Source organism: Vicugna pacos, unplaced genomic scaffold, assembly GCF_048564905.1.
Source record: "Vicugna pacos unplaced genomic scaffold, VicPac4 scaffold_115, whole genome shotgun sequence".
Taxonomy (NCBI): Eukaryota; Metazoa; Chordata; class Mammalia; order Artiodactyla; family Camelidae; genus Vicugna; species Vicugna pacos.
In genome coordinates this window covers 724,575-868,753 of record NW_027328795.1, presented here as the reverse complement: position 1 = coordinate 868,753, position 144,179 = coordinate 724,575, and the positions used below count along the sequence as shown (strand labels likewise).

Below are 144,179 nucleotides of genomic sequence, written 5' to 3'. Positions count from 1 at the left end.
TTGCAGGAGAAACCCTTACTCTGGTTTCTCAGTCTGTTTCCTAGTGCCGGTTTGAAGTGCCTGCCGTATTCACTGTAAAACCGAGTTGGAGCTTGTACCTCCCCATATATATGTATGGAGTGGAGTTTGCAACTGAAAAGAAATTTGTGTTCCCTTCAAGCTAGGTGAAGGACGGCTTTCACACACACTTATCTCTCAGAACTGAGCATGTGGAGAGACGTTCGTTCATCCAGCACCAAGGGAACGGGTTGCAGGAGAAACCCTTACTCTGCTTTCTCAGTCTGTTTCCTAGTGGGTTTGAAGTGCCTGCCGTTTTCACTGTAAAACCGAGTTGGAGCTTGTACCTCCCCATATATATGTATGGAGTGGAGTTGGCAACTGAAAAGAAACTTTGTGTTCCCTTCAAGCTAGGTGAAGGACGGCTTTCACACACACTTATCCCTCAGAACTGAGCATGTGGAGAGACGTTCGTTCATCCAGCACCAAGGGAACGGGTTGCAGGAGAAACCCTTACTCTGGTTTCTCAGTCTGTTTCCTAGTGCCGGTTTGAAGTGCCTGCCGTTTTCACTGTAAAACCGAGTTGGAGCTTGTACCTCCCCATGTATGTGTATGGAGTGGAGTTGGCAACTGAAAAGAAACTTTGTGTTCCCTTCAAGCTAGGTGAAGGACGGCTTTCACACACACTTATCTCTCAGAACTGAGCATGTGGAGAGACGTTCGTTCATCCAGCACCAAGGGAACGGGTTGCAGGAGAGACCCTTACTCTGGTTTCTCAGTCTGTTTCCTAGTGCCGGTTTGAAGTGCCTGCCGTTTTCACTGTAAAACCGAGTTGGAGCTTGTACCTCCCCATATATATGTATGGAGTGGAGTTGGCAACTGTAAAGAAACTTTGTGTTCCCTTCAAGCTAGGTGAAGGACGGCTTTCACACACACTTATCTCTCAGAACTGAGCATGTGGAAAGACGTTCGTTCATCCAGCACCAAGAGAACGGGTTGCAGGAGAAACCCTTACTCTGCTTTCTCAGTCTGTTTCCTAGTGCCGGTTTGAAGTGCCTGCCGTTTTCACTGTAAAACCGAGTTGGAGCTTGTACCTCCCCATATATATGTATGGAGTGGAGTTGGCAACTGAAAAGAAACTTTGTGTTCCCTTCAAGCTAGGTGAAGGACGGCTTTCACACACACTTATCTCTCAGAACTGAGCATGTGGAGAGACGTTCGTTCATCCAGCACCAAGGGAACGGGTTGCAGGAGAAACCCTTACTCTGGTTTCTCAGTCTGTTTCCTAGTGCCGGTTTGAAGTGCCTGCCGTTTTCACTGTAAAACCGAGGTGGAGCTTGTACCTCCCCATATATATTTATGGAGTGGAGTTGGCAACTGAAAAGAAACTTTGTGTTCCCTTCAAGCTAGGTGAAGGACGGCTTTCACACACACTTATCTCTCAGAACTGAGCATGTGGAGAGACGTTCGTTCATCCAGCACCAAGGGAACGGGTTGCAGGAGAAACCCTTACTCTGGTTTCTCAGTCTGTTTCCTAGTGCCGGTTTGAAGTGCCTGCCGTTTTCACTGTAAAACCGAGTTGGAGCTTGTACCTCCCCATATATGCGTATGGAGTGGAGTTGGCAACTGAAAAGAAACTTTGTGTTCCCTTCAAGCTTGGTGAAGGACGGCTTTCACACACACTTATCTCTCAGAACTGAGCATGTGGAGAGACGTTCGTTCATCCAGCACCAAGGGAACGGGTTGCAGGAGAAACCCTTACTCTGGTTTCTCAGTCTGTTTCCTAGTGCCGGTTTGAAGTGCCTGCCGTTTTCACTGTAAAACCGAGTTGGAGCTTGTACCTCCCCATATATATGTATGGAGTGGAGTTGGCAACTGAAAAGAAACTTTGTGTTCCCTTCAAGCTAGGTGAAGGACGGCTTTCACACACACTTATCTCTCAGAACTGAGCATGTGGAGAGACGTTCGTTAATCCAGCACCAAGGGAACGTGTTGCAGGAGAAACCCTTACTCTGGTTTCTCAGTCTGTTTCCTAGTGCCGGTTTGAAGTGCCTGCCGTTTTCACTGTAAAACCGAGTTGGAGCTTGTACCTCCCCATATATATGTATGGAGTGGAGTTGGCAACTGAAAAGAAACTTTGTGTTCCCTTCAAGCTAGGTGAAGGACGGCTTTCACACACACTTATCTCTCAGAACTGAGCATGTGGAGAGACGTTCGTTCATCCAGCACCAAGGGAACGGGTTGCAGGAGAAACCCTTACTCTGGTTTCTCAGTCTGTTTCCTAGTGCCGGTTTGAAGTGCCTGCCGTTTTCACTTTAAAACCGAGGTGGAGCTTGTACCTCCCCATATATATGTATGGAGTGGAGTTGGCAACTGAAAAGAAACTTTGTGTTCCCATCAAGCTAGGTGAAGGACGGCTTTCACACACACTTATCTCTCAGAACTGAGCATGTGGAGAGACGTTCGTTCATCCAGCACCAAGGGAACGGGTTGCAGGAGAAACCCTTACTCTGGTTTCTCAGTCTGTTTCCTAGTGCCGGTTTGAAGTGCCTGCCGTTTTCACTTTAAAACCGAGGTGGAGATTGTACCTCCCCATATATATGTATGGAGTGGAGTTGGCAACTGAAAAGAAACTTTGTGTTCCCTTCAAGCTAGCTGAAGGTTGGCTTTCACACACAATTATCCCTCAGAACTGAGCATGTGGAGAGACTTTCGTTCATCCAGCACCAAGGGAACGGGTTGCAGGAGAAACCCTTACTCTGCTTTCTCAGTCTGTTTCCTAGTGCCGGTTTGAAGTGCCTGCCGTTTTCACTTTAAAACCGAGGTGGAGCTTGTACCTCCCCATATATATGTATGGAGTGGAGTTGGCAACTGAAAAGAAACTTTGTGTTCCCTTCAAGCTAGGTGAAGGACGGCTTTCACACACACTTATCTCTCAGAACTGAGCATGTGGAGAGACGTTCGTTCATCCAGCACCAAGGGAACGGGTTGCAGGAGAAACCCTTACTCTGGTTTCTCAGTCTGTTTCCTAGTGCCGGTTTGAAGTGCCTGCCGTTTTCACTGTAAAACCGAGTTGGAGCTTGTACCTCCCCATATATGTGTATGGAGTGGAGTTGGCAACTGAAAAGAAACTTTGTGTTCCCTTCAAGCTTGGTGAAGGACGGCTTTCACACACACTTATCTCTCAGAACTGAGCATGTGGAGAGACGTTCGTTCATCCAGCACCAAGGGAACGGGTTGCAGGAGAAACCCTTACTCTGGTTTCTCAGTCTGTTTCCTAGAGCCGGTTTGAAGTGCCTGCCGTTTCCACTGTAAAACCGAGTTGGAGCTTGTACCTCCCCATATATATGTATGGAGTGGAGTTGGCAACTGAAAAGAAACTTTGTGTTCCCTTCAAGCTAGGTGAAGGACGGCTTTCACACACACTTATCTCTCAGAACTGAGCATGTGGAGAGACGCTCGTTCATCCAGCACCAAGGGAACGGGTTGCAGGAGAAACCCTTACTCTGGTTTCTCAGTCTGTTTCCTAGTGCCGGTTTGAAGTGCCTGCCGTTTTCACTGTAAAACCGAGTTGGAGCTTGTACCTCCCCATATATATGTATGGAGTGGAGTTGGCAACTGAAAAGAAACTTTGTGTTCCCTTCAAGCTAGGTGAAGGACGGCTTTCACACACACTTATCTCTCAGAACTGAGCATGTGGAGAGACGTTCGTTCATCCAGCACCAAGGGAACGGGTTGCAGGAGAAACCCTTACTCTGGTTTCTCAGTCTGTTTCCTAGTGCCGGTTTGAAGTGCCTGCCGTTTTCACTGTAAAACCGAGTTGGAGCTTGTACCTCCCCATATATATGTATGGAGTGGAGTTGGCAACTGAAAAGAAACTTTGTGTTCCCTTCAAGCTAGGTGAAGGACGGCTTTCACACACACTTATCTCTCAGAACTGAGCATGTGGAGAGACGTTCGTTCATCCAGCACCAAGGGAACGGGTTGCAGGAGAAACCCTTACTCTGGTTTCTCAGTCTGTTTCCTAGTGCCGGTTTGAAGTGCCTGCCGTTTTCACTTTAAAACCGAGGTGGAGCTTGTACCTCCCCATATATATGTATGGAGTGGAGTTGGCAACTGAAAAGAAACTTTGTGTTCCCTTCAAGCTAGGTGAAGGACGGCTTTCACACACACTTATCTCTCAGAACTGAGCATGTGGAGAGACGTTCGTTCATCCAGCACCAAGGGAACGGGTTGCAGGAGAAACCCTTACTCTGGTTTCTCAGTCTGTTTCCTAGTGCCGGTTTGAAGTGCCTGCCGTTTTCACTGTAAAACCGAGTTGGAGCTTGTACCTCCCCATATATATGTATGGAGTGGAGTTGGCAACTGAAAAGAAACTTTGTGTTCCCTTCAAGCTAGGTGAAGGACGGCTTTCACACACACTTATCTCTCAGAACTGAGCATGTGGAGAGACGTTCGTTCATCCAGCACCAAGGGAACGGGTTGCAGGAGAAACACTTACTCTGGTTTCTCAGTCTGTTTCCTAGTGCCGGTTTGAAGTGCCTGCCGTTTTCACTTTAAAACCGAGGTGGAGCTTGTACCTCCCCATATATATGTATGGAGTGGAGTTGGCAACTGAAAAGAAACTTTGTGTTCCCTTCAAGATAGCTGAAGGTTGGCTTTCACACACAATTATCCCTCAGAACTGAGCATGTGGAGAGACGTTCGTTCATCCAGCACCAAGGGAACGGGTTGCAGGAGAAACCCTTACTCTGCTTTCTCAGTCTGTTTCCTAGTGCCGGTTTGAAGTGCCTGCCGTTTTCACTGTAAAACCGAGTTGGAGCTTGTACCTCCCCATATATGTGTATGGAGTGGAGTTGGCAACTGAAAAGAAACTTTGTGTTCCCTTCAAGCTTGGTGAAGGACGGCTTTCACACACACTTATCTCTCAGAACTGAGCATGTGGAGAGACGTTCGTTCATCCAGCACCAAGGGAACGGGTTGCAGGAGAAACCCTTACTCTGGTTTCTCAGTCTGTTTCCTAGAGCCGGTTTGAAGTGCCTGCCGTTTTCACTGTAAAACCGAGTTGGAGCTTGTACCTCCCCATATATATGTATGGAGTGGAGTTGGCAACTGAAAAGAAACTTTGTGTTCCCTTCAAGCTAGGTGAAGGACGGCTTTCACACACACTTATCTCTCAGAACTGAGCATGTGGAGAGACGTTCGTTCATCCAGCACCAAGGGAACGTGTTGCAGGAGAAACCCTTACTCTGGTTTCTCAGTCTGTTTCCTAGTGCCGGTTTGAAGTGCCTGCCGTTTTCACTGTAAAACCGAGTTGGAGCTTGTACCTCCCCATATATATGTATGGAGTGGAGTTGGCAACTGAAAAGAAACTTTGTGTTCCCTTCAAGCTAGGTGAAGGACGGCTTTCACACACACTTATCTCTCAGAACTGAGCATGTGGAGAGACGTTCGTTCATCCAGCACCAAGGGAACGGGTTGCAGGGGAAACCCTTACTCTGGTTTCTCAGTCTGTTTCCTAGTGCCGGTTTGAAGTGCCTGCCGTTTTCACTGTAAAACCGAGTTGGAGCTTGTACCTCCCCATATATATGTATGGAGTGGAGTTGGCAACTGAAAAGAAACTTTGTGTTCCCTTCAAGCTAGGTGAAGGACGGCTTTCACACACACTTATCTCTCAGAACTGAGCATGTGGAGAGACGTTCGTTCATCCAGCACCAAGGGAACGGGTTGCAGGAGAAACCCTTACTCTGGTTTCTCAGTCTGTTTCCTAGTGCCGGTTTGATGTGCCTGCCGTTTTCACTTTAAAACCGAGGTGGAGCTTGTACCTCCCCATATATATGTATGGAGTGGAGTTGGCAACTGAAAAGAAACTTTGTGTTCCCTTCAAGCTAGGTGAAGGACGGCTTTCACACACACTTATCTCTCAGAACTGAGCATGTGGAGAGACGTTCGTTCATCCAGCACCAAGGGAACGGGTTGCAGGAGAAACCCTTACTCTGGTTTCTCAGTCTGTTTCCTAGTGCCGGTTTGAAGTGCCTGCCGTTTTCACTGTAAAATCGAGTTGGAGCTTGTACCTCCCCATATATATGTATGGAGTGGAGTTGGCAACTGAAAAGAAACTTTGTGTTCCCTTCAAGCTAGGTGAAGGACGGCTTTCACACACACTTATCTCTCAGAACTGAGCATGTGGAGAGACGTTCGTTCATCCAGCACCAAGGGAACGGGTTGCAGGAGAAACACTTACTCTGGTTTCTCAGTCTGTTTCCTAGTGCCGGTTTGAAGTGCCTGCCGTTTTCACTTTAAAACCTAGGTGGAGCTTGTACCTCCCCATATATATGTATGGAGTGGAGTTGGCAACTGAAAAGAAACTTTGTGTTCCCTTCAAGATAGCTGAAGGTTGGCTTTCACACACAATTATCCCTCAGAACTGAGCATGTGGAGAGACGTTCGTTCATCCAGCACCAAGGGAACGGGTTGCAGGAGAAACCCTTACTCTGGTTTCTCAGTCTGTTTCCTAGTGCCGGTTTGAAGTGCCTGCCGTTTTCACTTTAAAACCGAGGTGGAGCTTGTACCTCCCCATATAAATGTATGGAGTGGAGTTGGCAACTGAAAAGAAACTTTGTGTTCCCTTCAAGCTAGGTGAAGGACGGCTTTCACACACACTTATCTCTCAGAACTGAGCATGTGGAGAGACGTTCGTTCATCCAGCACCAAGGGAACGGGTTGCAGGAGAAACCCTTACTCTGCTTTCTCAGTCTGTTTCCTAGTGCCGGTTTGAAGTGCCTGCCGTTTTCACTGTAAAACCGAGGTGGAGCTTGTACCTCCCCATATATATGTATGGAGTGGAGTTGGCAACTGAAAAGAAACTTTGTGTTCCCTTCAAGCTAGGTGAAGGACGGCTTTCACACACACTTATCCCTCAGAACTGAGCATGTGGAGAGACGTTCGTTCATCCAGCACCAAGGGAACGGGTTGCAGGAGAAACCCTTACTCTGGTTTCTCAGTCTGTTTCCTAGTGCCGGTTTGAAGTGCCTGCCGTTTTCACTGTAAAACCGAGGTGGAGCTTGTACCTCCCCATATATATGTATGGAGTGGAGTTGGCAACTGAAAAGAAACTTTGTGTTCCCTTCAAGCTAGGTGAAGGACGGCTTTCACACACACTTATCTCTCAGAACTGAGCATGTGGAGAGACGTTCGTTCATCCAGCACCAAGGGAACGGGTTGCAGGAGAAACCCTTACTCTGGTTTCTCAGTCTGTTTCCTAGTGCCGGTTTGAAGTGCCTGCCGTTTTCACTGTAAAACCGAGGTGGAGCTTGTACCTCCCCATATATATGTATGGAGTGGAGTTGGCAACTGAAAAGAAACTTTGTGTTCCCTTCAAGCTAGGTGAAGGACGGCTTTCACACACACTTATCTCTCAGAACTGAGCATGTGGAGAGACGTTCGTTCATCCAGCACCAAGGGAACGGGTTGCAGGAGAAACCCTTACTCTGGTTTCTCAGTCTGTTTCCTAGTGCCGGTTTGAAGTGCCTGCCGTTTTCACTGTAAAACCGAGTTGGAGCTTGTACCTCCCCATATATATATATGGAGTGGAGTTGGCAACTGAAAAGAAACTTTGTGTTCCCTTCAAGCTAGGTGAAGGACGGCTTTCACACACACTTATCTCTCAGAACTGAGCATGTGGAGAGACGTTCGTTCATCCAGCACCAAGGGAACGGGTTGCAGGAGAAACCCTTACTCTGGTTTCTCAGTCTGTTTCCTAGTGCCGGTTTGAAGTGCCTGCCGTTTTCACTTTAAAACCGAGGTGGAGCTTGTACCTCCCCATATATATGTATGGAGTGGAGTTGGCAACTGAAAAGAAACTTTGTGTTCCCTTCAAGCTAGGTGAAGGACGGCTTTCACACACACTTATCTCTCAGAACTGAGCATGTGGAGAGACGTTCGTTCATCCAGCACCAAGGGAACGGGTTGCAGGAGATACCCTTACTCTGGTTTCTCAGTCTGTTTCCTAGTGCTGGTTTGAAGTGCCTGCCGTTTTCACTGTAAAACCGAGTTGGAGCTTGTACCTCCCCATATATATGTATGGAGTGGAGTTGGCAACTGAAAAGAAACTTTGTGTTCCCTTCAAGCTAGGTGAAGGACGGCTTTCACACACACTTATCTCTCAGAACTGAGCATGTGGAGAGACGTTCGTTCATCCAGCACCAAGGGAACGGGTTGCAGGAGAAACCCTTACTCTGGTTTCTCAGTCTGTTTCCTAGTGCCGGTTTGAAGTGCCTGCCGTTTTCACTTTAAAACCGAGGTGGAGCTTGTACCTCCCCATATATATGTATGGAGTGGAGTTGGCAACTGAAAAGAAACTTTGTGTTCCCTTCAAGCTAGGTGAAGGACGGCTTTCACACACACTTATCCCTCAGAACTGAGCATGTGGAGAGACGTTCGTTCATCCAGCACAAAGGGAACGGGTTGCAGGAGAAACCCTTACTCTGGTTTCTCAGTCTGTTTCCTAGTGCCGGTTTGAAGTGCCTGCCGTTTTCACTTTAAAACCGAGGTGGAGCTTGTACCTCCCCGTATATATGTATGGAGTGGAGTTGGCAACTGAAAAGAAACTTTGTGTTCCCTTCAAGCTAGGTGAAGGACGGCTTTCACACACACATATCCCTCAGAACTGAGCATGTGGAGAGACGTTCGTTCATCCAGCACCAAGGGAACGGGTTGCAGGAGAAACCCTTACTCTGGTTTCTCAGTCTGTTTCCTAGTGCCGTTTTGAAGTGCCTGACTTTTTCACTGTAAAACCGAGTTGGAGCTTGTACCTCCCCATATATATGTATGGAGTGGAGTTGGCAACTGAAAAGAAACTTTGTGTTCCCTTCAAGCTAGGTGAAGGACGGCTTTCACACACACTTATCCCTCAGAACTGAGCATGTGGAGAGACGTTCGTTCATCCAGCACCAAGGGAACGGGTTGCAGGAGAAACCCTTACTCTGGTTTCTCAGTCTCTTTCCTAGTGCCGGTTTGAAGTGCCTGCCGTTTTCACTTTAAAACCGAGGTGGAGCTTGTACCTCCCCATATATATGTATGGAGTGGAGTTGGCAACTGAAAAGAAACTTTGTGTTCCCTTCAAGCTAGGTGAAGGACGGCTTTCACACACACTTATCTCTCAGAACTGAGCATGTGGAGAGACGTTCGTTCATCCAGCACCAAGGGAACGGGTTGCAGGAGATACCCTTACTCTGGTTTCTCAGTCTGTTTCCTAGTGCCGGTTTGAAGTGCCTGCCGTTTTCACTGTAAAACCGAGTTGGAGCTTGTACCTCCCCATATATATGTATGGAGTGGAGTTGGCAACTGAAAAGAAACTTTGTGTTCCCTTCAAGCTAGGTGAAGGACGGCTTTCACACACACTTATCTCTCAGAACTGAGAATGTGGAGAGACGTTCGTTCATCCAGCACCAAGGGAACGGGTTGCAGGAGAAACCCTTACTCTGGTTTCTCAGTCTGTTTCCTAGTGCCGGTTTGAAGTGCCTGCCGTTTTCACTTTAAAACCGAGGTGGAGCTTGTACCTCCCCATATATATGTATGGAGTGGAGTTGGCAACTGAAAAGAAACTTTGTGTTCCCTTCAAGCTAGGTGAAGGACGGCTTTCACACACACTTATCCCTCAGAACTGAGCATGTGGAGAGACGTTCGTTCATCCAGCACCAAGGGAACGGGTTGCAGGAGAAACCCTTACTCTGGTTTCTCAGTCTGTTTCCTAGTGCCGGTTTGAAGTGCCTGCCGTTTTCACTTTAAAACCGAGGTGGAGCTTGTACCTCCCCGTATATATGTATGGAGTGGAGTTGGCAACTGAAAAGAAACTTTGTGTTCCCTTCAAGCTAGGTGAAGGACGGCTTTCACACACACATATCCCTCAGAACTGAGCATGTGGAGAGACGTTCGTTCATCCAGCACCAAGGGAACGGGTTGCAGGAGAAACCCTTACTCTGGTTTCTCAGTCTGTTTCCTAGTGCCGTTTTGAAGTGCCTGCCGTTTTCACTGTAAAACCGAGTTGGAGCTTGTACCTCCCCATATATATGTATGGAGTGGAGTTGGCAACTGAAAAGAAACTTTGTGTTCCCTTCAAGCTAGGTGAAGGACGGCTTTCACACACACTTATCCCTCAGAACTGAGCATGTGGAGAGACGTTCGTTCATCCAGCACCAAGGGAACGGGTTGCAGGAGAAACCCTTACTCTGGTTTCTCAGTCTCTTTCCTAGTGCCGGTTTGAAGTGCCTGCCGTTTTCACTTTAAAACCGAGGTCAGCTTGTACCTCCCCATATATATGTATGGAGTGGAGTTGGCAACTTAAAAGAAACTTTGTGTTCCCTTCAAGCTAGGTGAAGGACGGCTTTCACACACACTTATCCCTCAGAACTGAGCATGTGGAGAGACGTTCGTTCATCCAGCACCAAGGGAACGGGTTGCAGGAGAAACCCTTACTCTGGTTTCTCAGTCTGTTTCCTAGTGCCGGTTTGAAGTGCCTGCCGTTTTCACTGTAAAACCGAGGTGGAGCTTGTACCTCCCCATATATATGTATGGAGTGGAGTTGGCAACTGAAAAGAAACTTTGTGTTCCCTTCAAGCTAGGTGAAGGACGGCTTTCACACACACTTATCTCTCAGAACTGAGCATGTGGAGAGACGTTCGTTCATCCAGCACCAAGGGAACGGGTTGCAGGAGAAACCCTTACTCTGGTTTCTCAGTCTGTTTCCTAGTGCCGGTTTGAAGTGCCTGCCGTTTTCACTGTAAAACCGAGTTGGAGCTTGTACCTCCCCATATATATGTATGGAGTGGAGTTGGCAACTGAAAAGAAACTTTGTGTTCCCTTCAAGCTATGTGAAGGACGGCTTTCACACACACTTATCTCTCAGAACTGAGCATGTGGAGAGACGTTCGTTCATCCAGCACCAAGGGAACGGGTTGCAGGAGAAACCCTTACTCTGGTTTCTCAGTCTGTTTCCTAGTGCCGGTTTGAAGTGCCTGCCGTTTTCACTTTAAAACCGAGGTGGAGCTTGTACCTCCCCATATATATGTATGGAGTGGAGTTGGCAACTGAAAAGAAACTTTGTGTTCCCTTCAAGCTAGGTGAAGGACGGCTTTCACACACACTTATCTCTCAGAACTGAGCATGTGGAGAGACGTTCGTTCATCCAGCACCAAGGGAACGGGTTGCAGGAGAAACCCTTACTCTGGTTTCTCAGTCTGTTTCCTAGTGCCGGTTTGAAGTGCCTGCCGTTTTCACTTTAAAACCGAGGTGGAGCTTGTACCTCCCCATATATATGTATGGAGTGGAGTTGGCAACTGAAAAGAAACTTTGTGTTCCCTTCAAGCTAGGTGAAGGACGGCTTTCACACACACTTATCTCTCAGAACTGAGCATGTGGAGAGACGTTCGTTCATCCAGCACCAAGGGAACGGGTTGCAGGAGAAACCCTTACTCTGGTTTCTCAGTCTGTTTCCTAGTGCCGGTTTGAAGTGCCTGCCGTTTTCACTGTAAAACCGAGTTGGAGCTTGTACCTCCCCATATATATGTATGGAGTGGAGTTGGCAACTGAAAAGAAACTTTGTGTTCCCTTCAAGCTAGGTGAAGGACGGCTTTCACACACACTTATCTCTCAGAACTGAGCATGTGGAGAGACGTTCGTTCATCCAGCACCAAGGGAACGGGTTGCAGGAGAAACCCTTACTCTGGTTTCTCAGTCTGTTTCCTAGTGCCGGTTTGAAGTGCCTGCCGTTTTCACTTTAAAACCGAGGTGGAGCTTGTACCACCCCATATATATGTATGGAGTGGTGTTGGCAAATGAAAAGAAACTTTGTGTTCCCTTCAAGCTAGGTGAAGGACGGCTTTCACACACAATTATCCCTCAGAACTGAGCATGTGGAGAGACGTTCGTTCATCCAGCACCAAGGGAACGGGTTGCAGGAGAAACCCTTACTCTGGTTCCTCAGTCTGTTTCCTAGTGCCGGTTTGAAGTGCCTGCCGTTTTCACTTTAAAACCGAGGTGGAGCTTGTACCTCCCCATATATATGTATGGAGTGGAGTTGGCAACTGAAAAGAAACTTTGTGTTCCCTTCAAGCTAGGTGAAGGACGGCTTTCACACACACTTATCCCTCAGAACTGAGCATGTGGAGAGACGTTCGTTCATCCAGCACCAAGGGAACGGGTTGCAGGAGAAACCCTTACTCTGGTTTCTCAGTCTGTTTCCTAGTGCCGGTTTGAACTGCCTGCCGTTTTCACTGTAAAACCGAGGTGGAGCTTGTACCTCCCCATATATATGTATGGAGTGGAGTTGGCAACTGAAAAGAAACTTTGTGTTCCCTTCAAGCTAGGTGAAGGACGGCTTTCACACACACTTATCTCTCAGAACTGAGCATGTGGAGAGACGTTCGTTCATCCAGCACCAAGGGAACGCGTTGCAGGAGAAACCCTTACTCTGGTTTCTCAGTCTGTTTCCTAGTGCCGGTTTGAAGTGCCTGCCGTTTTCACTGTAAAACCGAGTTGGAGCTTAAACCTCCCCATATATATGTATGGAGTGGAGTTGGCAACTGAAAAGAAACTTTGTGTTCCCTTCAAGCTAGGTGAAGGACGGCTTTCACACACACATATCTCTCAGAACTGAGCATGTGGAGAGACGTTCGTTCATCCAGCACCAAGGGAACGGGTTGCAGGAGAAACCCTTACTCTGGTTTCTCAGTCTGTTTCCTAGTGCCGGTTTGAAGTGCCTGCCGTTTTCACTTTAAAACCGAGGTGGAGCTTGTACCTCCCCATATATATGTATGGAGTGGAGTTGGCAACTGAAAAGAAACTTTGTGTTCCCTTCAAGCTAGGTGAAGGACGGCTTTCACACACACTTATCCCTCAGAACTGAGCATGTGGAGAGACGTTCGTTCATCCAGCACCAAGGGAACGGGTTGCAGGAGAAACCCTTACTCTGGTTTCTCAGTCTGTTTCCTAGTGCCGGTTTGAAGTGCCTGCCGTTTTCACTGTAAAACCGAGGTGGAGCTTGTACCTCCCCATATATATGTATGGAGTGGAGTTGGCAACTGAAAAGAAACTTTGTGTTCCCTTCAAGCTAGGTGAAGGACGGCTTTCACACACACTTATCTCTCAGAACTGAGCATGTGGAGAGACGTTCGTTCATCCAGCACCAAGGGAACGGGTTGCAGGAGAAACCCTTACTCTGGTTTCTCAGTCTGTTTCCTAGTGCCGGTTTGAAGTGCCTGCCGTTTTCACTGTAAAACCGAGTTGGAGCTTGGACCTCCCCATATATATGTATGGAGTGGAGTTGGCAACTGAAAAGAAACTTTGTGTTCCCTTCAAGCTAGGTGAAGGACGGCTTTCACACACACTTATCTCTCAGATCTGAGCATGTGGAGAGACGTTCGTTCATCCAGCACCAAGGGAACGGGTTGCAGGAGAAACCCTTACTCTGGTTTCTCAGTCTGTTTCCTAGTGCCGGTTTGAAGTGCCTGCCGTTTTCACTTTAAAACCGAGGTGGAGCTTGTACCTCCCCATATATATGTATGGAGTGGAGTTGGCAACTGAAAAGAAACTTTGTGTTCCCTTCAAGCTAGGTGAAGGACGGCTTTCACACACACTTATCTCTCAGAACTGAGCATGTGGAGAGACGTTCGTTCATCCAGCACCAAGGGAACGGGTTGCAGGAGATACCCTTACTCTGGTTTCTCAGTCTGTTTCCTAGTGCCGGTTTGAAGTGCCTGCCGTTTTCACTGTAAAACCGAGTTGGAGCTTGTACCTCCCCATATATATGTATGGAGTGGAGTTGGCAACTGAAAAGAAACTTTGTGTTCCCTTCAAGCTAGGTGAAGGACGGCTTTCACACACACTTATCTCTCAGAACTGAGCATGTGGAGAGACGTTCGTTCATCCAGCACCAAGGGAACGGGTTGCAGGAGAAACCCTTACTCTGGTTTCTCAGTCTGTTTCCTAGTGTCGGTTTGAAGTGCCTGCCGTTTTCACTTTAAAACCGAGGTGGAGCTTGTACCTCCCCATATATATGTATGGAGTGGAGTTGGCAACTGAAAAGAAACTTTGTGTTCCCTTCAAGCTAGGTGAAGGACGGCTTTCACACACACTTATCCCTCAGAACTGAGCATGTGGAGAGACGTTCGTTCATCCAGCACCAAGGGAACGGGTTGCAGGAGAAACCCTTACTCTGGTTTCTCAGTCTGTTTCCTAGTGCCGGTTTGAAGTGCCTGCCGTTTTCACTTTAAAACCGAGGTGGAGCTTGTACCTCCCCGTATATATGTATGGAGTGGAGTTGGCAACTGAAAAGAAACTTTGTGTTCCCTTCAAGCTAGGTGAAGGACGGCTTTCACACACACATATCCCTCAGAACTGAGCATGTGGAGAGACGTTCGTTCATCCAGCACCAAGGGAACGGGTTGCAGGAGAAACCCTTACTCTGGTTTCTCAGTCTGTTTCCTAGTGCCGTTTTGAAGTGCCTGCCGTTTTCACTGTAAAACCGAGTTGGAGCTTGTACCTCCCCATATATATGTATGGAGTGGAGTTGGCAACTGAAAAGAAACTTTGTGTTCCCTTCAAGCTAGGTGAAGGACGGCTTTCACACACACTTATCCCTCAGAACTGAGCATGTGGAGAGACGTTCGTTCATCCAGCACCAAGGGAACGGGTTGCAGGAGAAACCCTTACTCTGGTTTCTCAGTCTGTTTCCTAGTGCCGGTTTGAAGTGCCTGCCGTTTTCACTTTAAAACCGAGGTGGAGCTTGTACCTCCCCATATATATGTATGGAGTGGAGTTGGCAACTGAAAAGAAACTTTGTGTTCCCTTCAAGCTAGGTGAAGGACGGCTTTCACACACACTTATCTCTCAGAACTGAGCATGTGGAGAGACGTTCGTTCATCCAGCACCAAGGGAACGGGTTGCAGGAGATACCCTTACTCTGGTTTCACAGTCTGTTTCCTAGTGCTGGTTTGAAGTGCCTGCCGTTTTCACTGTAAAACCGAGTTGGAGCTTGTACCTCCCCATATATATGTATGGAGTGGAGTTGGCAACTGAAAAGAAACTTTGTGTTCCCTTCAAGCTAGGTGAAGGACGGCTTTCACACACACTTATCTCTCAGAACTGAGCATGTGGAGAGACGTTCGTTCTTCCAGCACCAAGGGAACGGGTTGCAGGAGAAACCCTTACTCTGGTTTCTCAGTCTGTTTCCTAGTGCCGGTTTGAAGTGCCTGCCGTTTTCACTTTAAAACCGAGGTGGAGCTTGTACCTCCCCATATATATGTATGGAGTGGAGTTGGCAACTGAAAAGAAACTTTGTGTTCCCTTCAAGCTAGGTGAAGGACGGCTTTCACACACACTTATCCCTCAGAACTGAGCATGTGGAGAGACGTTCGTTCATCCAGCACCAAGGGAACGGGTTGCAGGAGAAACCCTTACTCTGGTTTCTCAGTCTGTTTCCTAGTGCCGGTTTGAAGTGCCTGCCGTTTTCACTTTAAAACCGAGGTGGAGCTTGTACCTCCCCGTATATATGTATGGAGTGGAGTTGGCAACTGAAAAGAAACTTTGTGTTCCCTTCAAGCTAGGTGAAGGACGGCTTTCACACACACATATCCCTCAGAACTGAGCATGTGGAGAGACGTTCGTTCATCCAGCACCAAGGGAACGGGTTGCAGGAGAAACCCTTACTCTGGTTTCTCAGTCTGTTTCCTAGTGCCGTTTTGAAGTGCCTGCCGTTTTCACTGTAAAACCGAGTTGGAGCTTGTACCTCCCCATATATATGTATGGAGTGGAGTTGGCAACTGAAAAGAAACTTTGTGTTCCCTTCAAGCTAGGTGAAGGACGGCTTTCACACACACTTATCCCTCAGAACTGAGCATGTGGAGAGACGTTCGTTCATCCAGCACCAAGGGAACGGGTTGCAGGAGAAACCCTTACTCTGGTTTCTCAGTCTCTTTCCTAGTGCCGGTATGAAGTGCCTGCCGTTTTCACTTTAAAACCGAGGTGGAGCTTGTACCTCCCCATATATATGTATGGAGTGGAGTTGGCAACTGAAAAGAAACTTTGTGTTCCCTTCAAGCTAGGTGAAGGACGGCTTTCACACACACTTATCCCTCAGAACTGAGCATGTGGAGAGACGTTCGTTCATCCAGCACCAAGGGAACGGGTTGCAGGAGAAACCCTTACTCTGGTTTCTCAGTCTGTTTCCTAGTGCCGGTTTGAAGTGCCTGCCGTTTTCACTGTAAAACCGAGGTGGAGCTTGTACCTCCCCATATATATGTATGGAGTGGAGTTGGCAACTGAAAAGAAACTTTGTGTTCCCTTCAAGCTAGGTGAAGGACGGCTTTCACACACACTTATCTCTCAGAACTGAGCATGTGGAGAGACGTTCGTTCATCCAGCACCAAGGGAACGGGTTGCAGGAGAAACCCTTACTTTGGTTTCTCAGTCTGTTTCCTAGTGCCGGTTTGAAGTGCCTGCCGTTTTCACTGTAAAACCGAGTTGGAGCTTGTATCTCCCCATATATATGTATGGAGTGGAGTTGGCAACTGAAAAGAAACTTTGTGTTCCCTTCAAGCTATGTGAAGGACGGCTTTCACACACACTTATCTCTCAGAACTGAGCATGTGGAGAGACGTTCGTTCATCCAGCACCAAGGGAACGGGTTGCAGGAGAAACCCTTACTCTGGTTTCTCAGTCTGTTTCCTAGTGCCGGTTTGAAGTGCCTGCCGTTTTCACTTTAAAACCGAGGTGGAGCTTGTACCTCCCCATATATATGTATGGAGTGGAGTTGGCAACTGAAAAGAAACTTTGTGTTCCCTTCAAGCTAGGTGAAGGACGGCTTTCACACACACTTATCTCTCAGAACTGAGCATGTGGAGAGACGTTCGTTCATCCAGCACCAAGGGAACGGGTTGCAGGAGAAACCCTTACTCTGGTTTCTCAGTCTGTTTCCTAGTGCCGGTTTGAAGTGCCTGCCGTTTTCACTTTAAAACCGAGGTGGAGCTTGTACCTCCCCATATATATGTATGGAGTGGAGTTGGCAACTGAAAAGAAACTTTGTGTTCCCTTCAAGCTAGGTGAAGGACGGCTTTCACACACACTTATCTCTCAGAACTGAGCATGTGGAGAGACGTTCGTTCATCCAGCACCAAGGGAACGGGTTGCAGGAGAAACCCTTACTCTGGTTTCTCAGTCTGTTTCCTAGTGCCGGTTTGAAGTGCCTGCCGTTTTCACTGTAAAACCGAGTTGGAGCTTGTACCTCCCCATATATATGTATGGAGTGGAGTTGGCAACTGAAAAGAAACTTTGTGTTCCCTTCAAGCTAGGTGAAGGACGGCTTTCACACACACTTATCTCTCAGAACTGAGCATGTGGAGAGACGTTCGTTCATCCAGCACCAAGGGAACAGGTTGCAGGAGAAACCCTTACTCTGGTTTCTCAGTCTGTTTCCTAGTGCCGGTTTGAAGTGCCTGCCGTTTTCACTTTAAAACCGAGGTGGAGCTTGTACCTCCCCATATATATGTATGGAGTGGTGTTGGCAACTGAAAAGAAACTTTGTGTTCCCTTCAAGCTAGGTGAAGGACGGCTTTCACACACAATTATCCCTCAGAACTGAGCATGTGGAGAGACGTTCGTTCATCCAGCACCAAGGGAACGGGTTGCAGGAGAAACCCTTACTCTGGTTCCTCAGTCTGTTTCCTAGTGCCGGTTTGAAGTGCCTGCCGTTTTCACTTTAAAACCGAGGTGGAGCTTGTACCTCCCCATATATATGTATGGAGTGGAGTTGGCAACTGAAAAGAAACTTTGTGTTCCCTTCAAGCTAGGTGAAGGACGGCTTTCACACACACTTATCCCTCAGAACTGAGCATGTGGAGAGACGTTCGTTCATCCAGCACCAAGGGAACGGGTTGCAGGAGAAACCCTTACTCTGGTTTCTCAGTCTGTTTCCTAGTGCCGGTTTGAAGTGCCTGCCGTTTTCACTGTAAAACGGAGGTGGAGCTTGTACCTCCCCATATATATGTATGGAGTGGAGTTGGCAACTGAAAAGAAACTTTGTGTTCCCTTCAAGCTAGGTGAAGGACGGCTTTCACACACACTTATCTCTCAGAACTGAGCATGTGGAGAGACGTTCGTTCATCCAGCACCAAGGGAACGGGTTGCAGGAGAAACCCTTACTCTGGTTTCTCAGTCTGTTTCCTAGTGCCGGTTTGAAGTGCCTGCCGTTTTCACTGTAAAACCGAGTTGGAGCTTGTACCTCCCCATATATATGTATGGAGTGGAGTTGGCAACTGAAAAGAAACTTTGTGTTCCCTTCAAGCTAGGTGAAGGACGGCTTTCACACACACTTATCTCTCAGAACTGAGCATGTGGAGAGACGTTCGTTCATCCAGCACCAAGGGAACGGGTTGCAGGAGAAACCCTTACTCTGGTTTCTCAGTCTGTTTCCTAGTGCCGGTTTGAAGTGCCTGCCGTTTTCACTGTAAAACCGAGTTGGAGCTTGTACCTCCCCATATATATGTATGGAGTGGAGTTGGCAACTGAAAAGAAACTTTGTGTTCCCTTCAAGCTAGGTGAAGGACGGCTTTCACACACACTTATCTCTCAGAACTGAGCATGTGGAGAGACGTTCGTTCATCCAGCACCAAGGGAACGGGTTGCAGGAGAAACCCTTACTCTGGTTTCTCAGTCTGTTTCCTAGTGCCGGTTTGAAGTGCCTGCCGTTTTCACTGTAAAACCGAGTTGGAGCTTGTACCTCCCCATATATATGTATGGAGTGGAGTTGGCAACTGAAAAGAAACTTTGTGTTCCCTTCAAGCTAGGTGAAGGACGGCTTTCACACACACTTATCTCTCAGAACTGAGCATGTGGAGAGACGTTCGTTCATCCAGCACCAAGGGAACGGGTTGCAGGAGAAACCCTTACTCTGGTTTCTCAGTCTGTTTCCTAGTGCCGGTTTGAAGTGCCTGCCGTTTTCACTGTAAAACCGAGTTGGAGCTTGTACCTCCCCATATATATGTATGGAGTGGAGTTGGCAACTGAAAAGAAACTTTGTGTTCCCTTCAAGCTAGGTGAAGGACGGCTTTCACACACACTTATCTCTCAGAACTGAGCATGTGGAGAGACGTTCGTTCATCCAGCACCAAGGGAACGGGTTGCAGGAGAAACCCTTACTCTGGTTTCTCAGTCTGTTTCCTAGTGCCGGTTTGAAGTGCCTGCCGTTTTCACTTTAAAACCGAGGTGGAGCTTGTACCTCCCCATATATATGTATGGAGTGGAGTTGGCAACTGAAAAGAAACTTTGTGTTCCCTTCAAGCTAGGTGAAGGACGGCTTTCACACACACTTATCTCTCAGAACTGAGCATGTGGAGAGACGTTCGTTCATCCAGCACCAAGGGAACGGGTTGCAGGAGAAACCCTTACTCTGGTTTCTCAGTCTGTTTCCTAGTGCCGGTTTGAAGTGCCTGCCGTTTTCACTGTAAAACCGAGGTGGAGCTTGTACCTCCCCATATATATGTATGGAGTGGAGTTGGCAACTGAAAAGAAACTTTGTGTTCCCTTCAAGCTAGGTGAAGGACGGCTTTCACACACACTTATCTCTCAGAACTGAGCATGTGGAGAGACGTTCGTTCATCCAGCACCAAGGGAACGGGTTGCAGGAGAAACCCTTACTCTGGTTTCTCAGTCTGTTTCCTAGTGCTGGTTTGAAGTGCCTGCCGTTTTCACTTTAAAACCGAGGTGGAGCTTGTACCTCCCCATATATATGTATGGAGTGGAGTTGGCAACTGAAAAGAAACTTTGTGTTCCCTTCAAGCTAGGTGAAGGACGGCTTTCACACACACTTATCTCTCAGAACTGAGCATGTGGAGAGACGTTCGTTCATCCAGCACCAAGGGAACGGGTTGCAGGAGAAACCCTTACTCTGGTTTCTCAGTCTGTTTCCTAGTGCCGGTTTGAAGTGCCTGCCGTTTTCACTTTAAAACCGAGTTGGAGCTTGTACCTCCCCATATATATGTATGGAGTGGAGTTGGCAACTGAAAAGAAACTTTGTGTTCCCTTCAAGCTAGGTGAAGGACGGCTTTCAAACACACTTATCTCTCAGAACTGAGCATGTGGAGAGACGTTCGTTCATCCAGCACCAAGGGAACGGGTTGCAGGAGAAACCCTTACTCTGGTTTCTCAGTCTGTTTCCTAGTGCCGGTTTGAAGTGCCTGCCGTTTTCACTTTAAAACCGAGGTGGAGGTTGTACCTCCCCATATATATGTATGGAGTGGAGTTGGTAACTGAAAAGAAACTTTGTGTTCCCTTCAAGCTAGGTGAAGGACGGCTTTCACACACACTTATCCCTCAGAACTGAGCATGTGGAGAGACGTTCGTTCATCCAGCACCAAGGGAACGGGTTGCAGGAGAAACCCTTACTCTGGTTTCTCAGTCTGTTTCCTAGTGCCGGTTTGAAGTGCCTGCCGTTTTCACTTTAAAACCGAGGTGGAGCTTGTACCTCCCCATATATATGTATGGAGTGGAGTTGGCAACTGAAAAGAAACTTTGTGTTCCCTTCAAGCTAGGTGAAGGACGGCTTTCACACACACTTATCCCTCAGAACTGAGCATGTGGAGAGACGTTCGTTCATCCAGCACCAAGGGAACGGGTTGCAGGAGAAACCCTTACTCTGGTTTCTCAGTCTGTTTCCTAGTGCCGGTTTGAAGTGCCTGCCGTTTTCACTGTAAAACCGAGGTGGAGCTTGTACCTCCCCATATATATGTATGGAGTGGAGTTGGCAACTGAAAAGAAACTTTGTGTTCCCTTCAAGCTAGGTGAAGGACGGCTTTCACACACACTTATCTCTCAGAACTGAGCATGTGGAGAGACGTTCGTTAATCCAGCACCAAGGGAACGCGTTGCAGGGGAAACCCTTACTCTGGTTTCTCAGTCTATTTCCTAGTGCCGGTTTGAAGTGCCTGCCGTTTTCACTGTAAAACCGAGTTGGAGCTTGTACCTCCCCATATATATGTATGGAGTGGAGTTGGCAACTGAAAAGAAACTTTGTGTTCCCTTCAAGCTAGGTGAAGGACGGCTTTCACACACACTTATCTCTCAGAACTGAGCATGTGGAGAGACGTTCGTTCATCCAGCACCAAGGGAACGGGTTGCAGGAGAAACCCTTACTCTGGTTTCTCAGTCTGTTTCCTAGTGCCGGTTTGAAGTGCCTGCCGTTTTCACTGTAAAACCGAGTTGGAGCTTGTACCTCCCCATATATATGTATGGAGTGGAGTTGGCAACTGAAAAGAAACTTTGTGTTCCCTTCAAGCTAGGTGAAGGACGGCTTTCACACACACTTATCTCTCAGAACTGAGCATGTGGAGAGACGTTCGTTCATCCAGCACCAAGGGAACAGGTTGCAGGAGAAACCCTTACTCTGGTTTCTCAGTCTGTTTCCTAGTGCCGGTTTGAAGTGCCTGCCGTTTTCACTTTAAAACCGAGGTGGAGCTTGTACCTCCCCATATATATGTATGGAGTGGTGTTGGCAACTGAAAAGAAACTTTGTGTTCCCTTCAAGCTAGGTGAAGGACGGCTTTCACACACAATTATCCCTCAGAACTGAGCATGTGGAGAGACGTTCGTTCATCCAGCACCAAGGGAACGGGTTGCAGGAGAAACCCTTACTCTGGTTCCTCAGTCTGTTTCCTAGTGCCGGTTTGAAGTGCCTGCCGTTTTCACTTTAAAACCGAGGTGGAGCTTGTACCTCCCCATATATATGTATGGAGTGGAGTTGGCAACTGAAAAGAAACTTTGTGTTCCCTTCAAGCTAGGTGAAGGACGGCTTTCACACACACTTATCCCTCAGAACTGAGCATGTGGAGAGACGTTCGTTCATCCAGCACCAAGGGAACGGGTTGCAGGAGAAACCCTTACTCTGGTTTCTCAGTCTGTTTCCTAGTGCCGGTTTGAAGTGCCTGCCGTTTTCACTGTAAAACGGAGGTGGAGCTTGTACCTCCCCATATATATGTATGGAGTGGAGTTGGCAACTGAAAAGAAACTTTGTGTTCCCTTCAAGCTAGGTGAAGGACGGCTTTCACACACACTTATCTCTCAGAACTGAGCATGTGGAGAGACGTTCGTTCATCCAGCACCAAGGGAACGGGTTGCAGGAGAAACCCTTACTCTGGTTTCTCAGTCTGTTTCCTAGTGCCGGTTTGAAGTGCCTGCCGTTTTCACTGTAAAACCGAGTTGGAGCTTGTACCTCCCCATATATATGTATGGAGTGGAGTTGGCAACTGAAAAGAAACTTTGTGTTCCCTTCAAGCTAGGTGAAGGACGGCTTTCACACACACTTATCTCTCAGAACTGAGCATGTGGAGAGACGTTCGTTCATCCAGCACCAAGGGAACGGGTTGCAGGAGAAACCCTTACTCTGGTTTCTCAGTCTGTTTCCTAGTGCCGGTTTGAAGTGCCTGCCGTTTTCACTGTAAAACCGAGTTGGAGCTTGTACCTCCCCATATATATGTATGGAGTGGAGTTGGCAACTGAAAAGAAACTTTGTGTTCCCTTCAAGCTAGGTGAAGGACGGCTTTCACACACACTTATCTCTCAGAACTGAGCATGTGGAGAGACGTTCGTTCATCCAGCACCAAGGGAACGGGTTGCAGGAGAAACCCTTACTCTGGTTTCTCAGTCTGTTTCCTAGTGCCGGTTTGAAGTGCCTGCCGTTTTCACTTTAAAACCGAGGTGGAGCTTGTACCTCCCCATATATATGTATGGAGTGGAGTTGGCAACTGAAAAGAAACTTTGTGTTCCCTTCAAGCTAGGTGAAGGACGGCTTTCACACACACTTATCTCTCAGAACTGAGCATGTGGAGAGACGTTCGTTCATCCAGCACCAAGGGAACGGGTTGCAGGAGAAACCCTTACTCTGGTTTCTCAGTCTGTTTCCTAGTGCCGGTTTGAAGTGCCTGCCGTTTTCACTGTAAAACCGAGTTGGAGCTTGTACCTCCCCATATATATGTATGGAGTGGAGTTGGCAACTGAAAAGAAACTTTGTGTTCCCTTCAAGCTAGGTGAAGGACGGCTTTCACACACACTTATCTCTCAGAACTGAGCATGTGGAGAGACGTTCGTTCATCCAGCACCAAGGGAACGGGTTGCAGGAGAAACCCTTACTCTGGTTTCTCAGTCTGTTTCCTAGTGCCGGTTTGAAGTGCCTGCCGTTTTCACTGTAAAACCGAGGTGGAGCTTGTACCTCCCCATATATATGTATGGAGTGGAGTTGGCAACTGAAAAGAAACTTTGTGTTCCCTTCAAGCTAGGTGAAGGACGGCTTTCACACACACTTATCTCTCAGAACTGAGCATGTGGAGAGACGTTCGTTAATCCAGCACCAAGGGAACGCGTTGCAGGGGAAACCCTTACTCTGGTTTCTCAGTCTATTTCCTAGTGCCGGTTTGAAGTGCCTGCCGTTTTCACTGTAAAACCGAGTTGGAGCTTGTACCTCCCCATATATATGTATGGAGTGGAGTTGGCAACTGAAAAGAAACTTTGTGTTCCCTTCAAGCTAGGTGAAGGACGGCTTTCACACACACTTATCTCTCAGAACTGAGCATGTGGAGAGACGTTCGTTCATCCAGCACCAAGGGAACGGGTTGCAGGAGAAACCCTTACTCTGGTTTCTCAGTCTGTTTCCTAGTGCCGGTTTGAAGTGCCTGCCGTTTTCACTGTAAAACCGAGTTGGAGCTTGTACCTCCCCATATATATGTATGGAGTGGAGTTGGCAACTGAAAAGAAACTTTGTGTTCCCTTCAAGCTAGGTGAAGGACGGCTTTCACACACACTTATCTCTCAGAACTGAGCATGTGGAGAGACGTTCGTTCATCCAGCACCAAGGGAACGGGTTGCAGGAGAAACCCTTACTCTGGTTTCTCAGTCTGTTTCCTAGTGCCGGTTTGAAGTGCCTGCCGTTTTCACTTTAAAACCGAGGTGGAGCTTGTACCTCCCCATATATATGTATGGAGTGGAGTTGGCAACTGAAAAGAAACTTTGTGTTCCCTTCAAGCTAGGTGAAGGACGGCTTTCACACACACTTATCTCTCAGAACTGAGCATGTGGAGAGACGTTCGTTCATCCAGCACCAAGGGAACGGGTTGCAGGAGAAACCCTTACTCTGGTTTCTCAGTCTGTTTCCTAGTGCCGGTTTGAAGTGCCTGCCGTTTTCACTGTAAAACCGAGGTGGAGCTTGTACCTCCCCATATATATGTATGGAGTGGAGTTGGCAACTGAAAAGAAACTTTGTGTTCCCTTCAAGCTAGGTGAAGGACGGCTTTCACACACACTTATCTCTCAGAACTGAGCATGTGGAGAGACGTTCGTTCATCCAGCACCAAGGGAACAGGTTGCAGGAGAAACCCTTACTCTGGTTTCTCAGTCTGTTTCCTAGTGCTGGTTTGAAGTGCCTGCCGTTTTCACTTTAAAACCGAGGTGGAGCTTGTACCTCCCCATATATATGTATGGAGTGGAGTTGGCAACTGAAAAGAAACTTTGTGTTCCCTTCAAGCTAGGTGAAGGACGGCTTTCACACACACTTATCTCTCAGAACTGAGCATGTGGAGAGACGTTCGTTCATCCAGCACCAAGGGAACGGGTTGCAGGAGAAACCCTTACTCTGGTTTCTCAGTCTGTTTCCTAGTGCCGGTTTGAAGTGCCTGCCGTTTTCACTTTAAAACCGAGTTGGAGCTTGTACCTCCCCATATATATGTATGGAGTGGAGTTGGCAACTGAAAAGAAACTTTGTGTTCCCTTCAAGCTAGGTGAAGGACGGCTTTCAAACACACTTATCTCTCAGAACTGAGCATGTGGAGAGACGTTCGTTCATCCAGCACCAAGGGAACGGGTTGCAGGAGAAACCCTTACTCTGGTTTCTCAGTCTGTTTCCTAGTGCCGGTTTGAAGTGCCTGCCGTTTTCACTTTAAAACCGAGGTGGAGGTTGTACCTCCCCATATATATGTATGGAGTGGAGTTGGTAACTGAAAAGAAACTTTGTGTTCCCTTCAAGCTAGGTGAAGGACGGCTTTCACACACACTTATCCCTCAGAACTGAGCATGTGGAGAGACGTTCGTTCATCCAGCACCAAGGGAACGGGTTGCAGGAGAAACCCTTACTCTGGTTTCTCAGTCTGTTTCCTAGTGCCGGTTTGAAGTGCCTGCCGTTTTCACTTTAAAACCGAGGTGGAGCTTGTACCTCCCCATATATATGTATGGAGTGGAGTTGGCAACTGAAAAGAAACTTTGTGTTCCCTTCAAGCTAGGTGAAGGACGGCTTTCACACACACTTATCCCTCAGAACTGAGCATGTGGAGAGACGTTCGTTCATCCAGCACCAAGGGAACGGGTTGCAGGAGAAACCCTTACTCTGGTTTCTCAGTCTGTTTCCTAGTGCCGGTTTGAAGTGCCTGCCGTTTTCACTGTAAAACCGAGGTGGAGCTTGTACCTCCCCATATATATGTATGGAGTGGAGTTGGCAACTGAAAAGAAACTTTGTGTTCCCTTCAAGCTAGGTGAAGGACGGCTTTCACACACACTTATCTCTCAGAACTGAGCATGTGGAGAGACGTTCGTTAATCCAGCACCAAGGGAACGCGTTGCAGGGGAAACCCTTACTCTGGTTTCTCAGTCTATTTCCTAGTGCCGGTTTGAAGTGCCTGCCGTTTTCACTGTAAAACCGAGTTGGAGCTTGTACCTCCCCATATATATGTATGGAGTGGAGTTGGTAACTGAAAAGAAACTTTGTGTTCCCTTCAAGCTAGGTGAAGGACGGCTTTCACACACACTTATCCCTCAGAACTGAGCATGTGGAGAGACGTTCGTTCATCCAGCACCAAGGGAACGGGTTGCAGGAGAAACCCTTACTCTGGTTTCTCAGTCTGTTTCCTAGTGCCGGTTTGAAGTGCCTGCCGTTTTCACTTTAAAACCGAGGTGGAGCTTGTACCTCCCCATATATATGTATGGAGTGGAGTTGGCAACTGAAAAGAAACTTTGTGTTCCCTTCAAGCTAGGTGAAGGACGGCTTTCACACACACTTATCCCTCAGAACTGAGCATGTGGAGAGACGTTCGTTCATCCAGCACCAAGGGAACGGGTTGCAGGAGAAACCCTTACTCTGGTTTCTCAGTCTGTTTCCTAGTGCCGGTTTGAAGTGCCTGCCGTTTTCACTGTAAAACCGAGGTGGAGCTTGTACCTCCCCATATATATGTATGGAGTGGAGTTGGCAACTGAAAAGAAACTTTGTGTTCCCTTCAAGCTAGGTGAAGGACGGCTTTCACACACACTTATCTCTCAGAACTGAGCATGTGGAGAGACGTTCGTTAATCCAGCACCAAGGGAACGCGTTGCAGGGGAAACCCTTTCTCTGGTTTCTCAGTCTATTTCCTAGTGCCGGTTTGAAGTGCCTGCCGTTTTCACTGTAAAACCGAGTTGGAGCTTGTACCTCCCCATATATATGTATGGAGTGGAGTTGGCAACTGAAAAGAAACTTTGTGTTCCCTTCAAGCTAGGTGAAGGACGGCTTTCACACACACTTATCTCTCAGAACTGAGCATGTGGAGAGACGTTCGTTCATCCAGCACCAAGGGAACGGGTTGCAGGAGAAACCCTTACTCTGGTTTCTCAGTCTGTTTCCTAGTGCCGGTTTGAAGTGCCTGCCGTTTTCACTGTAAAACCGAGTTGGAGCTTGTACCTCCCCATATATATGTATGGAGTGGAGTTGGCAACTGAAAAGAAACTTTGTGTTCCCTTCAAGCTAGGTGAAGGACGGCTTTCACACACACTTATCTCTCAGAACTGAGCATGTGGAGAGACGTTCGTTCATCCAGCACCAAGGGAACGGGTTGCAGGAGAAACCCTTACTCTGGTTTCTCAGTCTGTTTCCTAGTGCCGGTTTGAAGTGCCTGCCGTTTTCACTTTAAAACCGAGGTGGAGCTTGTACCTCCCCATATATATGTATGGAGTGGAGTTGGCAACTGAAAAGAAACTTTGTGTTCCCTTCAAGCTAGGTGAAGGACGGCTTTCACACACACTTATCTCTCAGAACTGAGCATGTGGAGAGACGTTCGTTCATCCAGCACCAAGGGAACGGGTTGCAGGAGAAACCCTTACTCTGGTTTCTCAGTCTGTTTCCTAGTGCCGGTTTGAAGTGCCTGCCGTTTTCACTGTAAAACCGAGTTGGAGCTTGGACCTCCCCATATATATGTATGGAGTGGAGTTGGCAACTGAAAAGAAACTTTGTGTTCCCTTCAAGCTAGGTGAAGGACGGCTTTCACACACACTTATCTCTCAGAACTGAGCATGTGGAGAGACGTTCGTTCATCCAGCACCAAGGGAACGGGTTGCAGGAGAAACCCTTACTCTGGTTTCTCAGTCTGTTTCCTAGTGCTGGTTTGAAGTGCCTGCAGTTTTCACTTTAAAACCGAGGTGGAGCTTGTACCTCCCCATATATATGTATGGAGTGGAGTTGGCAACTGAAAAGAAACTTTGTGTTCCCTTCAAGCTAGGTGAAGGACGGCTTTCACACACACTTATCTCTCAGAACTGAGCATGTGGAGAGACGTTCGTTCATCCAGCACCAAGGGAACGGGTTGCAGGAGAAACCCTTACTCTGGTTTCTCAGTCTGTTTCCTAGTGCCGGTTTGAAGTGCCTGCCGTTTTCACTGTAAAACCGAGTTGGAGCTTGTACCTCCCCATATATATATATGGAGTGGAGTTGGCAACTGAAAAGAAACTTTGTGTTCCCTTCAAGCTAGGTGAAGGACGGCTTTCACACACACTTATCTCTCAGAACTGAGCATGTGGAGAGACGTTCGTTCATCCAGCACCAAGGGAACGGGTTGCAGGAGAAACCCTTACTCTGGTTTCTCAATCTGTTTACTAGTGCCGGTTTGAAGTGCCTGCCGTTTTCACTTTAAAACCGAGGTGGAGGTTGTACCTCCCCATATATATGTATGGAGTGGAGTTGGTAACTGAAAAGAAACTTTGTGTTCCCTTCAAGCTAGGTGAAGGACGGCTTTCACACACACTTATCCCTCAGAACTGAGCATGTGGAGAGACGTTCGTTCATCCAGCACCAAGGGAACGGGTTGCAGGAGAAACCCTTACTCTGGTTTCTCAGTCTGTTTCCTAGTGCCGGTTTGAAGTGCCTGCCGTTTTCACTTTAAAACCGAGGTGGAGCTTGTACCTCCCCATATATATGTATGGAGTGGAGTTGGCAACTGAAAAGAAACTTTGTGTTCCCTTCAAGCTAGGTGAAGGACGGCTTTCACACACACTTATCCCTCAGAACTGAGCATGTGGAGAGACGTTCGTTCATCCAGCACCAAGGGAACGGGTTGCAGGAGAAACCCTTACTCTGGTTTCTCAGTCTGTTTCCTAGTGCCGGTTTGAAGTGCCTGCCGTTTTCACTGTAAAACCGAGGTGGAGCTTGTACCTCCCCATATATATGTATGGAGTGGAGTTGGCAACTGAAAAGAAACTTTGTGTTCCCTTCAAGCTAGGTGAAGGACGGCTTTCACACACACTTATCTCTCAGAACTGAGCATGTGGAGAGACGTTCGTTCATCCAGCACCAAGGGAACGGGTTGCAGGAGAAACCCTTACTCTGGTTTCTCAGTCTGTTTCCTAGTGCCGGTTTGAAGTGCCTGCCGTTTTCACTTTAAAACCGAGGTGGAGCTTGTACCTCCCCATATATATGTATGGAGTGGAGTTGGCAACTGAAAAGAAACTTTGTGTTCCCTTCAAGCTAGGTGAAGGACGGCTTTCACACACACTTATCTCTCAGAACTGAGCATGTGGAGAGACGTTCGTTCATCCAGCACCAAGGGAATGGGTTGCAGGAGAAACCCTTACTCTGGTTTCTCAGTCTGTTTCCTAGTGCCGGTTTGAAGTGCCTGCCGTTTTCACTGTAAAACCGAGTTGGAGCTTGTAACTCCCCATATATATGTATGGAGTGGAGTTGGCAACTGAAAAGAAACTTTGTGTTCCCTTCAAGCTAGGTGAAGGACGGCTTTCACACACACTTATCTCTCAGAACTGAGCATGTGGAGAGACGTTCGTTCATCCAGCACTAAGGGAACGGGTTGCAGGAGAAACCCTTACTCTGGTTTCTCAGTCTGTTTCCTAGTGCCGGTATGAAGTGCCTGCCGTTTTCACTTTAAAACCGAGGTGGAGCTTGTACCTCCCCATATATATGTATGGAGTGGAGTTGGTAACTGAAAAGAAACTTTGTGTTCCCTTCAAGCTAGGTGAAGGACGGCTTTCACACACACTTATCCTTCAGAAGTGAGCATGTGGAGAGACGTTCGTTCATCCAGCACCAAGGGAACGGGTTGCAGGAGAAACCCTTACTCTGGTTTCTCAGTCTGTTTCATAGTGCCGGTTTGAAGTGCCTGCCGTTTTCACTTTAAAACCGAGGTGGAGCTTGTACCTCCCCATATATATGTATGGAGTGGAGTTGGCAACTGAAAAGAAACTTTGTGTTCCCTTCAAGCTAGGTGAAGGACGGCTTTCACACACACTTATCCCTCAGAACTGAGCATGTGGAGAGACGTTCGTTCATCCAGCACCAAGGGAACGGGTTGCAGGAGAAACCCTTACTCTGGTTTCTCAGTCTGTTTCCTAGTGCCGGTTTGAAGTGCCTGCCGTTTTCACTGTAAAACCGAGGTGGAGCTTGTACCTCCCCATATATATGTATGGAGTGGAGTTGGCAACTGAAAAGAAACTTTGTGTTCCCTTCAAGCTAGGTGAAGGACGGCTTTCACACACACTTATCTCTCAGAACTGAGCATGTGGAGAGACGTTCGTTCATCCAGCACCAAGGGAACGGGTTGCAGGAGAAACCCTTACTCTGGTTTCTCAGTCTGTTTCCTAGTGCCGGTTTGAAGTGCCTGCCGTTTTCACTTTAAAACCGAGGTGGAGCTTGTACCTCCCCATATATATGTATGGAGTGGAGTTGGCAACTGAAAAGAAACTTTGTGTTCCCTTCAAGCTAGGTGAAGGACGGCTTTCACACACACTTATCTCTCAGAACTGAGCATGTGGAGAGACGTTCGTTCATCCAGCACCAAGGGAACGGGTTGCAGGAGAAACCCTTACTCTGGTTTCTCAGTCTGTTTCCTAGTGCCGGTTTGAAGTGCCTGCCGTTTTCACTGTAAAACCGAGTTGGAGCTTGTAACTCCCCATATATATGTATGGAGTGGAGTTGGCAACTGAAAAGAAACTTTGTGTTCCCTTCAAGCTAGGTGAAGGACGGCTTTCACACACACTTATCTCTCAGAACTGAGCATGTGGAGAGACTTTCGTTCATCCAGCACCAAGGGAACGGGTTGCAGGAGAAACCCTTACTCTGGTTTCTCAGTCTGTTTCCTAGTGCCGGTTTGAAGTGCCTGCCGTTTTCACTTTAAAACCGAGGTGGAGCTTGTACCTCCCCATATATATGTATGGAGTGGAGTTGGTAACTGAAAAGAAACTTTGTGTTCCTTTCAAGCTAGGTGAAGGACGGCTTTCACACACACTTATCCTTCAGAACTGAGCATGTGGAGAGACGTTCGTTCATCCAGCACCAAGGGAACGGGTTGCAGGAGAAACCCTTACTCTGGTTTCTCAGTCTGTTTCCTAGTGCCGGTTTGAAGTGCCTGCCGTTTTCACTTTAAAACCGAGGTGGAGGTTGTACCTCCCCATATATATGTATGGAGTGGAGTTGGCAACTGAAAAGAAACTTTGTGTTCCCTTCAAACTAGGTGAAGGACGGCTTTCACACACACTTATCCCTCAGAACTGAGCATGTGGAGAGACGTTCGTTCATCCAGCACCAAGGGAACGGGTTGCAGGAGAAACCCTTACTCTGGTTTCTCAGTCTGTTTCCTAGTGCCGGTTTGAAGTGCCTGCCGTTTTCACTGTAAAACCGAGGTGGAGCTTGTACCTCCCCATATATATGTATGGAGTGGAGTTGGCAACTGAAAAGAAACTTTGTGTTCCCTTCAAGCTAGGTGAAGGACGGCTTTCACACACACTTATCTCTCAGAACTGAGCATGTGGAGAGACGTTCGTTCATCCAGCACCAAGGGAACGCGTTGGAGGAGAAACCCTTACTCTGGTTTCTCAGTCTGTTTCCTAGTGCCGGTTTGAAGTGCCTGCCGTTTTCACTGTAAAACCGAGTTGGAGCTTGTACCTCCCCATATATATGTATGGAGTGGAGTTGGCAACTGAAAAGAAACTTTGTGTTCCCTTCAAGCTAGGTGAAGGACGGCTTTCACACACACTTATCTCTCAGAACTGAGCATGTGGAGAGACGTTCGTTCATCCAGCACCAATGGAACCGGTTGCAGGACAAACCCTTACTCTGGTTTCTCAGTCTGTTTCCTAGTGCCGGTTTGAAGTGCCTGCCGTTTTCACTGTAAAACCGAGTTGGAGCTTGTACCTCCCCATATATATGTATGGAGTGGAGTTGGCAACTGAAAAGAAACTTTGTGTTCCCTTCAAGCTAGGTGAAGGACGGCTTTCACACACACTTATCTCTCAGAACTGAGCATGTGGAGAGACGTTCGTTCATCCAGCACCAAGGGAACGGGTTGCAGGAGAAACCCTTACTCTGGTTTCTCAGTCTGTTTCCTAGTGCCGGTTTGAAGTGCCTGCCGTTTTCACTTTAAAACCGAGGTGGAGCTTGTACCTCCCCATATATATGTATGGAGTGGAGTTGGCAACTGAAAAGAAACTTTGTGTTCCCTTCAAGCTAGGTGAAGGACGGCTTTCACACACACTTATCTCTCAGAACTGAGCATGTGGAGAGACGTTCGTTCATCCAGCACCAAGGGAACGGGTTGCAGGAGAAACCCTTACTCTGGTTTCTCAGTCTGTTTCCTAGTGCCGGTTTGAAGTGCCTGCCGTTTTCACTGTAAAACCGAGTTGGAGCTTGTAACTCCCCATATATATGTATGGAGTGGAGTTGGCAACTGAAAAGAAACTTTGTGTTCCCTTCAAGCTAGGTGAAGGACGGCTTTCACACACACTTATCTCTCAGAACTGAGCATGTGGAGAGACTTTCGTTCATCCAGCACCAAGGGAACGGGTTGCAGGAGAAACCCTTACTCTGGTTTCTCAGTCTGTTTCCTAGTGCCGGTTTGAAGTGCCTGCCGTTTTCACTTTAAAACCGAGGTGGAGCTTGTACCTCCCCATATATATGTATGGAGTGGAGTTGGTAACTGAAAAGAAACTTTGTGTTCCTTTCAAGCTAGGTGAAGGACGGCTTTCACACACACTTATCCTTCAGAACTGAGCATGTGGAGAGACGTTCGTTCATCCAGCACCAAGGGAACGGGTTGCAGGAGAAACCCTTACTCTGGTTTCTCAGTCTGTTTCCTAGTGCCGGTTTGAAGTGCCTGCCGTTTTCACTTTAAAACCGAGGTGGAGGTTGTACCTCCCCATATATATGTATGGAGTGGAGTTGGCAACTGAAAAGAAACTTTGTGTTCCCTTCAAACTAGGTGAAGGACGGCTTTCACACACACTTATCCCTCAGAACTGAGCATGTGGAGAGACGTTCGTTCATCCAGCACCAAGGGAACGGGTTGCAGGAGAAACCCTTACTCTGGTTTCTCAGTCTGTTTCCTAGTGCCGGTTTGAAGTGCCTGCCGTTTTCACTGTAAAACCGAGGTGGAGCTTGTACCTCCCCATATATATGTATGGAGTGGAGTTGGCAACTGAAAAGAAACTTTGTGTTCCCTTCAAGCTAGGTGAAGGACGGCTTTCACACACACTTATCTCTCAGAACTGAGCATGTGGAGAGACGTTCGTTCATCCAGCACCAAGGGAACGCGTTGGAGGAGAAACCCTTACTCTGGTTTCTCAGTCTGTTTCCTAGTGCCGGTTTGAAGTGCCTGCCGTTTTCACTGTAAAACCGAGTTGGAGCTTGTACCTCCCCATATATATGTATGGAGTGGAGTTGGCAACTGAAAAGAAACTTTGTGTTCCCTTCAAGCTAGGTGAAGGACGGCTTTCACACACACTTATCTCTCAGAACTGAGCATGTGGAGAGACGTTCGTTCATCCAGCACCAATGGAACGGGTTGCAGGACAAACCCTTACTCTGGTTTCTCAGTCTGTTTCCTAGTGCCGGTTTGAAGTGCCTGCCGTTTTCACTGTAAAACCGAGTTGGAGCTTGTACCTCCCCATATATATGTATGGAGTGGAGTTGGCAACTGAAAAGAAACTTTGTGTTCCCTTCAAGCTAGGTGAAGGACGGCTTTCACACACACTTATCTCTCAGAACTGAGCATGTGGAGAGACGTTCGTTCATCCAGCACCAAGGGAACGGGTTGCAGGAGAAACCCTTACTCTGGTTTCTCAGTCTGTTTCCTAGTGCCGGTTTGAAGTGCCTGCCGTTTTCACTTTAAAACCGAGGTGGAGCTTTTACCTCCCCATATATATGTATGGAGTGGAGTTGGCAACTGAAAAGAAACTTTGTGTTCCCTTCAAGCTAGGTGAAGGACGGCTTTCACACACACTTATCTCTCAGAACTGAGCATGTGGAGAGACGTTCGTTCATCCAGCACCAAGGGAACGGGTTGCAGGAGAAACCCTTACTCTGGTTTCTCAGTCTGTTTCCTAGTGCCGGTTTGAAGTGCCTGCCGTTTTCACTTTAAAACCGAGGTGGAGCTTGTACCTCCCCATATATATGTATGGAGTGGAGTTGGCAACTGAAAAGAAACTTTGTGTTCCCTTCAAGCTAGGTGAAGGTCGGCTTTCACACACACTTATCTCTCAGAACTGAGCATGTGGAGAGACGTTCGTTCATCCAGCACCAAGGGAACGGGTTGCAGGAGAAACCCTTACTCTGGTTTCTCAGTCTGTTTCCTAGTGCCGGTTTGAAGTGCCTGCCGTTTTCACTTTAAAACCGAGGTGGAGCTTGTACCTCCCCATATATATGTATGGAGTGGAGTTGGCAACTGAAAAGAAACTTTGTGTTCCCTTCAAGCTAGGTGAAGGACGGCTTTCACACACACTTATCTCTCAGAACTGAGCATGTGGAGAGACGTTCGTTCATCCAGCACCAAGGAAACGGGTTGCAGGAGAAACCCTTACTCTGGTTTCTCAGTCTGTTTCCTAGTGCCGGTTTGAAGTGCCTGCCGTTTTCACTGTAAAACCGAGTTGGAGCTTGTACCTCCCCATATATATGTATGGAGTGGAGTTGACAACTGAAAAGAAACTTTGTGTTCCCTTCAAGCTAGGTGAAGGACGGCTTTCACACACACTTATCTCTCAGAACTGAGCATGTGGAGAGACGTTCGTTCATCCAGCACCAAGGGAACGGGTTGCAGGAGAAACCCTTACTCTGGTTTCTCAGTCTGTTTCCTAGTGCCGGTTTGAAGTGCCTGCCGTTTTCACTTTAAAACCGAGGTGGAGCTTGTACCTCCCCATATATATGTATGGAGTGGAGTTGGCAACTGAAAAGAAACTTTGTGTTCCCTTCAAGCTAGGTGAAGGACGGCTTTCACACACACTTATCTCTCAGAACTGAGCATGTGGAGAGACGTTCGTTCATCCAGCACCAAGGGAACGCGTTGCAGGAGAAACCCTTACTCTGGTTTCTCAGTCTGTTTCCTAGTGCCGGTTTGAAGTGCCTGCCGTTTTCACTGTAAAACCGAGTTGGAGCTTGTACCTCCCCATATATATGTATGGAGTGGAGTTGGCAACTGAAAAGAAACTTTGTGTTCCCTTCAAGCTAGGTGAAGGACGGCTTTCACACACACTTATCTCTCAGAACTGAGCATGTGGAGAGACGTTCGTTCATCCAGCACCAAGGGAACGGGTTGCAGGACAAACCCTTACTCTGGTTTCTCAGTCTGTTTCCTAGTGCCGGTTTGAAGTGCCTGCCGTTTTCACTGTAAAACCGAGTTGGAGCTTGTACCTCCCCATATATATGTATGGAGTGGAGTTGGCAACTGAAAAGAAACTTTGTGTTCCCTTCAAGCTAGGTGAAGGACGGCTTTCACACACACTTATCTCTCAGAACTGAGCATGTGGAGAGACGTTCGTTCATCCAGCACCAAGGGAACGGGTTGCAGGAGAAACCCTTACTCTGGTTTCTCAGTCTGTTTCCTAGTGCCGGTTTGAAGTGCCTGCCGTTTTCACTTTAAAACCGAGGTGGAGCTTTTACCTCCCCATATATATGTATGGAGTGGAGTTGGCAACTGAAAAGAAACTTTGTGTTCCCTTCAAGCTAGGTGAAGGACGGCTTTCACACACACTTATCTCTCAGAACTGAGCATGTGGAGAGACGTTCGTTCATCCAGCACCAAGGGAACGGGTTGCAGGAGAAACCCTTACTCTGGTTTCTCAGTCTGTTTCCTAGTGCCGGTTTGAAGTGCCTGCCGTTTTCACTTTAAAACCGAGGTGGAGCTTGTACCTCCCCATATATATGTATGGAGTGGAGTTGGCAACTGAAAAGAAACTTTGTGTTCCCTTCAAGCTAGGTGAAGGTCGGCTTTCACACACACTTATCTCTCAGAACTGAGCATGTGGAGAGACGTTCGTTCATCCAGCACCAAGGGAACGGGTTGCAGGAGAAACCCTTACTCTGGTTTCTCAGTCTGTTTCCTAGTGCCGGTTTGAAGTGCCTGCCGTTTTCACTTTAAAACCGAGGTGGAGCTTGTACCTCCCCATATATATGTATGGAGTGGAGTTGGCAACTGAAAAGAAACTTTGTGTTCCCTTCAAGCTAGGTGAAGGACGGCTTTCACACACACTTATCTCTCAGAACTGAGCATGTGGAGAGACGTTCGTTCATCCAGCACCAAGGGAACGGGTTGCAGGAGAAACCCTTACTCTGGTTTCTCAGTCTGTTTCCTAGTGCCGGTTTGAAGTGCCTGCCGTTTTCACTGTAAAACCGAGGTGGAGCTTGTACCTCCCCATATATATGTATGGAGTGGAGTTGGCAACTGAAAAGAAACTTTGTGTTCCCTTCAAGCTAGGTGAAGGACGGCTTTCACACACACTTATCTCTCAGAACTGAGCATGTGGAGAGACGTTCGTTCATCCAGCACCAAGGGAACGGGTTGCAGGAGAAACCCTTACTCTGGTTTCTCAGTCTGTTTCCTAGTGCCGGTTTGAAGTGCCTGCCGTTTTCACTTTAAAACCGAGGTGGAGCTTGTACCTCCCCATATATATGTATGGAGTGGAGTTGGCAACTGAAAAGAAACTTTGTGTTCCCTTCAAGCTAGGTGAAGGACGGCTTTCACACACACTTATCTCTCAGAACTGAGCATGTGGAGAGACGTTCGTTCATCCAGCACCAAGGGAACGGGTTGCAGGAGAAACCCTTACTCTGGTTTCTCAGTCTGTTTCCTAGTGCCGGTTTGAAGTGCCTGCCGTTTTCACTGTAAAACCGTGTTGGAGCTTGTACCTCCCCATATATATGTATGGAGTGGAGTTGGCAACTGAAAAGAAACTTTGTGTTCCCCTCAAGCTAGGTGAAGGACGGCTTTCACACACACTTATCTCTCAGAACTGAGCATGTGGAGAGACGTTCGTTCATCCAGCACCAAGGGAACGGGTTGCAGGAGAAACCCTTACTCTGGTTTCTCAGTCTGTTTCCTAGTGCCGGTTTGAAGTGCCTGCCGTTTTCCCTTTAAAACCGAGGTGGAGCTTTTACCTCCCCATATATATGTATGGAGTGGAGTTGGCAACTGAAAAGAAACTTTGTGTTCCCTTCAAGCTAGGTGAAGGACGGCTTTCACACACACTTATCCCTCAGAACTGAGCATGTGGAGAGACGTTCGTTCATCCAGCACCAAGGGAACGGGTTGCAGGAGAAACCCTTACTCTGGTTTCTCAGTCTGTTTCCTAGTGCCGGTTTGAAGTGCCTGCCGTTTTCACTTTAAAACCGAGGTGGAGCTTGTACCTCCCCATATATATGTATGGAGTGGAGTTGGCAACTGAAAAGAAACTTTGTGTTCCCTTCAAGCTAGGTGAAGGACGGCTTTCACACACACTTATCTCTCAGAACTGAGCATGTGGAGAGACGTTCGTTCATCCAGCACCAAGGGAACGGGTTGCAGGAGAAACCCTTACTCTGGTTTCTCAGTCTGTTTCCTAGTGCCGGTTTGAAGTGCCTGCCGTTTTCACTGTAAAACCGAGTTGGAGCTTGTACCTCCCCATATATATGTATGGAGTGGAGTTGGCAACTGAAAAGAAACTTTGTGTTCCCTTCAAGCTAGGTGAAGGACGGCTTTCACACACACTTATCTCTCAGAACTGAGCATGTGGAGAGACGTTCGTTCATCCAGCACCAAGGGAACGGGTTGCAGGAGAAACCCTTACTCTGGTTTCTCAGTCTGTTTCCTAGTGCCGGTTTGAAGTGCCTGCCGTTTTCACTTTAAAACCGAGGTGGAGCTTGTACCTCCCCATATATATGTATGGAGTGGAGTTGGCAACTGAAAAGAAACTTTGTGTTCCCTTCAAGCTAGGTGAAGGACGGCTTTCACACACACTTATCCCTCAGAACTGAGCATGTGGAGAGACGTTCGTTCATCCAGCACCAAGGGAACGGGTTGCAGGAGAAACCCTTACTCTGGTTTCTCAGTCTGTTTCCTAGTGCCGGTTTGAAGTGCCTGCCGTTTTCACTTTAAAACCGAGGTGGAGCTTGTACCTCCCCATATATATGTATGGAGTGGAGTTGGCAACTGAAAAGAAACTTTGTGTTCCCTTCAAGCTAGGTGAAGGACGGCTTTCACACACACTTATCCCTCAGAACTGAGCATGTGGAGAGACGTTCGTTCATCCAGCACCAAGGGAACGGGTTGCAGGAGAAACCCTTACTCTGGTTTCTCAGTCTGTTTCCTAGTGCCGGTTTGAAGTGCCTGCCGTTTTCACTGTAAAACCGAGGTGGAGCTTGTACCTCCCCATATATATGTATGGAGTGGAGTTGGCAACTGAAAAGAAACTTTGTGTTCCCTTCAAGCTAGGTGAAGGACGGCTTTCACACACACTTATCTCTCAGAACTGAGCATGTGGAGAGACGTTCGTTCATCCAGCACCAAGGGAACGGGTTGCAGGAGAAACCCTTACTCTGGTTTCTCAGTCTGTTTCCTAGTGCCGGTTTGAAGTGCCTGCCGTTTTCACTTTAAAACCGAGGTGGAGCTTGTACCTCCCCATATATATGTATGGAGTGGAGTTGGCAACTGAAAAGAAACTTTGTGTTCCCTTCAAGCTAGGTGAAGGACGGCTTTCACACACACTTATCTCTCAGAACTGAGCATGTGGAGAGACGTTCGTTCATCCAGCACCAAGGGAACGGGTTGCAGGAGAAACCCTTACTCTGGTTTCTCAGTCTGTTTCCTAGTGCCGGTTTGAAGTGCCTGCCGTTTTCACTGTAAAACCGAGGTGGAGCTTGTACCTCCCCATATATATGTATGGAGTGGAGTTGGCAACTGAAAAGAAACTTTGTGTTCCCTTCAAGCTAGGTGAAGGACGGCTTTCACACACACTTATCTCTCAGAACTGAGCATGTGGAGAGACGTTCGTTCATCCAGCACCAAGGGAACGGGTTGCAGGAGAAACCCTTACTCTGGTTTCTCAGTCTGTTTCCTAGTGCCGGTTTGAAGTGCCTGCCGTTTTCACTTTAAAACCGAGGTGGAGCTTGTACCTCCCCATATATATGTATGGAGTGGAGTTGGCAACTGAAAAGAAACTTTGTGTTCCCTTCAAGCTAGGTGAAGGACGGCATTCACACACACTTATCCCTCAGAACTGAGCATGTGGAGAGACGTTCGTTCATCCAGCACCAAGGGAACGGGTTGCAGGAGAAACCCTTACTCTGGTTTCTCAGTCTGTTTCCTAGTGCCGGTTTGAAGTGCCTGCCGTTTTCACTGTAAAACCGAGGTGGAGCTTGTACCTCCCCATATATATGTATGGAGTGGAGTTGGCAACTGAAAAGAAACTTTGTGTTCCCTTCAAGCTAGGTGAAGGACGGCTTTCACACACACTTATCTCTCAGAACTGAGCATGTGGAGAGACGTTCGTTCATCCAGCACCAAGGGAACGCGTTGCAGGAGAAACCCTTACTCTGGTTTCTCAGTCTGTTTCCTAGTGCCGGTTTGAAATGCCTGCCGTTTTCACTGTAAAACCGAGTTTGAGCTTGTACCTCCCCATATATATGTATGGAGTGGAGTTGGCAACTGAAAAGAAACTTTGTGTTCCCTTCAAGCTAGGTGAAGGACGGCTTTCACACACACTTATCTCTCAGAACTGAGCATGTGGAGAGACGTTCGTTCATCCAGCACCAAGGGAACGCGTTGCAGGAGAAACCCTTACTCTGGTTTCTCAGTCTGTTTCCTAGTGCCGGTTTGAAGTGCCTGCCGTTTTCACTGTAAAACCGAGGTGGAGCTTGTACCTCCCCATATATATGTATGGAGTGGAGTTGGCAACTGAAAAGAAACTTTGTGTTCCCTTCAAGCTAGGTGAAGGACGGCTTTCACACACACTTATCTCTCAGAACTGAGCATGTGGAGAGACGCTCGTTCATCCAGCACCAAGGGAACGGGTTGCAGGAGAAACCCTTACTCTGGTTTCTCAGTCTGTTTCCTAGTGCCGGTTTGAAGTGCCTGCCGTTTTCACTGTAAAACCGAGGTGGAGCTTGTACCTCCCCATATATATGTATGGAGTGGAGTTGGCAACTGAAAAGAAACTTTGTGTTCCCTTCAAGCTAGGTGAAGGACGGCTTTCACACACACTTATCTCTCAGAACTGAGCATGTGGAGAGACGTTCGTTCATCCAGCACCAAGGGAACGGGTTGCAGGAGAAACCCTTACTCTGGTTTCTCAGTCTGTTTCCTAGTGCCGGTTTGAAGTGCCTGCCGTTTTCACTGTAAAACCGAGGTGGAGCTTGTACCTCCCCATATATATGTATGGAGTGGAGTTGGCAACTGAAAAGAAACTTTGTGTTCCCTTCAAGCTAGGTGAAGGACGGCTTTCACACACACTTATCTCTCAGAACTGAGCATGTGGAGAGACGTTCGTTCATCCAGCACCAAGGGAACGGGTTGCAGGAGAAACCCTTACTCTGGTTTCTCAGTCTGTTTCCTAGTGCCGGTTTGAAGTGCCTGCCGTTTTCACTGTAAAACCGAGGTGGAGCTTGTACCTCCCCATATATATGTATGGAGTGGAGTTGGCAACTGAAAAGAAACTTTGTGTTCCCTTCAAGCTAGGTGAAGGACGGCTTTCACACACACTTATCTCTCAGAACTGAGCATGTGGAGAGACGTTCGTTCATCCAGCACCAAGGGAACGGGTTGCAGGAGAAACCCTTACTCTGGTTTCTCAGTCTGTTTCCTAGTGCCGGTTTGAAGTGCCTGCCGTTTTCACTTTAAAACCGAGGTGGAGCTTGTACCTCCCCATATAAATGTATGGAGTGGAGTTGGCAACTGAAAAGAAACTTTGTGTTCCCTTCAAGCTAGGTGAAGGACGGCATTCACACACACTTATCCCTCAGAACTGAGCATGTGGAGAGACGTTCGTTCATCCAGCACCAAGGGAACGGGTTGCAGGAGAAACCCTTACTCTGGTTTCTCAGTCTGTTTCCTAGTGCCGGTTTGAAGTGCCTGCCGTTTTCACTGTAAAACCGAGGTGGAGCTTGTACCTCCCCATATATATGTATGGAGTGGAGTTGGCAACTGAAAAGAAACTTTGTGTTCCCTTCAAGCTAGGTGAAGGACGGCTTTCACACACACTTATCTCTCAGAACTGAGCATTTGGAGAGACGTTCGTTCATCCAGCACCAAGGGAACGCGTTGCAGGAGAAACCCTTACTATGGTTTCTCAGTCTGTTTCCTAGTGCCGGTTTGAAATGCCTGCCGTTTTCACTGTAAAACCGAGTTTGAGCTTGTACCTCCCCATATATATGTATGGAGTGGAGTTGGCAACTGAAAAGAAACTTTGTGTTCCCTTCAAGCTAGGTGAAGGACGGCTTTCACACACACTTATCTCTCAGAACTGAGCATGTGGAGAGACGTTCGTTCATCCAGCACCAAGGGAACGCGTTGCAGGAGAAACCCTTACTCTGGTTTCTCAGTCTGTTTCCTAGTGCCGGTTTGAAGTGCCTGCCGTTTTCACTGTAAAACCGAGGTGGAGCTTGTACCTCCCCATATATATGTATGGAGTGGAGTTGGCAACTGAAAAGAAACTTTGTGTTCCCTTCAAGCTAGGTGAAGGACGGCTTTCACACACACTTATCTCTCAGAACTGAGCATGTGGAGAGACGCTCGTTCATCCAGCACCAAGGGAACGGGTTGCAGGAGAAACCCTTACTCTGGTTTCTCAGTCTGTTTCCTAGTGCCGGTTTGAAGTGCCTGCCGTTTTCACTGTAAAACCGAGGTGGAGCTTGTACCTCCCCATATATATGTATGGAGTGGAGTTGGCAACTGAAAAGAAACTTTGTGTTCCCTTCAAGCTAGGTGAAGGACGGCTTTCACACACACTTATCTCTCAGAACTGAGCATGTGGAGAGACGTTCGTTCATCCAGCACCAAGGGAACGGGTTGCAGGAGAAACCCTTACTCTGGTTTCTCAGTCTGTTTCCTAGTGCCGGTTTGAAGTGCCTGCCGTTTTCACTTTAAAACCGAGGTGGAGCTTGTACCTCCCCATATATATGTATGGAGTGGAGTTGGCAACTGAAAAGAAACTTTGTGTTCCCTTCAAGCTAGGTGAAGGACGGCTTTCACACACACTTATCCCTCAGAACTGAGCATGTGGAGAGACGTTCGTTCATCCAGCACCAAGGGAACGGGTTGCAGGAGAAACCCTTACTCTGGTTTCTCAGTCTGTTTCCTAGTGCCGGTTTGAAGTGCCTGCCGTTTTCACTTTAAAACCGAGGTGGTGCTTGTACCTCCCCATATATATGTATGGAGTGGAGTTGGCAACTGAAAAGAAACTTTGTGTTCCCTTCAAGCTAGGTGAAGGACGGCTTTCACACACACTTATCCCTCAGAACTGAGCATGTGGAGAGACGTTCGTTCATCCAGCACCAAGGGAACGGGTTGCAGGAGAAACCCTTACTCTGGTTTCTCAGTCTGTTTCCTAGTGCCGGTTTGAAGTGCCTGCCGTTTTCACTTTAAAACCGAGGTGGAGCTTGTACCTCCCCATATATATGTATGGAGTGGAGTTGGCAACTGAAAAGAAACTTTGTGTTCCCTTCAAGCTAGGTGAAGGACGGCTTTCACACACACTTATCCCTCAGAACAGAGCATGTGGAGAGACGTTCGTTCATCCAGCACCAAGGGAACGGGTTGCAGGAGAAACCCTTACTCTGGTTTCTCAGTCTGTTTCCTAGTGCCGGTTTGAAGTGCCTGCCGTTTTCACTGTAAAACCGAGGTGGAGCTTGTACCTCCCCATATATATGTATGGAGTGGAGTTGGCAACTGAAAAGAAACTTTGTGTTCCCTTCAAGCTAGGTGAAGGACGGCTTTCACACACACTTATCTCTCAGAACTGAGCATGTGGAGAGACGTTCGTTCATCCAGCACCAAGGGAACGCGTTGCAGGAGAAACCCTTACTCTGCTTTCTCAGTCTGTTTCCTAGTGCCGGTTTGAAGTGCCTGCCGTTTTCACTGTAAAGCCGAGTTGGAGCTTGGACCTCCCCATATATATGTATGGAGTGGAGTTGGCAACTGAAAAGAAACTTTGTGTTCCCTTCAAGCTAGGTGAAGGACGGCTTTCACACACACTTATCTCTCAGAACTGAGCATGTGGAGAGACGTTCGTTCATCCAGCACCAAGGGAACGGGTTGCAGGAGAAACCCTTACTCTGGTTTCTCAGTCTGTTTCCTAGTGCCGGTTTGAAGTGCCTGCCGTTTTCACTGTAAAACCGAGTTGGAGCTTGGACCTCCCCATATATATGTATGGAGTGGAGTTGGCAACTGAAAAGAAACTTTGTGTTCCCTTCAAGCTAGGTGAAGGACGGCTTTCACACACACTTATCTCTCAGAACTGAGCATGTGGAGAGACGTTCGTTCATCCAGCACCAAGGGAACGGGTTGCAGGAGAAACCCTTACTCTGGTTTCTCAGTCTGTTTCCTAGTGCCGGTTTGAAGTGCCTGCCGTTTTCACTGTAAAACCGAGTTGGAGCTTGTACCTCCCCATATATATGTATGGAGTGGAGTTGGCAACTGAAAAGAAACTTTGTGTTCCCTTCAAGCTAGGTGAAGGACGGCTTTCACACACACTTATCTCTCAGAACTGAGCATGTGGAGAGACGTTCGTTCATCCAGCACCAAGGGAACGGGTTGCAGGAGAAACCCTTACTCTGGTTTCTCAGTCTGTTTCCTAGTGCCGGTTTGAAGTGCCTGCCGTTTTCACTTTAAAACCGAGGTGGAGCTTGTACCTCCCCATATATATGTATGGAGTGGAGTTGGCAACTGAAAAGAAACTTTGTGTTCCCTTCAAGCTAGGTGAAGCACGGCTTTCACACACACTTATCTCTCAGAACTGAGCATGTGGAGAGACGTTCGTTCATCCAGCACCAAGGGAACGGGTTGCAGGAGAAACCCTTACTCTGGTTTCTCAGTCTGTTTCCTAGTGCCGGTTTGAAGTGCCTGCCGTTTTCACTGTAAAACCGAGGTGGAGCTTGTACCTCCCCATATATATGTATGGAGTGGATTTGGCAACTGAAAAGAAACTTTGTGTTCCCTTCAAGCTAGGTGAAGGACGGCTTTCACACACACTTATCCCTCAGAACTGAGCATGTGGAGAGACGTTCGTTCATCCAGCACCAAGGGAACGGGTTGCAGGAGAAACCCTTACTCTGGTTTCTCAGTCTGTTTCCTAGTGCCGGTTTGAAGTGCCTGCCGTTTTCACTGTAAAACCGAGGTGGAGCTTGTACCTCCCCATATATATGTATGGAGTGGAGTTGGCAACTGAAAAGAAACTTTGTGTTCCCTTCAAGCTAGGTGAAGGACGGCTTTCACACACACTTATCTCTCAGAACTGAGCATGTGGAGAGACGTTCGTTCATCCAGCACCAAGGGAACGGGTTGCAGGAGAAACCCTTACTCTGGTTTCTCAGTCTGTTTCCTAGTGCCGGTTTGAAGTGCCTGCCGTTTTCACTTTAAAACCGAGGTGGAGCTTGTACCTCCCCATATATATGTATGGAGTGGAGTTGGCAACTGAAAAGAAATTTTGTGTTCCCTTCAAGCTAGGTGAAGGACGGCTTTCACACACACTTATCTCTCAGAACTGAGCATGTGGAGAGACGTTCGTTCATCCAGCACCAAGGGAACGGGTTGCAGGAGAAACCCTTACTCTGGTTTCTCAGTCTGTTTCCTAGTGCCGGTTTGAAGTGCCTGCCGTTTTCACTGTAAAACCGAGTTGGAGCTTGTACCTCCCCATATATATGTATGGAGTGGAGTTGGCAACTGAAAAGAAACTTTGTGTTCCCTTCAAGCTAGGTGAAGGACGGCTTTCACACACACTTATCTCTCAGAACTGAGCATGTGGAGAGACGTTCGTTCATCCAGCACCAAGGGAACGGGTTGCAGGAGAAACCCTTACTCTGGTTTCTCAGTCTGTTTCCTAGTGCCGGTTTGAAGTGCCTGCCGTTTTCCCTTTAAAACCGAGGTGGAGCTTGTACCTCCCCATATATATGTATGGAGTGGATTTGGCAACTGAAAAGAAACTTTGTGTTCCCTTCAAGCTAGGTGAAGGACGGCTTTCACACACACTTATCCCTCAGAACTGAGCATGTGGAGAGACGTTCGTTCATCCAGCACCAAGGGAACGGGTTGCAGGAGAAACCCTTACTCTGGTTTCTCAGTCTGTTTCCTAGTGCCGGTTTGAAGTGCCTGCCGTTTTCACTGTAAAACCGAGTTGGAGCTTGTACCTCCCCATATATATGTATGGAGTGGAGTTGGCAACTGAAAAGAAACTTTGTGTTCCCTTCAAGCTAGGTGAAGGACGGCTTTCACACACACTTATCTCTCAGAACTGAGCATGTGGAGAGACGTTCGTTCATCCAGCACCAAGGGAACGGGTTGCAGGAGAAACCCTTACTCTGGTTTCTCAGTCTGTTTCCTAGTGCCGGTTTGAAGTGCCTGCCGTTTTCACTGTAAAACCGAGTTGGAGCTTGGACCTCCCCATATATATGTATGGAGTGGAGTTGGCAACTGAAAAGAAACTTTGTGTTCCCTTCAAGCTAGGTGAAGGACGGCTTTCACACACACTTATCTCTCAGAACTGAGCATGTGGAGAGACGTTCGTTCATCCAGCACCAAGGGAACGGGTTGCAGGAGAAACCCTTACTCTGGTTTCTCAGTCTGTTTCCTAGTGCCGGTTTGAAGTGCCTGCCGTTTTCACTGTAAAACCGAGTTGGAGCTTGTACCTCCCCATATATATGTATGGAGTGGAGTTGGCAACTGAAAAGAAACTTTGTGTTCCCTTCAAGCTAGGTGAAGGACGGCTTTCACACACACTTATCTCTCAGAACTGAGCATGTGGAGAGACGTTCGTTCATCCAGCACCAAGGGAACGGGTTGCAGGAGAAACCCTTACTCTGGTTTCTCAGTCTGTTTCCTAGTGCCGGTTTGAAGTGCCTGCCGTTTTCACTTTAAAACCGAGTTGGAGCTTGTACCTCCCCATATATATGTATGGAGTGGAGTTGGCAACTGAAAAGAAACTTTGTGTTCCCTTCAAGCTAGGTGAAGGACGGCTTTCACACACACTTATCTCTCAGAACTGAGCATGTGGAGAGACGTTCGTTCATCCAGCACCAAGGGAACGGGTTGCAGGAGAAACCCTTACTCTGGTTTCTCAGTCTGTTTCCTAGTGCCGGTTTGAAGTGCCTGCCGTTTTCACTGTAAAACCGAGTTGGAGCTTGTACCTCCCCATATATATGTATGGAGTGGAGTTGGGAACTGAAAAGAAACTTTGTGTTCCCTTCAAGCTAGGTGAAGGACGGCTTTCACACACACTTATCTCTCAGAACTGAGCATGTGGAGAGACGTTCGTTCATCCAGCACCAAGGGAACGGGTTGCAGGAGAAACCCTTACTCTGCTTTCTGAGTCTGTTTCCTAGTGCCGGTTTGAAGTGCCTGCCGTTTTCACTGTAAAACCGAGTTGGAGCTTGTACCTCCCCATATATATGTATGGAGTGGAGTTGGCAACTGAAAAGAAACTTTGTGTTCCCTTCAAGCTAGGTGAAGGACGGCTTTCACACACACTTATCTCTCAGAACTGAGCATGTGGAGAGACGTTCGTTCATCCAGCACCAAGGGAACGGGTTGCAGGAGAAACCCTTACTCTGGTTTCTCAGTCTGTTTCCTAGTGCCGGTTTGAAGTGCCTGCCGTTTTCACTTTAAAACCGAGGTGGAGCTTGTACCTCCCCATATATATGTATGGAGTGGAGTTGGCAACTGAAAAGAAACTTTGTGTTCCCTTCAAGCTAGGTGAAGGACGGCTTTCACACACACTTATCTCTCAGAACTGAGCATGTGGAGAGACGTTCGTTCATCCAGCACCAAGGGAACGGGTTGCAGGAGAAACCCTTACTCTGGTTTCTCAGTCTGTTTCCTAGTGCCGGTTTGAAGTGCCTGCCGTTTTCACTGTAAAACCGAGTTGGAGCTTGAACCTCCCCATATATATGCATGGAGTGGAGTTGGCAACTGAAAAGAAACTTTGTGTTCCCTTCAAGCTAGGTGAAGGACGGCTTTCACACACACTTATCTCTCAGAACTGAGCATGTGGAGAGACGTTCGTTCATCCAGCACCAAGGGAACGGGTTGCAGGAGAAACCCTTACTCTGGTTTCTCAGTCTGTTTCCTAGTGCTGGTTTGAAGTGCCTGCCGTTTTCACTGTAAAACCGAGTTGGAGCTTGTACCTCCCCATATATATGTATGGAGTGGAGTTGGCAACTGAAAAGAAACTTTGTGTTCCCTTCAAGCTAGGTGAAGGACGGCTTTCACACACACTTATCTCTCAGAACTGAGCATGTGGAGAGACGTTCGTTCATCCAGCACCAAGGGAACGGGTTGCAGGAGAAACCCTTACTCTGGTTTCTCAGTCTGTTTCCTAGTGCCGGTTTGAAGTGCCTGCCGTTTTCACTGTAAAACCGAGTTGGAGCTTGTACCTCCCCATATATATGTATGGAGTGGTGTTGGCAACTGAAAAGAAACTTTGTGTTCCCTTCAAGCTAGGTGAAGGACGGCTTTCACACACACTTATCTCTCAGAACTGAGCATGTGGAGAGACGTTCGTTCATCCAGCACCAAGGGAACGGGTTGCAGGAGAAACCCTTACTCTGGTTTCTCAGTCTGTTTCCTAGTGCCGGTTTGAAGTGCCTGCCGTTTTCACTGTAAAACCGAGTTGGAGCTTGTACCTCCCCATATATATGTATGGAGTGGAGTTGGCAACTGAAAAGAAACTTTGTGTTCCCTTCAAGCTAGGTGAAGGACGGCTTTCACACACACTTATCTCTCAGAACTGAGCATGTGGAGAGACGTTCGTTCATCCAGCACCAAGGGAACGGGTTGCAGGAGAAACCCTTACTCTGGTTTCTCAGTCTGTTTCCTAGTGCCGGTTTGAAGTGCCTGCCGTTTTCCCTTTAAAACCGAGGTGGAGCTTGTACCTCCCCATATATATGTATGGAGTGGATTTGGCAACTGAAAAGAAACTTTGTGTTCCCTTCAAGCTAGGTGAAGGACGGCTTTCACACACACTTATCCCTCAGAACTGAGCATGTGGAGAGACGTTCGTTCATCCAGCACCAAGGGAACGGGTTGCAGGAGAAACCCTTACTCTGGTTTCTCAGTCTGTTTCCTAGTGCCGGTTTGAAGTGCCTGCCGTTTTCACTGTAAAACCGAGTTGGAGCTTGTACCTCCCCATATATATGTATGGAGTGGAGTTGGCAACTGAAAAGAAACTTTGTGTTCCCTTCAAGCTAGGTGAAGGACGGCTTTCACACACACTTATCTCTCAGAACTGAGCATGTGGAGAGACGTTCGTTCATCCAGCACCAAGGGAACGGGTTGCAGGAGAAACCCTTACTCTGGTTTCTCAGTCTGTTTCCTAGTGCCGGTTTGAAGTGCCTGCCGTTTTCACTGTAAAACCGAGTTGGAGCTTGGACCTCCCCATATATATGTATGGAGTGGAGTTGGCAACTGAAAAGAAACTTTGTGTTCCCTTCAAGCTAGGTGAAGGACGGCTTTCACACACACTTATCTCTCAGAACTGAGCATGTGGAGAGACGTTCGTTCATCCAGCACCAAGGGAACGGGTTGCAGGAGAAACCCTTACTCTGGTTTCTCAGTCTGTTTCCTAGTGCCGGTTTGAAGTGCCTGCCGTTTTCACTGTAAAACCGAGTTGGAGCTTGTACCTCCCCATATATATGTATGGAGTGGAGTTGGCAACTGAAAAGAAACTTTGTGTTCCCTTCAAGCTAGGTGAAGGACGGCTTTCACACACACTTATCTCTCAGAACTGAGCATGTGGAGAGACGTTCGTTCATCCAGCACCAAGGGAACGGGTTGCAGGAGAAACCCTTACTCTGGTTTCTCAGTCTGTTTCCTAGTGCCGGTTTGAAGTGCCTGCCGTTTTCACTTTAAAACCGAGTTGGAGCTTGTACCTCCCCATATATATGTATGGAGTGGAGTTGGCAACTGAAAAGAAACTTTGTGTTCCCTTCAAGCTAGGTGAAGGACGGCTTTCACACACACTTATCTCTCAGAACTGAGCATGTGGAGAGACGTTCGTTCATCCAGCACCAAGGGAACGGGTTGCAGGAGAAACCCTTACTCTGGTTTCTCAGTCTGTTTCCTAGTGCCGGTTTGAAGTGCCTGCCGTTTTCACTGTAAAACCGAGTTGGAGCTTGTACCTCCCCATATATATGTATGGAGTGGAGTTGGGAACTGAAAAGAAACTTTGTGTTCCCTTCAAGCTAGGTGAAGGACGGCTTTCACACACACTTATCTCTCAGAACTGAGCATGTGGAGAGACGTTCGTTCATCCAGCACCAAGGGAACGGGTTGCAGGAGAAACCCTTACTCTGCTTTCTGAGTCTGTTTCCTAGTGCCGGTTTGAAGTGCCTGCCGTTTTCACTGTAAAACCGAGTTGGAGCTTGTACCTCCCCATATATATGTATGGAGTGGAGTTGGCAACTGAAAAGAAACTTTGTGTTCCCTTCAAGCTAGGTGAAGGACGGCTTTCACACACACTTATCTCTCAGAACTGAGCATGTGGAGAGACGTTCGTTCATCCAGCACCAAGGGAACGGGTTGCAGGAGAAACCCTTACTCTGGTTTCTCAGTCTGTTTCCTAGTGCCGGTTTGAAGTGCCTGCCGTTTTCACTTTAAAACCGAGGTGGAGCTTGTACCTCCCCATATATATGTATGGAGTGGAGTTGGCAACTGAAAAGAAACTTTGTGTTCCCTTCAAGCTAGGTGAAGGACGGCTTTCACACACACTTATCTCTCAGAACTGAGCATGTGGAGAGACGTTCGTTCATCCAGCACCAAGGGAACGGGTTGCAGGAGAAACCCTTACTCTGGTTTCTCAGTCTGTTTCCTAGTGCCGGTTTGAAGTGCCTGCCGTTTTCACTGTAAAACCGAGTTGGAGCTTGTACCTCCCCATATATATGTATGGAGTGGAGTTGGCAACTGAAAAGAAACTTTGTGTTCCCTTCAAGCTAGGTGAAGGACGGCTTTCACACACACTTATCTCTCAGAACTGAGCATGTGGAGAGACGTTCGTTCATCCAGCACCAAGGGAACGGGTTGCAGGAGAAACCCTTACTCTGGTTTCTCAGTCTGTTTCCTAGTGCCGGTTTGAAGTGCCTGCCGTTTTCACTGTAAAACCGAGTTGGAGCTTGTACCTCCCCATATATATGTATGGAGTGGAGTTGGCAACTGAAAAGAAACTTTGTGTTCCCTTCAAGCTAGGTGAAGCACGGCTTTCACACACACTTATCTCTCAGAACTGAGCATGTGGAGAGACGTTCGTTCATCCAGCACCAAGGGAACGGGTTGCAGGAGAAACCCTTACTCTGGTTTCTCAGTCTGTTTCCTAGTGCCGGTTTGAAATGCCTGCCGTTTTCACTGTAAAACCGAGTTGGAGCTTGTACCTCCCCATATATATGTATGGAGTGGAGTTGGCAACTGAAAAGAAACTTTGTGTTCCCTTCAAGCTAGGTGAAGGACGGCTTTCACACACACTTATCTCTCAGAACTGAGCATGTGGAGAGACGTTCGTTCATCCAGCACCAAGGGAACGGGTTGCAGGAGAAACCCTTACTCTGGTTTCTCAGTCTGTTTCCTAGTGCCGGTTTGAAGTGCCTGCCGTTTTCACTTTAAAACCGAGTTGGAGCTTGTACCTCCCCATATATATGTATGGAGTGGAGTTGGCAACTGAAAAGAAACTTTGTGTTCCCTTCAAGCTAGGTGAAGGACGGCTTTCACACACACTTATCTCTCAGAACTGAGCATGTGGAGAGACGTTCGTTCATCCAGCACCAAGGGAACGGGTTGCAGGAGAAACCCTTACTCTGGTTTCTCAGTCTGTTTCCTAGTGCCGGTTTGAAGTGCCTGCCGTTTTCACTGTAAAACCGAGTTGGAGCTTGTACCTCCCCATATATATGTATGGAGTGGAGTTGGCAACTGAAAAGAAACTTTGTGTTCCCTTCAAGCTAGGTGAAGGACGGCTTTCACACACACTTATCTCTCAGAACTGAGCATGTGGAGAGACGTTCGTTCATCCAGCACCAAGGGAACGCGTTGCAGGAGAAACCCTTACTCTGGTTTCTCAGTCTGTTTCCTAGTGCCGGTTTGAAGTGCCTGCCGTTTTCACTGTAAAACCGAGTTGGAGCTTGTACCTCCTCATATATATGTATGGAGTGGAGTTGGCAACTGAAAAGAAACTTTGTGTTCCCTTCAAGCTAGGTGAAGGACGGCTTTCACACACACTTATCTCTCAGAACTGAGCATGTGGAGAGACGTTCGTTCATCCAGCACCAAGGGAACGGGTTGCAGGAGAAACCCTTACTCTGGTTTCTCAGTCTGTTTCCTAGTGCCGGTTTGAAGTGCCTGCCGTTTTCACTTTAAAACCGAGGTGGAGCTTGTACCTCCCCATATATATGTATGGAGTGGAGTTGGCAACTGAAAAGAAACTTTGTGTTCCCTTCAAGCTAGGTGAAGAACGGCTTTCACACACACTTATCCCTCAGAACTGAGCATGTGGAGAGACGTTCGTTCATCCAGCACCAAGGGAACGGGTTGCAGGAGAAACCCTTACTCTGGTTTCTCAGTCTGTTTCCTAGTGCCGGTTTGAAGTGCCTGCCGTTTTCACTGTAAAACCGAGTTGGAGCTTGTACCTCCCCATATATATGTATGGAGTGGAGTTGGCAACTGAAAAGAAACTTTGTGTTCCCTTCAAGCTAGGTGAAGGACGGCTTTCACACACACTTATCTCTCAGAACTGAACATGTGGAGAGACGTTCGTTCATCCAGCACCAAGGGAACGGGTTGCAGGAGAAACCCTTACTCTGGTTTCTCAGTCTGTTTCCTAGTGCCGGTTTGAAGTGCCTGCCGTTTTCACTGTAAAGCCGAGTTGGAGCTTGTACCTCCCCATATATATGTATGGAGTGGAGTTGGCAACTGAAAAGAAACTTTGTGTTCCCTTCAAGCTAGGTGAAGGACGGCTTTCACACACACTTATCTCTCAAAACTGAACATGTGGAGAGACGTTCGTTCATCCAGCACCAAGGGAACGGGTTGCAGGAGAAACCCTTACTCTGGTTTCTCAGTCTGTTTCCTAGTGCCGGTTTGAAGTGCCTGCCGTTTTCACTGTAAAACCGAGTTGGAGCTTGTACCTCCCCATATATATGTATGGAGTGGAGTTGGCAACTGAAAAGAAACTTTGTGTTCCCTTCAAGCTAGGTGAAGGACGGCTTTCACACACACTTATCCCTCAGAACTGAGCATGTGGAGAGACGTTCGTTCATCCAGCACCAAGGGAACGGGTTGCAGGAGAAACCCTTACTCTGGTTTCTCAGTCTGTTTCCTAGTGCCGGTTTGAAGTGCCTGCCGTTTTCACTGTAAAACCGAGTTGGAGCTTGTACCTCCCCATATATATGTATGGAGTGGAGTTGGCAACTGAAAAGAAACTTTGTGTTCCCTTCAAGCTAGGTGAAGGACGGCTTTCACACACACTTATCTCTCAGAACTGAGCATGTGGAGAGACGTTCGTTCATCCAGCACCAAGGGAACGGGTTGCAGGAGAAACCCTTACTCTGGTTTCTCAGTCTGTTTCCTAGTGCCGGTTTGAAGTGCCTGCCGTTTTCACTGTAAAACCGAGTTGGAGTTTGTTCCTCTCCATATATATGTATGGACCATATGCCTACACAAACGAAGAGATTGTAGTAAAGATAAAGTGAGTGAAATCAATGTCCGGAAAACCTAGCTAAGTTTCCTAAATGTCCCAACTTAACTAACCACAGTACTGCCGCATCACGAATGGGGCAAATAGCACCTTGTGGATTTGTTTTTAATAATTACATAATGATCCACTTCCTACCACCGGCAATTATGATAAGACTGTGTATAAGTTCTTACAACAAATAGTGTAGAAATCATAATTTCTACTTGATTCAAACCACTTCTTCTATAAAATTTGAATCTTTTTTCTTCAGACTGATTTGTGCCATTTGACCTAGTGATATAATTTTCAACTGGCTTTTATTAAAAATATTCACCATAGTGAGAGTTTATTACATCAACTATTCCTTTATGGGAAACCCTTGTGCCTTGTCACTCTCTTTCATAATATTTCCTGTGGAAAATTCAATCCTTCATTCAGGAAAAGGCTGAGCAATATTTCTCATGGAAATCCGTCCTAAACTGCAACCCAAGAAAATGAAATTGACACTGAGCAGCCCGTGAAGCCGGCAGACACCTGCAGTGCACTGTTGTGTTCCCGCCTCGAATTTCTGTAACCAGCAGGGAAATTTGTATCTCAAGAAATAGACATAAACTATTTTCAGGACCTGAGCACACAGTTTCCCTTTCAGGGTTTAGTGGGCTTCCATTTAATTCTGTGAGAAATGTTTAAAACAACAGAACAACTGCTGAGATAGAGTTTAAAATAACTTTTATTTCAGTGAAAATAAAGCCAACTGACTCTTATCATTTTTACTTTATTTGATCTCACTCTCTTACTTTACCTTCCCAACCTCCTCCACAAAATGATGGTGAACATCCCCTCCTGGGTCAGAAATCTAAGTAGAAATTACCAATCACATTGAGGTGTGCTTTGTTGTTTTATTTTTCAAAACAACCAAGTTTCATTCATATGATTTAATAATTAAGATCAGAAACAAAGTCTACTCAATAAATGGTAGACAACACATGTCGTCATAGCTGCTCATCAGGTTTGGCCCCACGTTACACACTTTTACATGGACATGTGCCATGTGCTGTCATGGGAAACGGTGAGTGGGGACAGGGCCTCTGCTCTCACAGGGCACACAGCCTGGTGGGGCAGGCGGTGTTCAATCATTGCCCTTTTCTCTTTAATATACTAACAAATTATGGGAAATGCTATTTAAAAAGAACAAAATGAGTCAATGAAAGTGAAAAATACAAGGACAGTATTTAGGCTGAGGGAAGACAGGGAATCTCTTTGAAGATCTGACACTCCACTGAGACCCAAAGGACAACTCTGGCACTGAAGGTGAAGGGCAGGGACACACTGATAAAGGGCTGAAATCCAGAATATACCAAAATTTCTTTACACTCAACAAGAAGGATGAATAACCTGATTAAAAAATGAGCAAAATGCCTGAACACACACCTCATCAAAGAAGAAATCTGGATGCCAAAGAAGCCTTTGGAAAGATGCTCCACAGCACCTGTCATCAAGGGGATGCAGACTGAAACAGCGAGATACCACTGCACACCTGTCAGAACTGCCAAAATTCAGAACACTGACAGCACCGAATGCTGGTGAGGATGTGGAGCACCAGAAATTATAATGCATTGTTGGTGGGAATGAAAAATATCCCAGGTACTTTGGAAGACGGTCTGGCAATTTTTTACAGAGCTAGACGTAATTCTAACATATGATCCGGCAACTGTGCTCCTTGGTGTTTACTCGATGAAATGGAAACTTATGTTCACACACAAATCTGCATACAGATGTTAATAGCAGCTTTATTCATACTCAACAGGATTCAGAAGCAACTAAGCTCTTCTTCAGTAGGTGAATGGATAAATAAACTGTGGTCCCGCCAGAAAATGGACTATTATTTGGTGCTAAAATGAAATGAGTTATCAAGGAATGGAAAGACATGGAGGAACCTTAAATGCATATTACCAAGTGAAAGAAGCCAATCTGGGAAGTTTCAGCAACTGTCTGATTCCAACTGTATGGTGTTCTGGGAAAGGGAAAAACACAGAGACTGAAAGATCAGTGGCTGCCAGAGGCTAGAGGGGAAAGAGCAATGAATGAGGTGCAGCACGGAGCATTTTAAGGTCACTAAGACAGACGACTCTGTATGATGCTGTGATGGTGGATACATGTCATTGTACATCTGTCCAAACCCACAGAGTGCACAACACAATGTGTAAATCCTAGTGTCAACTATGGGCTATGGGTGATGATGACATGTCAGTGTAGGTTCACCCATTGTCACAAATGTACACTCTGGTGCAGGTGTCAATATTGAGGAGGCTGTGGGGGCAAACTGCAGTTCATACACCCAATCCAGCCCCAGCCACCGCTGTTAATAAAGCTCTATGTGTGTGTGGACTATCTGGCTGTTCTGGCATCTAAACAGTAGAGCTGAGCAGCTGCACCAGAGATCAGGAGGTTTTCAGACCCTGAAATATTTACCCCCAAGCCCTTGAAAGGAAAAGTCTGCTGAGCCCTGTTCTAAATGAATCAAGATTCACCCTGATGAGGCAGGACAGCAGGGCCCAAACCAGGCATGGTTAATGGGGCTGAAGCAATGTTTTAGTTCCAACACATTTGCTGAAGTCCTGCAAGTCCAGTGACAGACTGTAGCCAGGAAGCGTCTGCAGGAGGAGTCGGGAGCAGGCCTTCCCGCCAGGCTCCGGGATGCCGGGGGCCGCGTGCCGCACGGGGGCCACCCGCTTGAAGAAGGTGGACTTGCAGTGGAAGCCGATCAACTCATAGAGCTCGGAGAGGATGCTGCACGGCTGAATTTTCTCCTCAGAACGCTGAAGCACAGGGAGAAAAGCAACAAGCATCTGAATGAAACACGTAAGTGAAAAAAGACCCATAAAAATGGTTTTCCCTTAAAACAGAGACCCGATGACACAGGAAGGAAGAGGAAGGCTGACTTAGTGCACTGATGGGACCGGATGCAGAAACGCAGGGAAGCAGCACTGTGCAGACACTCCAGACCCCCTCTGGGCCCCACCTCTCCGCATTCCACCTGTCCCTTTACTAGAAAAGCCCGTATTCCCTGAAATAGAGGAATCTGCTACCTAAACATGGGACACAGAGAAGGGAAAGAGGAAAAGGAAGGGAAAGTAAAGGAACAACAGTTCATCTAGACCCTAGGGTCTGGGCGGGACTTTCACCAAACACACAACTTCTCAAAGCACAGAGCGCACAGGGAGAGGCTGACAGAGTGACTGCGACTTCTGCTCCTAAAGCACCCAGCTACCTGTCAGCACACGCTGCGCCCATTACTGAATCATTACAATCATCTCAGAAACAGCTACTACCCCGGCTCACAGGCAAGGAAATCTGAAACTCGGGGAGGAATTATTATCATCCTGGACAAAGTCCCACAGCCCAGTAGTCTCAGAGCCTCCGGCAGACCCTGGGCTAAAATGCCCCTCATCACCACGGGCCCTGAGACTCAGGCTGAGGCCACGTCAGGTCTGCACGGGCCCAGAGCACAGTCTGTGGGACAGGGAATGCTCCCACTCGAAGTGCCAGGTCAAGGCCCTCAGGAACTTGTGTAATGAAACCAAATCCCCAAACTCATTTCCAACCCACTGCCCTGTCCGGGAGGACTGCTCGGCACAACTGCGCTGTCACCTGTGCACAGGCTGAGCAAGGGGCCCAGACAGTGATGTGACATCCCAGTGGAAGTGGCTCGGAGACCACTTCATCACAGGACAGATTCTCCCGGCTTCCAACGTTAACTCTCCATTCCATTTCCAACTGGAAAGTAAGTTTAGACTTGTTTTCCTCTCTTAGAAACAAAGAGAGCGGTAACATCAGAGGGAAACTCAAGACTGAGGAAGAGTCTCCTGGTCATTTGCAAGGATAGGCCGGGGAGGGAACAGAGACAGGGATCAGAAAGACCCGTGTTCCAGTCCAAAGTCTGCACGTCACTCGCTTTGACAGTTTCCTTTTTAATACAGGTGATAAAATCTAATTATGATTTTTGGGAAAACTAAATGAAATAACGTATTCCACTAGCATAGGTGTAAAATCCTCCATGAGTGTTCCAGAAATGGACGTGATCGTGGTTAGTTACTGTCTGCCAATTCTTGTGTTCTCAGCTCACATCACCCAACCAGAGATGTGCGAGAGAATGCCTCACCAGCCAGCAGCCTTCTCCAACTTGGAAACTTACAGTGTCCGAAGAGCAGGCAGTGTTGGATGCTTTGTGGCACTCTGGAGGTAGCACTCCAGTGATGACTTTAAAAAGCTGGGGAGAATTTAGGGGACCATACAGTTCAAATACAGAGTACTCATTCCATGTCTACAAATATTCATCTCTAGCCATGATGATTAAGAGAGGAAATACATATTCAAACATACATCATTTTCCCACATAAGTGCATCAAAACAATTTGGAAAGAGTGTAACTTTCTTCTCTAGATCACACAGCGGGGATTACAAGGTTTGTACTGACAGCCCTACTTGTAAATCATCTGCAAACGTAACTGGGTCCACTATCAGTCATCATAATTTGAAGGGAATGTTAGAAAAGAAAAAAACCAAGCTAATACTCTCCAATCTTTTGTTTGGTTACGATGTCACAGAGGAGATGGACAGCTCAATAAGGAACCACTCTGCCGTGATCACGGAGCCGGGGAGCGGGATGTGCGGCAAGATGTATGACGCAGCCGCAACTGTGCCCATGATTCTAGGCAGGTACCCAAAGTCACCTTGACAAGGTGTGAAACGTTTATGCCCACGTCCTCATAACCTGACATGTATTAAGGAGAAATGGAAACTTATAAACGGCCAATACCCTTGGTGGATACACCGTCCAAAGAGCAAAGTCACAGTTTGACAACTGGCCATCCCGGTACCTTGGGATTCATTCTTGAAGAACCTTAAAAACCACTCCTCTGTCCTCAAGAAGTGCTGCCTACTAGTCCTATCTTTGGCTCATGGATACCACATGTTGAAGTGAACTTCAATGTCTGCACAGATTTGACTGTCTTTCTCCAGGTTCACTTGTCCATTCTGAAGAGGCCTGAGTTAAGTCCAAATTCCTTAAGATTAATTCCCTCCAGTGACAACTCAACGAGCCTGTAATTACAAGCCAACTGAACAGGACTGTCCTCAGCGAAAAATGTCACCAACCCTTCACTGCTTTCTTAAACTCCTCTCCTGGTTAATTGCAACATACTAACACCACCCTCCACCAAGTTCCCCAACTATGTCAAATAGAAAGTAAGGTCCATAAAAGAGGAGACAACTCCATAGTCACCTTTGAATTCCTAGCATAAAGTAATGTCAATAAATAGAACTATGATTATGGCTTCTTTCCTTTAAAACCTTTCTGGTTATTTAAATGAGACCATGGAAGGGAGGTGTTTGAGTCCAGTATCTTGATCCAGAAGACTCTGGAGGCCTTTTTCAGAATGGCTGTCCACTGATTCATTCAAAACACACCTTCTCTTTCCGGGAGGAGCTGTGATTTTCTGCCATGGGTTTGTGGTCACTCTCATGCCAGAACAGCTTTAAACTAAATCCTTACTTTGGATATGTTATTTTTTCCCGCTTCCAAAAAATTTTACTTTCCTTACTTCCTTGCCTTGAGGAATGCTTTTATTCTTTTCTTTCTAATTCAACCTTTTATAAAGCAGGATTCTCAGGATATGCTTGGCCTTATATAAGAACAGCCATCCAACTCCCAGTGTGAGAGGCCACAGGCTCACCTCCTGCCCTCCTGCCAGGGCAACTGAAACTCAGTTCAGGAGCCAACCGGCACCCCAGGGCTTCTAAGGCTCACGTATCTCCCAGAATCCCTGCTTTCTGGTTTGTCTTGGCTTCTGAGAATTTCCCCTCACTTTCTTGACAATTAGCTGTGCAGCTTGAAAGATGAGGAAGGAAGGTTTTATTTCTTAATCAGAATTTAAAGGAACTTATGTAATGAAGCTTTTCACGAGTTTCTAGAACCCTCCATTGCTGAGACAGAAAACACACAAGATATTTTCTAAATTTAGCTATCATGTGCATTTTTTCTTTGCTTTTGTTTTGTTAACTGCTAATAGACATTTTTTAATTAAAAAATAAAATAAGGTCCCAAATAAGATAGAAAATTGAAGGGGCAAACAAAATTAAAGAGCAAAGACAGAAAAATGATAAGTACTCTACAAAGTTAATAGAATAAATACACTATGGATCAGACCAGCAATTCTCAGTAACAGCTAATTGAAACCTGACCATGAGGTAAAACGTCTCTCCTGTCAGGAGATGACCAACAGAAAATAGAATTAAATCAACAACCTAAAATTCTAAGGCTGGCGAGGTATAGAAGTCTACCAGCTAAGTGTGTCTTCTTCTGGAAAAGAGGGAGACTCACCAGCTCTTTTCTGTGGAGCCTGAGCCCAGGGGAGGACAGTGAAGTGTGTTCTGTAAGTACCCAATTAGCAAAGTGAGTGATGAATAAAGAGATGTGAGCTTTGATGAGAGATGATACTACTATTCACTTGTCCTGTAAAGTATGTCTTCGCGTTCAGAGATCAATATCTCAGCAGGAAAATGCACAGCCCGGGACCAGACCACTTCTGTGATTGTGACACTGCACTTAGATGTCTCAAGGGCACCTCCAACTCCACCTGCAAAGAGCTAACTTCACGGTGTTCCTCCCATAGTCATCCTGCCCAGGGCCCTTGGTCGGGGGCAAGGTCTCCCTGCCTCTCCCAGCTCAGGCCAATCACTCACAGATGTGACAAGACCCCTCCTTCAGGGACAAATTTCCTCAGTCAACGAGATCCACCACCCACACCTGTCCTACAAGGTACTCACTGGCACTCCCTCAGCACTGACTCTGTGCTGGGGACCATGCTGCACACTGTGCACACGTTATCTCACTGGATCTACACAGCAGTCCTGGGAGTTCGGTACATCACTGCTTCTATTGATTAGATAAATTGTTTCACTTCCTTGGGTGTGTCATCCAAAGTGACACGGCTACTGAGCCACAAACCTGGGACTGAAAATCACTTGAAAATTGAACACTGCTACACCTCGCAGCCACCCTACTCTGACTCATCACATCACCTCCTGCCGAGCCTTCTAAATGTTTCTAAGCATTCTACAAGACAAAAGTGATCTACGAGAGCATCGCACTAGCCTACTTAAAATCTGTCAATGACGGTCCACTGCTCTTAGGAGAAAGCCCCACCGGGCCTGAGCACAGCCCAACGGCCCGGCATCCGCTTTCCCTGCGCGGCCGCGCCGCCTCACCCACCACGCAGCTCTACACGTGCAGCGTCCAGGACAGGGATGCTGACTCCGTACAACCCGGGGCTCGTCTCACTCAAACAATGATCACCCTCTTCAGTGGTTACCTTCTTCAATACTGAATCTCAGAAAAATATTTTCTCTGGATGAATCAATATCTTTTTCCTTACAACTTCCCATCATTGATAATGAGCTCCCCCCAAAAGAGAGAAGACCTAATCCTCAGTCTCCTTATCTGTAAAGTGCAAATAACAGGGAAATATGAGAGGTTTTATTAGAAGTAATATTCATGTGAGGCTGAGGGACAATTCCCAACATACAGTAAGTACTCAATATGTGCTTACTTAATATTAATAAGAATAGATTACATTCCAGCAACCTTAAATCAATGCTTTATGGCTTTGTCTAAAAGACTACCGACAAACTGTTGGACGAACTGTTTTGAGCAGATCAGCACAAGTGTACTGCGCGAGGTAAGCGCTGACTCCAGTTACAGCTGCAACCAACCAGCACTACGGGGCGGGAGCAGTTTGCTCAAACTCTTACATGTTGCTTGAGCATTTAGTTGTAGTTATTGAATAAAGACAGGTATTATTTTCTCAAAGCTCCTGAAACATAAATCTTCAAAGATTGATGCAAATTATGTTTCAAGTACAACACTCTCACTAGAAATTACTTGAAAATTATAGTCTTAGCTCCTCTGCACATCAAAACAGCATTTTCCTAATGTATCTGACTATGTACTCTGAAAGGATTGTTTAAAAGAAATTAAGATGAAGCCATCCTGAATAAGATCTCAGTATCATCTACACAAACCCCACCCAAAGGTCTCATTTCTCACTTCCACATAGGTGTTCAGATGGCTTAAGCTGGGTCTTGGTTTCTTATGACACGGGGGTGGGAAGAATTGTGGATAGATCAATGTAGCAAATATAAACCTAGTGTATTTGCTATGTAGGAATCCTAGAAATAAATAAATTGATATATATAGTCCCACCCTTATGAAGCTAAGCCGTTCCATTTACAACTGCATAAAAAATAAAATGAGAGATACATTTAACAAAAGTTTACAAGATTTGTACATTGAATATTTTGAAGTATCACCAAAAAAAATTTAAAATATCTTCATATATGGAAGGCATCCCATGATCATGCAATGGTAGAAAATATTGTTAAAAATGTTAAGACTTCCCAAAGTAATCTACATATTTAATGGAATCCCTATCAAAATTCCAGCTGACTTCTTTGCAAAAATTGAAAAACTGATCCCAAAATTCATATTGAAAGCAAGGGACCCAGGTCAGCCAAAACAATCTTGAAAAAGAAGAGCAAATTTGGAGGACTCACTCAAAGGTTACAGCAAATCTATAGCACTCAAGTCATTATGCTTCTGTCATAAGTTTGGATGCAGAAATCTATGAGACACAATAAAAAATCCTGGGGGGAAACTTACATTTACAGTCAGTTTTCCAGAAATGTGCCAACAACACTCCATTGAAAGTATAGTCTATCCAACAAATGGAGCAGAGACACCTGGGTATCTGAAGGCAAAAGAATGAATCTGGAATCTGGACCCCGTATTTTATATAACAAATATTAATTCAAAATGGATCACAGACAGAAACGTAAAAACTAAATATATGAACTTTCTAAAAGAAGACATAGTATGAATCTTTGTGGTCATAGGATAGGCTATGGCTTCCTAGATACAATACCAAGAGCACAAGTGATAAAACAAAATAGATAAAATGGACTTCATCAAATTAAAATCATTTGTTACAAAGGACAACATCAAGAGTGTGAAATGAAAGGGGAAAGGGGTAGCTCAAATGATAGAGTGCGTGCTAAGGAAGAAAAACAAAATGAATAAATCTAATTACCTCCCCTATAAAGAAATTGTTTTAATGTTTAAAAAAATTAAAGTGAAATGACAATCTGCAGAATAGGAGAAAAATCTTGCAAAGCATATATCTAATAAGAGACTAGTATCCAGGATATAAAACAAATGCTTACAACTGAACAATACAAAGAAAATCGACCCAATTTTTTAATTTGCCAAGGATTTAAATAGATACACAATTGGCCAATAAGCATCTGAAAAGATGGTCAGCATCACTAGCGAAATCAAAATCAAAATGAGATCTCATTTTAAACTCACTAGGATGGTTATAATCAAAACATGGACAATAACAAGTGTCAGTCAGGAGGCAGAGAAATGGATACCCTCAATATGCAGCCGTTGGAAAGGGGCAATGGTGCAGCTTCTTTGGAAGAGCCCGATGTTTCCTCAAAAGGTTAGAGTTATGTGGCTGAACAATTCCACTCCTACATGTAGAGTCATCCTTCAGTGTCCTCGGGGGGTTGGTTTCAGGAACCCCCCACCCTGGATACCATAATCCAAGGATGATCAAGTCCCTTTGCAATCAGCCATCTGGATCCATGAAGTGGAAACTACAGATATGGTGGGCCAACTGTACAGCCAACAGAATGGAAATGTATTCTCACAAAAACTTGCACATCAATATTCATAGCAGTATCATTCAGAGTAGCTAAAAGTCACTAAAAATATCCATCCATCAATGAATGGATAAACAAAATTACCAAGAATAGTCCCACAAACTTTTGGTAATTGAATCTTTGACAAAGGAGGTGAGAACATACAATTGAGCAAAGACAGCCTCTTCAGCAAATGGTGCAGGGAAAACTGCACAGCTGCATGTAAATCAATGAAGTTAGACTACCCCCTCACAACATACAAAAAAATGAATTCAAAATGGCTTAAAGACTTAAAATTGTAGACAGGACACTATAAACCTCTTAGAAGAAGACATAGGCAAAACATCTGACATATATCTCAACAATATTTTCCAAGAGCAGTCTACTCAAGCAATAGAAATACAAGCAAAAATATACAAGTGGGTTCTAATTAAACTTACAAGCTTTTGCACAGAAAAGAAAACAAAAATTAAAGCAAAAAGACAACCTATGGAGTGGGAGAAAATAGTTGCATTAAATGAAAGTGACAAGGGCTTAATTCCCAGAATATGTAAACAACTTTTACACTTGATAAAAAAGAAAAACAAACAATTCAATCCAAAAATGGGCAGAAGACCTAAAGAAACATTTCTCCAATGAAGACATAAAAATGGGCAATAGGCACATGAAAAAATGCTCAATATCATTATCAGAGAAATGCAAATCAAAACTGCAAACAAGTATCACCTTTCACCAGTCAGAATAGCCATCATTCAGAAGTTCATAGACACTAAATGCTGGAGAGGCTGTGGAGAATTGGGAACACTCCTACACTGTGGTGGGAATGCAGTTTGGTGGAGCCATTGTGGAAAACTGTATAGAGGTTCCTCAAAAGACAAAACCTTGGGGGCCCAGATGACACAGCAATCCCACTCCAGGGCATGTATCCGTAAGGAAACGTAATTCAAAAAGACACTTTCACCCCAATGTTCACAGCAGCATTATTTACAATATCAAGACATGGAAACAACCTAAATGTCCACTGACAGACGACTGGATAAAGAGGTTGTAGTATATATGTCCAATAGACTACTATTCAGCAATAAAATAATAATAAAATAATGCCATTTGCAGCAATATGAATGGACCAGGAGAATGACATTCTAAGTGAAATAAGCCAGAAAGAGAAAGAAAAATACCATATGAGATCGCTCACATGTGGAATCTAAAACAAAAAAAAAACAAAAACAAAAACAAAGGAACAAAAAGATAAACTTATCTACAGAACAGAAACAGACACAGAGACATAGAAACCAAACTATGGTTACCAGAGGGGAGAGGGTGTGGAATGAATAAATTGGGAGTTCAAGATTTGCAGATGCTGAGTATGTATACAATAAACAGCAAGTATATACTGTATAGCACAGGAGAATATATTTAATAACTTATAGTAACTTATGTTTAAAAAGAATATGAAAATGAATGCAGGTATGTTCCTATTTAACTGAAGTTTTGTGCTGTACACAAGAAACTGACGCAACACTATAAACTGACTAGACTTCAATGAAAATATTTTTAAATAGACCAAAAACGAAAAAAAAGGAAAAGGATATTATCAAACAAAAAGAATAATGTACTGATTCAGGCTACAATATGAATGAACTTTGAAAATTTATGCTAAAATAAGCCCGTCACAAAAGGGCAAATAGTGCCCTTTAAGGTGAACTGTATCTAAGCATTTATTGTACTACTCCTGTAAATTTTCCGGAGTTTTGAAGTCTATCAATATCAAAATAAAGTGTATTACTCATTAAAAACTTAAAACCCTTCCTCACAGGAGGGCTTTAATTATTAAATGCAGAAAAGCATGTAAAACTCTTGGAACAACAATTTTCACGTCCACACACAGTCACTGCTGTCACTGCCACTCAGGGTGTGGTGCCAGCGCTGATGAGAGCTGCCTCCACTCGCTCCCCTGCAGACAGGAGTGAAGGCCTGAGCTTTGACAGGCAGGGTTTGCGTGAACCTGGGTCAGCCACAGCCACGTCCCAGACTCTGCGTTACCCAAATTTCTTATACAAACTGCAACATGTAATGTAAACATTCTAGAGGGATGTATCTTACAACACAGGGAATACAGACAATGTTTTACAGTAACTATAAATGGAGCATCTATTGTACACCTGAAACATATATTTTAAATCAGCTATGTCTTTATAAAACATTAAAAAATAATTTAAAAATGTTATCCCTTTAATATTCAATTTGGTTTTTAATTAACTACTAAACAGCTTAGAATATATAAAAGCATTTAAGTGTGATGTTTGTTTACATATTTATTTACTTCAGCCTCCTGCTAAAAGAGAAATTAAACAATTTTTTAAACACAGCTTAACAACCATAACAACAAAAAGGCAAAACTGAGAGTGAAGAGAAAATGGAGATTCAATACTTAAATGAAACCAGGGGGAGGTAAACTCATAAAAATGGATTCCATGAAGTCAGGGCAAGTGTTAAAGGCCGACTAGAAATTCAGCTGTAAGATTCTTGGCAGCTAAAGCAAAAAGAAAAAGATGATGGGGCAGGTGGTAGAGCGTGTGCTTAGTGTGCACAGGGTCCTGGGTTCAAGCCCCAGGGCCTCCACTAACAGATAAATATACCTAATTACCTACCCCCCAAAAGAGCCCCAAAGAAAAGAAAAAGAGAAATTTCTTTCCAAAAAAAATCCTGATATTAAATTTGGATTAAATACTTTAAAAATAAAAGGAAAATAGAAAAGATGAGTGACACTGTGAACAAAAACCCCAGCTGGGCTAACAAGCTAAGTCACAAATCTAAGTGTGATAAGTGTCGGTTTACTGATCTAAGTTTTGCTGGGCTAACTCGTAAATCTGAAGTTCAGTGTCAGTTTACTGGGCTAACAAGCTAACTCGTAAATCCAAGGTCAACAATTGTCAGTAACGTGATCTGTTCCAAATTGATAAGCTTCAGTGTACTGATTCCTTGCTTTTTGTTGTTTGAGCCTTATTGGCTAAAAGCCCCATACTTGTAATTAACCCTATAAAACCTCATGTGCACGTCTTGGATGTGCTCAGGGCTTGGGAACAGAAGCCCCTCTGAGCCCGCTGGCATAATAAATCTCAGTACTCCCACCCTCTGAGTGCTGCTTATTTCTTGGCTGGCCTGTTGTTTCCGTAACAACACAAGCGATAATGCCCGTGAGATAAATCTGCGATGGCTGCTGGCAGGTCCCCATGTCTCATGTGGGAAAATCTGAAACATATTTCTCACCACTCAGAGTCATCCTCAGCCCACCCCACATCTCCCGCTGTTAAATGCAGGAACACACGCAGGGCCCGGCCTTTGCTCTCTCTGTGTCATCACAGTGAGACAGGATGGAAGGGGGCAGAGCAAGCCATTCAAGAAAGACCACAGCAATTAACATCAAAATGGTGAAGAATTCAACCCCCAATAGGTCTTGAGGCTCAGGATGAAGAGATTTAACTTCTAGTAGATCCTGAGCTTCATTATACACCCATTGTAATAGTAACATGGTGAATAACACGGCCCCAGGCACCATGGCAGTCACAAGGCTAGCCACAAAAGGTCAAAGGGTGGAAAATGGCCAACTCCCTGGAATCCCAGCCCCTTGCCCTAAGGCTGGTCCTTCTACTTATTAGCATATGAAACCACGAAGCCCAAGAAAAGGAGCAACACAGAGCCACATCCCAGGAACCCCTCTCTCTACCTCTTCGGAGAAGGCCCACACTATTTCTGTGGAGTGTGTGCCTACTTTTAATCTGAGCATCAAACCCCCGTACTTCGTGACGTTTCTCATGCCTGTCAATGTATCTCTCTGAGTAAATCTACCTTTACTCAACACTGGCTTGTTCTTGAATTCTTTACTGCATGAAGCCAAGGAACAAAATCTGGTGGGGCACATCCCAGGGGCTCAACGGAAGCCTGGGACACAGCCCTTCTCATGCCCCACATATTTTTTCTTGTATCAACAGGACTGGGATGTGAAGTGAGGTCTGAGGCCCCAGCTAAGGGACAGAAGCAGCCTCCAGGTCTCCAATTGGTGGGCAGCCTCTCCCCCATCAGGGGCCATGGGGTCTGCCTGGTTCTCTGTGTTTTTTTGTTGTGCTGACTCCCCAGTCAGAGAGATTTCTCCTTAGGCCTGGCTCCACAAAACCCTTCTCTCCAAAATACAAGCACATCATGTCACAATCCTCTTGTTCAACCATGAATTGTTCAGCCAACTTTTTCCTTCCCCAGTTAAGTACCTAAATGTCCTCCCTGCCATCCCACCACTTCTTTCTTTTTGAGAACTCTGCACTCCCCACACACCATCCTGAACGCAGGTGCCTTGCTGGCTGGGACCGAGATGTTTCAGTCTCAAACATCCTGAGTCCTTTCTCTTTCCACTTTCTAACTTAAAAAGGCCTTCCTGTGTCTCCCACCGCTCTGATTCTGAACGTCAAAAAATGCTCAGGTTACATTCACTCTGTGAATACCTCCCAGGTTTTGGCTAGGTTTCCTTCCCAAGATCTTCATTAAGGAGCTGCATCAAGAAGTTTAAAGGGGCTATTCTTACATTTGAGTGGAGGAGCCTGCAAGAAATTTAAATGGCTTTGAAGGGAGAGTTAACCAGGGACAGAGAGGTCGCAGGTCCTAGTCAACAGTGTCATGAGGCAAAATGTTCTTCAAAGGCTCAGAGTGGCTTCTGAACACGGAGTCGGCAGGGAGGAGGTGACAGGCAGTGAGTGGGGTGAGAGACACAGGGTACGGTCCCCCAGCAGGGGAAGAATTGGTTATTTTCTAGTTTTCCAATTTCTTACTACCTTTTTCTCTTATTGCCACATACCATTTCCTACGAATTAAGCATATCAATGTCAGTCATTTGGGCCACTTGGGAGAAGCTGCACGATGCCATTCACAGGGCTGGGACATGACAGCCACACCAGTCTAGGTTGAAAGACCAGTGGGGGTATTTCCATGGTAATCACGGGCATGCAGCAAACTCCCCAGCTTCAATGACCTCCTCTCAAAGTTGGCGCCAATAAAACTACCAAGCAAAATGCGTGATGATTCTGGCCAACATCTGTTTATTAGTTAAGTGCCTGTGACACCTGCCACTTAATAGGGAATGAGTACGATCAACGAGGCCCTGTCTACCTGGCCACACGCGCCCTGCCTTCCTGCCTTGGTGCAGCAGCACAGCTTGTTTAGCTGAGATGAGCGCCCCCAGAGCAGCCCCGACGGGAAAGCTCCCAGCTCTGCACGGCCAGACGTGTTCCTTTCCTTCTCAGAGCTGATCACAATTTGCTGTCGTCTGTTTTTATGTTTATCCCTTTTGTAACTGCCTCTCCTCCGGAGATTTTGCTCAAGCAGCACAGGACCAGGTGTGTCTTGTGGCCTGCCGGATATTCTGGGCTGGGAAACAGCCAAGCCCACATCTGGCTCTGGTGCTGAACGGAGAGAGCAGAAGGCCCAGGAGCCCATGCTGAACCGAGGCCCCTGCACACAAAATTATGGTCTGACTTTGGGCAAATTACACAGTCTTTTTTACCCTGAGATTCCTCATCTGTCCATAAAAATAACTGCCCATGGCACACAGAGTTACAAGTATTAAAGGAAATCACCAAATTCACAAAGTAGCCAAGGGGCTACCAGTGCATCCTAAACAGACACATGCTGCCTTTAAGGCTCTGACACACACCAAGCGTGGTGGTCGAACAAAGTGTACACTGCTTAGTGCCAGTGTGTTAAGTGCTTCATGTGTGCTATAATAATCTTCAGAACTTACAACAAGCCCAGGAAGTAACGAATATTATCATGCCCATTTCACAGACTCACCATCAGTTTAAGAGAGGTTACATTCAAGTCCAAGGCGCTATGGTGAGTAAATGGCGATTTCTACCTGAATATGGGCCCAGGCCTGGGCTCCATCTCTGTCCCATCCACCTGACCACTGCCTATGAATTCCACCTGTCCAATACCCAAGTTGAAGCCAGCCAGCTCTTAAATGCAATGTGTGTCACCGTTTGTCAATGTTGGTTCATTACCATAAACAGTTCTCAGAAAGCACTTCAGAAAGGAAAGTTGGACTCACATACCTGCCCACAAAGAAGAAGAATTCTGCCTTGCCTTCTCCTGTAACGTGCAGAAACCCTTCCCATTCACCACCGAATCCTTTTGTATGCTTCCTACGTGTTCATGTTTACACATGGCTTATTATAGTAGAAGTTACCTGCAGTAATTCCATCTCGGTTCCATTCCAAGCTTCCAGATTATCCATAATCAGGGTAATACCATAATTTTCTGTGAATGAAAACACTACAAATTGAATGAAAATATTGCAACCATGTCACTAAACAAAGAATGCTGAAAACAAGTCATCAGCGGCTGCCGCCACCCCCCAGTGAAGACAGGCCTGCAGCCACTCACAACGGTGCCCTCTGAGCAGACTCAGAATAAGAAAGGACAGATTACTGGCCCTAGATACCTAGGTGCTTGTCTAAAGTATATATTCAGTCAGCCCAAATGTTGGCTTCCTCCCATATATTGAAAAGCATTAAATTCATGAACTTGAGATACCTGGCTTTCTTTAGATAACAAGCAATGTTTTATTGTTCTGACTACCTGGTCTTTGTTGTAAAGCTCCTATATAATCCTAGCTTCTCCCCTACTCTTGGGAGCAGTCCCTCAGAGTGTTCTGAGAGGCGGTCATCCTGGCTCGAGTCCTTCTGACAAATAAAACATAACTCTTAATATTCAGGCTGCACGTTTATTTCAATCAAGTCCCAGAATAGACACAACTCATCAATTGTGTAATGGGACACACTGGATCAGGAACCAAAAGAGTGTAGTAGTCCCTAAGAACTACGGCTCCCTCTTTCTTCCTGTCATTATACAATCCCACCAGAACTCATTACTTTGCTGTCTGCTCCTCTGGCAACCAAACTCAGAGAAGAGTCAACTCAGCAGAGCGTCCTGCTGGGGAGAACCCCCCGCAGCAGCACTGCAGGCTGCCTGCCCTCCCGCACGCTCTGACGACTGCTAGTGTCCTCCGTGGAAACCAGGCCAACAGAGCTGTTCCCTACAGCTACAAAGTCCCAAATATTAAATAAAACCTTTCATTTTATACTATATGTTACATATATACCCATCTCTGAAAACAGCTTTGCCAGAAGCCCAAATCTTCAACATTAATCTGCAAAGGCAAATCCCAAGGGAAAACAAGTCTTAAGACGATGCTAAGACCTCCAAAGTACTCTCCACGACCATAAACCAAACTGCCTGTAGGTCTGCAGCTGCAGGAGGCTACATGTCTGCTTTTAAAGCAACCCCTTCCTGCCCTCGGGTGCTACAATGCCCTTCTACGCCCTCCCATCTCAGGGTAAGAGCACCCACTGCAGAACCTTGCAGGGCAGCACTGACAGGACTGGACAATGAGGATCAGAGCTAAACTAAGCCTTCGGATGACACGAGTTGTCACTCTGTCACTTTACAGATGAAGATATATATAGAGAGCGGTGGGGTGTTATTGTTCAAAGTCACACAGATAAAAAGTGACAAAGTCTATAACTCTGCTCCTCCCTCTGGTGTGACGCCCCAACTGGGACAACCACAGGGTTCTTTCGTGCCTGCCTGACCAGTTCTTTCCTATCACTCATGACCCACCACAGGGTCTGAAATTAGCCTGCATTTGCAGCATCTTTTCCCTCCAGTTTCTCAGGAACAAGGCTGTTCGGGCCACTTTATGACTTCCAGGTCCCCGAAATCTCCGTGCTCAGGCTGCTCTTGCCTGTGCATCCGGCCCGCTGCTCAGAGGCTCTTCCTCCCCTGCAGGAGGACGTTTCTACTCTTCACAGGGACACCCCCTTAGGGGATCCCTCCTCTCGCCCTCAGCATGGCAGGTGTCCCAGACTGCATCTGCCCAGGTCTGCTAGTCAGACCAGCAGCCTCAGAGCCAGGGATTATGCCCAGGTCACACTGCAAACCTACTGCCCGCCTCACAGACCCCAGCCAGCAGGTCACCTGGAAGTCACAGCAAGTGCCCCACCCAATCCAGAAGCCTCTTCATTTCCCAGCACCACTGATGACTGGTTTCCAAACTTTGGTCAGTTTCGCACAAAACAACACCTTCTACTGTGTAGCGGGTGGTTTTTGCTTCTGCACCCCATTCTTACTGAAAATGTTAAGGGAAACCAAAAAGCCTCTTCTCAACCCTTTTCTGATGATACCCTCCCACCCACAATATACATATGCTCAAGAGATTTGGATCCACGTGATTTTGTTTCCCTTAGGATAAGTGGCTCAAAACACTGCGGGATTATTTTTCCTTTGAGGGTATTAGGACTCAGTTTCTCGGCTTTAATCTGTTTTTGTCTTTGTCTTCTTTGTTCCTAGCAGTTGCCACCTCTTACTCCCGTCAGCAGCCTCCCTCCCAACTTCTAGTCTAGGAAATCAGCTCTGATGAGGGGCACGGGGGCATTCACAGAAGATGCAACAAAGGCAAAGAGAGGCTATATAATTTGCCAAAGATATCACCTTCAACCCCCAACAGAGTGTGTCATGTCCCTGTGTTTAACTCTTATTCTAAGCAAGTTAACTTTTTGTAGATTATGTTTATAAAGATGAGAAATCAAACTACATACAAGGACACACATCAACTCTAAGATATTCATTAACTCCACTATTTTGTTTCTATTTATTTTATTTGTATTAAAAAATTAAGAACCCCTGCAACCAATATAGCAAAATGTTACTGGGTTTTAAATACAGAATATAGAGGTGTTAAGTGTGTCATTACTCATCCTTATATGTATGTTCACAGGATAAAATTATTTGAAAGTCTCTCTCCCCTCTCCCTACTCACTACTGGCTCTCACCTGAGATCCCAGACCACACATCTAACAACCTTTCACTTTACCCACAGCTGAACTCATCAGTTTTCCCCCAGAAATCCCTCTGCAGCTTTCCCTCCTCAGAACACAGCAGGACCATCATTTAACTCATTAATCCACCCAGAAACCTGGGCCTTACTCCATCCTACCTTCACAGACAGCTTTAAATCTTTCTTTTTACCATCTAAACATGCCTTCAATCTGTTCGCTTTTACCCACTATCCTACCGCTCAAGTGGAAGCCACCAACACTGCCCACCTGGACTCACGAGTCTCCCAAGTGGCCCCACAGCCACTCTCCCCTACTTGAGACAAATGGGATTGTGTCACTCCCATGCTTTTTGGGCTCTTTTCAGACCCACTGTTCATAGAAGAAACTCCAATTTCTTCACCTTGTGAAGGTGTTTGCCATGAAACTGTCAGCTCATGGAGGGCAGGGCACGCCCTCTCCCCTCAACCCCACTCTCTGGCAGAGCATCAGCTTGGGAGGACCCACTGAGCTACATCAGCCTGTATCCTAAACCTGGTCTTGGGTTCTTAGCAAACTGCTTCACTTATCCATACATATCCAAGGTAGATAAGAAAGATTTTAGATGTTGAGCTAGACTATTCATTTGGGGATTTTGCACTGGCAACCTGCAAGTATATGTTCTAATGTTTGTGTCTTGTTAAAACCAGACCCAGATTAAAGGAGTATTTGTGGAATGTCTTCGGAGTAAAAGGGTTCTGTACTTTTACAGATTTTATGTTTTATAACATGAATAACCCGGACAGGGTCACAAATGGAACCGCCTCACAAGTGACAGAAGACAGGTGAGACGCATATAGCAACAGGTCACAAAGATGGTAAGAGCAAAGTTGTTTCTCCAAACCCCAAAAAAATTCCTCCAAGAACAGAAAACTCAGAATTTTGAAAGTAAAATACTATCATATAAGGAAAGAAAATAAATAATCCTCTTCATCAGGGTTTCAAGATCTGACTGCAGAGTTATTAGCAGGCTATACTGAATCCTAGCACAGAAAAATCAGATGGACTAGTGGTGAGTAAGTTCCAGGAAAACGGCAGTAATTCCTCCACTTGAAAGAGGACACACACTCACTTGTTCAAGGTGATTGTAAACAACATTCTGCAGAAATTCAGAGTATTCAGGCACCGCTTCTAGATGGTGATGACACGGAAGGATGGCTTGGATGCATGCTTCTAACTGAGTCACCGGCATTCTTACACTGCAGGGGGAAACGGAGGCCCTCAGCCAAGAGCAGAGATGTTCCTGTCATGTATCCCAGGTCGTGCCTCGGGGACTCAGTGTCCTGTAGCAGTCCGGCCCCAGGCGAGGACCAGCAGCGTGGCCCACCCAAGCAGGAAGGGCACTGTGCTTGAGAAAGCCCACACCAGATGGGAGCAAGAGTGGCTGGTGGGGTTTTGTGAACCTATGAATGCTCATAGAAAAACACCTGCATACATTCAAGTGATACAATTAACAGTAGCATTCTTTTTAACAAAATTTCAAATGTCAGTGGTAATTTTACCATTCCTTTTCTCTTGTCCCCTGCACTCTGAGACAGGCTTAGGTTCTCTCACACTTGCAGCTCTGATGCAATAGTTGTGAAGTTATTTTACTTTGCTGCAAGTGTCTTCGCTCCACGTCTCACTGTGACTGTCGTCTCTTAACACAGTCAGATATCTTCCTGGATCTCTCCATGAGTTCCTTGCTCCTGCTTCTCAGATCCTGAGATAAAGAACAGGTGAAGGCACATGACTGGAAAAGTCAATGTGGACTTGAGCAAAGTCCTCAGTGACCCCCTAGGTGAGTGTTGACCACCCCTTAGCTTCGATTCTCAAAGTTCTGCCCAGGGTGACATCCAGACAGGAGGGAGTCCTGGGCCCAATTAAAAGCTGTGTGGCTTGGGTGCGGGGAAAGGTGCAGGAGCTAGTTCCGTAGCCGGGACCCTCCACACCTCTGTTCCTCTCTCTCCCGAGGCCCCGCTGCCAAGCCCCCACGTTCCCTGATATTCTGTCCTTCTCTTCTACTCTACTTCAAGCCCTTTTCCTCTTCCTTTATTCCCTGATTATCTGCAGCTGGAGAGATTTTTCCATCACAAAATCTGAAAAAATTTCCTGCAGCTGAAAAAGAGGTCTCCAGAGGTCAATGCCTATATGGTGGTTCCTGAAGAGAGCCCCTGGTTAGGGGGACCCTCACCAACACTCACGGGACATCAGGTATGTTACAGGGTCGACCACCCCCAACAAGAGTTTGCTGTGACCCCAAGGCACGCACAGCATCCCTGCTCACTAAAGTGTAGTTGTAATCCATTATTAAGAAGCAAAAATAAAAAAAAATTCTCATGTTTCTTACTAAAATTATTTATGAGTTAGAAAAAGAAATTGTAAAAGAAAAGAACAAATTTGACTCCATGTTAGATGTGTTCGTTTGGCTTTAAACCTGTACCTTGTTTTCTAGGCTCCGACTTGCTATCTCTGCACCTTTTGTAAAAAAAAGTTGCCTTTAGCCTGAAATATCCAGGACAGCCTATTCTCCGGGCTCTGATCTTTAAGGATATTAGCTCTTCTACACTTATGTACAGATGGCAAGTTGCAAAATAGATAATAACCTTTCTTTTATTTGGAGGTTTTACGGGGGCACCTTAATTTGACCCACCATGGACAGCTGCAGGAACAAAGGATTCCAAGGACAAACAATTCGTACAGCGAGAAGTTTGCAACAACCAACCACATCCCCGCCGCTTTTTAATATAAAAGGAGACTGAATTCTGCTTTGGGGAAGAGAGTTCTACTGGATATCAATATGCCATTTTCTGGGTCTGCCAGATTTTCAAATGAAGTCACTATTCCTTACTCCAACATCTCATCTCCACATTTACTGGCCTGTCATGCAGCAAGCAGAACGAGTTTGGACTTGGTAACAAAATGACTGCATTAGAGGTAGTATGTCTCCACTGTTTCCTCATTTCCAGTATGTCACAACCTATCAATTTTATATGCTGTTTAACAACATGACAAAGACCTATTATACGGAATTGATTCCACAGAAATAAAATTATTTCTACTCCCTCAAGACTTTTTTCTTTTCTATTTTATTTTGTTTTGCTTATTGAAAAGAAAATAAAAGTCAAATCATTTTATTTCATGTATTTTTATAGCTACATAATGTAAATACTACAAAAATATTTAAATTGCAATAAAAATTGTTAATATATTTGTATAAAGATATATAAACAATCAATGCAGATTAGGAAAGGAGTAGATATTTACTAAACATCTACTGCACATCCAGTCTTTTACAAGCATATCCTGGAATATAAGCTCTATTATCCAGGGGTCCCCCACCCCCATTCTCACTGCCGATTCCCTTAGTAATCAACTACCAAGGCACCAGCATAGAATCATGCGATCGCTATTTTAGGTATAAATGAATGAATTAGCTCATTCAATTCTAAAACAGAAACCTTAAAATAAATACTGAACTTATTTACAGATAAACAAATTTGGACACAAAAAAGTACAGTTTCTCCCCCAAGACACAAAGAGAATAATTGGTAAAGGCAAGATTTGAACTAATCTGCCTGATTATAAAGCTAAGGTGGAAATCCCCTTCGACTGTGTAGGTCCAGCAGCACAGCCCATCACCCTATCTTTGTTCAGATCTGGCTTTAGACAGCCTGAGACAGCACCCCATTCCTATGGAACTCGAGGGGAAACGATAACAATAAGGATTTTATATTCAGTAGTTTCTTAGGTCTCAATTATATAAAGTGTCAGCAGGTCAGCAGAAAACTCTGGGAAATATGAGTGGGTCCAGAGCTTTTCGCTGATAAGAAACTCAATCTATCAGGACAGAGTGACCTTCCCATGAGTGGCCTCATGAACATAAACTAAAGGCAGCTGAAATGAAAACTAGCAAGAACATGGAAGTGAAGCAGGAAGGATCCCTACTATCCCCTGCCCAGTTGCCTCTTCACCCGTGTGGACAAGATGGCAGAAGACCCAGGTTCTTGTCTAAGTTACAACATCATGGATTCTCACCCATAAAATGTTGTGACTCTATGCTGTCTTAAGTCCTTTACAACTAAAATATGATGACACCAATATCTCAGCAGAATGTCTATGTCTCCACTTTCTCTCTTCTATTAGGAGACTATATCTATGGCCACAAACAGAAATTCAATTAAAAACACCATGCACGAAGCCTGGTGAAAGTCTATGTAAGAGACATTGCTCTCACTCTCTGTGAATGAAAACTCAGAAAAAGTGGACCTTCTCCCTCTGTAAGTGGGAGGTAGACTGATTTTGTGTGTGTGTGTGTTTGCACGCACATGTGTGTGTGTAAATCATATAAAATATATTCTGGGATTTGCACAGTTTTTTTTATGATACTATCATTTCATGAGGATGAGCCAACCTTTAAAGTAATTTGAATCTATTTCTCTGAGAGGCTCTTTTGGTGGAGGATGGGAAAGGGGAAAGGAAAGGAGGAAAGAAGTAAATGAAGCAAAGCTGTAAGAATACTGCTAGGGAAAGGCAAGACATTAATTTTGTTCCTACTTGCATCACACACAAATTAGGGACTGGCTTTCCCCCATGTCTTGTCAAGCACTGAGCTGCAGAAGAACAGGCGACAGCCCATTTCTCACTGAGCTTGTGACTGTATGTGACATCTTATAGACACAAATTATTTAACCTGATCAAACACTCTAGCAGCAGGATGTAATTCTCCTAATTTGAGAGACAAGAAAACAGGAAGTGAAAGACGGTATATAGCTTGACAAAAGTCAGAGGACAAGTAAACTAAAGAGGATGAATTCAAACTCAGATCTGAATGCAGAGTCTGATATTCCCACTCCCAGGGCTGGAAAATCCTTAACACAAGGTTCCCCAGCTCCTCTGCATTGTTCCTGGCACCAAGCATTTCCCATGGCGATGGTCTCCAATTCTCAGACACAGTGCTCTGTGCAGCCAATAACCTCCATTCGACCTTGATCATCTACCTGCCACGCCTACCAGGCTTCACCATACAGGCAGGAAAGCTGGATTTCAAGTGCATACAAAGCCACCCTGGTTTAAGCTGGACTGTTTATCAGCTTTTCCAGCATAAAGGCAGCCATGAAAGTGCTCACAGTTTGTACATGAGCCACACTACCTCTCTCCATCTGTCTCCCCACCTATACTACTTAGCTATGACCATTTTGAGAATCTTGGAAACAAATTTTTAAAAACAGAAAAGAAAGGATTGTGTATCAAGTACTTAATACTTACAATTTTAAATGAGAAGTTACAAAGTGAGTATTTACAAACCGAATCTGCCTTCCTAGGTGTCAGTTTTAACAGTTAAAAAATATAATAGCAAAAATTTCTCACTTAAAAAATTAACAAAAACATCAACAATAATCTGGAATAAACTCAAAAACAATGCCCATGTTGTACATGGAGAAAGTACAGGACTGTACTGAGGGGTAAAGTAAAAGTGTGAAAGTAGAGACATCAACCTTTTGTATGGAGGAAAGCAGTTTTAAAGATGTACGTTCTCCTAAAAATAATTCAAAATTACTAAAAAATCCCATGACAACACTTATCTGTTTTTTTTTAACTTGAAAAAATTATATTAGAATTCTTCAGGAATAATAAAGTCATAATACAAGCCAAGAAATTTAGGGATCGAAAAAAGAATCAAAAAATTCGCACTGTAATATATTAAATAAATTTTTACAATATGTAAGATATAGTGCTAGAGTAAGAAAGTAAGATTGACAGAAATAAATCATGAGCTCAAAAAGAGACTCTAGTATACATAAGTATATTTTACAGGTGGGATTTCAAATTAAAAAGCAAAGTATGAATTTAATAATTGTCTTGTTACAATCAGAGAATACCTGGAAAAAACAAATTCTATTCCCGTCAAAATGACCACAAGAAAAATTACAGAAAATGATGTAAATATTAGAAAGTACTAATAAGAGCAAATACAACTCTTTGCTCATATCAATTCAGCTTCTCCTCACTGTAACAAGTACCATTATCATCTCCATCTTAGAGATTAAAAAAACCTACAGAAGAAATTTATACCATTATAAGAAAGCATTTCTAAGAATAAAACCCAAAAAGAAGACATTTACTATCTTAAGATTATTTTGGGCCACAACAATAATGAACCTACTGAACAAAATGAAAGGCAAGAAATGACAAGTAAAAGCTCTCTGATACATGTTGATGAAGACAAGGGGTTAATGTTCATAATACACATTGAGCTGTCACAAAGCAGCAAGAAGCTCCCCCACTTAAATGTTTGCAAAGGACAAAAGGGATCATTCACTTTTTAAAAGTCAGATGGCTAATGAGTGAAAAATGCTCAAAACCTCACTGGTCATCAAGTGCAAACTAAAATAATGAAAATCATTTTGCTCGTCATATTGGCAAATATGTTTAAAAGATATTATAGCTAGTGTCCATCTTTGAGACAACAAACTGTGAGCGATCTTTTGGAGGATGACATGTCAATGGATATGTAAACTCTGAAAAACGTGTGTGCACACAGGCTGAACTCCACTTTTAGGAATCGTTACATTTAGAAAAAATCAGTTCAAAAAGATGTACTCATCAGAACATTTGCACAGCACTGTTTACAATGGTGGGAAGAAATGCTGAAGTGAAATCATATCCAGCGATAGAGAATTGGTTACATAAGTTATTCTACATCTTTTCATGCCCCACAGTAGAAGGAATTTCAAGATTCACTTGAAAGCATCCTGTGATGTATGAAGTTGTCACATCCAAGGACTAAATTTCCAGAAACCTTAGCTAAAGGAATATTCATACAAGATCACAGGAATGTTTGTACAAGAAGGATGCCAGTCAAACACCCTTTCTGACAGTGGAAAATGGAGAAAACTTAAGTGTTCACCATCAAGACAATGATGCGGTAAATCACGGAGAGCTGTGGGCACTAAAGTTGTAGCGTTTCGGCGTGGTCCAAGGCCTTGTCCACAGTACTCTCCCACGAAAGGTGTCGTTACACAAGAGACCAAACCTGCACATCAGGAGACCCCTTTACTCTATCTGAAAGGACCGGGTGAGTCTGGAGTGGGAGGAGGTCTATGATATATACGTTAGTGAATAAACCGAGCTACAGAAAACATATAGTATGGCCTTATTTTTCAATAAAGCATATATACACACACATAGACATAGATTTCTCATATACGTGTATGTATGTGTGTATATATATATGACAAAGGCATAAAGGTCATGAAATATATACTCCACATTGTCAGCAGCTTTTACTCTCAGGAAAAAAGGGGAAGGGAAGTAGGGGACTTTCGGTACCACCACGGTTCTCTTTTCAGAATTTCAATTAAGTATACTTGGAATTTAAAAGTTTACTTAAGTACAAAGTAAAATGGACGATGCCTCCACAAAACAGAATGCTATACTGGTCATTAAAAATCATGTCAGGGGAGATAGAATATTGTAGAAAAATGTGTAATAACCCGAATGGAAAATGGAGGTCTCCACACAGTAAACAGGCACACAGTGCTCGCTGGTTTTTATGACAGAGCTGATACACACTGATGAAAAGAACAGAAAATAGATGTTAAAGTGTTAATTATTATCTTTGAGTACTGGGACCAGGATAGACCCTTTTAACTCTTTTTTCAGACTTTTATATTAAATACACATTATTTTTCGTCTGAAAAATGCATTTTTAGATGTCTAGTACCACACATTGGAAAAAATACATGAGTAGTTACAGAAACAAATAACTAGGAGACACCGCAGCACCGTCACACAGTGTAGAAAGGGCGATCCTGAATTACACCACGCAGTTACATAAGGACCCACAAAGTGAGAGCACCCGCTGTAACAGGACGCGGCTCCCTTCCATTTGTCAGTTGTGTCTTCAGGGTTGAGGCATTTCTGAGCACGGCCAGTGTCAGTGCTGGTGTCTGGATGGATGCCACTGGAGGTGAGGGCACCTGCAAGCCGAGAGGAAGAACAGAAGTAATCCTCTGCTTTTTCTGTCTTGTTTCTTTGTTACTTTTAAAGAGAGGCGTAAATAAGATAAACTGAATCTTCCTTACTGAAATTTCAGTAATGAAGCCATTTTTAAAGTGTTCACAACTTATATTCTGCCTATAACTGTCTTTTCAAAAAAGCCTCATATTTATTAAATGTTAATTAACTCAGTTAATTAACTACCTGTTGAAACCTTTTAAAAAACATGAAATGCACTACGTGAAAGCACCACACATGCAGTGACTAGCACAGCTGTCTTTACGGCAGTGCAGTCAGCCCCCACCATCCCGAGACCCTGAACTCCTGATGCTGGGAAGAGAGCACGCTGCTTCCTCAGATGGAGAGAAACGGTAAAAGCATTTTCTGAAATCTACAGCACTGACAAAACATAACTGCTTAATCCCAGGCTCCTTTGAGGCTGTCATTTTCCGTTTCTGGCCAACACCCGTCAATGAGCAGAACCACCCCATTCCCGAGTCATGGGACTCACGTGGGCAGCAGTTTTGGAGAAATTTCCAGTTATAGAATGTTAACCAACTATACATAAAACTCTGAAAAAGAAAAGATGCAATACTCAGATTTTGGAAGACACTCAAAATATTCTCCTAAGTCTTAGTATTTGGAAAGGCTGGGCTTCTCCTAAGCCACTTATTTATTTCACAGCCAGTGAGCATCTCCCACAAACCCTGCTTCCCTGTGTGTGCTGGGAGCCTCAGGCACATTGATGCTGTCTATCTTATAAGTCACAAGGCAGAGGCGTGTGTCTCACGCCTGCAACTCTCACACAGGCTCAACTCCGAGCCTCAATTTGTGAACTTGGCCCCATTTTCTCACCTGTTTATTTGGTATCTGTTCTTCTGTAAGCTGCCTGAAGTGCTTCTTGGAACAAGTCAGAAGAATGAGTGGGTAGAGAAATGGACAGATGGACAGGTGAGAGATGGGCAGACAAACAGGGAGACTCCAAGAGAAGGGGAGCAAACAAAATTTCCTATGCAAAACCCTCTTCTAGTCAAGGAAGAAAACCATCACGAAGAAGTGTGAAGAGGCAGGTGGCTTAGGACTGTTTCCTGGATTCCATCAAAAGTCACACCACGTGATGAGAGGGTAGAAGTATAAATAATAAAAGAAAAAAAGCATGCATGTTTGAAAAATATATCTACATTATGTACTTTCTAAAGAATAGATTTATATCAGCAAGGCTCAATAACACAATCTTTGGGTATTTACAGAAGTGAGAATCCCATCTCCAATCCACAAGACATCCCTTCGGAGCACTGAGGGTCTACACGGTGCGATCATAAAGCCGTAACCGCAAAAGCTGTGCTATCCTGCACTTACGAGGAACGAGCAGCTGTGCTTGGCCTGCCCACGTGCGTCGTTTACAACCCACAGCACCTCTACGGGGGAGGGATGACTAGCGAGCCCTGTCTCTGCAGGAAAGAAAAAAGTCCGGGAGAGGCTAAGCCGACCTACAAGTTCTCCATTTCACAGGACTTGTCACTCCAGAGCAGGACTCGAACTCGGCCCACGTTTGTAACCACAGTACTACCGTAATTTATGTGCTTTTTGTGTGTATAATACATTTGTTTCTGGCATGAAAGTGTATTTAATAAATGATCGGTTGTCTTGTATATTTCATTAGCTCACAATCTTTATATTTTTGAATTGTACTCTTCCCCTGGAGAAATGAACGGAAAGAGCAGTGGTCAGAATGAGGTGGGGCTTCATTCTTTATCTGTTACCTCATCTTATCCAAGTCCCCAAGCAGGGAGAAGGAGCAAATGTTCTCTTCATCTTTTAAAGAGAGGGCTCCAGTGATGGTGATTTACTCAACTCCAAAACTAAGTCTGGGGGAAGGGCACATGCAGCAACGAGAGCAGTATCACCTGTAGGAAGGCAAAAAGAGCTCAGGGGATGGCTCAATGGGTCAGCCTGATTTAATTTCAATTGATAATTCAATAACACACTCTAAAAATACTAGCATGCAATGGATTTGCTCTTTCTTGACATCTAGCAAGTTTCCACAGCCGACATGTAACATTATCATGAACTAGTGAAAAGAAGAGTCCACAGACAAGGAAAATCAATGCCACAGGCAGGCTGAAACCCAGGCTGGAGGAAAGGAAGAGAAAGGGCATATTTAAGAAGAGGGGAAAGTCTGGGAAAAAGACATCATCACAAGGACTCTCAAGCATCATCCAGCAATCATATAATCATTATTTCAAGAGAGAGTTACTTAGGTCCTATTTTGTGCGAGATTTTACAAAGGGCAAAGAGAGACCACAGCGTCCATGGTGGCAGCAAGTTGCGGGGCTATAATACAATTCTAATCTTGGTACCTTGCACAATTGTCCTCAGTATAAAGGCAAAAATTAAAGTAAAATAATACTATGTAAACCATACACATTGCTGAAATAAATTAAAGAAGACCTAAATACCTGGAAAGACAAATCACGCAAATTCCTGGATCACATGACAATATTCTTGGGATGGCAGTGCTCCCCAGAGTGAAGCACACATACAACGTGGTCTCGATCACAATCCCAGCGGGCTCCTCTGCAGTAACTGACTAGCTTCTGCTACAATTCATATGGGAATTCGAGGGTCTCAGTAACCAAAACGTACCTGAAAGAGTAGAACAAAGTGAGAGGACTTGTAATTCTCAATTTCAAACATTACAACTGTATCTACAAGTGAGATTAGAGGCAATTTTTAAGGTATTATTGTGTTTATCCTTATTTTCTAAATTCTGTACAACGAATATACCTGTTAGAATAAGAAAAATAAAAACTAAAGTATCTTTTAAAACATGCACACCGATTCATTCATTGGGGAAAATTATTTTAACTATAAAGAGGTAAACAAATATCTAGTGAAAAAGGACTACTTAAAAACAAGTGTGCATTTACAATTTTCATAAATTGAAAACTGAAAAGCACAAACACATCAAATTTCTAGGGAGACTGGTGAAACATATTAATAATTATTTTCAAAAATTCTAATTGCACAATGAAAACACAAGAAAGAGAAAATCGTGATTGACAGGAAACTGCGAACACGTGGAGAGCAAAGGCCTTGAAATCACTGTTCCTTTAACTCTGCTACTAGCTCAATAGGAGAGGAAATTCCTCACTGAGGGGACAGTGGAATCCCATGCATAAGATAGGATACACAGTATACAAACTGCAGTAGTATCGGGAGTGAATATGTTAGAAGAATTCTGAAGTTACAACATTGCTGAAAAACTATAAAAACACTGACAGACAGATTAAAACACACAGTCATACATATTATATAGAAACATGAACTCTGCTCCCATGTTGCATAGAAATACAAACATATTTGTTCATTTATGGGCACTGATTACTTTATCCCAGGTAGAATATTTCAACTAAAACAAATAATCAATATTACACTCCTATTGTCAAATGTACTTGATAACTTACTCTGCTATGTAACCATATGTGTCTAAGATAGATCTAAAATTAGTGAAAAAGAGCTTTGTATGGTTCCTTGAATTCTTCTCAAAATTCCAAGCTTAAATTTAAAATAGATCTGAGCAGTATTTCTATATTATCTTTTCCCTTGTGAAATGAACAACACAGTCTGTTGTCAAAATTCTGTCCTTACAATGATTCACGAGCACCATATCCTCACAAGCTGCTGGACAGCAAGTCACTATCCAGACACTGTGACCAAATAAATGAAACAGAAGGAAGACAGTGATCCTATTCTGGAGGGCTTATAGTCTGTGTCAACACTGGGGTTTTTACTTGATTGGTTTGATTGGGTAGCAAAATAAAATCAATCAAGTACTTTCTTTGAGCATTCTATAAGTCATGACTGTTGTTAGTGTCATTAGCAGGAAAGACTTAAGCATGACTTGGTTAGGTCAACTAGCAACAATCATCACTGGAGAGTGAGTAATAAAGAAGTTAACTGATAGCAATGCTTCTGCCTACATGAGACCTAAAATAAATCTACACTGATATCCGAAAGGAAAATAAGGAGATGAGGTCCCCAATGAGAAAACAAACTAACAAGAAATCAAAAAATGAAAGTCATTTTCATTAATGATTCCAGGCAGTAGTGGAGCATGGTGGTGAAGATCACAAATGCTGGGGACAAACATGAGGGTCTGAAATCCCACAGCACTAGGTAGATGTGACACTGATATTTCAGTGAAATTTTCTGCATCTCAGTCTCCTATCCATAGACTGGGGACAACAACTGCACCCATCTCCTATAACGGTCCTAAGAATTAAGTTATTTTATATATAAAAGCTTAAATAAAATACCTCAGAGTTTAAATAATACCCCAAAAGCACAAGAAACAAAGAAAACAGAGACAAATTGCAGTTCATCAAAATTTAAAACTTTGCTTCAAAGGGCACCATCCAGAAAGTGAAACAACAACACAGAGGAGAAAATTTTTTCAAATCACTTATCTGGTAAGGAATTTGTATCTCAAAATGAAGAAAAAAAACCCCTACAACTCAACAATAAAAAGGCAACTCAATTAAAAGGTTAATAAAGTATCTGAAAAGGTATTTTTCAAGGAAAATATACAAATGTCCATAAAGCACAATGTAATGATGTTCAATAGCATTAGCTGTAAGGGAAATCAAGTCAAAACCACTAGGAGAAACCGCTTCACACTCACTACAATAGGGTATAATAAAAAAAAAGCGTAACAAGCACTAAAGAGGACACAGAGGAAGCGGAGCACACAGCCCTTGCTGGTGAGGATGTAACACAGCGTGGCCACTTTGGAAAACAGCCTGGCAGGGCCTCAGAGAGTTGAACATTTCGTTTCTGACTTACCCAGCAATTCTGCTCTCTGGGCACACACGTAAGAGAACTGAAAACAAATATCCACATAAATAATACCACATGAGTGTTCACGGCGACATTACTCATCACAGCCAAAAACAGAAACAACCCAAATGCGTATCACCTGATGAATGGGTAAACAGTGGGGCCCAGCCATAGAGTGGAATGTTATTCAGCAATAGCATAGCATAGAATAGTGACTAAGGCCACAACATGAGCAAATATTGAAAACGTTACTCAGTGTGAAAGAAGTCAGTCACAATAGACGTTTCCACTTATATGAAGTGACTCGATTTACATGAAATGTCCAGCACAGGCAAATCCACAGAGAGAAAAGTGGCTCCTTGGGGCTGGGGGAGGATGGGGAAGATGGGAATGTCTGTTTATGCGTACAGGGCTTCCTGTTGGGGGGATGAAAATATTCTAAGATTGAATGGGATGCACAATTCTGGGCATAGAGTAAAAACCGATGTACATTTTAATGGGTGAATTGTATTAAAACTCTTAAGAACAAAAGGACCTTGGGCCAGTATCTTCCATAGTAAATGCAAATTGCTAACTTTTATTAGAGGAAAAAGAAACTGCTCTCAGCATGAAAGCAGGAGATCAGCAAATGTGAGTTAACCGAAATTGGACAAGAGCATTTCACTTGAAACAGTTGCTGAGTGTACACGAAATATTCAGAAATAGGAAAATCACCTTGACATCACGAGGAAGCATTCTGTTTCAAATACAGATCAAGGATTCGGCAAGCCCAGCTGCCAGAAATGACCAGAGAAGAAACCTGGTTTATAAAACTAGCACCAGAGACAACAAGGAATGGTGATGAGGAAAGCAGGTGGCAAATATCTGGAACAGTTCACTACAAATAATTTCTCCACCAAAAATTGAAAAATAAAATGAAAGTGATGAAATGCTCTGTTGACATCTCGAGAATGGGCTTCCTTCGGTGCTCGACTGTTCTGTAACCCCGATTGAGAGACTAAGGAGAATCAGCATGGCTCCTGGGGGTCCCCAAAGGACTGCCCACCAGCACGCTGACCACCATCACATCTGCCAGGTTTGAATTGCAGAGAAGAGACCAAGTTCTGAAAGGCACAGGAAATATTGACAAGGGAAGAAAATGCTGAGGTCAGTCCTGGGACAGAGGCCCTCTGAGCAGAGGCCAGAAGGCTGCAGGTGAACTGCAGTAGACCTGGGGCAGGTAGGGATCACGGGGGAGCATATCTCAATTCTCTTCTGTCTCTGCCTCCGGTAGGAGAGATAAAGCCTGCATCCTTCTCACCTGGAACTGTGGGTTCTGGCTGGAAGAAGTCTTACTGACAAGGAATGATTATTCAAGACTCTGTGGAAAAAGTCAAGAAATCGAGAGGGATTAGGGAGCCATCTCCATGAGCCTCTCAAATGCTCCCATATTTATAGGGTATAATCAAAGGAAAACTTCGTTAACAGTTGTGAGATAGTAAGGAGGAAATTCGGGAAAGACAGGATGAGGCAGAGATTGTAGAATACACAATGAGTACAAAGGATTAGTGTATCTTTAGGGAAGTCATGGGGTGAGGGGAACAAGATACATTTTTAGATATGTTCATTAAAAAGCAGACCACCAGACCAGCCAGGTCCTTGTTTTGGGGATAATACATTATCTAACAACACACAAGCCCAGCGTTTATAGCTGAGGGTCTCGGTCCTTGCTTTACAACCAGCAGAGTGCTATCTAAAACCTCAACTACACAAGCAAAGCATTGTCTCTGCTTTTTAAGGCAAGGAGTCTGGAGTGAGGATGCACAGGAACTTGCTTGTAAAGCAGTATCAAAGCATATTTTTTCTTCTTAAAATTCAGAGGCGACTGGGGTGTGTTACAATTTGTTAACCCAATCATCTGCTTCCACATGGAACCATTATGGAGGACACCCTAGGATGAAAATCCTGGATGTGGGTCTTTTCCTGCCATCTTCAGCCACTCTAGCAGGGTCTAGGCACATCCGTGAATAACGATCCTACAGTACCACTCACTCTCTTAACTCCTGGTGATTGAAACTTAATTTTAGCTCTACACAACTTAACGTAGAAAAGTTTCAGAAATAAAAGATATAATATTCCATTTATATCTCATCATATTACTGATTTTCTGATTGCTCTAAGCTGCTTCTACTTGGTAAAGCACCTCATTCTGAAGCTGAATTCAGTAATTTCCATTGTGCATTTCTAGCCAGTTTGGGCTCGCTAACTTCTTTTGGTCAAATATCGATATACTTAATTGATTTCTTTGTTTATCAATTTCAACCAGGAGGAGAGGGAGTGTCACTCTTTTCCTCAGCCCACCCTCAACTCTTTTCCCATCAACTCAGGCCTCCTGAAAACAAAACAAAGTATTTTTTTCCCTTCTACTCTTTCCACAAACCCAACAGGAAACATCAGCCTGGAGAAAGAATTCAACACAAATGTTAAAACAAAAATCTATAAACCTGAAACAATACCATCTCCGAATCATGATACACAATGACATGAGATTAAGTGTGTCAGGCACAAAGCATGAGGGAGCCTGACTACCTGATTTCTATTCTTCAAAGGAAGGAAGGTTTTCGTATTTTTTATTATCATTCTTGGTCATTGTTTCTGATTATGCCAAAAAATAATTTATGAAATATTTATGCACTGCAATAACTGATTTTTATTGTATCAATTTTAGAAGGCATTCAGAGGGGATAGGAAAACCCACCTCTGTAAAAAATGCAAAATTTCTTCCCCTGTTAAGAACACGTATACAAAATGCAACAGAGAATTCAAATTCTTGTGGAGAGGAGCAAAAGACACAGAATCAAATCAAAGTCATTACAATGAGTCAATTTAAAATTCACTGGACAAACATGCTCAATGCATACAAATAATTTTAAAGGCACACTGCAAACCATTCACTTAATGATCTGCAGGCTAGAGGAAGAATTTCACTCTTTAACAGACAACAGAAATCAATAGGGTGCCCCACCAAACAAGGAGCAGTGAACAATCAGGTTTTTAACAGTTCTGAGAAATCAGCATGTTCTAAAGATCAAAATCCAGAAATTTTAAACATTCATTCAAACCACAATGAAAAAAGCACTTAAAGAAAAAAAAAAAAAGAAAGTAAGCACATAGATCATTGCAACAGAACAATGAGAATTTCTTGTAACGCTAGAAGAAAGAACAGGCTATAGCCTTTTACTTGAAAAGAGACTACTTTTAAAAATAACTGCTAAAACACATTTCATCATTCATGTTGCATTTAAAAATCTGAGGTACATGTATCTGATCAGAAAAGCAATTCTGAGTAATAGTATGTTACAATTCAGTGCCAGTTTGCTTTAGAAGAAAAGAGAAAAGTTACTGTTTCTAATTCTGCACAAAGTTTAAAGAACCTCCCTGCCTCTATCTCCTCCCATTTCCTAAGCTCATGCTCCCTAATCCTTCTGAAACAAGTATGAGAAAGTCTTATTCCCAATATGCCAAATGACAACTGAATATCAATTTATTAGTGTAAATATATGCCAACACCTTGAAATGGAGGAGAAAGGTATCAGAAGTCTATATGGAATTTCTTTCTACCTTCCTGAAATCACACACACCAACGTTCACACAGACACAGACACATACCCCCTGGATTACTGGGCACTTCACAAGCTTAGTACTTACAACTTGTAGAAGGTAACTTTGTAGTTACTTTAAAATACAAAACTGTCAGCTTTTGAAAGCCTTCATCATCTGCTAAACCATCTAAATATCAAAGAGACCCAATTAGCCTTCTCTGTAGAATGTAATTTCCCTTGATGGCAAAACAGTCTCTAAGAAGTACTGGATCAAAGATTCGTGTTTATCACTACCTATGATCGTTTTTAAGCACATTAACAGATTCAGAAATGTATGTCTCAAAAACATTTATTCCTATTGAAATAGTATACGTGTTCAATTGTCTATACAGTGACTAGGTCCCATGATGGTGTTTAAGAGCTATTTTGTGTATAGCAATATTTACCTTCAAGTGCAGAAAAGGAGGGTGTGTATTACTCAGTTGTAGAGCACCTGCTTAGCATGCACAATGTCCTGGCTTCAGTCCCCAGTACCTCCAAAAAAAATAAATAAAAATAAGTGCATATTTAAAAATAAGAATAAAGTTATAAAAAATGCAGACTAAAAACCACTGCAATCTAGGTGCTACAATTATACTAAAAAAACAAGTGTTTCTATCAAATATTAACTATATGCCAATCACAGAGACAACCAAAAGTCACTCCTGAAGCATCACGTGTGATTCTCAGCAACCCTACTAAGTAGACACGGATGAGAAACCCGGCTCTGCGGATGAGGAGACGGAGCTCGGAGGAGCCGGGGACGCTGACCGTCCTACTCCGTGTGACACCGCGTCAGCCCAGGGCAAGCGCTGACAGAGCTGCACTGAGGGGACACCCAGCTGCATGGAACCTTGGGGCACTGGGGAGTCCCAGAAAACACTAAAAACTTTTCAGTGAAAAACCAGCTAAAATATATTACACTGTGCTTCATCCTTTAAACAGGGAAAGTGACTGAGACCTTTTTGATGCCTCCGTGTCCTTTCTGCCATTATCAGTTACTTGCCCTCACAGTGCGACCAGTGATGATCTGGACCCCATATGAAGTGCACTCAGATGGAAGAGCTTTTAAAGCTGGTTTATGAAGTTTGTAAGACTGTCTATGACTCACAAAGGCGGTCATTCATCACTTCTCACCGGTGTGGACGTACCACCTGAAATCACTCCTTTCTGCTTTTTAAAATCCCTTCATCTACTCCAGACTTTTCAACAGCAAAGAAGTAGCTCAACCACAGACAGTGGACAGCTTTTCACCAAATGGACTCGAACAGCCCATCTGACAACCTGGAAGCCCTTGTCTTCTATTAAACCCACTTCCAGGTACTTCATCATTTTCTGATTGGTGGGCTCGGCCTCTGACTGGCCTACTCAGAGAGCTCCCAACCTCACATCCAGGGGTGGGAGAGGACCATGCTGTTGGGGGAAATCAGTGAGGAAGCTGGACATCCTCCAGCCACGTCTGCACGGGTAGAAGTGCCTCAACGTGCTCAGAAATTATACCGTCATCATCCCTGGGCTCCCATGGACTGGTTTCACATTAACCAAGCTCATGAGACACTGATGCAAGAAAACCAGAAACTTAAATTTTTAATGTAACAGAAGACGTGAATCTATGAACCAGACTGAAATATCAGAGTTCAACCATGAGTACATTTTCTCCTCCACGGCCCAATCACGGGCAGGCAGTCACATGGCAAGCATGGACAGAAACGGAGCAGGAAGGGTTTCTAGATTAATTCAATGGACTATATTTCTATTATACGAACAGATCTACTGCCCAGAAGTCAATTAATGCCAATCACGGTGCACTCTCCGTGGACAGCGGCCAAGAAATGACTATGAGCTCCTGTGTAACACTTCTTTCCCTGTCCTTTCTAGGCTAACTGATGCACAGAGGTATAAAGATTCAGGGATGTCGATAATGCTAAACACCCAAAGCCCATCTCTGGGAACCTCAAAACCAGACAGCCAGGGTTTAAATACCAGCTCTGCCAATTACTAGTTCTGTGATTTTGCCAACTTAATTACCCTCTGTGTGCCTCAATTTCCACACTGTAAAACTGGGATAACAATCAAACCTTCCTTACTCGCTTGTTGAGAAGATTGAAGGATTCATTTCTGTAAAATGCTCAGAAAAGAATGTAGCACATTTTGGGTGTTCAACAAATGTCAACTTAATATCAAAGTGATTTACAAGTCTCCCCTCTAATCATCTTATGTGTTTTCTGGCTAGCCTAAGTCCCAAAGAACATCCTTATTTCTCCTTTTATAAACAATTGGGGAGTACCCTTATGTTCCATCCCACCACCTGTTTAAACTGAGGGAGGGGATGCCTCCTAACCACTCTTTTGGGCCATGGAGAGTGCTTCTCCCTTCACACCCCTGGCCCCTGGCCCACAGCTAGCACTCATCACACTAACAGAGTGAGGTGTGAGTCCGGGGAGACAAGCGGGGCATGTGAAACCCTTCCTTTCACTCCAGTGTTGGTCACCATTGGGAAGCACCTGGGATGCTCAGCTCCATGGCAGGAAAGCCCTGTGCATGAAGGGGCAGGTCCTCTCAAGGGAAGGCTCGCTGTGGCCCAGAGCTACATGGGACAGGGTGAGTCTGTATTTCTGGGACACAGTATCATGACACGCATTTTCCCACAGCCTTGAAGTTCATGGAGAACGTGGCTTCATCAGTAACAAAGAAGACATTTATCGCCTGTCTACTCTTTTGTGTCATCTCTCAGTAGGCTGCTGGGGACAACATATGTATAAGTATTGGATCTCCTTAAACCCCAAAATATATGAAGTAACAAATAATTCTGTGGCTTAACGTTGGTTTAGGGCGACTGTGTAACAGTTCTGACTCTGCTGATGCTAAATTATGGGTATAGGAACTATGGAACCTCCTCAAATATCTTTCATCATAAAACCATCTCTTCTTATTTTCCTGTTTCTTAGTAATTGCCAAAGACTCTCAAATGATGGCTTCACACAAAACAGCAGCTAAAGTTTAAGAGCCCTCTTGACATACACACTGTGGTAAACACTGCACATAATTTCTAATTCTCACAATTCTACAAATCAGATATGAATGTCCCCATCTCACAGACGAGGGAAAAACTCAAAACGAACTGACTCAGGCTCAAGTGGCTCAGTGGCAGCGCGTGCAGGCAAACCATATCAAAAACTACACCCCTTCGTATATGTACCAAATCTCCTACCACCAATTAACACACAGCGGCGGGGTCAAAACTCAGGGAACTCAATACACTTTTCACCTTTAAGGTCCTCCAGATGCCGCTTCTAGCTGTTTTATAAAATCCCGGCTCACTGGTTTCTAACACTAGAAGAAAAGCCCGATTTTGCTATTGTTTGCACAGCAAGTCTGAAATGTTCACAGTGAGATGACAGAATAAATCTAAGATATAAGCAGAATAACTTTTCCAGTTAGACAGACATAATGGACATTGGGCTATTCTGAAGCATTAAGTAAAGTAATCAAAATAAAATAACCTTGTTTAAGCCTCCTTTTACAAACAGGAAAGTTAAGACTGTAAGTAGGTGCAACAGTGCCACCTATGGGTAAAATGACCTTCCAGGTTACCAGGAAAGATGCAACACAAAAATTGCCTGTAGGATCAGTAACGAGAATCAGATAAATAAAACTTATATAGCACATGCTGCACTTTGATTCGGGGGAAAGGAGGGATATTCAGTATTTAATCTGATATTGCTAATACTCCTGAATATAAACAGAAGATATAGGCTCATGGAAACTCATCTTAGAAGAGGAAAGAATCCAGTTAAGCCACTTCATTTTACAGGAGGGGAAACTGAGACATGGGATCTGTCCTCCTGGCAATCAGGAGCAAAGTTCTCCTATGCCTCATGTCTTGCACTGTAGCAAAAACCAACAGATCTGTACTAGGCCTATATTCATAAAATTCACGTTTGTATTTTTCCAACAGTAGGTTATCTAAGTATCTTGCAAAATACTAAAAGAGCCAGGATATCATACAATTTTGTTGCCATACAAAAACATTTATTTACACAATAAAACAGCATGAGCTTTATTCTCTCTATTAAAAAAGTGACATGTCAAATCAATGTTTTGATATTTTTAACCTGTTAAGAATGTAGAAAAAAATCAAAATTTTCTTTAATCACAAAATAGAGGAGCTTATTCCCTGAAAATGATCAATATGGATTTTACTAAACTTAATTGATCTGGTCAGAATCCCACGAATTTAAATGTCTGAGTGGATGGTTACACGGCAACATAAATTCTGATTTGTAACAATACATATTCTGTGTAAATAATCTTCAAGGTCATCTGATTAAGGCAATTTAACTAGTCCCTGTCTCACTAGAATGATACAGATTTCATTAAAACTTCATACTACACCAAAAAAAATGAATCCTTGTTACTTTAAACCATATTCAAATATATCATACAAATACATATTGAATATGTATCAGAAATAAGCGACACTCTTTAGTATTCAGAGTTGATCCTTCTAAAATATCTGTCATTGTGACAGCACACTTTTATTAAGCACCTCTTGGGTTCTTTGTATACAAGGCATCTACCTCTCACAGTCAGACAAATTAAACGATATTACTCAAATTTCACAAATGAGGAAATGTACTTAAGCCATGAAAATAAAGTACATATTCATCAACAGGAAAGAAAAGAGTAAAGACTTTTCTTACAATATTCACTGACAATCTTTTCTTCCATATTAAAACTACATAAAACCAATTCAGTCTTTGTAAGTATTTCTGTCAAAAAGGGCCACAAGAGAAAAACAAGCAACATCATTAGCAGTGGTTGGACTTTAAGAGCTCACTTCTCTTTTGCACTATAATTATTTTTAATGTTTTGTTTTTAGTGCTTACAGAGCACTAAAATAAAAAAATAACTTTTTATGTAATTACCTGAGAATTAAAAATTTGTGAAAATGAACAATTTTAATTTCTGCCACTCTGTCTCAACTTCTCAATGGTGTCTCTCCTTTCAAGGCCTCATCAGTCTGAGATCACTAAACTCGGCCATTTATGGAGTCACAGGTGTTCGGGTAACCACTTAACGGGAGGCTCTGATAAGAGGAGCAATTAAGAATGCATACTGTGCAGCCTGGGTTCCAGCACCGAGCTAGCCACAGCCTGCTGCGTGTAATTTGGGACAAGCTGCTCCATCTCTCAATCCCTCAGCTGCAAAAAAGGAGACACAGATACCTACAATCAAACACCTGCTATGAATTAAAACATGAGGAAAACATTTTAGCCTTAGGTAGGTGTCCACTCACAGTGAGTTTGGTCATTATGATGATGAGGATGGCTGTTAACAAATTAAGCTAGACCAAACAGGAGAAATCCCCTTAAAGGAGAAACATTTTAAGTCAATGAGCATTTCTTTTTGGATGAATTGCAGAATATTCTAATGATTTTTTAATAAACCAAATTTTGTCCATTAATTATAGATTTACAGGTTCATGGACAAGTCTCCAGAAAAAGAATTAGAGGCCTCTTACCTCTGTAAACTAAGAAAGTAAATTTTAACAAAAATCACGGAGGAGATTATACCTCATTTGGGAGAGTAAGTGCTTAACATGCATGAGGCATTCAGTTCAGTCCCCATTAACTCCATTTAAAAACATGGTTTTTTAGGAAATGGAAAATTAAAGCAAAAAGATGGAGGAATACAGAATTTTTTAGAGACTCATCTCAGATTTAAGATGGGGAAGAAACCATCCATTTCTCAGAAGGAATCTTGAGGACTATGTAAACTGGATCTGAGATGTCTAGTCCTTTAACATTATTCAAGAATTCATATTACCAAGTCTTAAAATTACCTGATAACGCACAGTGGTGATACTGATCATAACAGCTTCCATCACGGATCGAGCTCCGGCTAGGACTGCTCTGTTCTGACATCTCTGCCCCTCAGGCCTCACCAGGCTGAGAGCACTAAATTCGGTCATTCAAGAGCATCTTTTGTAAGTACTCCATTTGTGCTTCTGACTCTCCCCTCACCAGCTCCTCTGAGGGAAGCACTGTTATCATCTTTCCCACTCACAGATAAGGCCACTGAGGCACAGAGACTAAACTCGTTCCAGGTCACATTGGCATTAAAGGAATTCTGTATTTCTGCTGTTTGCTTTTGACAAAGGAATCTGAGATATCAATTCAAGGCAGACTGTTAAATAATCAAGTCTGTCAGGTCTTCACCTCAAAGAGCAGATACTATAAATTCCTGATGTAGGATGAGGCTGCCGCCACAAACTGACTCAGCTTGAAATTAATATCCAAGATGAAGCAGCGGATACACGTAAATATTCACGATTGTCAACTCTGCTCACGGGTCTGGGCCCTTCACTGCCTGAACGGGGGTGCAATCCCCACCCGTGTCTGGGAGAGAAGCGCGGCTCTTCCCCGGCTCACCCAGGCTTCACGGGGTATTTCCCCCCACAGACTGGCCTCAATGATTAAAAGATCTCAAGATTTTTATACCATGCAAATCTAAAAGACATTTCTGCAGATGGAGCACTTTCTCAGGCTTAAATCTTTTTTGCCTACACTCAGCCAGGGGGAAAAAAGAAACATGACTCTACAAAGTCTCTGACCCGCACCACTCACAGGAGTAGAATGGCCAGAGCAGAAGATGGTTCTTCACATTGCAGGATGAGAAAAAAATAAAGATGCCCCGACAACAGGCACTCCCAGAGACAGTGCTCAGCAGTCTTCTGCACACACACGGTTGTGCAGCCCTCATCACCTTCTATTTCCAGAACACTTCATCACCCCAAAAGAATCCCCCTGTCACTAGCAGTCACTCCCTAATCCCCCTCCAACCAGCTCCTTCCAACCATCACTTGCTCTCTGCCTCTGCATGTGCCTATTCTGGGCTTTTCATATCACTGAAATCAACAATATGTGGCCATTTGTGTCTTCTTCCTTTCAATTAACATGCTGTTATCAAGTCTTGTACATTTTGAAGTGGTATCAGCATCTCTTTCTTTTTTTTTTTTTTGAAAACGTTAAAGATTATTAGAAGGTGGTAAGCACTATCAAAAAGAGTAGAGTGGAGCATAAGTGATTGGGTTTCAAAGGGAAAAGTGTGGGTTGAACAGTCAGGGTGGACTTCCCAAAACAGGTAGCATTTTTCATTTTCCTCTTCTTTTTTGTCTTTTTTATTCACTCTTACGTGTGAATAATGTTCCACTATATGGAGATACTACATTCTATTCATCCATTCAGCAGCTATTTATGGACGAGGCCAGAAAAATGAGTGTAAGAGGTGACTAGCATGGATGGCATTGAAGCAAAGGGCAAAATGTGCTTTCAAAAAAATCCAACAAAGAGAGGCACAAGGAAATTCAGTCTGTTTCTGAGCAAAGTGCTTGCTTGCTTCGGCAGGACTACCGTGCAGGGCTGGGGTGGATATTGGCAGGAGTCACGGTGAGGGAGTCAACTAAGACTCCCCACTGCAAGCAGCTCAGCCAATCCTCCTCCCTCATCCTGTATTGTTAGAGAAATGTTTCTAGGTTACTCTTATTTCAAGTAATAGCATTTTAACTGCACATCTGATCATCTCCATCAGACCACATTATCTCCAAGCCACAGAAAACCATTCACTGACTGGAGCAGCTCCAGGACATAAAGGTGAATGATCAGGGAGTCCTGCAGCATTCCAGCCTGCAGGCACAAACCCCACATGTGCCCTGGTGATGTCCAGAAAATAAAATGCATGGAAATTTCTCACGGCTGGCACACGACATCTGCCCTCAAATTGCCCCAAAATCATGCTGGCAAAGCACTACTCAACCCTCTCACTATAAAAAAACCAAAAAGCTAAGAAGGCAAATTTAGGCTCTTCCATTGAAAACCAGCAACCATCACTGCCAGTATCTGAGCAGGAATGCTCCTGACTTCGAAAACCACTGCGCAGATACTTTTCAAACGTGAAACTCATATATGTATTCCAAATAGATGATATTGCAGTAGCATTTTTCTTTTCAAAATTTCCACTTGCAACATTAGCACAAGAAAATTTATGTTTAGGCTTTAAAAAAATCATTTATCCTCCACTTTCTTAGTTTTGAACTTATTATTATTTTATAAATGGAGTTATGCTGTGTATTATAAACCGTTTGATTTCTGAAAACAAGACCTTTATGACCTCACTATTTCAGAGCAAACTTTAACGATTCTTTGAGAGGTGGGACCTGGGGCGCTCACTAACAGCTCTTTAAATACTGACAAGGATGTGCTATTAAGTAATGCAAAGGCTCTAACTTCACATTAGCTCAGAAAGCAAAGAAACCACACCAAAGACTTCCTTAAATATTTTATATATTCGTATTCTTTTGAATATTAAAATTCTTAAAAGAGGATTTTTTGAAAAAGACAACAGCTCTTTTAAATTTCCTCTCACCAAGAAAGCAATCTTTATCAAGAATAAAAATCCCTATGGAAATCGAAATGACAGGACGTTTCTAGCTAAGTGAACATCCAGATATGAACACAAACCTAAATCCAATCAGATCTCACTCGAACGAGCTCAACAAAGTCCTGGGCAACCCTGGAAATTAGCTCTTTTGTTCCAAATGTTGGCTGAGCTAAGATCATCAAACAAGGAAGGGAAAGAGAGAAGACGAAAGTCCACCTGGCAGCCTCCATCAGGTTTCTTACAGCCACAAGGTGCCCCAAGGGCGGCCCCGCTAACAAGCCCCCCAGAAAGAAAGCCGGCATCCACACTGCCCCTGCCGTCCCCAAGTAGCCCCGATGCCCATATTCCAGCCTGTGAATGGTATTCTTATGATCCCCCAGTTGGTGTCACCCACCCCCTCATCCCCGCTACACACACAGAGCCACGGCAGCCTTCCCAAATCACAAATTTGATTACATCAACCCCACTTCGAATGCTTCAGAGGCTCCCTGTTAGAGTTCTAGCCCCACCCCAGACCCTGCTTGCCCAGCCTCACCCCAGTACACAGGTTCCCAGTGACCTCAGGGGTCCCCTGACATGCTCCTACCTCTCACTTGCCTCCAGGCTCATTTTGACTGTTTCCCAAGGAAGCCTTCCCTCCCTCCAACCTCCACAATTTGTTCCTCTCTTCCTAGAGATTTCTAGGCTAAGTCAACTTCTGACAATGCTAAGCTCTCAAGAAGCAAATACATTTTGCTTATTATCGTGGCTACACCCTCTCTCCCCTATACTCACAGAAGTGCACGTGTTATGAATAAATGAATGACGGGTTGGATCTCAAAGGGACAGACATACCTGCTCTCGCCCATCCCGATCCTTCTGTCTGTAGAATATCAGAAGCAAAACCTGAAGTACCTTTCCTGAGGGTCACTTTCTGTTGACACCCTTCACTGCCTACTGTGTCAGTTCTAGTAAAACTCAACTTCTTCCAAAGCCCTACACCACGGACTGTCTCCAGTGTCCTCCCGAGCAGGGGCTCCCTCCACCCTGGACTGCACAGGGCACTCTCCCCGGGTCCCCACGCCAAAAGCCTCCAGGCCTCTGCCCGGGCTGCACCTGCGACCTGAGCCACATTCTTGACTCCTTCTCCTGGCTGACTCTTACTCTGTCCTCACAACTGAATTTAGAGCCCATTTCTTCCAGGAAGTCCTCTCTGATAATGTCCTTAAGTCTTGTCTGGGCTCTATCTATAGCGGCAATATATGGAGACCAACTGGGTGCCTGCTCCTAATAAGACCACGAACCCTTGGGGGCCACGTGGGAAGGAGTGAGAGATTACAAGACGGGTGGGGGAATCAAAAAGCAAAAATCACAGCCCAAGTCCCAAATTCAAGGATACTTTCTCAGAAAAAAGTATAAACTATTTCACACGGGTCCAATTTGGCTACTATTTTTGTGGCTTGTGGACAGCAAGAACTTGGTGTTCTAGTCCAAAACCTAGGTTACATGCAAAGAAATGTATATATTCATATCCAAAGGAAACAAGAGCTGCTCAACAACAGTTTGCAGTTAGAACTGAAAGGAAATTTGATAAAGGCAATCTCTCTCTCTCTCTTCTTTCTTTTCTGGAATCATATAATTTTAGAAGTATTTGCGTGACTAACAGATGGCTACAGCCCGTGATTTTGCACAGGAGTGTTTGGGGCTTAGGAAGCCCAGATTAGATTCACTCTGTAAATGCAATCACACCAACACACTGATAGGTGCCGTGGTGGTGAAGCTGATGTTCCAAAGCAGGCAACCTTATTCTGTAAGAGAACTCTAAATAGAAAGCAAGAAATGCAATGTCCTATACTGAATTTCATTTGCTATATGGGTCATTAATTGATAGTACATCTTGACTAATGGAACCCAAAAATAAATTGTCAACGTCGGTTTTCTTCATCTGACCGTTTTATGCTAACTTTGGATATTAAACACTCACTCCATACGGAAAGCTCAGGTTTACGCTGCAGCACAGTTACATCCCGCGGAAGAAAGCTGACCAAGGGAGAACTGGAGAGTTTCCGTTCAGAAGCTGCAGAGTCTGGTTTTGCACCTGTGCATCATTTGCAACCACGTCATCTTCAAAGGAGTTAGACGTTACCTCTGTGGGGCGAAAAGCACTGCGTGCTTCAGAATCATCAAAGAATGCTGAGCTTTGTGAAACAGTCCTGAGGCACTTAAATCATACTTTTTCTGAAAGGCTCCAAAACTGACCCACTTCACCATTCCAGGTATAACAGGGAAGTACTGGAAACAGTAGAGAGAACATGACCTTGAATTCTGACAAGGCCCTGCTTGAATCCTGCTACAGCATTTACTAGCCGCTAAACAGACCAATTCCTTAACCCCTCTGAGAAGGTTTCCCAATCTGCAAAAGGGGGCTGCCACTGCCCACCTGGGAGGCATGGATGTGAATGCAACACGCAAGTAGGGCGGCCGACTGGTACCTGACACGGGGCCTGGCTAGTTTCCCTCCGCTGCCCTTCTCCCCCTTTAAACTTGCACTGTTCCCCCGGTAACGATCAAGCCCCTGGAACAGACTGCCCGTATCTTCTGTGTATCCCTGGATACATGCCTTATCCTTAGGAGGCCAGAAAAACAACTGCCTCCTCCCAAGTCACTAACAATGTTCTTAAGAGTCTGGGTATATTTAACTCTATTTTTCAGGGAGACTACTCCAGAACTTTCCAAGCACCATTCTCCAGGTTGGCTCCCCTCCCTTTGCCCATCCCTTCTCACCTCAGATCCTCTGTCTGACTGCCTTCTGTTCATGGGAAAGAGAGTCCGGTAAGGTGGGGACTCCCTAGGCCTCCCTCCCTCCCTCACAGGTGACTGTGACTACATTCTCCCCACTGCCCACTCCAACGTAAGCTTCTGAGGACTATACCCTCCCAGACCCTGCAGCCTCTGCACCTTCCCAAGACACACATGTGGCCACGACCCTCCCTGCAGATTTCTTCCTGGTTGGCCCTGCCCACCCCCTGGCCCCTTAAGGATAAATAGCATTGCTCTGAAAATGGCAAATGCAGCTAACTGACACACCAAAGCTGCATGGTCTGGGCTTTCCTCCAACCGAGGCACAGCCCTGCCCCCCCTCAGCCTCAGTCTGCAGCCCTCGAGAAGATCTAATTCACATGCAAGGCTGTGAACACCAGCTAAGAATGACGACTCCCAACGTGTATCTCTAGACCGGCTCCTTCACTTGAGCCCCAGGCTCATCGAACCGAGTGCCTCTTTGAAGTCCTAACTTGGATGAAAAATGGCATCTTAAAAATGCCTCATGTCCACCATTTACTCTGGAATTCGATTCCTGGCAGGTATCTCCCAGACTCCCCATTTTAGTAACAGCACCAGCACCCACCTAGTTGTCTGAGGTCACATTCAATTTCCACTCTTCCCTCCCCCCAGCCCTGCCCTGGAATCAGTCCTGTTATTTATGACAATAAGTCCATCTCAAGTGTGGTTCTGCAGGGACCATGGTCGGAACCCCACAAGCTCACAGCATGGTGCACTGAATAACAGTCCTCCGTAGGGTGCTCCCCGGCGGGGGAGGCATCTCCTGCCACTGGCCACCTCAGAAGGCACTGGATTCTCACACAGGAGGCCCAGGAGAAGAGACTCAAGGTTCTCCCGTGGTCTGAGCTTTGAAGGGCCCGAGGTCTGGGGGAGCTCCTAATTAGCAGACACACTTGCCAGTGAGCAGATGAGGATGTGGGAACCCAGGCAAGGCTGTTCTCACTCCAACTCCTGGGCTCATGGGAGCCACGGGAAAGGCCTGTGTCCAGGGTACAGCCCGGCCATCACAGATCCCAGCCTGCAATTGCCAACCCGGACAGCCTAGACTCCATCTACTTGCGACACTTACTTCTGTTCTGTTCCCCACCCAGAATGTGATGGACTCATTCAGATATTCTGGCCTGTCTCAAGCGAGACAAATTCAGTGAAAAATGAAGTGTCCACATTTGGACCAGAGCATGAAAGGAGAAACAAGACCTCATGGTCAGCATGATGGTGGTGGCCACACCCTTCCACCGGGTGAGATGAACCATGGTGAGGGTGAGAATCCAAGGTCCTAGGTCGGCCAAATCATCTTCCTTCATGGTTGTCTGGGGTGTTGGAGACTGACTACCACAAACTAATGACACGGCCGTCAGTGGTGAACGTCAGCTGCAACAGAAACGGATTCAGCTATTTACTACCAACATGGGTTAAAAGTAAATCCCTGGGTAGGAAGGTCTGCACGGCTGCTGAGGCAAACCACAGACCCAGCTCTGAATGCACACTGGCTGAAGCAGAGAGGAAGCTATGGCCCTTTTAGCTGTCCCTGTGTCCAACAGATCCAGGTGAGCCAGCTACTTAGGAGAAGGCCATGTTGTCCTGATACTCAGAAAAACCAGCCTCGTAAAGGGAACAAAATTGTGGCATGGATTTTAGACCCAATTCGGCCCCTTTATGAAGGCAAAGTAAAGTAAATGGCACGGGGAAGTTGAATGCAAAAAAAAAAAAATTAAAGAACCAAACGGTGACTGCTTCCTCCAACAGCGTCCCCTGCAGATGCTCACCCCCGAGCCGGCCACTTCCTCACCAGTGACCACCGGCCAGGAAGCGCCGTCACGCACGTCACACAGCGACAGCCAGGAACCTCGTGCCGAGCACGTTTGTATAAAAGCAGGAATCGAGCAAAATGCTGCAGAATTTGACTTTACAAGTTTAAATACTCCATGAAAAGAATCCCTCAGCAGCCGCCTAAATCAATTCGCATCTCACTTCTTCAAAACAATGAAACAAATTTAATAAGGGCGCATTTGTCACCAAATAAAAAGAGGACCAAACAGGTTCCTCAAAGCAAGGATTTTAACAGGTATCAAAAACCAGTGGGTAATGTGCAAACAAAGTAAATATTCCAAAAATTAAGAAAATACAAAATGACGAGGATAATACATGGATCAAGACAGCTGTTAAGTTTTTGCTTTTTAAAATGATTGAGACAGCACGGATGGCAATCTGGCTATTTCCAATGCAGGATGTGCACAGCCCACATTTTCAGATGCAACAACATGCTCACTGGGCAGTACAAGTGAAAAAGGAATAAAGAAAAAGGAAAAGAGGAACAAGAGAAAATTAGAAACACACAAGAACAAAAATGATTTTGACAGCATGTACAAGAATTTACGTGAGTGTGTGAGGCCAGGGACGAGGGGATGGTGAAACCCACCCTCACCTCTTGCTCCAGGGAAAGCAGGGGCCTGAGGGGAGCGGTGCTGCCGGACGACCCCAACGTGGTCAGCGCCCCTAACCCAAATTCCACCTACAAGCGTCTAGGCAGATTTTGAGCTACAAATTGTGGTCGCATTTCATTCTGGACCGTTTTACTCACTTCCACCAAGAGTAGCAGGAGAGAATTAGGCTCTGCTCCTTCACCAAAGCATTGTTTAAAAAACTAATGACTGTGGAATACTAAAAGCAACAATGGGGTAAAAGTGACTGGAGGAGAATGTGCTTGACCTGAGCTCACTGGCCGCGTTATCTCACTGACGTTCAGAAGCTGGCTGAGCTCTTATGGTACCAGGACAGACAGACCCACAAGGAGGGAGATTTAATGCGCTGCTGTATTTTGATGCCGGGAGCCATGCCTGGTACATGAGGTTCTGGGTAATCAATGGTGACAGTGTCAAACACTGTGGGCTAAGTACACATTCGGCTACTCCGCCAAGTCCCAAGGGCAGACTTCAAAAGACAAAAACAAGCTGGCATTCTTTGGTGGCTCTGCAGACTCAGAGACAAGCATTTGTTGAGTAAAAATGTCACCAGTGACTCCTATGACAAAAGAGGAGGCACTGGCGTGGGGGCTGGGGCAGGGCTCAAGGCTTCAACTGCTCACTCACCAGTCTGTCCAGGGGGAGAAGGTGGTCCCTGCTTACGTTGCACCGATGCACCTACCTTGACTAATGCCTGGGGCCTCAGCAGGTGTTGACAGGTGAGGTGAACAGAGCCAGACTCGGTGTAGCACGGTGCTGGGAGCTATGCCCTCAGCAGTGCCCAGGCTCCTAAACATTCCAGCACATCCCCAAGAAGCAGAAGGGGAGTGCGGGCATGTAGATCACAGGGCCCTGTGAGGACAAGCACATATCATGGCCACGACAAGCCTCTCCCCTTCCTTAAGCCATACAGGTATATCTGGGAGGAACAGAAAATTCATCCAGAGACCGCTAGGTGGGCTCTCGCAGGTGGGACTCGGGTCCACTTCTCTTCTCACTCACAGGGCTGGTCTAGATATTCTTTTTATCAATTCTCTAGCATCTTCTCCTCCAACTTACCAACAACCAGAAAGTAGGATCTGATCTTAGGTAAGTTCAAGAATCACAGAGCACTGCCTTCACGGCGGGCCCAGCAGCATGTGCCAGGTTCTCGGACCGTCACCTGTGGGACCACCATAAGCCCTCTCCAGACACAAGGACAGAGGCCATAGGATGGGGGGACACAACTTCCCTTACTCTCCCCAGCAAAGGGGGACCACTTCTCGGCAAAGACATCTCACCCTCTTCTGCCCGAGGGACAGCACGATAGATACACCGGGAAACAGAGCAGAAGGTGGGGGGGTAGGCAGCCCAAAAGAGCTCGTCTGTACTTCCGAGGCAAAGTGGGGACTTTGACTTAATCACAGGGACAAACTGAGAATGAACATTTCCCTGCTCTGTCCCATACACCGTGATACGCCTTTCCCTGCATAAGGAGTTCATTTGGGAGTCCCTGGCGGTGTTTCTGATGTCCTAACTTGGCATGGTGGCTGTCGGGCAAGAAGAGAGGGCCTGAGCCGAACAGGTGCTGGGCCTGAGAGGCAGGAGACACCGGCTCCAGCCCCAGCTCAACCAGTGCCCCGTTCCGCCTCTCGGGGTTAAGCATCTCATCCAAAAGCAAAGGAATGAGACTGTCCCAGGACAGGCTGCCCAACAGAAATGAAATGAGAGCCATGTAAAGAAAGTTTCCCAGTTGCCACGTTTAAAATTTGAAACAAAAAAACAAACCAACAAACAAAAAACAAATACTAGAAACTGATTTTAAGAACAGATCTTACTTAATCAACTGTATGTAAAATACTATCATTTTGACATGTAATCAATGTAGGAAGTAAAGAGATAGTTTATATACATTTGCTAGACAAGCCTCAGTGTCTGATGTGCATTTGACCTACAGCACATCTCAGCTGAGTCCAGCCTCCTCCCCAGTGCTCCTAGCATCAGTGGCTTTGGCTACTTTATTGGACAGCAACCCCAGGGGTCCCACCATGGTCATGGCTGTAAAGCGGGAGTAAGTGTCCACACTAACCCTAAAAGGATCTCTCTGAAACAAAGGCGGATTCACTTTGAAATGTCTGTAAACCAGCGGGCTGCACCTCCCTCCCCCCTTGGCTACAAGACAGACTTCTTCCTTGCTGATCCCTTTCTGGATGTAGGGAAGCAATCCGGCACAAAGCCAGGGTGGGCTGGCCTCCAGGTAAACTTACCTGCTGTCTGTGTCCAGTCCCATGAAGTCCTCCTTCTCAAACAGGATGCAGAGGAGGGGAATCTTGCCCCAAAATTCTTGTGGCCACCATCCAGCCACTTGGACTTGAGCAAGATGAAGAGTGATTCAGTGAAGTCCTCGATCCTCTTCTCCACCACCCTGCAGTCCTCGTAGATTGAAGGACACATCGGTGAACGGCTGCTCGGCTACCTCCCCATGCAGCACAAAGACAAAGAGCTGAGAGTCATTAAGCGCGGTGCCATACAGCCCCTCTGCACGTGCAGCTTCTCCAAGGCCTTGGCAGAGAGACAGTCGGTAATGGTGACAAGGCCCACGACTTTGCGGTGTGTCTGGAAGACGCTCCACCCATTCTCGGGCACATAGTGGTGCCTGTAGTGGATACAGAATGTCCACTGGGAGCCGCATGGGCTGATATGGCACACCGAGGTGAGTAGCTGATAGATGCAAAAGAAATTCTCCTCTGAGATGATCTCCATGGTTTGGACTACAACGGGAAGAGTCTGGTGGTCCTCAGCACACTGCACGTAGTCAGGGATGCTCATGTTGCTGGCCCTGCCGAGAGGGGTGAGGAGATCGAGGTACGTAATCTGCTGTGTGCTACGGGCCCATCTGGGTTGCTGTGACCTGGTGTGTACCAGCCAGAAGGCAAGGGAAGCCAAAGCAAATCCGGGGGTACAGTTTGTCCTCAGAGTCTGCACATGGCTAATGTATCTCGGATCATATTACCCAGCTTTTGGTCTAGGCTTCCTGCCTCTGCAGAGAAGGGTCATTTCTTATTTTCTATTTCCAAGCACCTAGCAAGGCCCTGATGCAAAGTCACTACTCAAAAATGCTGAATAAAAATGAACAAAGAAAATGCTTTCCCCAAACCCCTTCAGCAGAATATAAAGAAAAGGACCACAGTAGGATTAAAAGATCTGGATTTGTATCCAAATTATTTGATCCCATAAGCTTCATAATAATGGATAAGAAAACTTGCCTAGGGGAAGAGGATACAGTTCAGTGGTACAGCACATTTTTACCATGTACGAGGTCCTGGGTTCAAAACCCAGTAACTCATTTTAAAAAATGAAACAAATAAATACACGTAATTACCCTCCTAAAAAGTATTTTTTAATTCAAAATTCAAAAAACACCTTGCAATTGACACAACATTGTAAACTTGACTATACTTCAATTAAAAAAAAATCCTTGCCTTACAAGAATATATCTGAATTACGGATGTTTGCAAATGTAAAATGTCTAGGGTACCACCTGCATAAAAAGAGGTGACTGTACAAATGTACTATCCCTCCTTAATGAGCTATACTTCCTTTTGGAGGGTTATAACCTCTCAGAGCTAATTTTCTCAGATTAAAAAATATAAACATTGCCTGATTCTCAGTAGTGATGAATAATCAGATAAGCCAAAGAAAGCATATGACCCACAGAGTTTACTCAATAAATGTTTGTTGAATGAATGAATAAACAAGCAAGTGAATGCTGCTCCCTGCCACAGACCATCATAATGGTACTGCCTGGAAATTCCAAGCCCACGTTCACCCGACTCTGCACTAACAAAGTGGGTGACCTGGGTAGGCCTGTGTGCTTCTCTAAGCCCCAGTTTAATCATGAATAGAAATGAGGGCAATAACACAAACCTCAAATTGTTAGTGAGTCAGTAATGAATTGTACCTCACCATTGCAAGATGGAACCATGAAGGAAAACTGGGCAAAAGGATCCATAAGCCCTCCCCATATAATCTCTTACTACCACATGGGAATCAACATTACATCTCAAAATAAAAAGTCTAATTTTTTAAAGAGGTTATTGAGGTTAGGTGAGCACACTGTCTCAAATTAGGAACACACAGTACAAATTTGTCAATGCCCAGCCCATGAGATACACTCAGTTATCATTCCCACTGGACCCACTGGTACCTCCAACTTCAAAGCAAGAGAATGGGTCCTCGTGGCAACAGGCCACAGCACCTGAAGCTAACAAAGCTAATGGTGTCCATTTCAAAGAGCCCCTGAAACCACCCTTGTTCTAATTTTCTATTTGTAATTTTTATTCCTTTTCATTAAATAGAAACTCCCAATTTCATAGATTTCTTACCAGATATCATGATGGCAGCCCTTCAAAGCCTGACCAAAGAGATCATGATGGCAGAACTTCTTGGTGAAACAATAAAATGAAAAGCTATTTCCACAAGACCTCTGAGAAAATCTACAAGGGAACTTCATCCTGGACTGAGGAAGAGGACTGGGGAAGAGGGGGTAATCTGGGGCACAGAGAACTATGGCCCACCTGTCCCACAATGGGCTTCAGACTCACCCTCACCCTCCAGGAACTTAAAATACACACAGACAGTCTGCTATGGACAAGATTTTTTTTAAACAAATCCCTGAATCCCTAGCAAGTCTTGTTTCTACCGAGACACAAATGGCTTATCTGTATAATGTTTCACAAAAGCCTTAAAATATTATCACCCCAACTTGACACATCAAGAAACTGAGGTAGAGAAGTTTATCACATTCTACAAGATTAGAGAGAGGCCACGTCAGTCACCATATTTAAATCCAAGCCCCTGCTCCAGTGCTCACACTAGAAAGTGTGACATACTGCCCCTTTCCTGCCCTCTCCCTGCAATCAATCTCTGAAGAGTCTTTTCTGTTTCACCTGGGATCACAATCACATTCATATTCCACAAAGAGCTATGTCACTCCTTGGAGGACTTATCAAAATCTAAAGGGTTGGGCTGAGAGGAGAGATTTGCATTTTCTGTTTCTCAAAGGAAACATGGCTTTAAAAGAAACTGAAAAGTACTTATCAAGTCTAAGCCCTCATTGTGCAGAGAAAGAACCGGAGGCTCAGATGAGTAGAGGAAAGGGCCTTATTAACAAATATTGCCTCAGCACAGCACCAAGCCAGCCCTGGGCCCTTCTGGGGGAGGATCTGGGAGGCCCAGGAGAATGAGTGTAATAAAACAGAAAGAGAAGAAGCATACAATTCCCTGTCTCTACACCACCATACCATGAATTTCCACCAAATTACCCAGTATGGGTGCAGCCAATATTAAGGTTGTCTAAACAGGTTATAGAACCCTGGAATTCTCAACCATAGTTGAAATTCCAAAATTTACTGTGCCTTTTTCCCAGTTCAAGCATCAATTCAGTGGGCACTCTGTACCAGGGACTACAGAGGCCTGAATTTGTCCCAAATACAGATCTCTATTACCACGTGTGCAAACAACATAAAGGCCACCAGAATAAAAGCACCCACAGATAAGATGAAATTACTGAAACTGAAAGCAGCCAAAGAGCATATATTACTAGGAAAAATGGTGCTCCTATAAATGGACTCATGAACATAGAAAGTAAACTGTGTTTAGCAGGCAGGGAAGGGGGGATTAACAGATACAAATTAGTAAATATAAAATAAATGACAAGGACCTGCTGTATAACACAGGGAACTATATTCAATTTCTTGTAATGAGTTATACTAAAAACAATCTAAAACATATATATACATATGCATATGTTTATAACTGAATCTCTTCTGTACACCTGAAACTAACATTGTAAATTGACTAAACTTAAATAAAAAAGAATTTAAAAAAATAAGTAAAAATAAAAGCAACGCCATTAAGAAAAAATAAAAGAACACTCTAATCCCCTTAACTGTATGTGGTGGAGAATTCTGGTTGCAAGCACCAAGTCCACTGGATCACTCCAGCACTGGCTGTCACTCTTTCTGACCATCAGAGAGTCACTTGCTTCACTGAGGTTACTTTTCTCTTCTGTGAAAGGCTACAGTTGCAACTAACAATGTATAGAATCTCATCATTCACAAGTACAACAAGTAGTGAGGACTTCCCATGGGCCAGTCACTGGACAGATGAAAAGATAGGGTCCCAGATATATTCATGGGTAGAAGAAGTTTATGCCATAAAGACATTAATTCTTCCAGTTTTGATAGACAGATTCATTGCAATTCTGATTAGAATTCCTACCAGATTTTTCTTGGAATGTAACAAGTGAATTTATGATCAGGAATAGCCAAGAAATTTCTTTAGAACCACCACTTCGGAGGGGTGGATAGGTCATTCATTTCCACTGGTCTTTCTGAAGTGATGAAAACGTTCTGGAATAATAATGGTTGCACAACTGTGAATATGCTAAAAGCTGCTGAATTGTACCATTTAAATGGATGGAATTCATGGTGTGTGAACTATATCACAATAACACTGTTACATGAAGAAATATTTCTTGACAATTATTTTTCTGTTTATACCACTAGTCTATCACACAATTTAAGAAAAACAAAAAACCAAAACAAACCAAACTGTGCCAGGAGCTCTTTAGGACTGCAATATCCCTGGGTCTCCAAGGCCTCTGGTGGTGCTGTTCCTCTTAACACACACTAGCTGGGCTGTGCTAGTTAGGGACTGTAACTATCTTTTGAAAATCGAGGATCACTCCTTTCACCCTGGGAGAGGGAAGGAAGGAGGATGTCACAGCCTCATGCCTTCAGCTCATTTTTAACAGAACCAAGCCCTGCTTTCACCACTGTAATCACTCTCACTATAAAAACACGTGACATCAACAAGCACAGCCATGATAACACCTGAAAGTGTTAAAAGTACTTACCTGCAGCAGAAAAACTGAGGGAGGAGACAGAAGCTCGCTCAGCACTGAGGCTCCCTTTTTCCGACTCCAACTGGAGAAGCAGGGCGTTACAGCCAGAGGTTCTCAGCCCAGGGAGCAGTGCCCAGGCCACAGAGCTGGTCCTCTGGGAGCGGGAAAGGGAGAGGAGGGCTGCCCCGGGGGGGAGGGAAAGGGGAGGGACGCGGGCTGCAGCCCTGCTCGGAGGTCAGCCCCAGCCCCAGCCCCAGCCCCCCGCCCCGTCCGGGTCCGCAGTCCCCGCCCGCCCGGACACAGCCCTCCCAGGGGCGTGAACGGGCCGGCGGCCAAGGAGAGGAAGCCAGGGAGGAGAGGACTCGCGGGCGGGAGAGGGGAAAGGGACGCCAGCCGCGGACTGAGGGGATCCCGGCTGGGTGAGAGGTGGTAGGGGCACACCTGGCCCTTGGCAGCTGTGGCCGGGGCGCCGGGGCAGGTGGCGCGGGTAGAGAGGTCTGGCCTGAGCAATTCATCTGAACACGGGCTGCCTGGCGCCCTTGGGGACTGTGACAGGCGGACCGCCCTCCCGCAACCGCCTGACCACTTTCCCGGGAGCCCCCCACCTTGCACTTCCACAGCCAGAGGCCCCGGCCCCAGACAGGAACCAAAGTCCTACCGGGCGACAGAGTTGAGAAACCTTTGGGCCCGATCCCCGGCTAGGATATAGAGCTTCCAACCAGCGGACCACTTGGCACTGACTGCGCATGCGCAGGAGGGCCAGCGATCCTCTCTGGGTTCTGTGAGAGAAGGTGGGACAGGGAGGGAGGGAGGGAGAAGATGGGAGCGGGTGGAGAGGACGGGAAAATTGGAGAGATACAAATGGACACGATGAGCATAGAGTAGGGAGGGATCTGGAGAGGGGAGGGTCTTAGCGGAGTTGGAGAGAAAAACCTTTATCTCTGGGGCACCCCTAGGCGGCAGACCTGCCTCTGTACCCTTCTGTAACCCTTCAAGTTCCGCAGCTCAAATTTTACCTCCCTGATCCAGCCCTCCATGGGATGCTTCTGCAGAAACTCTATGGGGATCACACCCATTGCCCCCACGCGGACCTGGGTTTTCTCTTGCTCTGAGAACCAAGCACCCGCAGGTGTTGTCGCTCAGAACTACCTTGGAAAGGTACATAATCCCCTTTTACACGCTGGGAAACAGGCAGGCAGGATCACTGCCTTAGCTCCACTGTCCCAGGTGTTGGGCTGGCGGGGAGCGGGATGGTACAAGATCAGAGCCCCAGACAGAGCAGACTGCCTGAGTGTTGGTGCATAGTCCCCATCCCTCCTGGGTAAACCATACCCAACCCTAGTGGAAACATCAAGGGCTCACAGTAGTTCCCTGGGTGTGGGAGAGCTGTCCTCATGTGAAGGAAAAGTCCAGCTGGGCTAACAAGCTAAGTCACAAATCTAAGTGTGATAAGTGTCGGTTTAATGATCTAAATTCTGCTGGGCTATCTCATATATCTGAAGTTTAGTGTCAGTTTATTGGGCTAACAAACGAACTCGTAATTCCAAGCTCAACAAGTGTCAGTAATGTGATCTGCTACAAATTGATAAGCTCCAGTGTACTGATTCCTTGCTTTTTGTTCTTTGAGCCTTATTGGCTAATTCCCCCTTACTTGTAATTAAGCCTTTAAAACCTCATGTGCACGTCTTGGAGGTGCTCAGAACTTCAGAGCAGGAGCCCCACTGAGCCCACCGGCATAATACTTCTGAGTACACCAACACCACGATTGGTGCTTTTCTTGGCTGGCCTGTTTCCATAACACTCAGCTCCAGTGCCCAGCTTTCTAGGTAGATAGGAGTGTTACCAAGTCGAAATTCTTTCTCCTCAGTGCAGGACAGGACAATAAGTTGGGAGACCAGATGTTGGGGCATGGAATAGCAAGTTTCTGTAGACCTAGATGGCAAACTAATGTCCTGGAAAACCATCTCCCCAAGTCACAATTCAGGCTCCATTCCTATGTGCTTGGTTGTTGCAAACTTCTTAGTGTAGGAATTCCTTCTTGTTAGAATCCTTTGTTCTTGCAGCTATCTGCGTGGGTCAGATCCCTGCAAACCTCCAACAAAACAAACGTTATTTTCTATTCTGCAATTTGCTATCTTTAAATGAATGAAAAAGTGTTAAATATCCTTAAAGGTCAGAGGCTTCAGAATAGGCTCTCCTGTATATTTCAGGCTCCAGGCGACATTGATTACAAGCAAGATGAAGCGTAGGAGACAGAGCATAGGGTTAAATTCAAAGGAACAGATCTAATATGGAGTCAGATTTGTTCTGTTCTATTACCCGGCCAGAAGCCACTTGAGGATTTAAATCCGTTTAAGTTAAAAATAACTAAAATTTTAAAGGAATTTACATACATAGGTGGGAATGTGCAAAGCATATCTGGAACAGCACCCAAAGGATAGCAAACAGTGGCATCTCCAGAGAGGGCTGAAAGAACAGAAGATAAGGGAAAACTTCTTTCACTTGTGTATTTTTGTGCTCTGTTTGAGTTTTTTTTTAACCATTTGCTTGTATTTCTTTTTCAGTTAAAAAAACTGTGTAATGGAACAAAGGAGTAACTAGCATAGCAAATACAGCAGCCATGGAATCACTGAGTCATCACTTTTGATTTAAGCCAGAAAGCATTTATTGACTCTCTCCAATGTGCAGTCGTGTTTTAAGAATTCTTTTAATATAATTATTACTATTATTATTATTACTACTACTACTACTACTGCTACTATTAATATTACTATTATTACTATTATTTTATGAAATAATAACATGGTTTATCTCACCCCTGCCCATGGCTGGTGAAAAACCAACTGAGTTTTTCTTGAGTTGTTTTCCAAGGAGTAGAGATGAGTTTATAAACAGAACACATCTTCAGGGTAAAACAGGCAGAGTGCTTTTCCAGCAGGCCAGACAGCTATGAAGGGTTTTCAACAGAGGCGCCCAGAAGCTGAGAGAGAAAGCCTCCAGGACACTACAAAAAGCTGCCCAAACTGCCTTCTCCATGGCACTACTGAAATAGGAAAGAACAAATCTGACTCCATATTTGATCTGTACCTTTGACTTTAACAAAGCCAAGTTAATATGCTCCGGTCTTTTCATGGGTTATGATGTGACAGAGGAGATGGACAGGTCAACAAGGAACCACTTTGCCGTGATTACAGAGCCGGAGAAAGGGATGGGCTGCAAGATGTATGACGCAGCCGCAACTGTGCCCGTGCTTCTAGGCAGGTATCCAAAATCGCCTCGACAAGGTGTCAAACACTTGTGCCCACGTCCTCATCAAAAGACATGTATTAAAGACAAATGGAACCATATAAAAGGCCAATACCCTTGCTGGGTACACCGTCCAAAGAACAAAGTCTCAGTTTGACAACTGGCCATCTCGGTTCCCTGGGATTCATTCTTGAAGAACCTTAAAAACCACTCCTCTGCCCTCAAGAAGTGCTCCATATTTGTCCTATCTTTGGCTCAGGGATGGAACACGTTCAAGTGAACTTTAATGTCTGCACAGATTTGACTGTCTTTCTCCAGGTTCACTTGTCCATTCCAAAGAGGCCTGAGCTAAGCCCATCCTCCGTAAGATCTATTCCCTCCAGTGACAGCTCATTGAGCCTGCAATTAAAAGCCAAGTGAACAAGACTGTCCTCAGCTAAAAAGTTCACCCACCCTTCACTGTTTTCTTAATCTCCTCTCCTGGCTAATTGCAACAGACTAACACCTCCCTCCACCAAGATACCCAACTATGTCATTTTGTCTCCCCAAAGAGAAAGTAAGGTCCATAAAAGAGGAGAAAACTACATAGTCACCTCTGAATTCTTAGCATATAGTAATGTCAATAAATAGAACTCAGATTATTGCTACTTTCCTTTAAAACCTTTCTGGTTATTTGAATGAGACCTTGGAAGAGAGGTGTTTGCTGTCCAGTATATTGATCCACAAGACTCTGGAGGCCTTTTTCGGAATAGCTGTTCACTGACTCATTCAAAACACAACTTATCAATCAAGGAGTAGCTGTGCTTTTCTGCCAGGAGTTTGTGGTCACTCTCATGCCAGAACAGCTTTAAACTATATCCTTACTTTGGATTTGTTATTTTCCCCCTCTTCCAAAAAATTGACTTTCCTTACTTTCTTGTCTTGTGGAATTTTCTTTTTCCTCTTTCACCCTTTAGTAAACCAAGATTCTCAGGATGGGCAAGGCCCTTATATGATCACCCATCCAACTCCTAGTGTGAGAGGCCTGGGGCTAAACTCCTGCCCTCCTGTCAAGGCAACTGAAAATCAGTTCAGGTGCCAACCAGCACACCACGGATTCTAACGCTCACTTATCTCCCAGAATCCCTGTTTTCTCGTTTGTCTTGGCTTCTGAGGATTTCCCCTTTCTTGACAATGAGTTGTGCAGCTTGAAAGATGAGGAAGGAAGCTTTTATTTCTCAATCAGCATTTTAAGAAACTTGTCTAATGAAGGTTTCCAAGAGGTTATACAACCCTCCAATGCCGAGACAGAAAACACACTAGACATTTTCTAAATTTAGCTCTCATGTGCATTTTTTCTTTGCTTTTGTTTTCTTAACTGCTAACAGACATTATTTAATTAAAAAAAAATAAGGCCCCAAAAAGGATAGAACACTGAAGGGGCAAACAAAATTAAAGGGCAAAGACAGAAAAATGATAACTACTCTACAAAGTTAATATAATACATACACTATGTATCAGATCAGCAATTCTCAGTAACAGCTAATTGAAACATGACCATGAGGTAAAATTTCTCTCCTGTCAGGACATGGCCAACAGAAAATACAATTAAACCAACAAACTAATATCCTAAGTCTGGCAAGGTACAGAAGGCTACAAGCTAAATGTGTCTTCTTCTGGAAAAGAAGGAGACACACAAGCTCTTCTCTGTGGAGCCGGAGCCCACGGGAGGACGGTGAAGTGAGCTCTGTAAGTACCCAATTAGCAAAGTGAGTGATGAATAAATAGACGTGAGCTTTGTTGACAGTGATGATACTACTATTCATTTGTCCTTTAAAGTATGACTTCACTTTCAGTGATCAATACATCGGTGTCCTCAGGAGTTGAGATTTTAGGAAAATGCACTGCCTGGGCCCAGACCTCCTCTTTAAGCTCGTGACTCTGCGTAGATATCTCAAGGGCACTCCCAACTCAACCTGCAAAGAGCTGACTTCACGGTGCTCCTCCCATAGCCGTCCTGCCCAGGGCTCCTGGTCGGAGGGTAAGGTCTCCCTGCGTCTCCCAACTCAGGCCCATTACTCACAGATGTGAATGGACCCCTCCTTCAGGGACCAGATATCCTCAGTCACAGAGTACCACCACCCTCAACTGACCTACCAGATACTCACTGGCACTCACTCAGCACTGACTCTGTGCTGGAGACCACGCTGCACACTGCACAGTGTATCTCACTGGATCTCCACAACAGTCCTGGGAATTGGGTACATCACTGCTTCAATTGATTAGATAAATTGTTTCACTTCCTTGCGTGCGTCATTCAAACTGACACGGCTACTAAGCCACAAGCCTGGGCCTGAAAACCACTTGAAAATTGAACACTGCTACACCTCGCAGCCACCCTACTCTGACTCAGCACATCACCTCCTGCCAAGCCTTCTAAACTTTTCCAAGCATTCTACAAGACAAATGTGAACTACGAGAGCAGCCTATTCTCCTACTTAAAATCTGTCAATGATGGTGCACTGCCCTTAGGAGAAAGCCCCACCGTCCTTGAGCACAGCCTAAGACCCCAGCATCCGCGTTCCCTGCGTGGCCGCGCTGCCTCACCCAGCACGCAGCTCTACACGTGCCGTGTCCAGGACAGGGATGCTGACTCCGCACAACCCAGGGCTTGTCTCACTCGAACAATGATCACATTCTTCAGTGTTCATCTTCATTGCTGACTCTCACAAAAATGTTTTCTCATGATGAATCAATATCTTTTTCCTTACAACTGCCCATCATTGATAATGAGCTCCCCCCAAAAGAGAGAAGACCTAATTCTCAGTCTCCTTATCTGTAAAGTGAGAATAACAAGGAAATATATGAGGTTTTAAGAGAAATAATATTCATGTGAGGCTGAGGGACAATTCCATCATACAGTAAGCACTCAATGTGTGCTTACTTAATATTAGTAAGAATATATTGCATTCTAGCAATCTTCAATCAATGTTTTATGACTTTGTCCAACAGGCTACTGACAAAATGTTGGATGAACCACTTTGAGCAGATCAGCACTAGCGTACTGGAAGAGGTAAGCACTGACTCCAGTTACAGCTGCAGCCACCCAGCACTACGGGGCGGGGGCAGTTTGCTCAAACTCTTACATGTTGCTTGAGCATTTAGTCCTCGTTATAGAATAAAGATAGGTGTTCTTTAGTCAAATCTCCTGAAACATAAATCTTCAAAGATTGATGCAAATTAGGTTTCAAGTACAACACTCTCACTAGAATTTATTTGAAAATTATAGTCTTAGCTACTCCGCACATCAAAAGGGCATAATCTTAATGTATCTGACTAAATACACTGAAAGGGTTGTTTAAAAGTAATTAAGAAGAAGCCATTCTGAATAAGCTCTCAGTATCATCTGCACAAAGACCCACCCAAGGGTCTCATTTCTCACTTCCACATAGGTGTTTTCAAGTAGCTTACCTTGGGTCTTGGTTTCTTATAACACGGGGCGGGGAATAGTTGTGGATAGATTTATGTAGCAAATATATACCTAGGGTATTTGCTGTGAAGGAATTCTAGAAATAAGAAGATTGATATATAGTACCACCCATAAGAAACTCAGCCTTTCCTTTTACAACAGCATTAAGAATAAAGTGAGAGATACATTTAACAAAAATTTACAAGATTTGTACATTGAACTTTTTGAAGTATCAACAAAATAAATTTTAAAAGATCTACATATATGGAAGACATTCCATTTTCATGGAATGATTGACAATATTATTAAAAATGTTAAGACTCCTCAAAGTGATCTATATATTCAGTGGAATCCCTATCAAAATTCCAGCCAACTTCATTGCAAAAATTGAAAAACTGAACCCAAAATTCATATGGACGTGCAAGGGGCCCAGGACAGCAAAAACAACCTTGAAAAAGAAGAGTAAAGTTGGAGGACTCACTTTAAAGTGTACTAAAATGCTATAGCACTAAGTCAGTATGAAACTGGCATAAGTTTGGATAAATAAATTTAAGAGACACAATAAAAACCCACGGGGAAAACTTTCATTTACAGACAGTTTTCCACCTGGGGGCCAAAAACACTCCATTGAAAGAATAGCCTATTCAACAAATGGTGCAGGGACAGCTGGGTATCTGCAGGCAAAAGAATCAATCTGGAATCTGAACACCCATATTTTATATAACAAATAAAATTAATTCAAAATAGATCACAGACAGAAATGTAAAAATTAAACTTATAAAATTTCTAAAAGAAGACACAGTATAAATCTTTGTGGGCCTAGGATAGGCTTTGGTTTCCTAGATACAAAACCAAGAGCACAAGTGATAGAAGAAAAAAGCAGATAAACTGGACTTCACCAAAATTAAAATCTTTTTATTACAAAGGACATCATCAAGAAAGTGAAATGACAGGGGAAATGGTTATCTCAAGTCAGAGAGGGCGTGCTTAGTAAGAAAAATAAAATAAATCATTTCATCTATCTACCTCCCCTGTAAAGAAATTGTTTTAATGTTTAAAAAAATATAGTGAAAAGACAGTTTGCAGAATAGAAGAAAAATTTTGCAAAGCATGTATCTAATAAGAGAGTAGTATCCAGGATATATAACGAATGCTTTCAACTGAGCAATACAAGAAAATAGACACAATTTTTAAATTTACCATGAATTTAAATAGATATACAAATGGCCAATAAGCATATGAAACGATGCTCAGCATCACTAGCGAAATCAAGAACAAAATGAGATCTCATTTTACACCCACTAGGATGGTTATAACCAAAACATGGACAATAACAAATGTTGTTCAGGAGGCAGAGAAACCTCATATGCGGCCAGGGGAAAGGGACAATGCTGCAGCTTCTTTGGAGAAGTCTGGTATTTCCTCAAAAGCTTAGAGTTGTATGGCTCAGCAATTCCACTCCTATATGTAGAGTCATCCCTCAATACCCTTGGGTGGTTGGTTTCAGGAACCCCACACCCTGGATACCATAATCCAAGGATGTTTGAGTCCCTTTACAATCAGCCATCTAGATCCATGTAGTGGAAACTACAGATATGGCGGGCCAAATGTACAGCCAAAAGAATGAAAACATATTCTCATAAAAAATTTCACATCAATATTCATAGCAGTATCATTCAGAGTAGCCAAAAATTACTAACAATATCCATCCATCAATGAACGGATAAACAAAATTACCAAGAATAGGCCCACAAACTTTTGGTCATTGAAACTTTGACAAAGGAGGTGACAACATACAATGGAGTAAAGACAGCCTCTTCAGCAAATGGTGTAGGGAAAACTGAACAGCTGCATGTTAATCATTGAAGCTAGACTACTGCCACACAGCATACACAAAAAAGAATTAAAATCTGTTAAAGACTTAAACATGTAAACAAGACACTATAAACCTCTTAGAAGCAACCATAGGCAAAACATCTGACATACATCTCAGCAATGTTCTCCTAGATCAGTCTACTCAAGCAATAGAAAAACAACCAAAAATATACAAGAGGGATCTAATTAAACTTACAAGCTTTTGCACAGCTATGGAAACAGTAAGCAAAACAAAAAGACAACCAACCTATGGAATGGGAGAAAATATTTACAATAAATGAAACTGCTAGGGGCTTAATTCCCAGAATATGAAAGCAGCTTTTACAGTTAATATGAAAAAAAACAAACAATCAATTCAAAAATTGGCAGAAGTCCTAAAGAAACATTTCTCCAATGAAGACGTACAAATGGCCAGTAGCCACATGAAAAAATGTTCAATATCATTATCAGAGAAATGCAAATCAAAACTGCAATCAAGTATCACCTCTCACCAGTCAGAATAGGCATCATTCAGAAGTTCACTGACAATAAATACTGGAGAGGCTGCGGAGAATTGGGAACACTCCTACACTGTGGAGGGAATTCAGTTTGGTGGAGCCATTGTGGAAAAGTGTATAGATGTTCCTCTAAAGACAAAAAATTGACCTCCCATATGAACTAGCAATGCCACTCCTGGGCATATATCCAGAAGGAACCCTAATTCAAAAAGACACCTACACCCCAATGTTCACAGCAGCACTATTTACAATAGCAAGACATGGAAACAACCGAAATATCCACTGAGAGATGACTGGATAAAAAGGTTGTAGCATATTTGTCCAATAGACTACTATTCAGCCATAAAATAATAATAAAATAATGCAATTTGTAGCAACATCAATGGACGTGGAGAATGTCATTCTAAGTGAAGTAAGCTATAAAGAGAAAGGAAAATACCATATGAGATTGCTCACAGGTGGAATCTAAAAAAAAAAGAAAGAAACAAAAAGATAAACTTATCTACAGAACAGAAACAGACACAGAGTCATAGAAACCAAACTATGGTTACCAGAGGGGAGAAGGTGTGGGAAGGAATAAATTGGGAGTTCAAGATTTGCAGATACTGAGTATGTAACAAATAAACAGCAAGTTTATACTGTATAGCACAGGAGAATATATTTAATATCTCATAGTATCTTGTGTTTAAAAAGAGTATGAAAATGAATACAGGTATGTTCCTAATTAACTGAAATGTTGTGCTGCACGCAAGAAACTGACACAAAATTATAAACTGACTAGACTTCAATGAAAATATTTTTAAATAGACCAAAAACGAAAAAAAGGAAAATGATATTATCAAACAAAAAGAATAAAGTACTAATTCAGGCTACAATATGGATGAACCTTGAAACTTTATGCTAAAAAGCCAGACACAAAAAGTCAAATAGTGCCCTTTAAGGTGAACTGTATGTAAGGTTTTATTTTACTACTCCTTTAAATTTTCTGGTGGTTTGAAATCTATCAATATCAAAATAAGATGTATTATACATTAAAAGCTTAAAACGCTTCCTCACAGGAGGGCTTTAATTATGAAATGCAGAAACGCATATAAAGCTCTTGGAAAAACACTTTGCACGTCCACACACAGTGACTGCTGTCACTGCCACTCAGAGGGTGGTGCCAGCACTGATGAGAGCTGCCTCCACTCGCTCCCCTGCAGAAAGGAGTGAAGGCCTGAGCTCTGACAGGCAGGGTGAGCGTGAACCTGGGTCAGACACAGCCACGTCCCAGACTCTGCATTACCCAACTTTCTTACACAAACTGCAACATGTAATGTAAACACGCTAGAGGGATGTACCTTACAACACAGGGAATACAGACAATGTTTTACAGTAACTATAAATGGAGCATCTATTGTACACCTGAAACTAATATCATATTTTAAATCAGCTATATCTTTCAAAAAAATTAAAAAACATTTCTAAAATGTTATCACTTTAATATTCAATTCGGTTTTTAAGTAACTACTAAATAGTTTAGAATGTATAAAAGTATTTAATTGTGCTGTTTGTTTACATATTTATTCACATTCAGCCTCTTGCTAAAGAGAATTTAAACAATTCTTTTAAAAACAGCTTAACAACCTTAACAACAAAAAGGCAAACCTGAGAATGAAGAGAAAATGGAGATTCAATACTTAAATGAAACCAGGGGGAGATAAACTCATAAAAATGGATTCCATGAAGTCAGAGCAAGTGTTAAAGGCTGACTAGAAATTCAGCTGTAGGATTCTTGGCAGCTAAACCAAAAAGAAAAGATGATGGGGCGGGTGGTAGAGCGTGTGCTTAGCGTGCACGGGGTCCTGGGTTCAAGCCCCAGGGCTTCCACTAACAGATAAATACGTCTAATTACCTGCCCCCATAAAAGATCACCAAAGAAAAGAAAAAGAGAAATTTCTTTCCCAAAAAACCCTGATATTAAATTTGGATTAAATGCTTAAAAAAAGCAAAAAAGAAAAATAGAAAAGATAAGTGACACTGTGAAGGAAAACCACAGCTGGTCTAACAAGCTAAGTCACAAATCTAAGTGTGATAAGTGTCGGTTTCCTGATCTAAGTTTTGCTGGGCTACCTGGTAAATCTGAAGTTTAGTGTCAGTTTACTGGGCTAATAAGCTAACCCGAAAATCCAAGGTGAACAATTGTCAGTAACGGGATCTGTTCCAAATTGATAAGCTTCAGTGTACTGATCCCTTGCTTTTTGTTGTTTGAGCCTTGTTGGCTAATAGTCCCATACTTGTAATTAACCGTATAAAACATCATGTGCACATCTTGGAGGGGCTCAGAGCTTTGGAAAAGAAGCCCCTCAGAGCCCGCCAACGTAATAAATCTCAATACTCCAACCCTCTGAGTGATTCTTGTTTCTTGACTGGACTGTTGTTTCCATAACAACAAAAGGGATAATGCCCGTGGGATAAATCTGCAGTGGCTGCTGGCAGGTCCCCATGTCTCACGTGGGAAAATCTGAAACATCCTTCTCAACACTCAGAGTCATCATAAGCCCACCCCAAACCTGCAGCCTTTAAATGCAGGAGCACAGGTAGGGCCTGGCCTTTGCTGTCTCTGTGTCATCACAGTGAGACAGGATGGAAGGGGGAAGAGCACAGCCATTCAAGGAAGGCCACCGCAATTAACATAGAAATGGTGAAGGATTCAAACCCCAATAGGCCTTGAGGCTCAGGATGAAGAGATTTAACTTCTAGCAGATCTTGAGATTCAGTAAACACCCATTGTAATAGTAACGTGGTGAATAACATGCCCCAGGCACCATGGCAGTCCCAATGATAGCCACAAAAGGTCAAAGGGTGGGAAATGGCCAACTCCTTGGAAATCCCAGCCCCTTGCCCTAAGGCTGGTCCTTCTACTTATTAGCATATGAAACCACCAAGCCCAAGAAAACAAGCAACACAGCGCCACCTCGCGGTCACCACTCTTTCCCTCTTTGGTGAAGGCCCACACTCTGTCTGTGAAGTGTGTACCTACTTCTAATCTGAGCATCAAACCCCCACACCTCGTGAAGTTTCTCTTGCCTATCAATGTATCTCTCTGAATAAATCTACCTTTACTCAACACTGGCTTGCTCTTGAATTCTTTACTGCATGAAGTTAAGGAACAAAATCTGGTGGGGCACATCCCAGGGGCTCAACGAAAGCCTGGGACACAGCCCTTCTCATGCCCAACGTTTATTTATTCTTCTATCAACAGGACTGGTCTGTGAAGGGAGGTCTGAGACCCCAGCTAAGGGACAGAAGCAGCCTCCAGGGCTCCAGCTTGCAGGCAGCCTCTCCCCCAGCATGGGTCTTGGGGTCTGCCCGGTTCTCTGTGTTTCTCTGTTGTGCTGACTCCCCAGCCAGACAGCGTACTCCTAGGCTTGTCCCCACAAAACCCTTCTCTCCAAAATACAAGCACATCATGTCACAATCCTCTTGTTCAACCAGGAAATGTTCAGCCCACTTTTTTCCTCCCCAATAAAGTACCCAACTGTCCTCCCTCCCATCACATCAGTTCTTTTTTTGTGAGAACTCTGCACTCGCCACACCCCATCCTGAACACAGGTGTCTTGCTGGCTGTGACCGAGATGTTTCTTTCTCACATAGCCTGCGTCCTTTCTCTTTCCCCTTATTACCTTAAAAAAGCCTTTCCTGATTCACCCACCCCACTGATTCTGAACTCACAAAGTGCTGAGTTTGCAGTCACTATGTGCATACCTCCCAGGTTTTGGCTTGGTTTCCATCGCAAGATCTTCATTAAGGAGCTGCATCAAGAAGTTTAAAGAGGCTATTCTTACATCTGAGTGGAGGAGCCTGCAAAAAATTTACATGGCTTTGAAGAGAGAGTTAACCAGGGACAGAGAATTCACGGGTCCTAGTCAAAAGTTTCATGAGGCAAAATGTTCTCCCAAGGCTCAGAGTGGCTTCTGAACATGGAGTCGGCAGGAAGGAGGTGACAGGCAGTGATTAGGGTGGGTGATACAGGGTACGCTCCCCCAGCTGGGAAAGAATAGGTATTTTTCTAGTTTTCCAAACAATTTCTTACTGCCTTTTTTCCCTTATTACCACATACCATTTCCTACGAATTAAACATATCAATGTAAGTTATTTGGGGCAATTGGGAGAAGCTACACGATGCCATTCACAGGGCCGGGACATGACAGCCACACCAGTCTAGGTTGAAAGACCAGTGGGAATATTTCCATGGTAATCACGGGCATGCAGCAAACTCCCCAGCTTCAATGACCTCCTCTCAAAGTTGGCGCCAATAAAGCTACCAGTCAAAATGCGTGACGATTATGGCCAACATCTGTTTATTAGTTAAGTGCCCGTGAGAGCTGTCGCTTAATGGGGAATGAGTACGATCAATGAGGCCCTGTCTACCTGGCCACACGCGCCCTGCCTTCCTGCCTTGGTGCAGCAGCAGAGTTTGTTAAGCTGAGATGAACGCCCCCAGAGCAGCCCGACGGGAAAGCTCCCAGCTCTGCACGGCGAGACGTGTTCCTTTCCTTCTCAGAGCTGATCACAGTTTGCTGTCGTCTGTTTTTATGTTTATCCCTTTTGTAACTGCCTCTCCTCCGGAGATTTTGCTCAAGCAGCACGGGGCCAGTTGTGTCTTGCGGCCTGCCGGATATTTTGGGCAGGGAAACAGCCGAGCCCACATCTGGCTCTGGTGCTGAATGGAGAAGGCACAAGTCCCAGGGGCCCATGCTGAACCGAGGCCCCTGCACCCAAAATTATGGTCTGACTTTGGGCAAATTACAGTCTTTTTTACCCTGAGATTCCTCATCTGTCTATGAAAATAACTGCCCATGGAACACAGAGTTACAAGTATTAAAGGAAATCACCAAATTCACAACCTAGCCAAGGGGCTACCAGTGCATCCTCAACAGATAAATACTGCCTTTACGGCTCTGACACACGCCAAGCTTGGTGGCCGCACAAAGTGTAAACTGCTAAGTGCCAGTGTGTTAAGTGTTTCATGTGTGCTATAATACCCTTTAGAACTTACAACAATCCCAGAAAGTAACGAATATTATCATGCCCATTTCACAGATTCACCAACAGGTTAAGAGTGGTTACATTCTAGTCCAAGGTGCTATGGTGAGGTAATGGCGATTTCAACGTGAATATGGCCCCAGGCCTGGGCTCCATCTCTGTCCCATCCACCTGACCACTTGCCTATGAAATCCACCTGTCCAATACCCAAGTTTGAAACCGGCCAGCTCTTAAATGCAATGTGTGCCACCGTTTGTCTATGTTCCTTAATTACCATAAACTGTTCTCAGAAAGCACTTCAGAAAGGAAAGTTGGACTCACGTCCCTGCCCACAAAGAAGAGGAATTCTGCCTTGCCTTCTCCTGTAACGTGCAGAAACCCTTCCCATTCACCACCGAATCCTTTTGTATGCTTCCTCCGTGTTCATGTTTGCACACGGCTTATTAAAGTAGAAGTTACCTGCAGTAATTCCATCTCGGTTCCTTTCCAAGGTTCCAGATTATCCATAATCAGGGTAATATCATAATTTTCTGTGAACGAAAATACTACAATGTGAATGAAAATACTGCAACCATGTCACTAAACAAAGAATGCTGAAAACAAGTCATCAGCGACTGCTGCCGCACCCCAGTGAAAACAGGCCTGCAGCCACTCACAACGGTGCCCTCTGAGCAGACTCAGAATAAGAAAGGACAGATTACTGGCCCTAGATAGCTAGGTGCTTGTCTAAAGAATATATTCAGTGAGCCCAAATGTTGGCTTCCTCCCATATATTGAAAAGCACTAAATTCTTGAACGTGAGATACCTGGCTTTCTTTAGATAACAAGCAATGTTTTATTGTTCTAACTACCTGGTCTTTGTTGTAAAGCTCCTATATAATCCTAGCTTCTCCCCTACTCTTGGGAGCAGTCCCTCAGAGTGTTCTGAGAGGCGGTCATCCTGGTTCGAGTCCTCCTGACAAATAAAACATAACTCTTAACATTCAGGCTGCACGTTTATTTCAATCAAGTCCCAAAATAGACACAACTCATCAATTCTGTAATGGGACACACTGGATCAGGAACCAAAAGAGTGTAGTAGTCCCGAAGAACTACGGCTCCCTCTTTCTTCCTGTCATTATACAATCCCACCAGAACTCATTACTATGCTGTCTGCTCCTCTGGCAACCAAACTCATAGAAGAGTGAACTCAGCAGAGCACCATGCTGGGGAGAACCCCCCGCAGCAGCACTGCAGGCTGCCTGCCCTCCCGCACGCTGTGCCGACCGCTAGTGTCCTCCGTGGAGACCAGGTCAAAAGAGCTGTTCCCAAAAACTGCAAAGTCCCACATATTAAATAAAAACGTTTTATTTTATACGATATGTTACGTATATACCCATCTGTGAAAACAGCTTTGCCAGAAGCCCAAACCTTCAATATTAATATGCAAAGGCAAACCCGGTCCCCAAGGGAAAACAAGTCTTAAGACGACACTAAGGCCTCCAAAGTCCACTCCACGACAATGAACCAAACTGCCTGCAGGTCTGCAGCTGCAGGAGGCTACATGTCTGCTTTTAAAGCAGCCCCTTCCTGCCCTCGTGTGCTACAATGCCCTTTTATGCCCTCCCAACGCAGGGCAAGAGCAGCTGCTGCAGAAACTTGCAGGGGCCTCAGAGCCAGGGATTATGCCCAGGTCACACTGCAAACCTACTGCCCGCCTCACAGCCCCCAGCCAGCAGGTCACCTGGAAGTCACAACAAGTGCCCCAATCCAGAAGTCTCTTCATTTGCCAGCACAACTGATCACTGGTCTCCAACCTTCGTCTGTTTTGCACAAAAGAGCACCTTCTACTGTGAAGCGGGTGGTTTTCGCTTCTGTGCCCCATCCTTACTGGAAACGTTAAGGGAAACCAAAAGGCCTCTTTCAACCCTTTTCTGATAACACCCTCCCACCCACAATACTCATATGCTCAAGAGTTTGGATCCACGTGATTTTGTTTCCCTTATGCTAAGGGGCTCAAAACACTGCGGGATTCTTTCTCCTTTGAGTGTATTAGCACTCAGTTTCTTGGCTTTAATCTGTTTTTGTCTCTCTCTTCAGTGTCCCTAGCAGTTGCCACCTCTTACTCCCTTCAGCAGCCTCCCTCCCAACATCAATTCTAGGGAATCAGCTGTGATGAGGGACCCTGGGGCAGTCACAGAAGATGCAACTAAGGCACAGAGAGGCTACATAATTTGCCCAAGAAATCACCTTGAGCCACCAACAGAGTGTGTCACGTCCCTCTATTTAACAGTTATGCTAAGCAAGTTAACTTTTTGTAGATTATGTTTATAAACAGATGAGAAATCAAAATACATACAAGGACACACATCAACTCTAAGATGTTCATTAACTCCACTGTTTTGTTTCAATTTATTTTATTTCTATTAAAAAATTGAGAACCCCTGCAGCCTATATAGCAAAATGTTACTGGGTTTTAAATCCAGAATATAGAGGGGTTATGTCATTACTCATTCTTATATGTATGTTCAGAAGACAAAATGATTTGAAAGTCTCTCTCCCCGCCCCCTACTCACTACTGGCTCTCACCAGAGCTCCCAGATCACACATCTAATACCTTTTCACTTTACCCACAGCTGAACTCATCAGTTTTCCCCCAGAACTCCCTCTGCAGCTTTCTGTCCTCAGAACACAGCAGGACCATTATTTAACTCATTAATCCACCCAGAAACCTGGGCCTTACTCCATCCTACCTTCACAGACAGCATTGATCCTTTCATTTTAACCATCAAAACATGCCTTCAATCTGTTCGCTTTTACCCACTGACTGTCCTACCACTCAAGTGGAAGCCACCAACACTGCGCACCTGGACTCATGAGTCTCCCAAGTGGCCCCACAGCCACTCTTCCTTACTTTAGACAAATGGGATTGTGTCACTCCCGCGCTTTTTGGACTCTTCAGACCCAATTTTCTTAGAAGAAACTTCAATTTCTTCACCTGGTGAAGGTCTTTGCCATGAAACTGTCAGCTCAGGGAGGGCAGGACCCGCCCTCTCCCCTTGGCCCCGCCCTCTGGCAGAGCTTCAGCTTGGGAGGACCTGCTGAGCTAAATCAGCCTGTATTATAAACCTGGTCTTGAGTTCTTAGCAAACAACTTCACTTATCCATACAAATCCAACGTAGATTAGAAAGATTTTAGATGTTGAGCTAGAAAATTGATTTGGGGATTTTGCACTGGCAACCTGCAAGTATATGTTCTAATGTTTGTGTCTTGTTAAAACCACACACAGATTAAAGGAGTATTTGTGGAATGTCTTCGGAGTAAAAGGGAATGTACTTTTACAGATTTTATGTTTTATTACATGAACAACCAGGACAGGGTCACAAATGGAACCGCCTCACAAGTGACAGAAGACAGGTGAGACGCATATAGCAACAGGTCACAAAGATGGTAAGAGCAAAGTTGTTTATCCAACCCCCGAAAAAATTCCTCCAAGAACAGAAAACTCACAATTTTGAAAATAAAATTCTATCATCTAAAGAAAGAAAATAAATAATCCTCTTCATCAGGGTTTCTAGATCTGACTGCAGAGTTATTAGCAGGCCATACTGAATCCTAGCACAGAAAAATCAGATGGACTAGTGGTGAGTAAGTTCCAGGAAAACGGCAGTAATTCCTCCACTTGAAAGAGGACACACACTCACTTGTTGAAGGTGACTGTAAACCGCATTCTGCAGAAATTCAGAAGATTCAGACACTGCTTCTACATGGTGATGACACGGAAGGACGGCTTGGATGCATGCTTCTAACTGAGTCACCGGCATTCTTACACTGCAGGGTGAAACGGAGGCCCTCAGCCAAGAGCACAGATGTTCCTGTCATGTATCCCAGATCGTGCCTCGGGGACTCAGTGTCCTGTAGCAGTGCGGTCCCAGGCGAGGACTCGCAGCGTGGTCCACGCAAGCAGGAGGGGCACTGTGCTTGAGAAATCCCATCCCCGATGGGGGCAAGACGGGCTGGTGGGTTTGTGTGAACCTATAAATGCTCATAGAAATAAACCTGCATACATTCACGTGATAAAATTAACTGTAGCAGGATATTTAACAAAATTTCAATTATCAGTGTTAATTTTACCATTCCTTTCCTCTTGTCCCCTGCACTCTGAGACAGGCTTAGGCTCTCTCACACATGCAGCTCTGATGCAATAGTTTTGAATTTATTTTATTTTGCTACAAGTGTTTTCACTCCCAGTGTCGCTGTGACTGTCGTCTCTTAACACAGTCAGATGTCTTCCTGGATCTCTCCCTGAGTTCCTTCCTCCTGCTTCTCAGATGCTGAGATAAAGAACAGGTGAAGGCATATGACTGGGAATGTCAATGTGGACTTGATCAAAGTCCTCAGTGACTCGCTAGGTGAGTGCTGCCCACCCCTTACCTTCGATTCTCAAGGTTCTGCCCAGGGTGACATCCAGACAGGAGAGATTCCTGGGTCCAATTAAGAGCTGTGTGGCTTGGGTGCGGGGAAAGGTGCAGGAGCTGGTTCCGTAGACGGTCACTTCCATTTCTCTGCTACTCTCTCTCCCGAGGCCCCGCTGCCAAGCCCCCAGGCTCCCTGATCTTCTGTCTTTCTCTTCTACTCTAATTCAAGCCCTTTTCCTCTTCCTTTATTCCCTGATTATCCCCAGCTGGAGTGATTTTCCCATCACAGATTCTGAAAAATTTTCCTGCAGCTGAAAAACAGGTCTCCAGAGGTCAATGCCCATATGGTGGTTCCTGAAGAGAGCCCCTGGTTAGGGGGACCCTCACCAACACTCACGGGGCATCAGACATGTTGCAGGGTCGAACACCCCCAACAAGAGTTTGCTGTGACCCCAAAGCACGCACAGCATCCCTGCTCACTAAAGTGTAGTTTTAGTCCTTTATTAAGAAGCAAAAATAAAAAAATTGCTCATGTTTCTTACTAAAATTATTTATGAGGTAGAAAAAGTAATTCTAATAGAAAAGAACAAATTTCACTCCATGTTAGATGTGTTCGTCTGACTTTAAACCTGTACCTTGTTTTCTAGGCTCAGACTTGCTGTTTCTGCACCTTTTGTAAAAGAATGTTGCCTTTAGCCTGAAATACCCAGGAGGGCCTATTCTCCGGGTATTTAAGGATATTAGCTCTTCTACACTTATGTACAGATGGCAAGTTGCAAAAAAATTCTTTTTTTTGGAGGTTATACGGGGGCACCATAATTTGACCCACATGAACAGCTGCAGGAACAAAGGGTTTCAAATAGAAACAATTCGTACAGCAAGAAGTTTGCAACAACCAGCCACATCCCCGCCGCTTTTTAGTATAAAAGGAGACTGAATTCTGCCTTGGGGAAGAGAGTTCTACTGGATATCAATATGCCATTTTCTGGGTCTGCCGTCTTTTCAAATAAAGTCACTATTCCTTACTCCAACATCTCATCTCCCGATTTATTGGCCTGTCATGCAGCAAGCAGAACGAGTTTGGACTTGGTAACAAAGTGACTGCATTAGAGGTAGTATGTCTCCACTGTTTCCTCATTTCCAGAATGTCACAACTTATCAGTTTTATATGCTGTTTAACAACACGAACAAAAAACCTATTATACGGAACTGATTCCAAGAAATAAAATTATTTCTACTCCTTCAAACATTTTCTTCTTTTTATTTTGTTTTGTTATGCTTATTGAAAAGAAAATAAAAGTCAAATCATTCTATTTCACGTATTTTTTAAAGCTACATATTGTAAGTACTACAAAGATATTTAAATTGCAATAAAAATTGTTCATATATTAGTATAAAGATATATACACAATCAATGCAGATTAGGAAAGGAGTAGATATTTACTAAAAATCCACTGCACATCCAGTCTTTTACAAGCATATCCTGGAATATAAGCTCTATTACCCCGGAGTCCCCCACCCCCATTCTCACTGCGGAGTCCCTTAGTAATCAACTACCAAGGCACCAGCATAGAACCATGCAATCACTATTTTAGGTATAAATGAGAGTATTAGCTCATTCAATTCTGAAACAGAAACCTTAAAATAAATACTGAACTTATTTACAGATAAACAAATTTGGACACAAAAAAGTACAGTTTCTCCCCCAAGACACAAAGATAATAATTGGTAAAGGCAAGATTTGAACTAATCTGCCTGATTCTAAAAGCTAAGGTGGAAATCCCCTTTGACTTTGGAGGTAAAGCAGCACAACCTATCACCCTATCATTGTTCAGATCTAACTTTAGACAGCCTGAGACAGCACCTCATTCCTATGGAACTCGAGGGGAAACAATAACAATAAGGATTTTATATTCAGTATTTTCTTAAGTCTCAATTATATAAAGTGTCAGCAGATCAGCAGAAAACTCTGGGAAATATGAGTGGGTCCAGAGCTTTTTGCGGATAAGAAACTCATTCTATCAGGACAGAGTGACCTTCCCATGTGAGGACTCATGGACATAAACTAAAGGCAGCTGAGCAATGAAAACTAGCAAGAACATGGAACTCAAGCAAGAAGGATGCCTGCCATCCCCTGCCCAGTTGCCTCTTCACCCACGTGGACAAGATGGCAGAAGATCCAGGTTCTTGTCCAAGTGACAACATAATGGATTCTCACCCATGAAATGTTATGACTCTATGCTGTCTTAAGTCCGTTCCAACTAAAATATGATAACACCAATATCTCAGCAGAATGTCTATGTCTCCACTTTCTCTCTTCTATTAGGAGACTATATCTATGGCTACAAAGCCGAAATTCAATTAAAAACACCATGCACGAAGCCTGGTGAAAGTCTGTGTAAGAGACATTGTTCTCACGCTCAGTGAGTGAAAACTCAGAAAAAGTGGTCCTTCTCCCTCTGCAAGTGGGAGGTAGCCTGATTGTGTGTGTGTGTGTGTGTGTGTGTGTGCACACGTGTGTGTGTGTAAATCAAATACAACGTATTCTGGGATGTGCACAGATTTTTTTTTATGTTACTATTATTTCGTGAGAATGAGCCTACCTTTAAATTAATTTGAATCTATTATTCTGAGAGAGTCTCAGGCTCTTTTGGTGGAGGATGGGAAAGAGGAAAGGAAAGGAGGAAAGATGTAAATGAAGCAAAGCTGTAAGAATACTGCTAGGGAAAGGCAAGACATTATTTTTGTTCCTACTTGCATCACACACAAATTACGGACTGGCTTTCCCCCATGTCTTGTCAAGCACTGAGTTGCAGAAGAACAGGCAACAGCCCTTTTCTCACTGAGCTTGTGACTGTACGTGACATCTTATAGACACAAATTATTTAACCTGGTCAAACACTCTAGCAGCAGGCTGTAATTCTCCTACTTTGAGAGACAAGGAAACAGGAAGTGAAAGAGGGTATATAGCTTGACCACAGTCAGAGGACAAGTAAACTAAAGAGGATGAATTCAAACTCAGATCTGAATGCAGAGTCTGAAGTTCCCACTCCGAGGGCTGGAAAATCCTTAACACGCAGGGTCCCCAGCTCCTCTGCATTGTTCCTGGCACCAAGCATTTCCCATGGCGATGGTCTCCAGTTCTCAGACACAGCGCTCTGTGCAGCCAATAACCTCCATTCGACCTTGATCATCTACCTGCCACGCCCACCAGGCTTCACCATACAGGCAGGAAAGCTGGCTTTCAAGTGTATACAAAGCCACCCCTGGTCTAACCTGGACTCTTCAGCAGCTTTTCCAGCATAAAGGCAGCCATGAAAGTGCTCACAGTTTGTACATGAGCCACAATACCTCTCTCCATCTCTCTCCCCACCTATACTACTTAGCTATGACCATTTTGAGAATCTTGGAAACAAATTTTTAAAAACAGAAAAGAAAGGATTGTGTATCGAGTACTTAATACTTACAATTTTAAATGAGAAGTTACAAAGTGAGTATTTACAAACCGAATCTGCCTTCCTAGGTGTCAGTTTTAACAGTTAAAAAATATAATAGCAAAAATTTCTCACTTAAAAAATTAACAAATCATCAACAATAATCTGGAATAAACTCAAAAACAATGCCCATGTTGTATATGGAGGAAGTACAGGACTGTACTGAGGGGTAAAGTAAGAAGTGTGAAAGTAGAGACATCAACCTTTGTATGGAGGAAAACAGTTTTGTAAAGATGTACGTTCTCCTAAAGATAATTCAAAATTACTAAAAAATCCCATGATAACACTTATCCTTTTTTTTAACTTGAAAAAATTATATTAGAATTCTTCAGGAAAAATGAAGTCATAATACTAGCAAAGAAAAATAGGGATCGAAAAGCAAATCAAAAAATTTGCACTGTCAGATATTAAATAAATTTTTACAATATGTAAGATATAGTGCTAGTGTAGGAAAGTAAGATTGACAGAAATAAATCATGAGCTCAAAAAGAGACTCTAGTGTACATAAGTATTTTTACAGGTGGGATTTCAAATTAAAGAGCAAAGTAGGAATTCAATAATTGTCTTGGGACAATCACAGAATCCCCTTGAAAAAACAAATTCTATTCCGGTCAAAATGACCGCAAGAAAAATTACAGAAAGTGATGTAAATATTAGAAAGTACTAATAAGAGCAAATACAACTCTTTGCTCATATCAATTCAGCTTCTCCTCACTATGACAAGCACTATTATCATCTCCATCTTAGAGATTAAGAAAACCTACACAAGAAATTTATACCATTATAAGAAAGCATTTCTAAGAATAATATCAAGAATAAAACCGAAAAAGAAGACATTTACTATCTAAAGTTTATTTTGGGCCATAACAAAAATGAACCTACTGAACAAAATGAAAGGCAAAAAATGACAAGGGAAAGCTCTGTGATACATGTTGATGAAGACAAGGGGCTAATGTTCATAATATACATAGAGCTGTCACAAAGCAACAAGAAGCTCCCTCACTTAAATATTTGCAAAGGACAAAAGGGATCATTCACTTTGTAAAAGTCAGATGGCTAATGAGTGAAAAATGCTCAATACCACACTGATCATAAAGTGCAAACTAAAACAATGAAAATCATTTTGCTCATCATATTGGCAAATATTTTTAAAAGATATTCTAGCTAGTGTCCATCTTTGAGACAACAAACTGTGAGCGATCTTTTGGAGGACGACATGTCAATGGATATGTAAACCCTGGAAAACGTGTGTACACACAGGCTGAACTTCACTTTTAGGAATCGTTTCATTTACAAAAAGAATCAGTTCAAATAGATGTACTCATCAGAGAATTTACACAGCACTGTTTACATTGGTGGGAAGAAAAGCTGAAGTGGAATCATACCCACGGATAGAGAATTGGTTACATAAGTTATTCTACATCTTTTCATTCCCCACAGGAGAAGGAATTTCTAGATTCACTTGAAAGGAGCCTGTGATTTATGTAGTTGTCACATCCAAGGACTAAATTTCCAGAAACCTTAACTAAAGGAATACTTATACAAGATCACAGGAATGTTTGTACAAGAAGGATGCCAGTCAGACACCCTTTCTGACAGTGGAAAATGGAGAAAACTTAAGTGTCCACCATCAAGACAATGATGCGGTAAATCACGGTGAGCTGTGGCCACTAAAGTTCCGGTGTTTCGGCGTGGTCCAAGGCCTTGTCCACAGTTCTCTCCCACGAAAGGTGTCCTTACACAAGAGACCAAACCTGCACATCAGGAGACCACTCTACTCTATCTGAAAGGACCGGGTGAGTCTGGAGGGAGAGGACGTCTGTGATATATACCTGAGTGAATAAACCGAGCTGCAGAAAACATATAGTATGGCCTTATTTTTCAATAAAGCATATATACACACACATAGACATAGATTTCTCATATACGTTTATGTATGTGTATATATATATGACATAGGCATAAAGGTCATGAAATATATACTCCACATTGTCAGCAGTTTTTACTCTCAGGAAAAAAGGGGAAGGGAAGTAGGGGACTTTCGGTACCACCACAGTTCTCTTTTCAGTATTCCAGTTAAGTTTACTTGGAATATAAAAGTTTACTTAAGTCCAACGTAAAATGGACGAGGACTCCACAAGACAGAATGCTATAATGGTCATTAAAAATCATGCCAGCGGAGATAGAATACTGTAAAAAAATTGTCATAAGCTGAATGGAAAATGGAGGTCTCCACACAGCAAACAGGCACACAGTGCTTGCTGGTTTTTATGACAGAGGTAATACACACTGATGAAAAGAACAGAAAATAGATTTTATAATGTTAATTATTATCTCTGAATACTGGGAACAGGATAGACCCTTTTGACCCTTTTTTCAGAATTTTATATTAAATACACATTATTTTTCATCTGAAAAATGCATTTTTAGATGTCTAGTAACACACATTGGAAAAAATACATGAGTACTTACAGAAACAAATAACTAGGAGACACCGAAGCACCGTCACACAGTGCAGAATGGGTGATCCTGAATAACACCGCGCAGTTACATAAGGACCCAAAAATTGAAAGCACCCGCTGTAACAGGGCGCGTCCCCCTTCCATTTGTCAGTTGTGTCTTCAGGGCTGAGGCAGTTCTGAGCACGGCCAGTGTCAGTGCTGGTGTCTGGATGGATGCCACTGGAGGTGAAGGCACCTGCAAGCCGAGAGGAAGAACAGAAATCATCCTCTGCTTTTTCTGTCTTGTTTCTTTTCTCTTTTAAAGAGAGGCGGAAATAAGATAAACTGAATCTTCCCTACTGAAATTTCAGTATTGAAACAGTTTTTATATTGTTCACAACTTATATTCTGCCTATAACTGTCTATTCAACAAAGCATTATATTTATTAAATGTTAATTAACTCAGTTAATTAACTACCTGTTGAAACCTATTAAAGAACATGAAATGCACTACGTGAAAGCACCACACCTGCAGTGACTAGCACAGCTGTTTTGACGGCAGTGCAGTCAGCCCCCACCATCACGTGGCCCTGAGCTCCTGATGCTGAGAAGAGAGCACGCTGCTTCCTCAGATGGAGAGAAACGGTAAAAGCATTTTCTGAAATCTACAGCACTGACAAAACATAACTGCTTAATCCCAGGCTCCTTTGAGGCTGTCATTTTCCGTTTCTGGCCAACACCCGTCAATGAGCAGAACCACCCCATTCCCGAGTCATGGGACTCACGTGGGCAGCAGTTTTGGAGAAATTTCCAGGTATAGAATGTAAACCAACTATACATAAAACTCTGAAAAAGAAAAGATGCAATAATCTGATTTTGGAAGACACTCAATATATTCTCCTAAGCCTTAGTAGTTGGAAAGTCTGGGCTTCTCCTAAGCCACTTATTTATTTCACAGACAGTAAGCATCTCCCACAAACCCTGTTTCCCTGTGTCTGCTGGGAGCCTCAGGCATATTGATGCTGTCTATCTTATAAGGCACAAGGCAGAGGCGTGTGTCTCATGCCTGCAAATCTCACACAGGCTCAACTGCAAGCCTCACTGTCTGAAATTGGCCCCATTTTCTCACCTGTTTATTTGGTATCTGTTCTTCTGTAAGCTGCCTGAAATGCTTCTTGGAACAAGTCAGAAGAATGAGTGGGTAGAGAAATGGACAGATGGACAGGTGAGAGAAGGGCAGACAAACAGGGAGACTCCAAGAGAAGGGGAGCAAACAAAATTTCCTATGCAAAACCCTCTTCTAGTCAGGGAAGAAAACCACCACAAAGAAGTGTGAAGAGGCAGGTGGCTTAGGACTGTTTCCTGGATTCCATGAAATGTCACACCAAGAGATGAGAGGGTAGAAGTATAAATAATAAAAGATAAAAACCATGCATGTTTGAAAAATATATCTACATTATGTACTTTCTAAAGAATAGATTCAAATCAGCAAGGCCCAATAACCCAATTCTTGGGTATTTACAGAAGTGAGAATCCCATCTCCAATCCACAAGGCATCCCTTCGGAGCACTGAGAGTCTACACGGTGTGGTCATAAAGGCATCACCGCAAAAGCTGTGCTATCCTGCACTTACGAGGAACGAGCAGGTGTGCTCGGGCTGCCCACTCACGTCATTTACACCCCACAGCACCTCTACGGGGTAGGGATGCCTTGCGAACCCCATCTCGGCAGGACAGAAAACAAGTCCAAGAGAGGCTAAGCCGATCTACCATTTCTCCATCTCACAGGACTTGTCACTCCAGAGCAGGAATCGAACTCGGACCCACGTTTGTAACCACAGTACTACCGTAATTTATGTGCTTTTTGTGTGTATAATACATTTGTTTCTGGCATGAAAGGATATTTAATAAATGATCGGTTGTCTTGTCTATCTCATTAGCTCACAATCTTTATATTTTTGAATTGTACCCTTCCCCTGGAGAAATGAACGGAAAGAGCGGTGGTCAGAATGAGGTGGGGCTCCATTCTTTATCTGTTACCTCATCTCATCCAAGTCCCCAAGCAGGGAGAAGGAGCAAAGGTTTTCTTCATCTTTTAATGAGAGGGCTCCAGTGATGGTGACTTACTCAACTCCAAAACCGAGTCTGGGGGAAGGGCACATGCAGCAACGAGAGCAGTATCACCTGTAGGAAGGCGAAAAGAGCTCAGGGGATGGCTCAATGGGTCAGCCTGATTTCATTTCAATCGATAATACAATAACACTCTCTAAAAAATCTAGCATGCAATGGATTTGCTCTTTCTTGACATCTAGCAAGTTTCCACAGCCGACATGTAACATTATCATGAACTAGTGAAAGGATGAGTCCACAGACAAGAAAAATCAATGCCACAGGCACGCTGAAACCCAGGCTGGAAGAAAGGAAGGGAAAGGGCATAGTTAAGAAGAGAGGAAAGTCTGGGAAAAAGACATCATCACAAGGACTCTCAAGCATCATCCAGCAATCATATAATCATTCTTTCAAGAGAGAGTTACTTAGGTCCTATTTTGTGCGAGATTTTACAAAGGGCAAAGAGAGACCGCAGCGTCCATGGTGGCAGCAAGTTGCGGGGCTATAATACAATTCTAATCCTGGTACCTTGCACACTTGTTCTCAGTATAAAGGCAAAAAATAAATAAAATAATACTATGTAAACCATACACATTGCTGAAAAAAATTAAAGAATACCTAAATACCTGGAAAGACACACCACGCAGATTCCTGGATCAGATGACAGCATTCTTGGGATGGCAGTGCTCTCCAGAGCAATGCATACATACAACGTGGTCTCGATCACAATCCCAGCGGGCTCCTCTGCAGTAACTGACTAGCTGCTGCTACAATTCATATGGGAATTCGAGGGTCTCAGTAACCAAAACGTACTTGAAAGAGAAGTACAACGTGAGAGGACTTGTAATTCTCAATTTCAAACCTTACATCTGTATCTCCAAGTGAGATTAGAGGCCATTTTTAAGTTATTATTTTGTTTATCCTTATTTTCTAAATTCTGTACAACAAATATACCTGTTAGAATAAGAAAAATAAAAAGTAAGTTATCTTTTAAAACATGAACACCGATTCATTCATTGGGAAAAAATTATTTTAACTCTAAAGAAGTAAACAAATATCTAGTGAAAAAGGACTACTTAAAAACAAGTCTGCATTTACAATTTTCATAAATTGAAAACTGAAAAGCACAAACACATCAAGTTTCTAGGGAGACTGGTGAAACATATTAACAATTATTTTAAAAATTCTTATTGAAAAATGAAAACTCAAGAAAGGGAAATTCGTGATTTACAGCCAACTGCAAACACATGGAAAGCAAAGGCCTAGAAATCACAGTTCCTTTAACTCTGCTACTAACGGAATAGGAGAGGAAATTCCTCACTGAGGGGACAGTGGAATCCCATCCATAAGATAGAATACACAGTACAAACTGCAGTAATATCGGGAGTGAATAACTTAGAAGAATTCTGAAGTTATAACATTGCTGAAAAACTATAAAAAACACTGACAGGCAGATTAAAACACACAGTCATATATATTATATAGAAACATATGTAGTCTGCTCCCATGTTGCATAGAAATACAAACATATTTGTTCATTTATGGGCACTTATGACTTTATCCCTGGTAGAATATTTCAACTAAATCAAATAATCAATATAACACTCCTCTTGTCAAATCTACTTGATAAGTTACTCTGCTATGTAACCAGAAAGTGTCTAAGATAGATCTAAAATTAGTGAAAAAGAGCTTTGTATGGCTTCTTGAATTCTTCTCAAATTTCCAAGCTTAATTTTAAAATAGATCTGAGCAGTATTTCTATATTATCTTTTCCCTTGTGAAATGAACAACACAGTCTGTTGTCAAAATTCTGTGCTTACAAATATTCACGAGCACAGTATCCTCACAAAACTGCTGGACAGCAAAGCACTATCCAGACACTGTGACCAAATAAATGAAACACAAGGAAGACAGTGACCCTATTCTGGAGGGCTTATAGTCTGTGTCAACACTGGGGTTTTTACTTGATTGGTTTGATTGGGTAGCAAAATAAAATCAATCAAGTACTTTCTTCTTTGAGCGTTCTGTAAGTCATGACTGTTTTTAGTGTCATGAGCAGGAAAGACTTAAGCATGACTAGATTAGGTCAACTAGCAACAATCATCACTGGAGAGTGAGTAATATAGAAGTTAACTGATAGCAATGCTTCTGCCTACATGAGCCCTATAATAAATCTACACTGACATCCGAAAGGAAAATAAGGAGATGAGGTCCCCAATGAGAAAACAAACTAACAAGAAATCAAGAAAGGAAAGATGTTTTCATTAATGATTCCAGGCAGTAGTGGAGCATGGTGGTGAAGATCACATATTCTGGGGAAAAACATGAGGGGTCTGAACTCCCACAGCACTGGGTAGCTGTGACACTGATATTTCAGTGAAATTTTCTGCACCTCAGTCTCCTATCCAAAGACGGGGGAAAACAACCGCACCCATCTCCTAGACTGTTTCTACAAATTTAGATATTTTATACATAAAAGCTTAATAAAATACTTCAGATTTAAAATAATACCCCAAAACACATGGAACAAAGAAAACAGAGATAAATTGGAGTTCATCAAAATTTAAAACTTTGCTTCAAAGGGCACCATTCAGAAAGTGAAAAAACAACACACTAGAGAAAATTTTTTCAAATCATTTATCTCATAAGGAATTTGTATCTCCAAATGAAGAAAAAAAACCCCTACAACTCAACAATAAAAAGGCAACTCAATTAAAAAATTAATAAATGTTCTGAAAAGGTATTTTTCAAGAAAAACATAGAAATGTACAATAAGCACAATGAAATGATGTTCAATAGCATTAGCTGTAAGGAAAATCAAGTCAAAACTAGGAGAAGCCGCTTCACACTCACAACAATAGGTTATAATAAAAAAAATGGTAACAAGCACTAATGAGGACACAGAGGAAGTGGAGCGCACAGCCCTTGCTGGTGAGGACGTAACACAGCGTGGCCACTTTGGAAAACAGCCTGGCAGGGCCTCAGAGAGTTGAACATTTCGTTTCTGGCTTACCCAGCAATTCTGCTCTCTGGGCACACACGAAAGAGAACTGAAAACAGATATCCACATAAAAAAATCCCACATGAGTGTCCACGGCGACATTACTCATCACAGCCAAAAAGCAGAAACAACCCAAATGCCTATCACCTGGTGAATGGGTAAACAGAGGGGCCCAGCCATACAGTGGAATGTTATTCAGCAACAGCAAAGCATAGAATAGTGACTCAGGCCACAACATGGACAAACATTGAAAACGTTACTCAGTGTGAAAGTAGTCGGTCACAATAGACGGTTCCACTTACATGAAGTGACTCGATTTACATGAAATGTCCAGCACAGGCAAATCCACAGAGAGAAAAGTGGCTCCTTGGGGCTGGGGGAGGATGGGGAAGATGGGAATGTCTGCTTATGCATACGGGGCATCCTGTTGGGGGGATGAAAATGTTCTAAGATTGAATGGGATGCACAATTCTGGGCATAGAGTAAAAACCGATGTACATTTTAATGGGTGAATTGTATTAAAACTGTTAAGAACAAAAGCATCTCGGGGCAGTACCTTCCAGAGTAAATGCAAATTGCTAACTTTTATTAGAGGAAAAAGAAACTGCTCTCAGCATGAAAGCAGGAGATCAGCAAATGTGAGTTAACCGAAATTGGACAAGAGCATTTCACTTGAAACAGTTGCTGAGTGTACACGAAATATTCAGAAATAGGAGAATCACCTTGACATCACGAAGAAGCATTCTGCTTCAAGTGCAGATCAAGGATTCGGCAAGCCCTGCTGCCAGAAATGAGCAGAGAAGAATCCTGATTCATAAAACTAGCACCAGAGCCAACAAGGAAATGGTGGTGAGGAAAGCAGGCGGCGAATATCTGGAAGAGTTTGCTACAAATATTTTCTCCACCGAAAATTTAAAAATAAAATGAAAGTGATGAAATTCTGTGTTGACATCTCGAGAATGGGCTTCCTTCGGTGCTCGACTGTTCTGTAACCCCGATTGAGAGACTAAGGAGAATCAGCATGGCTCCTGGGGGTCCCCAAAGCACTGCCCACCAGCACGCTGACCACCATCACATCTGCCAGGGTTGAATTGCAGGGAAGAGACCAAGTTCTGAAAGGTACCGGAAATGTTGACAAGGGAAGAAAAGGATGAGTTTAGTCCTGGGACAGAGGCCCGCTGAGCAGAGGCCAGAAGGCTGCAGGTGAACTGCAGTAGACCTGGGGCAGGAAGGGATCACGGGGGAGCATATCTCAATTCTCTTCTGTCTCTCCCTCCGGTAGGAGAGATAAAGCCTGCATCCTTCTCACCTGGAACTGTGGGTTCTGGCTGGCAGAAGTCTTACCGACACGGAATGATTATTCAAGACTCTGTGGAAAAAGTCAAGAAATCGAGAGGGAGTAGGGAGCCATCTCCATGAGCCTCTCAAATGTTCCCATATTTATTGTGTATAATCAAAGGAAAAATTCGTTAACAGTTGTGAGATAGTAAGGAGGAAATTCGGGAAAGACAGGATGAGGCAGAGATTGTAGAATATACAATGAGTACAAAGGATTAGTGTATGTTTAGGGAAGTCATGGGGTGAGGGGAACAAGATACACTTTTAGATATGTTCATTACAAAGCACACCACCAGACCAGCCAGGTCTTTGTTTTGGGGATAATAGACTAACAACACACAAGCCCAGCGTTTATAGCTGAGGGTCTCGGTCCTTGCTTTGCAACCAGCAGAGTGCTACCTAAAACCTCAACTACACAAGCAAAGCATTGTCTCTGCTTTTTAAGGAAAGGAGACTGGAGTGAGGATGCACAGGTACTTGCTTGCAAAGCAGTACCAAAGCATATTTTTTCTTCTTAAAGTTCAGAGGCGACTGTGCTGTGTTATAATTTGTTAACCCAATCATGGGCTCCCACATGGAACCATTATGGAGGACACCCTAGGATGACTAATCCTGGATGTGGGTCTCTTCCTGCCATCTTCAGCCACTCTAGCAGGGTCTACGCACATCCGAGAATAACGATCCTACGGAACCACCCACTCTCTTAACTCCTGATGCTTGAAACTTAATTTTAGCTCTACACAACTTTCCGTAGAAAAGTTTCAGAAATAAAAGATATAATATTCCTTTTATATCTCATCATATTACTGATTTTTCTGATTGCTCTCTGCTGCTTCTACTTGGTAAAGCACCTCATTCTGCAGCTGAATTCAGTAATTTCTGTTGTGCATTTCTAGCCAGTTTGGGCTCGCTAAATTCTATTGGTCAAATATCGATATACTTAATTGATTTCTTTGTTCATCAATTTCAGCCAGGAGGAGAGGGAGTGTCACTCTTTTCCTCAGCCCACCCTCAACACTTTTCTCATCAACTCAGGCCTCCTGAAAACAAAACAAAGTATTTTTTTCCCTTCTACTCTTTCCACAAACACAACAGGAAACATCAGTGTGGAGAAAGTATTCAACACAAATTTTAAAACAAAAATCTATAAACCTGAAGCAACTCCATCTCCGAATCATGATACACAATGACATGAGAGTAATTGTGTCAGGCACAAAGCATGAGGGAGCCTGACTACCTGATTTCTGTTCTTCAAAGGAAGGAAGATTTTCGTATTTTTTATTATCATTCTTGGTCATTGTTTCTGATTATGCCAAAAAATAGTTTATGAAATAATTATGCACTGCAATAACAGATTTTTAATGTATCAATTTTAGAAGGCATTCAGAGGGGATAGGAAAACCCACCTCTGTAAAAAATGTAAAATTTCTTCCCCTGTTAAGAACACGTATACAAAATGCAACAGAGAATTCAAATTCTTGTGGAGAGGATCAAAACCACAGAATCAAAGCAAATTCATTACAATGAGTCAATTTAAATTTCACTGGACAAACATGCTCAATGCATACAAATAATTTTAAAGGCACACTGCAAACCATTCACTTAATGATCTGCAGGCTAGAGGAAGAATTTCCCTCTTGAACAGACAACAGAAATCAGTAGGTTGTCCCACCAAACCAGGAGCAGAGAACAATCAGGTTTTTAACAGTTTTGATAAATCAGCATGTTCTAAAGATCAAAATCCAGAAATTTTAAACATTCATTCAAACCACAATGAAACAAGCACTTAAAGAAAAAAAAAACACAAAGAATCTAAGCACAGAGGTCATTTAGATAGATCAATGAGAATTTCTTGTACCGCTGGAAGAAAGAACAGGCTATAACCTTTTACTTGAAAAATAAAACTTCTTTTAAAGATAAATGCTAAAACATATTTCATCTTTCATGTTGCCTTAAAAAATCTGAGGTACTTGTATCTTATCAGAAAAGCAATTCTGAGTAATATTATGTTACAATTCAGTGCCAGTTTGCTCTAGAAGAAAAGAGAAAAGTTACTATTTCTCATTCTGCACAGTTTAAAGAACCTCCCTGTCTCTATATCCTCCCATTTCCTAAGCTCAACCTCCCTAAACCTTCTGAAACAAGTATGAGAAAGTCTTATTCCCAGCATGCCAAATGACAAAAGAATATCAATTTATTTATGTAAATATATGCCTACACCTTGAAATGGAGGAGAAAGTTATCAGAAGTCTATATGGAACTTCTTTCTATCTTCCTGATATCACACACACAAACGTTCACACAGACACAGACACATACCCCCTGGATTACTGAGCACTTCACAAGCTTAGTACTTACAACTTGTAGAAGATAACTTTGTAGTTAATTTAAAATACAAAACTTTCAGCTTTTGAAAGTCTTCATCATCTGCTAAACCATCCAAATATCAAAGAGACCCAATTAGCCTTCTCTGTAGAATGTAATTTCCCTTGATGGCAAAACAGACCCTAAGAAGTACTGGATCAAAGATTCGTGTTTATCACTACCTATGATCGTTTTTAAGCACATTAACAGATTCAGAAATGTATGTCTCATCAACATTTATTCCTATTGAAATAGCATACGTGTTCAATTGTCTATACAGTGACTAGGTCCCATGATGGTGTTTAAGAGCTATTTTGTGTATAGCAATATTTATATTCAAGTGCAGAAAAGGAGGGTGTGTTTTACTCAGTTGTAGAGCACCTGATTAGCATGCACAATGTCCTGGCTTCAGTCCCCAGTACCTCCAAAAAAATAAATAAACTAAGTGCATATTTAAAAATAAGAATAGTGCAGCCACTATGGAAGACAGTGTGGAGATTCCTCAAAAGACTAGGAATAGACTTACCATATGACCCAGGAATCCCACTCCTGGGCTTGTACCCAGAAGGAAAACTACTTCAGGATGACACCTGCACCCCAATGTTCATAGCAGCACTATTTACAATAGCCAAAACATGGAAACTACCTAAATGTCCATCAACAGGTGACTGGATAAAGAAGATGTGGTATATTTATACAATGGAATACTTCTCAGCCATAAAAACCGACAACATAATGCCATTTGCAGCAACATGGATGCTCCTAGAGAATGTCATTCTAAGTGAAGTAAGCCAGAAAGAGAAATAAAAATACCATATGAGATCGCTCATATGCGGAATCTAAAAAACAAAAACAAACAAAAACAAAGCATAAATACAGGACAGAAATAGACTCATGGACCGAGAATACAGACTTGTGGTTACCGGGGGGGGGGGGGGTAGAGGGTGGGAAGGGATAGACTGGGATTTCAAAAATGTAGAATAAATAAACAAGATTACACTGTATAGCACTGGGAAATATACACAAAATGTTATGACAAATCACAGAGAAAAAATGTGACAATGAGTGTGTATATGTCCATGAATGACTGAAAAATTGTGCTGAACACTGGAATTTGACACAGCACTGTAAAATGATTATGAATCAATAAAAAATGTAAAAAAAAAAGAATAAACACAGGGAAATATACACAAAATGTTATGATAAATCACAGAGAAAAAAATGTGACAATGAGTGTGTATATTTCCATGAATGACTGAAAAATTGTGCTGAACACTGGAATTTGACACAACACTGTAAAATGATTATAAATCAATAAAAAATGTTAAAAAATAAAAATAAAAATAAATAAACAAAGTTGCAAAACAAAAAAAATAAGAATAAAGTTATAAAAAAACGCAGACTAAAAACCACTGCAACCTAGGTACTACAATTATACTAAAAAAACAAGTGTTTCTATCAAATATTCACTATATGCCAATCACAGAGACAACCACAAGTCACCCCTGAAGCTTCACGTGTGATTCTCAACAACCCTACTAAGTAGACACGGATGAGAAACCCGGCTCTGCGGATGAGGAGACGGAGCTCAGAGGAGCCGGGGACGCTGACCGTCCTACTCCGTGTGACACCGCGTCAGCCCAGGGTAAGCGCTGACAGTGCTGCACTGAGGGGACACCCAGCTGCATGGACCCTTGGGGTACTGGGGAGTCCCAGAAAACACTAAAAATTTTTCAGTGAAAAACCAGCTCAAATATATTACACTGTGCCGCATCCCTTAAACAGGGAACGTGAACGAGACCTTTTTGATGCGTCCATGTTCTTTCTGCCATCATCAGTTACTTGCCCTCACTGCGTCACCAGTGATGATCTGGACCCCATATGAAGTGCACTCAGATGGCAGAGCTTTTAATGCTGTTTTATGAAGTTTGTAAGACTCTGTCTATGCCTCACACTGGTGGTCATCCATCACTTCTCACCAGTGTGGACGTACCACCTGAAATCATTCCTTTCTGCTTTTTAAAATCCCTTCATCTACTCCAGACTTTTCAATAGCAAAGAAGCAGCTAAACCACAGACAGTGGACAGCTTTTCACCAAATGGACTCGAACAGCCCATCTGACTACCTGGAAGCCCTTTTCTTCTATTAAACCCACTTCCAGGTACTTCATCATTTTCTGATTGGTTAACTGGGCCTCTGACTGGCCTACTCAGAGAGCTCCCAACCTCACATCCAGGGGTGGGAGAGGACCCTGCTGTTGGGGGAAATCAGTGAGGAAGGTGGACATCCTTCAGCCACGTCTGCATGGGTAGAAGTGCCACAGCGTGCTCAGAAATTATACCGTCATCACCCCTGGGCTCCCATGGACTGGTTTCACATTAACCAAAGTCATGAGACACTGATGCAAGAAAACCAGAAACTTAGCTTATTAATGTAACAGAAGACGTGAATCTATGAACCAGACTGAAATATCAGAGTTCAACCATGAGTACATTTTCTCCTCCACTGCCCAATAACGGGCAGGCAGTCACATGGCAAGCATGGACAGAAACGGAGCAGGAAGGGTTTCTAGATTAACTCAATGAACTAAATTTCTATTATACGAACAGATCTACTGCCCAGAAGACAATTAACGCCAATCACGGTGCACTCTCCGTGGACAGCGCCAAGACATGACTATGAGCACCCATGTAACTCTCCTTTCCCTGTCCTTTATAGGCTAACTGATGCACAGAGGTACAAAGATTCAGGGATGCTGATAACGCTAAACACAAAAA

The 144,179-nt window shown here is 44.2% G+C and overlaps 1 protein-coding gene across 10 annotated transcripts; it reads right to left on the bottom strand.

Moving 5' to 3' along the window:
* Positions 1-54,728: 54,728 nt before the first annotated feature.
* Positions 54,729-132,846, bottom strand: LOC140694977 (trafficking protein particle complex subunit 9-like). Of its 10 annotated transcripts, none has more exons than XM_072957973.1 (3): positions 103,524-103,979; positions 78,942-79,075; positions 54,729-55,253 (listed from the first exon to the last, which is right to left on the bottom strand). In XM_072957973.1, exons 1-3 carry the CDS (start codon positions 103,708-103,710, stop codon positions 55,005-55,007), a joined length of 570 nt encoding a protein of 189 aa, XP_072814074.1. In that variant the 5' UTR covers positions 103,711-103,979; the 3' UTR covers positions 54,729-55,004. The 10 variants fall into 10 exon arrangements, 1 of the variants encoding a protein (XP_072814074.1); XR_012070633.1 differs by having other exon boundaries at positions 55,132-55,253; positions 78,955-79,075; positions 103,524-103,703; XR_012070627.1 differs by lacking the exons at positions 78,942-79,075; positions 103,524-103,979 and adding exons at positions 72,187-72,313; positions 72,617-72,816 and having other exon boundaries at positions 55,132-55,253.
* Positions 132,847-144,179: the final 11,333 nt, after the last annotated feature.

Excerpts from the sequence above, each read along its gene's own strand:
- LOC140694977 (XM_072957973.1), bottom strand. The coding sequence starts at position 103,710 with ATGTGTCCTTCAATCTACGAGGACTGCAGGGTGGTGGAGAAGAGGATC. Across the intron at positions 79,076-103,523 it reads GGACTGGACACAGACAGCAG|GTGCCCTCACCTCCAGTGGC; the intron begins GTAAGTTTACCT and ends CTCGGCTTGCAG. Across the intron at positions 55,254-78,941 it reads ACAGCGGGTGCTCTCACTTT|CGTTCTGAGGAGAAAATTCA; the intron begins GTGGGTCCTTAT and ends CCTGTGCTTCAG.